Source organism: Sander lucioperca, chromosome 4, assembly GCF_008315115.2.
Source record: "Sander lucioperca isolate FBNREF2018 chromosome 4, SLUC_FBN_1.2, whole genome shotgun sequence".
NCBI classification, from domain to species: Eukaryota; Metazoa; Chordata; class Actinopteri; order Perciformes; family Percidae; genus Sander; species Sander lucioperca.
In genome coordinates this window covers 16121159-16265337 of record NC_050176.1, presented here as the reverse complement: position 1 = coordinate 16265337, position 144179 = coordinate 16121159, and the positions used below count along the sequence as shown (strand labels likewise).

The 144179-nt window shown below is 39.6% G+C and overlaps 8 protein-coding genes across 15 annotated transcripts in view; 4 read left to right on the top strand and 4 right to left on the bottom strand.

Annotated features, from left to right (window-relative positions):
* Window positions 1–20472, top strand: part of LOC116042613 (lysophosphatidic acid receptor 2-like) — a 27141-nt gene extending 6669 nt beyond the window's left edge. For all 3 annotated transcript variants that reach the window (XM_031288883.2, XM_031288882.2, XM_031288881.2), the window contains 4 exons: window positions 6820–7292; window positions 11520–12014; window positions 15288–15547; window positions 19676–20472. In XM_031288883.2, the coding sequence (XP_031144743.1) occupies window positions 7037–7292; window positions 11520–12014; window positions 15288–15547; window positions 19676–19774 (1110 nt within the window). In that variant the 5' untranslated portion in view covers window positions 6820–7036 and the 3' untranslated portion in view covers window positions 19775–20472. The remainder of the gene's footprint in view (window positions 1–6819; window positions 7293–11519; window positions 12015–15287; window positions 15548–19675) is intronic.
* A 5237-nt stretch (window positions 20473–25709) lies between these two features.
* On the top strand, window positions 25710–45393 carry LOC116042612 (calmodulin-regulated spectrin-associated protein 3-like). Of its 4 annotated transcripts, XM_031288878.2 has the most exons (20): window positions 25710–25944; window positions 30937–31214; window positions 31978–32118; window positions 32973–33059; window positions 33264–33299; window positions 33823–33870; window positions 35636–35774; window positions 36193–36332; window positions 37464–37557; window positions 37659–37710; window positions 38045–38106; window positions 38189–38219; window positions 39042–41496; window positions 41588–41709; window positions 41835–42121; window positions 42208–42307; window positions 43088–43200; window positions 43320–43438; window positions 44555–45267; window positions 45380–45393. In XM_031288878.2, the coding sequence occupies exons 1-19, from the start codon at window positions 25809–25811 to the stop codon at window positions 44885–44887; spliced, it is 4773 nt and encodes a 1590-aa protein (XP_031144738.1). In that variant the 5' UTR covers window positions 25710–25808; the 3' UTR covers window positions 44888–45267; window positions 45380–45393. The 4 variants fall into 4 exon arrangements, with proteins under 4 accessions (XP_031144738.1, XP_031144739.1, XP_031144740.1 ...); XM_031288879.2 differs by lacking the exon at window positions 33823–33870; XM_031288880.2 differs by lacking the exons at window positions 33264–33299; window positions 33823–33870.
* Window positions 45394–54364: 8971 nt separating this feature from the next.
* Window positions 54365–62119, bottom strand: soul5l (heme-binding protein soul5, like). Its single transcript, XM_031289432.2, has 7 exons — window positions 61875–62119; window positions 60697–60756; window positions 59105–59186; window positions 58893–59013; window positions 58665–58804; window positions 56952–57115; window positions 54365–56399 (listed from the first exon to the last, which is right to left on the bottom strand). Exons 1-7 carry the CDS (start codon window positions 61910–61912, stop codon window positions 55910–55912), a joined length of 1095 nt encoding a protein of 364 aa, XP_031145292.1. The 5' UTR covers window positions 61913–62119; the 3' UTR covers window positions 54365–55909.
* Window positions 62120–63234: 1115 nt separating this feature from the next.
* On the bottom strand, window positions 63235–75121 carry LOC116042767 (protein GPR108). Of its 2 annotated transcripts, none has more exons than XM_031289121.2 (18): window positions 74617–75121; window positions 73412–73531; window positions 72156–72206; window positions 71800–71891; window positions 70403–70473; window positions 69991–70187; window positions 69850–69912; window positions 69618–69719; window positions 69406–69539; window positions 68075–68150; window positions 67838–67911; window positions 67629–67746; window positions 67410–67540; window positions 66883–66926; window positions 66740–66786; window positions 66171–66254; window positions 65269–65390; window positions 63235–65014 (listed from the first exon to the last, which is right to left on the bottom strand). In XM_031289121.2, the coding sequence occupies exons 1-18, from the start codon at window positions 74710–74712 to the stop codon at window positions 64927–64929; spliced, it is 1710 nt and encodes a 569-aa protein (XP_031144981.1). In that variant the 5' UTR covers window positions 74713–75121; the 3' UTR covers window positions 63235–64926. The 2 variants fall into 2 exon arrangements, with proteins under 2 accessions (XP_031144981.1, XP_031144980.1); XM_031289120.2 differs by having other exon boundaries at window positions 66740–66789; window positions 74617–75116.
* Window positions 75122–75845: 724 nt separating this feature from the next.
* LOC116042998 (pyrin-like) lies at window positions 75846–77538 on the bottom strand. The gene is made up of 3 exons (XM_036000879.1): window positions 77337–77538; window positions 76325–76598; window positions 75846–76200 (listed from the first exon to the last, which is right to left on the bottom strand). Exons 2-3 carry the CDS (start codon window positions 76587–76589, stop codon window positions 76004–76006), a joined length of 462 nt encoding a protein of 153 aa, XP_035856772.1. The 5' UTR covers window positions 76590–76598; window positions 77337–77538; the 3' UTR covers window positions 75846–76003.
* A 14812-nt stretch (window positions 77539–92350) lies between these two features.
* On the top strand, window positions 92351–99969 carry LOC116042766 (hemicentin-1-like). Its single transcript, XM_031289119.2, has 7 exons — window positions 92351–92597; window positions 94492–94684; window positions 95632–95707; window positions 96979–97117; window positions 97200–97529; window positions 98238–98468; window positions 98740–99969. Exons 1-7 carry the CDS (start codon window positions 92543–92545, stop codon window positions 98808–98810), a joined length of 1095 nt encoding a protein of 364 aa, XP_031144979.1. The 5' UTR covers window positions 92351–92542; the 3' UTR covers window positions 98811–99969.
* Window positions 99799–108496, bottom strand: LOC116042764 (ubinuclein-1). Of its 2 annotated transcripts, XM_031289115.2 has the most exons (14): window positions 108146–108379; window positions 107238–107339; window positions 106906–107004; window positions 106336–106470; window positions 106125–106216; window positions 105410–106001; window positions 105208–105278; window positions 104026–104158; window positions 103830–103948; window positions 102262–102384; window positions 101999–102142; window positions 101833–101883; window positions 101049–101675; window positions 99799–100216 (listed from the first exon to the last, which is right to left on the bottom strand). In XM_031289115.2, the coding sequence occupies exons 1-13, from the start codon at window positions 108377–108379 to the stop codon at window positions 101075–101077; spliced, it is 2496 nt and encodes an 831-aa protein (XP_031144975.1). In that variant the 3' UTR covers window positions 99799–100216; window positions 101049–101074. The 2 variants fall into 2 exon arrangements, with proteins under 2 accessions (XP_031144975.1, XP_031144976.1); XM_031289116.2 differs by lacking the exon at window positions 99799–100216 and having other exon boundaries at window positions 101075–101675; window positions 106336–106389; window positions 108146–108496.
* Window positions 108274–128548, top strand: LOC116042765 (homeobox protein unc-4 homolog). The gene is made up of 5 exons (XM_031289118.1): window positions 108274–108409; window positions 109404–109486; window positions 123370–123688; window positions 124388–124563; window positions 127211–128548. The coding sequence occupies exons 3-5, from the start codon at window positions 123424–123426 to the stop codon at window positions 128378–128380; spliced, it is 1611 nt and encodes a 536-aa protein (XP_031144978.1). The 5' UTR covers window positions 108274–108409; window positions 109404–109486; window positions 123370–123423; the 3' UTR covers window positions 128381–128548.
* The last annotated feature ends 15631 nt before the right edge of the window (window positions 128549–144179 follow it).

Here is a 144179-nt window from a genome sequence, read left to right as displayed (position 1 = left end):
GGCTACGGCGAAAGCTCTGCCTGGAGCCTCCGCAGAAATGTAAAACAAGCGGCGCCGCAGTAAACTGCCGTGACCTAACGCGACACACACACAGAACGTCGAATGTGTGTTGACACATTTTGTTTCAAATGAAGCTGGAGGCAGCAAAAAAAAACACAGCTGGCTAAACTGTTTAAAAATAGCTAGCGTTTGTTCAGGACACCCCCGTCTGTCGCTTTCACGTCACCTTTTGCTATCGGCTCAGCTCGCTTGGAACCTCAACTGAGGTGGTACTAAAAAAAGTACCTGTTAGCAGGTACCAGGTACTTTTTTTCGTAATGGAAAACCAAAAAAGGTGAGTAGAGTCGAGGCGAGTCGAGCAGGTACCATGTAATGGAAAAGCGCCATAACTCTCGGCAAGAAAGCCAAGGAGTGCATTTTCCAAACTGTTACTATACTTCTTACTCTTGTGAAATAACAAATTTTCTCAGTTTGCCTTTAGTTATATATGATTATTAATGATACTCATCTATGTGAAGACACTGATTACGTTAATGATTTCTCACAATAATTATCAACGATGACTTAACAAGGTGGGAAACAGATAATGTCAATATTCAATTTTCATTTTTAGAACAGGCCTGAGGGCTACTCATGTGGTCCTTGGGGGCTACCTGGTGCCCGCGGGCACCGTGTTGGTGACCCCTGGCCTAAACCATCCATAGTAGACTTACCACAAGCTACGAGATTGTGAAACGACGGTTTCTGCTCCTGTAGAAGCCAGATGTCCGCATGATATCAACCTTGTTTTAAGAAAAACATGTTTTATTTGAGATATCACGGAGAAGTACTACGCTACCCACAATCCTAAGCGTAACAACGACATCTCTGATTGGTAGAGCCTGCAGTTACCATGGAAATGTTTTCCGCGCCCGCGAACCCTGGTTTCTCCTTTCTTATTATTATATTTTAAATATAACTAAATATTGTTTCTAAAGCAGCAACAGTAAAGTTTGCTACAGAAAAGTCACTATATAGGCTACACTCTCAATAATATCTCACTGGAAACAAATCCAAAATATCACTATAATAAATGATATTCCTGATATCAAAATACTAAGTGGAATTTAGAAAGATGGAAGAACACAGACATCATCTGCTGCTGTGATTCCTCACGATCACCCTCGCGGTCAGATGGCGCAATTGACGTGCATTATGATTAGCCATGTGCAGGTACAGATAGCTTTTGTCTGTAACAATACGCTATTAGTTGAACTAACGCGTTCTGCTTTTACAATACATAGCATAAAAAAAACAGCCCAAAATAGAACCGGTAATGTATGGAGCTTATAAATACTAAGGTTTTTAATGTTTTTGCAGTGATTCCCATACATAGGTTGTACTTGGGCGCACCGTCCAGGTAGATTCAGACCCGCCCAGGTAGATAACATCCGAATTACATTTTTTTCCAATCAATGTATTTTTTACAGCGCACAAAGACCAGTGGCCTCCAGCCCCTCCCACTCGTGAAGTCGCGCTCCTCGTGCATGACAGCGTCAACGCTTTACTCCAGGCTCAGAGGCTATAGTTCGTAGTAACTTCCTGCTGGTGGTCTTGTCGCGGAATTAGCTGTATTAACAAACCGTGGAAATGCCACAGCCACACCGCTGTGAAAGCTCCCTGAAAGTCATTTATCAGAGTTCGGTTGTTACCCCTGTCTGCGGCAGTCTCCTCCACTCCATATCTTTATAATGGAGCTACCCGGAGCTAACCGCTATCGGAGCTAATCGTTGCTGACTGAGCCTTCAGTTCTCGTTCTCCATGCCTAAATCCATTAATTGTATTTATGGACTTGAGCCCGAATAAAACCAGAGATTTTATTAAGTTGGCTGTAAAAATTTTAAACTACAACTCAGAGTTGTTTGAATGACAAAAATCTTCAGATGAGATCGTAATGAATGCAACGACATGTATAGTAGCCTACAAAACAGTGTGTTTACGATCCCCAAAACACAGATTAAAACACTTTAAAAAAGACCAAACAATGATCTAATAAATAACTTTAGATAGCCTTAATCTTATATGATTTAACAGGAATTAGGAGGAGACAGTGTTGCAGTGTTCACAGTGTTTTAATAACATGTAACTGTCTGTATGGATCATAGTATTACGGTTAAGTTACATATATTTATCAGGTATTTTATCTGCTGAACCATAACATTTAACAAACCGACCAGATTTAATTGACAAAGCACATCATGGCTACACTTCATCTGTAACTTTATCATCTTTCAGTCTGACATGTTTCATATGTAAATAGTTATATATTTCGAAATTATCTGTTAATGTTATGTAGCCTAGTCATTGTTTTCAATAAATAGTTCATAAACCTTTGTTTGACTAGTTTATTACTGAACCCAGCCATCACGCGCCACTCAACCTGTGGTAAACAATGCTTGTTTTGCAATGCTTAAAACCTACCTCAATGATACCTCTGTTTGGAGCTAGTATGTGTGATGAGAGCCTGCTAGTTTGGTGATGATGGTTTCACATCCTGTGATTGCATCTGCATGTGTTTGAGACCTGTAGCCGCACAATCTGTCTACTTTCATGCATGTCTGAGAAGAATTATTAGTTGTTTACTGTAGGAGTGGAATCACTAAAGGTGCACACCCAGGAGGGCCAATAACGTGTTCTTATTGCACCTAATACACACAGTATATTCAGCCTTTCAAAACTCATTGACATAAAGTTGCCGTTTGTCTCCCATTGCTTTGTTCCACCTTTTGAACTGCATCAAACTTGTACAAATGGCCTCAATCTTGATCTTTTATATGCTCTAAAGTAGGGCACTTAAACGTGTTGCACTTCTATGAGCACGATCTTTGTTGTTTGGTGACCTTTGATACAGAAGTTACAGAGAGATAAATTCACCTGACTGCTTTGCAGCTGCTTTGATTGTCCGTTTGCAAAGTGCACTGGAATGAAATGAAATTATTTTCCAGTCAGTACAACACTTGAATAGTGGCCGATAAGAGGAAATATGTGGGTTGTTATGACCATTGATATAATATTATTTACACTTAAGGCCTTTTTATGGTTGTGCGTCGAATTGACGGCATACCCCCGCAGACCCCTCTGCGTCTACGCCGGACCTTACACCGTAGCCTGACGTGCACCTCTCGAAAAATGTAACTACACGTCGCGGCGACACACGTCGCTCGGCGTGGCTTGGTAGCGTTGCATTTCCCCCGACTCCTTTCCTGCTTCTCCATAAACAACATGAAATCAAGGAGAGGGTTAACTTTTTCTGCTACAGATTTCCCACCGTGGTCAGAAAACACAGGGGAGACACTTTGTTTCTCTCACTATGACTCTAGAGTTGGTACACACACACACACACACACACACACACACACACACACACACACACACACACACACACACACACACACACACACACACACACACACACACACACACACACTGGCTCAACGCACACATCAGCGCACAAGTATAAACATCAGGCCACTTACGTAGGCTACCGCTCATTGGTTCTGATGAGCTGCAGAAATTGTCGTCGCTGCCTTGAATTACCCGAAGCTGTAGCCTGACTGTACGTTATGCTAGGGTGGTAAGAAAAAGTCGATACACTTGAGTAGCAATACTGTATCGATTTTCAAAAACACTATTGTTTATATTTATTATTATTATTTAAAATTGACACTATTTCTTTTTTTTTTATAACGTGCAAAAATATTCATGTAAGACAGTGGTTCACGTTTATGTTGTGTTTAAACCCCCTACCACTAGATGGCTATGCTGAGACACACCACTAGTGTCCTTGCCTAGCAGTGCCTGACTTTTTGCTAGAAGCTAATGCTGCGTTCTATTTACTTCGCAACTCGTTTTTTACGAGGTCAAAGTCGTAAACACGCCCCCTGACCTCGTATTTACGAGCTCGGAACTCGTACAACCTCACAGTAGCCCGAGTTCAAAATCCAACATGGCTGCCCCCTATATCAACAGTTGTGAAAGCTGCAGTAACATAAAGTTATAAGCACTTATGTCTTATTTGTGTCACTAAATCAGTCGTTCACACAGACATGTTCAACTTCTATCTGTGGACATGTTACGCTGTTTGCATGCACAAAAAAAACGGCGTAATGCGTTGTTATCAACTGGTATTGCTAACAATAGCTAACCGGGCTAGAGCTAATGAAAACAATGAAAATCCGACTTTTAAATAGAACGCGTTCAACTCGGGTATGACGTCATTCCCAGCTCCGGCTTCCGAGTTCCGAGATAAATAGAACACGGCATAACAATGTAGCTATGGCTGAACTTTGGCCTACTTTAGCATATAAACATTAGCTCACTAAGAACCTGTGAACCACAATCCCAAACTGGCAGTTTAATTTTCTGTGTACTGAATTGTTTACCTAAAGTAAACTTCTTTGACTTTTATGCACATCATGTCTTTTTTTAATATTAGTTTTTCTAAAATTATACTTTAAAAAAATCCCAATATATCGCCTTATATATTGTATAACCTCGTATTATAGGTATCGTATCGCCAGATTCTTGCCAATACACAGCCCTACGTTATACCAGCGTGCCATCTTGCAAAAGAGGTTCTCCTCAAAAAAGTGTATGTAACATCTTGTTTACTGTGGGCATTTCACCGCGCTTCCCCGAAGGATAATCCAATCGAGTGAAAGCTGTTATCAAGTCGTTACCATGTGAATAGCTTTATGGACACATTGGAAAGTGTAAATTAAAAGGTTTCTGTCAAATTTGTTTGTCATGCTTGTATGATAAAACCTTGTGGAGCTATGAATCTAAATGCATGACAAATTTATCCTAATCCTGCGGAGCTCTTGACCCCAGAGGGTTAAGCTCACTTCTTTCTAACTCCACACGCCCAGACTTTTTATTTTATTTTCAAAACTGTAGTCTTTAGCCCCAACTGACGCTGACTTGAGTGACATCGCTTGAGACAATTTCTCAGATTTCGTGCAGCCTCATAAAAGTCAGCATAATTTATTGAAGCTGCTATTTTTATTTTATCTCATTAAGCTGGTGTTTAAGAAAAACATAGTGACAGAGATAAAAAAAAATGTAAACTAAACTGTAAAGCAGCGAGAAGAGTTCATAGGTGTGTTCTGATGTAGGGAGGAAATGGAGCAATTGTGTGCACGCTTTTCAGCACTGGAGTATTTCACTTCTCTGCACACCACACAGATGAGAACTTGTAGACATTGTTCAGTCAGTCACACCACAAAGACTTTATTATACTCCTGTACACTCAACTTCTTCTTTAACTGTTCCTCAACTGTTTTCCTTTAACCAAACCCTTTTTCTTGCTGTTGTGTCATCCATCATTTCATTCTCGAGACTCTAAAGTTCTCACTCTCTCCGTGTGTGTGTGTGTGTGTGTGTGTGTGTGTGTGTGGATTGAGTTACATAGCTGTATTGTGTAATTGTGAGGTGTGTCTCTGCTGTAGGGAGCTGCTCTGCCGTTTCCATTGTTGAGTGAGTTGAACTTGGAGCCAGCAGTAAAGTACGTTTCGTCGTGCTGCGCTGGCTTTTACAGGAAAATGGAGATTGTGTAAGGGAGTGTTGTTGACTCAAAACGTAGCAAGCGGCCCATACAAGTTTACCGTAAATAGAGTATTAGATCAGGTTGTTGTTGTTGTTGTTGGCCACATGAATGCATGTCTTGAAGTGAAGGCTGAGTTCTTCCCTGAGCCGTGGTAGGTTTTGATTACAGCATCGCAGTGATAAAGCCTCTCATTTTCTTGTTGTGACTTGTCAGCCTGCATAGATAGTTGGTCTTTAAGCTCAGTGATACATATGAAAATGAAAACTGCTGTTGCATCAAGTTTTTCTGGTTTATAGAGATTCCAATTCTTTAACACGTCAGCTTTTTGAGCAAGATACATTTTTGGTGTCTGCATGAAAACAGCATGCACTTTTTTCATATTAAAAACATAAATTATATTAAAAATAAATAAATACTAATAATTAGTTTTTTTTCCCACATCAAAATAACTAAATAGAAATACATCTCTTTAAATAAATAAACTAAGAACATGTAGACTATGCCCTTTTTTTTCCTTTTTTTTTAACTCAACCTGTTGTAATCTTTATACATTTATATTAATATTTAACCAGTTTACGATGCATTTTTATATCTCCACATTTTTTGCACGCTAAATTCACCATTTTTACTTATAAAAGACTTGTGGTCCACACTTGTGGTGTGTATTTAGGCCAGTGAGGTACAAACTCTACTGCAGTCAGTGGGGTTAGCAAAGTGGTCTGAACTGCTGGTGTGAGTTTACACAGTTTAATCTTGGAACAGATGATGGATGCATTGAATTAAAAAAAAAAATCTCTACAGATGTAAGTCTGTTTCATGGTATGTTGTTACATTTACTATAATGATAAATGTTAGGATACCTGTACCTTTTTTAAATGATCCCCACCAGACATGTTTGAAGTCATATACAAATACACTGCTTTGAATAATAGTTTGTTTATTATGATTCATATGTCTGACCAATACGACCAAAAGATATTGTAAGACAATTAAAAGCTTTAAGTTCTAATATTTGAGAAGCTAGAACCAAAGAGTGTTAGGCTTTTTTTCTGATAAATGAATAGATAGATCGAGAAATAGATTAGTTTTCATGGCATGTAAATGGTTAATTAACGTCTATGACTTTTCTGGACCTCTGCACTGTGAGCTGATTGGCTGGTTTTTCTACTGTGTTGCAGCTATTATCAGCATGAACACAGATTGAAAGATTAACATATTGTTTTAAACTTCCACAGGTTGAAGACCAGTGGAGTCCCAGACAGCCGTACAGTGAAGGCCTCAGACTTCAGACTGGATCCCTCCAGTCCTCCATCTGTCCAGCTGATGGCATGCTGATCTCCATCCCACCAGAGAGGGCGAGTCTGAATGGCGACCTAGACCTTCCCCTGTGCTTCTTCTCCTCTCTGTCCTCTTCAGCTCTTCTCTGATCCCACATCCACGGTCTATCTCAACATGGATATACTCACCGATGACATCGAGGGATGCTACTACAACCGGACCGTCGATTTTTTCTATGAGAAGAGTGGCAAGAACATCAGCGACCACTGGCGCAGCCGTGACTATGTGATTGTCAGTCTGGGAATGATGGTCTGCTTCATTGTCATCTTTTCCAACCTTTTGGTCATGGGCGCCATTTTTAAAAACAGACGCTTTCACTATCCCATCTATTACCTGCTGGGTAACCTGGCTCTGGCTGATCTCTTCTCAGGTACAATTGTTTTACTTTATGTTCTTGTTGTAACTACTAGTACTACAAATTATTTAAATATACAGCAAACCAGGTCTAATTTTAAACGGCATTGTCACATCTGATATTTTTAGTTTTTTGTATCAAGTTTCAGTGCTGCTACAGTTCAGTCAGAAAGCACAGCAGTGGGACAGTGACACACCTTTAGGGTATATGCAGGTCCTAAAACATTGAATTCCTCAAAAAAAGGCCTCAGGAGTTGTGAGGTACTGGAAAAATACGACATAATAAATAATTCTAAGGCCATATCATCCTTCCTGGGTTTTCATCATACATTTTCCAGTATGATTGTTGACCAAGTACTAATTTAACTTCTTAACCCTGCAGAAACTCAGATTTTTCATTGTGTTGGTTCAGTACTCCAGCACGCTGGATTGGGAAAACAGTCATGACCAGTCGAACGACGAACCGCGTTGTGACTACCCGATGTGAGTCGAGTGAAGATGTGACCTGTGCATGCTCAGATTTAAACGGTTTACGGCATAATGCAAACATTTTAGCTATCTATGACATGATGATATGATATTGCGACTAGTTAACTTTCTAAAGCAGGCGCAATCGCTTGTTTGCTAAGAGTCGGTTTGGGACTCCAACATTAACACACTGACAACATTGTATTCAGAATATAAAATATTTTTATAGCACTTTTTAATGTGTGATTGTGTAAAGGTGTTCACGAGATACCAACCTTTAGTGAACTTGTGAATTTCGCCAGCCGTCTTCTCCTGTTTCTTCTGTCAGAGTGAGTCAGACGCTGTGTTCACGGGGGAGGGGCTGTGTGGGGGTGTGTGTGTGTGTGTGTGTGTGTGTGTGTGTGTATGTGTATGTGAGCGAGATGCAAGTGCCAGAGAGACGGAGAGCAGGGAAAGGAAATGCAGCTGAACGAATAAGATGCGTGTTTTAAATAGCGTTAAAAAAATAATAATAATGAAACTCAATGTGCGGAGGCAGGTGTTGATAGTGCTGCGCACCGCCACAAATTACTCTGTGTGGGAAACACTGCCATGTGTTATTAACCCCTAGGTTAATTTTGCACCGGAATTGTCCTTTTAAAATAGTTTTAATAATGTTAAAGATTTGTTTTTAGGGAAATTTACTTTTTTTTTCCATTTACTACTCTCTCCATGCACATTGTGAGTTTAAAGAGGTGATAGAATGCAAAACCGATTTTACCTTGTCATAGTTGAATAACGACAGTTTGGAGGGTAACTAGGACATACATAGAACCTCAAAATCCCCTTGACACCTCTTTCCTCTGCAAATTTCACAATTTGAAACTGCCTCTGAAAACGGGCAAATCTCAACGAACCTCCTTATTTGGCTCTAGTCTCTACCTTTGTCACGCCCCAACATTTACATAGGCTACACCACTGACCTGAGATCAGGTAGTCTTGTAAATGAGTCGCGCAGATCTCAGAAATTATATACATTGTTCATCTGCTATTTCGTCACTAAATTCACTTTTGCGACTTTTTTTATGCGAGAAATCAACCATGTAGAGGTCAAATATGGGCCGTTTTACGAAAATTGATGGCTAATTGCAAATTTTGTCCGACTGTGTGTCGGAGTTCAGTAGCTGGGCAGGCTAACGTGACAGCGGCCGGTGCTGCCTGGGTTGCTGCCTTGCCGCCCGGCCTGTCCTCCTTCACAGACCCCGGCCCGCTGTAAGCTAGATGGAGCTCCGTCACGGCCGGCAGCCCGCGGCACTCCATACCCACGCAAAGTCACCGTTTCTGGGTTACTGGACTACCAAATGCAGAGGCCCTGATGGAGCTCCAGGGCGTGCAGCTCGCTGCTCTCCCTCCCCTCTTCCTGCTAAATGGCCGGTGTGTGTTAGCGAGAGCGTGGTCAGCGAGCTTGTTACGCCCGCAATCTCTTACCACAGGTTCCAGTTAATCTTATAATGGGTATGTGTGTTGAGTTATTTAAACAAACGATCGTGGAAATAAACGCCTCTTGTCCTCTCATTGATGGAGCTCCATCAATGAGCGCTAGCTAGCCTCCTCCTAACGAGACCTCTGAAATTCACACAAATGCATTAAATTGAAATCGGACAAAAGTGTTAGCTAAGCTTTGTAAGACCTTAGGGTAGCAGTGATATACATGCCGTGACGAAATTCAAAGTGTAAATATACTATAGTTATGCCGAAAGTGTAGCGCAATCTTTTCCCATAGGATTGAATGGGACACATAGCCTAGCTAGCAGCTCCTCCTAACGAGACCCCTCAAATTCACAAAAATGACTTGAATTGAAATCGGACAAAAGTGTTAGCTTTGTAAGACCTTAGGGTAGCTGTGATATACATGCCTTGACGAAATTCAAACGGTAAATATACTATAGTTATGCCGAAAGTGTACCCGGGGTTTGTCAAAGGACAGGCCGGGCGGCGAGGCGGCAACCCAGGCAGCACCGGCCGCCGTCACTGAGCTCATGAAATTTGCAATTAGCCATCAATTTTCGTTAAACGGCACATATTTGACCTTTACATAGTTGATTTATCACATAAAAAGTCTCAGAAGTGAATTTAGTAATGTAGTAGTAACAAGGGCTGGTCCGAATACCATTTTTTTGAGCTTTGAAGCTTCGGTAGTAATGAGCATCGAATATTCGAAGCTTCGGAGAGAGGGGGCTGAACATATTATTATTTCTAATAAAGGCAGGAATCTCTGTCTGTCTGTTTGTTTGCATTTTGATTATTTTGAGAACCTTTCATCCAAACGACTTCACAAGGGAGTGCAGTGTCGTATTTGGTGCAATATAGATAGACAGGCCAGACGCGTTCAGAATTAATAAACTTTTAATAAACTACAGAACAGAGCGAGCCTCACGTGAGCAGGGCTTATATGCCCCGAGAACGGAGACTTCACTAATGATATAAAACACACACACACACACACACACACACACACACACACACACACACACACACACACACACACACACACACACACACACACACACACACACACTTCTGTCCATGCAAACTGTGCTGTTCTGCGCTCTAACCAGAGAATACTCCCGTTGCAGGAACACTTTAGTAGTCCAAGAAGAAGCAAATATATTTATTAAGTATAACGAGGTTGGGTTGTCCATCCTATTAAAATGGCTAGGCTATATAAGAAAATTGTAAAAGAGTATTATATTTCGAACATATTCAAGCGCGAATGAGAACCGTTTGGAGGGGGATGCCAGGTTGTGCAAAAAAAAAGAAAAACAAATATTCAAATGTCAAATTTTCAAATCGAATACCAACCCACCGAACGAATATTCGGGTCCAGCCCTAGTAGTAACGAACGATGTATAACATACACGACACAGTGTCTGAAACCTGCTGTCTCGTCTCCACTGTATGTGTATGTGGTTCGCTTAACCAGTCAGCGCGCAGCTCATCTATATATTCATGAGCATACCACATTTGGGGAAAAAAATGCTCTCGTTCCAAATAGGGCCAAAACACAGGGATGCATTGGGACCCATAGAATAGCAACCAGGCCATTTTCAGCCCAACCAATGTTACATACCCTATTAGGAGACCTTAAGGAACAGTGTGAAATATCCTGTATAATCATTCTATCATCCCTTTAACCCTATCTTGGCTTAGATATTTGATGTACTGCAACACACCCAGGCTCTGTCATGCAGTGTCACATCTGTGCAACAAATGTGAAAAAAATAAGTTATTTGTTTTATAGAGTTGAGTGTAGATTCTGGGAAAGAGCACAGTAGTGTTTCTTGACACAGTGATGCTGATAAATCTACAAAGATGCCGCAGATGCACAGGATTACATAAGAAACGATGGCTGTGGGTGTTTAACTCTCATCATATGCCTTCAAGAGGTCAGGACCTGCTTATCTCTTTAGTAAGGAAATGCACCTTTTTAATGCTGAAGGTTACTTTTTCTTCAGACACTTTGGTTGTGTTTGCTTAACTATTTTCATAACTATATATGATATCCTAATATCAGTACTGTCACTTGGAATGCCATTGTTTCTGCAGCCATAGCTGTGGGTGCATGACAATGGAAACTGAATGGGACATTTAGAATGTCATGATTTTGTCTCGGCCTTGGTAGGTAGGAAAATGATCCCTAAATGCAAACTACGCCTTGAATACAACCCAATATGTAATAGTGTGGATTATCCTGTAGTTCTTTTTTATTTGTTAAACCCCCAATTTCCTTTTCCAGGTGTCTCCTACCTCCACTTGATGTTTCATACCGGTCCGTGGACCATTAAGCTGTCTAAGTATCAGTGGTTTGTGCGACAGGGACTGATCGACACCAGCCTGACAGCTTCTGTCCTCAACCTCCTGGCTGTGGCCGTGGAGCGTCACCAAACCATCTTCAACATGCAGCTGCACAGTAAGATGAGCACCCGGCGTGTTTTCATCATCATGCTGTGCATCTGGCTGGTGGCCATCGTCATGGGACTGGTTCCCACCATGGGCTGGCACTGCCTGTGCGACCTGGAGAACTGCTCCACCATGGCGCCGATGTACAGCCGCAGCTACCTGGTGTTCTGGGGGGTTCTTAACCTGCTGACCTTCTTCATCATGGTGGCTGTCTACACCCGGATCTTTGTCTACGTGAAACGCAAGAGCAAGCAGATGTCACAGCACACCACCCAGATGAGACACAAAGAGACAGTGTTCAACCTGATGAAGACTGTCTCCATGATCCTGGGTGAGGAAGCACACACACCAGTTATACACGTCAAGGGCTGGAAACTAACTTAGACCTACATTATGAATCTCTGTAAATTAATTCCTTTATTTCAACATTTATAGCCTGACCCTGTAAAGCTACTCAAAGTGAACAACTGAGCGTGGGCTTGTGTCTTTAATGTGGATTAACTCTTATCTGGAGAAAATCAACCAGTGTTGCGTCAACTGGTTCAGGAACCAAACATCTTTTTGGCATCAGTAAACCCAACATAGAACAATGTAGTTAAAACTGGTGTAATGACAGAAAACGGCACATTTGAGAAGTGTTTAGATACAGCCATCTAATTCAAAAGTGTTTGCTAATATCACAACACATAGCAAAATAAATCATGCAGATTAGATGAAAAGTAATGGAAGCCATAAATGTGCCCCGAATCTATTTATATTCTCGAGAATTAACTAGGCCAGCCTTTTCGGGTGCTTTCAACTGCAACTTTCAGTTATCATAAATGCATGGATATACTGAATAGTATCATTTATTTTGATAATCCTAAAGAATGTTAAGCAACTGCCTGAAAGGGTTAAATGTTATTTAGAGTCATAATTAGGTATCTTGTGCACCCATGTATTTAATAAGATGTCATTTTATGTTGGTTAACTGAGGCAGTATCATTTTCAGGCCATATTGCCCATCTCTATACACAAATACATTGTACTCAGGGCACATTATTGTCTTTCTTTAATGTTTTTTTTAAATAGCAATTTATTTGTGTTTAGTTCATCATTCTTTGAGGTAATCTGGTGAACATTCATCATCTCAGTTGTATTTTATCCCCATTCATGTTTTTACTTTCGATTACTAAAGAAAACAAAGCCTCCCACACATTTCCAACCAATCTATGCTGCTGTTAGTAAGACTTTGTGGTGACCTGTTCTTTGTTTACGGTAAATGGTGGTGGCTTATGTTTCCTGACTGCAGGAAACACAACAACCTTTGGGTGTTTAGGGTCAAAACATTCAGTGACTTGTGTGACTTCAGTGAAAAAAAATCTTTTATTCTTAAATTAATGCTCATGTCGTTTGACCAGATTGATTAACTGTGGTTGACCAGCAAGAAAAGCGCAGACAAAACACAGAAATCTCTCCAGTTAAATAACCCAAGTCGTTCTTACTAGGGGTGGAACGGTACACTGAAGTCACGGTTCGGTTCATACCTCGGTTCAGACATCACGGTTCGGTTCGGTACAATGGAGGGAAAAGCATAACAAAAATGCAGAAGGCATTTTTTTTATTGTGCATGTCTCAGGCTGTACCACCTAGTGTCATCCAGTCTCTCCCCTGAGCTAGCTGCAACAGCCTGAAGCGTATAAAGTAAGATGTAAACAGTAAACAATAAGTAGGCTACCCCACGTCATCTCCAGACTCCATCTGGAACTTGTAAACAAAATAAGACAATCAGCTAGTAGTGTGATATGGGAGACAAGTGCTGCTCTCATATGTGAATGCACAGAGCAGGGGTGTTAAAAGAGCAGCTTCGGTTACACAGAGCAGTTGGCGAATTGTGGCCTTAGCTTCACACGCCAACAGCGGAGCTAGCAGCAAACAGCTAACCTAAGGCGGAGCTAACAGCTAACGGCGGAGCTAACAGCGGAGCAAACAGCGAAGCAAATGGGCCTGGAAGCCATTTGTGGTCGAGGCAAGAAGGGATACAGCTACAGTACATCCGTGTTTGGTTGTATATGGAAGGGACTAGTTTGCTTCGTGTGGACCAGAGTGATAGAGAAAGACATGGCTCTGGTGTGGACTCACTTGACCGACTTGACGTGTAGGCGGAGCTCGGGAGCTTCAGAGCTAAAAGGCGGGGCTACAGATTAGGTGTCCCTAAGAAACGCGTATGTAACAGTAGTTCCGCATTACATTAATTCATTTGCACGCAAGTTTTATTTATTTTTATACTGTGTATTCTCCGTGTAAATTCATGTACCGAACCGAGACGCCCGTACTGTTTTGGTTCAATACGAATACATGTACCGTTCCACCCCTAGTTCTTACTGTGGCAGGTGATATATCATGTAGGAGAACTGATTGAAAATTTGTGTTCAGGGCCTTTAATTGTACACACCCACATATATACCACATGCACCTTACTCATTTTGCTTGTTGTACAAAAGATACAGTTTTCAGGGAAAAAACTCACCTGAAACTTCACTGACCTAACACACAGGCTGCCATGCAGGCTCCTCTTTTAGCTTGTCTGTACTTGTTAAACCAACTTTACTCCCCCCACACATTCACTCCGTCCCTCCTACTGCCGATTCCTCTTGTTTTCTTCTGAACTGGCTGTGCTCCCTCGCTCCTCTGCTCTCTTTCTCAGCCTCCCCTGTTCCTGCTCTCGCATTTTGAACTTTCGATTAAAGTCCTCAAAGTTTTTAAAAAGTTACACTTCTCTCTGCCGTCGCTCAGCAGCATGGATTCAGCATCTCTGGCATGTGACGAGGGAAACCATGAGCATGCCCTGACAGGGAGCTGCATAGTTTAGTTACTGTGACAGAAAACATCTTCTCCCCTGGCCTTCACATATGACACCGCTAAGAGTGTGTGAGATGCGTAATCTTGTTCTTCTACGTTTGTGAGAACTAACTTGAGCTTTTGAGATTGAGGGCATTTTAGTTCACTGTCTTCAAATTGCCATTTGAGGTTTTGGATGTAGATTGGAGGGTAAAGCATGTAGTTGTGACAGTAAAGGTTATGTGGCCAATGCTGAGGAAAGCATTACACAGTGCGAGTGTGAGTTACCACATCGTCTTCACATTTTCGTCTGTATCCTGTATGTGTGCATATATTAGCACTGAGAATGTGTGCTACCACATTGTCTTCACATTTGCGTCTGTATCCTGTACGTGTGCATATATTAGCACTGAGAATGTGTGCTACCACATCGTCTTCACATTTCCGTCTGTATCCTGTACATGTGCATATATTAGTACTGAGAATGTGTGCACAAAAGGAATTCCTGAGCTGCCTAATCGAGTATTATGATAATGAAATCTGATCATACAGAGTAAACCGTGTGTGTGTGTGTGTGTGTGTGGCCTACAGTGGAATTTACAGTACATTCCCTTTCTCCCTTAGCTTGCCCCCCATTTCTTCACATTCTTTACAGCTATATCTGTATATAATTGTCTTTCCTCCTATTTTATCTGCCACTAGCCACGCCTTTTATTTTGTATTTCCAATGTTATTACAAGATTTCTAATGACCTTATGTACCTGTGATCTCCCTCTCCCTCCAGGCTGTTTTGTGTTCTGCTGGACGCCCGGCCTGGTCATTCTGCTGCTCGACGGTCTGGGCTGTGACGCGTGTGAGGTGCTGCGCTTCGAGAAGTACTTCTTGGTCCTGGCCGAGTGCAACTCCTTCTTCAACCCCATCATCTACTCCTTCAGGGACACTGACATGAGAAGGACCTTCAAGGAGATCCTGTGCTGCCTGTGCCGGCGGGGCAGCCACGGCAAGGGCGCCTCTGGCGTTTACTTTAACACCCTGGAGCAAGAGGTACTGTCCGAGAGCAACGGAGCCGACGACAGCAGTCACAAACACAACAACCACTTGTCTAAACGCACACTGACTGTAAACTGATCTGATGACCATGATTATCTGTTTAGCACATACAGTACGACCGTGACAACCACCACTCAAACGGTTTGAGAGTTGTGACAACTTGGCCGACTTGACAACTTAAAAAAAAAAAAAAGAAACATTTTTAATTTAAAAAGAAAGAAAGTATAATTTGAAATAATCATATAAAAAAACAAAAAAATTAGACTAAACCACTCTGTACCTTAACAGGTATGTTTTTTTACTTGGTTCACTTAAAGCAGCTATAATTGAGTATTATATTTGGTTATTAAATATTATAATTGGTTATCACAATAACAATGTAGCAAATGAAATTATGAAAACAAAACTGTTGCTGATAGTGATGAACCATATCACCCAAATCTGCAGCTCCCCTTGGTTGTACCAAGCTTTATAGTGAGTTTCAGCTCATTGTTAGCTTTGACCCACAACTTTACTGTTTTGGTTCACTCTAACCGCTCTTGTAGCGCCCTTTTTTTCGGCCACTGCAGGCAGCTGTTTTCTGTAAAGATGCTCCTAAAACTCAATGTACATAGCTGTTCAGCACCAACAGCAGACAGACACAGTTAGCGACTATTAGTTAGAATATTATCTGGTGAACACAGTGGAGCATTTGTGTGAATATTGGACTTACATTGCTAGGTGGCCAGAAACACTTAGTCGCTAACAGAAACTCTAAATGACCGATAAGGTCGCTCCGTAACTCCAGTCCAAAGTATCCAGTTAAAAATCAGTTTACACTCCACACTTTTCCTGCGAAAATCGTTAAAAAAACAAAAGTTAGATGAGCCTTGTATATCAAAAAGGATTGCACCTGATAGGTATTATTGTATTCTATTGTAAGGAGATTCACTAATAGCATCATCATTAGATGCAAATGTGGTAGTTTATGATTTGAAAGTATACTAAAGTCATACGCAAAAAAACTGTATAGTGATACACCTTTGTCTGTCCAGCTTTAACTTGCGGTTTTGACCAAATATAAACAAACAAGCTTGTGCTTTTTAGGCGCTCTGTAGGTGTACATGATTGCAAAGAGTAACACTATGGGTACATCCTATGTTCTTAAATTGCATCCATGTTTCCTTCAGTTGCTTCCCTTCCTCGCGTCTTAGTCCGTCCCACCAAGGAAGCACGGGAGAGACTCGCGGAAATCATGCGATGAGAGAGGAAACAAGGATTTAGCAATGGCTTTTAGCTGCACGGCTTACGGGAATGCTGCCCTTGTGTATCCTCGCTCATAGCTCCTCGGAGATCCCTCCTCGATTCCTCGAATACTCGGCAGGAATAAGAGCTTTGAGACGGCCTTCACGATGGAGGGCCAGAACAACTTCCAGTTTGTGCGAGGAGCTATCAAATAAGAGACTTGAGAAGCAGCCTATGTTGAATATAGAACCTCCAACTGTTGACTCTATTGTCCTGCGGTATAACTGTGTTGACTTGTTTTAGTAAGAGAATATGTAACTGTTGATTATTTGTTGCAGTGCTTCAGCCTGCTGTAGTATGAACACACATTGCTGGGCTCTGTGTAGCCCAAGAAATCACAATATTATTTCTTTAAGCACTGTCCATTACAAAAAGCAACATACTGTGCATTAATATAATGATCCAACAAGAGCAGAGAACATACACGGCTCTTACAGAGGTCCTAAAAAAATCCCGGCACATTCAATACACTGAGCCTGTGGTTACCTTGTGGCTGAAGTGACAGCAGATGTTGTTATAAATTGCTGCTCTGTCACATACCGTGTAACTATTGTCTGATCATATATATATATATATATATATAGGTTTTCTTCTTTCAGTTCCTGTCTCTTACACCTTAAACCAGTCAAACTAAGTCTCATGGTGAGCGTGTCATTTGAACAGTAAGGAAGACTGCAGTTTCAGAACTGTCACCTTTTTTCCTCCCACTATATTTTTAACTTGTCAACATCAACCTCAGTTTTTTTATTATCAGCAGGTGAATCAAGTAGCTACTTCGGGTGAAATAGGCGTCCTTGCAGAAAGTTGTATAGTGCCACTTACCATTACACATTCATCTTTTACATAGAAACTAAAAGAGTTCAAATTAGTCATTGGCTTGATTCGGGTGTGCAAAGTTTTTTTTGTAAACACAGTCTGTGTTTGGTGCTGGCGTTGGTGATCCTCAGCAGTTTTATTTTAGACCGCAGCAGAAAGCTCCGCTGCACTTGAACTTCACTTTGTTTGAGGAAATGTAGCTTGTGTGGACGTTACCGCACTACTAGATCAATTAAAGAGCTAAGCTACAGAAAAGTTATTTGATTCAGAAAACTGCGACACTATTGAGACGTAGTTAGTAACGCTACTGTCCACTGCTTGCAATACAAGTTGGATTTAGTGCTGTGACGCTGTCGGCACAGGTTGCTGATGCAGGCTACCTTTTAATTTGCCGAAAGGTGTCATAGTGACAAATGCCGGTTCAACTGGTTTGCACAAAATCCAACCTGTTTAGCCCTCAATACTGGACCGTGGAAACCAGAAATCGTCCCAACTCTACTGGACAATAGCTTGGAGTACGTAAATTATGATAGGCTTTTTTTTTGTCACTGTTGCTCTTTGTTTGATAATATCTCAACAAAATATAATCTTTGTGCATGCAAATAATCTCAAGATGTGTCCCGTCATGCACTCATTTTAGACACAAATCTAATTCCATACATATGTGCATCTATCCAGCCAAGATGTCAAACTTTCCATGAGTCAAACTTTAGCGAAACATCTAGGAGTGACCTCGATCAAACTCCTCAGATCTCATAAAACGAGGCCGTAATAGTCACTCTGCCTGGTATTATAAACAGATTTCTTTTGGGGAATTACCCTCCTGTCTTATGCAATCATTACTTAGTTTATAGGGCCCACAACATTTCCATGTTCTCTGTTCTGTTTGCTAATGTGTTTGTGTGTGTGTGTGTTAGATTGTGTGCTTGTGTTGTACAGTCTTAAACCAGTCCAGATGTGTGCTGGTGGTTAGTGTGTCATGCTCCTTGCCACATTTCCTCTGACTTGTTACTCTGGTATGTGTGTATGTTGGAGACATGCGCTCTGGGTCTCACACACACACACACACATACACACACACACACACACACACACACACACCCACACACCCACACACCCACACCCACACCCACACACACACACACACACACACAGCCTGTTATTGCTGCTAGCAGGAAGTGCAGTCATGAGCATGTGGTCGTGTGTGTGTGTACACTGACTCACTAAAACATTGTTTTACATATTTTTGTTATAGTAAAATATGCAGTGATACACACACACACACACACACACACACACACACACACAATTAAAACTTAGACATTTATGGAAAATAGCCAAGTCGTCAACTATAAATTACGCTTAAAGGGAATGCCATTACACAAAGCTATTAAAGGGATAACAGTATATGCAAACTATTATTTGTCTTCAGATTTCAAATAAATCAACATGTTGTAGGGCTGGGTATCGTTTGAAAAAACTGTGATTTCGATACCGATTTGTAAACAATAATGTTTTAAATGACAAAGAAATTACAGGTACCCAGCCCTAACGTGTTGACACTTGTTTTCATCTTGGAGGCCTGCTATTGGTGTTCTTTTGACAGTTCAGAAACATTTTCATATTGCTTTGGGTTTATTTTTGTACAAACATTGTTAAAACTAATATGAATAAATGCATAAATCTGCCTGCATCTGTAAGTTGTTTGGTCATGGGTGTCTTTCTGCTTTGTCTTTTTTTCAGCGTGACTGCTTCTTTGTGATAACCAGTGAAATTTAAGTTTGGATTCATGTCAAACTGTGTGGAAACAGCATCATGTTTTGTTCTCTCAGCTCGTTTTGCTCTTTTGCAAGTTTGGACATGACTAACCCACTTTCTCTTCTTTCTTTTTTCACTTTCTGATACTTTCTGCTGCACCTAATCCTTCTTCATTATTTTCTTTTTGTTTCCTCTTCCTTTGACCTCATTTCAATTCTTCTCAACTCCTCATATTCATACCTGTCTCTCCACCTCTGTCTTTAGAAATATAAGTCTCGTGCTGCCGAGCCAACAGGGAAGACCAACGGGATCCCTCTTATCCGTGCAGGCTCAGAAGACATCCCTGCCCATTCAGAAACCTGACATTAACTCAAACAAGGACAACATACGTTCACCATACTCAAGACATGCAGACACACACTTGACGCTGAAATCTAGGTATGCACACATAAACAAGCCTTAAGTTTCCTCAGCTAGCAGACTGTTGTGTGAGGCTCAAAAGCTGTCTATTCTTTTAAGAAACATTGGATTTATACCTCTGCTGCTTTAAAGCCAGTTGGGACAAGAAGAGTGGACTTCTATTATCAGTTGGCCAACATGATGGTGGACATCTCTTCTAATTTAATCGGCAGCAAGTGGCTCGTCCATAATCGACCTTCAGCAGACAATGGGAGGCTAACCCTTCATTACTGGGCCATTCAAACAACATGGGGGTGACATTGGAGAGCTAATTTCCTGTTGTGACATAAATGAGAACTGCCAGTTCTCCCTAAACAGATGGGGGCAGAAGAAGGAGCACTGACGGCCGCTGAACAACTGGAACGTGCTGGCAAAGCATGGAAAAAATGAAGGAAAGTGCGTGTGGACATTTGCAAAGCAGAAACATGTACTCTGAGTGCCGTGAAGTTATATAAAGCAATACAAATTATTTTCTCCATACCCTCATTATGGATTCATGTGTATTTGAGTTAAAGTGCTCATATTATGCTTATTTTTAGGTTCATACTTGTATTTAGAGGTTATATCAGTATAGGTTTACGTGGTTTATTTTTCAAAAAACACCATATTTTTGTCGTACTGCACATTGCTGCAGCTCCTCTTTTCACCCTGTGTGTTGAGCTCTCAGTTTTAGCTACAGAGTGAGACATCTCACTTCTGCTCCATCTTTGTTGGGAGTCGCACATGTGCAGTAGCTAGATAAGGACTACTAGCCAGTCAGAAGCAGAGTATGAGGGCGCGTCACGCTAGCAGCTAGCCTAGGCAAGCATTATAATGTGTTACAAAGTGATGTGCGTTCGTCACGGAAGTAAAGGCTGGACTACAATAGAGCTGTTTGCAGCAGTTTGTGAACAGTGTTTTCTGTTGGAGATGGTAAGTCCCTTTGGGGTGGACTTTGGGCTTTTTCTCTTTGTAAACCTATAACATGCACAAAAAAGATATATAACACAATAAAGGAAAGGGCAAAAGCCAAAAAGCATAATATGAGCACTTTAAGCTAAAACAATGCAGTCAAATACAACAGTCCTGCAGTAAGTCCTTCATGAAGGCTATAATGTTATATAAACCCTTTCTCCATTTGTTCTTGTTGAGTTTATGATTTTTATGCTTCTGATTTTATCTGGATATGTTATGTATGTGACACACGTTAGATAACTTTTTACCCTTCCCGAAGTGGAAGAGACACAAATCTTCTGATGTGCATGTTACGACGCACATTTTATTCTAGATTTTACCTCTTTTTTTTTTCTTCTTTTTTTTATATAAATATCACCGTGAACACACTGACTTGCAATTTATTGGATAAGCTCCTGTTTTTATTGTTGTTGCAGTTGAATGCTGTAAGCCATTTTCTTTCCTCAAGTTTGTTTTAATTTATTTTAAATTTATTTTGCAGCATACAGTGACAAAAAAAGAAATCTATATATTTTTTTTTCCACTGTATGCTGCGAACCCTGTGGTGTTTGCATCACGTGCGTGTTCTCTGTGCTGGAATGACACAATATTCTTTTTGTAAATTGATTGTGATATAAAACTTTATTTATGATCACATTGTAATTGTAGATATTATGCACAGTATTTAGTGTACTTAAGCAAATTTGCCGTCAGTGACAACTCACAAAAAATACTATAAGGGGAGATCAAGCTTGCCATTTATCAATCTCCAGAAATGTTTTGAATTTTAAATAAACCCTTTTGTTGACTGTAATGCTGTCTTTCAGTGTTCAGCCATGCTAGTCTGCCCTCTGTGACTAACATTAAAAACTTTGACTGCATCTTTTTGACTCTCATGTGGCCTGTTTACTGACAGCTTTTATCTTCCTGCCAAATTCAAGGTTATTTCTTGCTAATTTGACTTTCCTGTTGGAAAGTCATGAATCTCATTGAGTCTCTTTTTAGACATTTTCTTCCATCACAGAGGGAGAGAAAACTTCTTCTTTATCTGCTCTCCTGTGTTCCCCAGCCCTCCTCCGGCCTTCTCCTTCCTTTCCGGTGAAGTAGTCTGTGTCGACTCCTTCTTTGTGTTACCAAGAGAGAGTATTTTCAGTGATATTGGCTCTTTCTTGTCTGTTGACACTGAGAACTTCTTTTGCGAAAGATTCTGCTCGTTCTTGTCTTTTGACAGTGAAAACTTTAGTGAATGCTTCTGCTCTTTCTTGTCTATTGACAGGGAAAATGTCTTCTGGGAACGCTTCTCCCTCCTCAGTTTATCCAGGTTCAGATTATCCAGTGACAGTTTACTCTTCTTGCGCTTCTTATTAGGTAGGGCCTCCGTCAGCTGACTCCAGACATTGTTCAGAGGCGACTTTTTCTTCTTCTTCTGCCAGATAAAGGTTTTCTTGGAGGAGGAGCCACCCATAGCTAGTTGACCTGCAGGAGGAAGAAAAACATCATCAACCTGAATATAAAAAATTGTTATCTTTTTTTCTCCCAACAGAAGTATTGAAGCAAAGAAAGACCATGTGGATTTAAATTTCTTCCAGAAAGGATTATAACTAGACTGTTCTAAATGAAAATGTAAACAAAGTAAATAGGACTTCCCTCTGCTACTAGCAGGTGGGCTTTCATCTTTTTAATGCGGACTGATGAAAATATTGTACCACAAAACTGCAAAGCAATTGTGCCAAATTTGATGTAGACATTAGCAATATGCAATATGCTAAAACATACCTTTGTTTATTATATTACCTTTTATACAGACAGAATGTGATGTTTCAGTGGTAGAATGTAACTAAGTAGATTATATTTACTCAAGTATCTTACGTACACATTTGAGGTACTTGTACTTTACTTGAATATTTATATTTTTAGCTACTTTATACTTTTACTCCATTACATCTCAGAGGTAAATATTGTACTTTTTTACTTACATTACATTTGACTCACGGCTTTAATTGCTTTTCAGATGACAGTTTTTCATGCCCTTCCTGTCCAGTGAAAACCATGCATCTCCAGATGTGATTTTAAATGTTTGTGATGAACTAAAGCATGAAGTGTTTTTTTTTTTTTTTTTATGTGTTAAGAAAATTGTCCTACATCTTAAGGTAAATACCCTATTTAAACCCCTCTTGGATCAGATGTAAAATGCATCTACACAAAGCTAAAAATGTTTTTCTGCAACCCGTTTTCACTCCAATCTTCCCACGTGTCACGGAAACGTAAGCCCACCCACGACCTTTTCCTAAACTCAACCGTCCCGTTGTTGCACCGAAATCTGTGACCCGTCGTGATCTGTGTCCCTCCTGTTAAAAGCGTAGCGCCCCCTTCCGTGGTTAAGGTTAGGGACAGGGGTTTGGTTCAGGTTGAGGTAGGGGGACACCGATCTCGATGGGTCACAGATTTCGGTGTAACACCGTTCCCGCGTGTCACGGAAAGGTAAACCCACCCACGACCTTTTTCCTTAACATAACTGCGTCAAAAGGGACGTCAATAGTCCCTACCAAGCGCGTTTAGTTAAAGCTCGTTATGTGACGCCTAAAGGAGACTTTTAGCGTCAATAACAACGACACAGGCACCTGACCAAGCCTCGGGTGTTTTATGAGATGGGAGTGAGAATCTATTGTTTTCTGACACCATAAAAAGTTGACATGCAATTTAGACATGCATGGTTATCACAGGACAGCAACGCTACAAACATGATTATCTTATAGAATGCGATGCATTGCTGTATATTGAACTACCCAAAAGTATCTAAAGAAGTTCAAATTAGCACAACCTTAAACATCTACATAAGTAGAATGCAACAGCTACACATAAGTACTGCAGCAGTAATATCAATCCAGAAACATCACATATAATAAGAAAACACTGACAGGGAACATTTTACTGCACAATGAGTACTTTTATTTTACATACTGTAAGTCAATGTTGCGGATAAACTTACATACTTTTACTAAAGTAAGGTTTTGAATGCATGTCCTAATTACTTGTAGGCTAGTGAAGTAATTTTCAGTACTTGTACCTAAGTAAAAGATCTGAATACTTCTTTCACCACTGATTACACAAGATATTAACAAGCAAATAAGAGACGTGATACATCTGACATTTAGAAATCAATTACTGAAAAAGACAATTAGGTTTGTGTACGTTCCAAAGTTATTATTTAAAACAATGTTACATCGTAATGGTTCTCTGATTGGAGAGTTAAAGACTATTGTTTACATTTACAAACACACGACAATGTCCAACCTTATTTCTCCTCCGCACTCAGTCAGAACAACTGGTGTCACAGTCAAGCCAGCTTTCACTTCGAACAGAAGGCGCCTGTTCTTATACTTTATTGTAAAAGGATCTGATGGACCACATCAGATAGTAGGCCTGACTGCACTGACTCTGAGAGGAAAGTCAGCTACCAAACACATTGTCCATTTCCGTGATGTTTGAAATATGGAGCAGCCAAACAGGAGAACAAACTGGTTCTGTGACCTCTTTACTGACTGACGGAGCTTCTGCTGATTTAGAGACGACTAAAAAGTACGCCCTTAAAGGTCCATGGTAACTTACAGTGTGTAATAGGCTATGTATGTACATGGACATGTATTTCAAAGACTCCCCTTGTTGATCTAATAAAACCTTCATGTGTGTTTAACTCTCTTCATCATATGTGCATGCAGGCTATATATATTCTTGGATTCCACTTTTCTTGCATGTCTTTAAACTGAAAGACAAGAGCAACAGTTTCCTCCCCATTTTCTTCTGTTGTTCTGTTTTGCATATTTGACTCTGACTCTCACAGTAGGAGCCCAATCAAGTGGCAGTATCTCACTACAGGTTCAGTTTAACAGGTTCCATTAAACGCTGAATCAGTATCGATCATGGATGCGTAAGGTAACTCACTCACTCTCACACACACACACACACACACACACACACACACACACTCACACTCACTCACTCATATACACACACACACACACACACACACACACACATTCACTCACTCACTCACGTTAAGACTATCTGCACCTCTTCTCTTCTACATCTTATTTAATCGACATGATTCAGTGATAGGCTACAAGCACTTTATCTTTACACTGCTGTACAGCAACCAAAACATATCACAGACCCCGAAACCACCCTGCTCACTCGTTTTTAGACTGCGGACTTGAGAATGTATTCTTATCTGTAGCTTATTTTCATGAGAGCTACTGCGGTTTCTCGTTATGTGCATGCCACCTATACATAATAATAAAGTAGATAAAATGTCCCGCCCCCCCTCCTTGCTATGGTTGCAGATACCCCTTCAATAAAAGGAGGATAAGGATTGTTTTTTAACCTAGAATTTAGGCGTTGTGACTTCGGAATCGAAACATTTTTTTTCTTTCTGCAATATGCAATAGGCTACAAAATAGAAAGTTTCTGCTCACCTGGCTGAGGGTGAAGTCGGTGCCTTGCCCAAGGGCACCCCCATGTGGAAGAATGGGACACTGTTACTCACATTTGTATTCCCTGCCCATAGCCTACAGTATAGAAAACTCTAATCTGCTCTCACAGGCTAAAACAGCGAGGCTGTTACTCAGCAGAACATCAGGCCTGGTACTGCTGCTGCTTTTACGTGAGTCAAAAATATTAAACATTTTTCTGTGGCATCCCCATTGGCAGAGATGTGACGTTTACGGGGGCTTGGAGCCGGTAGGCCTATGCTATTCTAATGTGAGTCATTTTTATTCTCCATATAGGCCTATTTGATTTGTTTTATTCAGGCCTATGATAATATGATGCCACATATTTCTATTTTCACCCTGTCTGTTTGACGTCTTGTCATTCTTGTTTCAGTGTGTGCCTGCATCACAGGGTCCTCCTCCCTCCCTCCCTCCCTCCCCCTCCCATTTCCCCGGTGTGTGCTGCTCTTGCTGCCTCCGCTCCGTGTCTCCTCCGTGCGGCGCAGCGCAGCGCGGCCATGGTGGACTCTCCCAGGGCGATGAAGAAGACCTTCTCGGTGCCGGAGATCAAACCGCTGGACCAGTACGACTTCAACCGGGCCAAGATCTGCGCCAGCGTCCGGTGGCTGCTGTCTAAATCGTACGGCTCTGCAGGTAGACTCCAGTCTTTTCCCCGCCGCTGTTCTCATCATTGAGGCGCTGCTTGGGTGGGGCGCTTAATAATTGATCCAGCTAGCCTATATACGTATATATGGAGCTCTGAGTTAGACTAGTCGTTTTATTTCAAGTGAGCCTCCAGCATCCATCTGCCCAGCAGCATCCATGCATCCATCCTTTACCAACCGCTGCACTGATGCTTATAACCTGTGCGTGCCTCCCAGGCTGTGCAGCCTAAACACTGCATGTAGGTTATCTTCATTTAATGCTGAAGGAGTTTCATCTAATTATTGATATGAATATGAAGCTTGTCAGGAGGGATCTCCTCAGTGGTGCGTTATGCATGAAGGTACTGGAGGCTGTCATCGCTGCAGTGCAACAAAGCCTTTTGTCAGGCTCCATCAGGCCTGTGGAGGGGTTCACCAGCCTAAATATAACCCGCAGAACAAAACCTATAGTATACAACCTAAAACGATTACTAAAGATGTATAGATATGTGTGGGCCGGCTGTAACTGGGTCAGGACCGCATAATATTTGTGTCAGTGTTACTCACGCACGCTGTGCTATAGCGCGTGGCAGTAGCTATACTAAAGGTGACTTAGTGGGTCTTATAAGACAATGGAGTGTCTTTGGTGATAACTGCTGCACAGAGAAGTTGTTGGCTATATAAATATATTTTGAGAAATATGCTAGCAATGGAAAAGCTGATTTGTACCTGTCAGCATTGTAATGTATATTGTGAGTGGCCAAACATTACAGTAAGGTACACTAATGTAACACTTATATGCAATTCAATGTATGAAATAACACCCTTATAAGGCTTACAGTATAATGTGAAAGTTGAGTTTTATGTTGGATGACATCCTACAGGGTGCTCCTTTTTAGGGCAGCAACTAATGATTATTTTCACTATAGCTGTCAGGACTATAATGATGCTGTAACTTTAAAAAAAATTTGAAGTATGTAAATACACTTACATAAATAAATAGCCTAGTGAAAATGTGTGTCCAACTAACCTTAATATATATTGCAAACAAATGATACGAAACAGAGAAAATCAGTAAACCTTCACATTTGAGATGCTGAAACAGGGAATAATTGGCAATTTTGTTTGATAATTGATCTAAATGATGAACCTTTTGTTGTATTCTATCAACGTATTGTTTCAGTGCTTAGTGTTTCTGTTATTTCACACCAGTTTCTGAATGAATGACATGTTCCAATGAAAGATCAGCCCTGTACGTGGGTTCAGGCTCTGCTGACTAACACACTGATGTCACACTGGGCTAATACTGCAATCTTATACTGCAATAGTTAAGTTGTAGTTTCTCTTTATGTAATAATCCTGTTTTTTTTTGCTAGTATTAGATATTATTTCATGTTACATTTGTGTCCGGTCTACCAGTCCGTGTGACAGGGGGAGAGATGAGTTGAAAGCCTCTCAGCAGGGGAGGCTTCATTGTTGTCTGTCAACTGGAAAATGCCCACTGGGTGCCTCATACAATTTTAATAAAGGCCCTTCAAATTTGCCACTAATAATAATAATAATAACAATAATAATAATAATAATAATAATAATAATTTATATTTCATACCCATTCCTGATTCAGCTGAGATTCATTATGACTACTCTAAACAATATATTTGTCAGTGACATTTCTTCCTGGTTTATTGTTGTTATTTTTAAGAACATGTTAGTTTTCTCCAAGTCATTTATTGACAAGGTGAAAATGAATGAAGCTTGTGTCTTTTTATGGTAACAATAATATTCGTTTAGCCAGTCAAGTGAAGTATAAAACTCAATGACCTGCCCTGACTATGTCTTTTTTTAAACCTCCACTGATCCATTAAACATTAACTTTTTATATGTTTATGATCCATACTGTTAACCTGAGTTTGGCATTGCATATACATATTGTATAGGCTATACTTTGGATTTGCACCTTATTGTTATTGTTGTCTTAGACTTTTATATTTGCACTCTTCACACTTTGTATTGCAACTGCTGTACAACAATTTCCCTCGTGATAAGGTTTTATCTTTATCTTATCTTAACCAGGAAATGACCTCACTGAGTGTCCTGGGTGATCAAGATACTGTAGAAGCACAGATATAAAATAAGATAAAACATATCAGAAATACTCAAATATGTAGAGAATAATGGATCACACAACAGATATTGTGACAAGGATAATCTACAACTGACAAAATAACCGCAATAAATACACCAGAACAAAAAATGTATACTTCACTCCTTAGAAACGAACTGATTGTTAAACAAGCCTAAAAAAAGTAAGTACTCTTTAAGTATGGGGCTGATGGGCATTATAATGGGCATTTCTAACAGTTTCCTGACATTCTATAGATACAACCATGAATCAATTAATGAAGAAAACAACTGGCAGGGGTTTTCACCCCCAAACATAGATTTGAATATGTGTGAGGACATTGCGGAAATGTGACTTGAAAGGGATCATAGCGTTATTTGGTGATTTCTAACTGATCATACAATCCATACAATGTTACACTGTTGGTCTGATTTAGCTGCACTGCACAGGCCTGTTTCTGTTTTTGTCCCTGATTGAATTAGTATTATGTTAAATGGGTTAGCTGGTTCCTACTCTGCAGTCCAGTCTCATCGCCTCTGCTGTGATCGGGACAGAATGGCCACTTTCCATTTCCACCATTCCCATGGTGACGGCAGTCCTATTTCCTCCCAGTGCTGCAGAGTGTGAAAGGCGGAGGGTTTAACCCCAAACAGTGTGTGTAACACTGCAGTGGAGTGACACAGATAGAGGCTTCTATTCAAATTCATTGTGGTTATGCAGTCATTTCTCTTTTCTGGATGGGAAGAAGGAGTTACAGTTACACAAGAGAGCCTCACAACAGCAGGCTGAGAGAGAAAGAAGAGCAGTTGTAGCCCTTATACTGAATCATAGTTATATGTGTAAGGACAGATAAAGAAGTAGAAAGGAGTTGATAATTCGTTGGCTTCAACGGAATGAGGATTGACTGTAGAATTAAATGGGAGAGATGTAGACTCTGATATTTCCTTTAAGAAGTCCACTCCAATCTTCAGGATTATCCCGACACCTTGGACATCCTTCCAGAGCGGGAATATGGGTCAGCCAGGGAAGTGTGTGTTTTTGTGTCCACAGCGTGTATGTGTCTATGAAATCACACACTCATAATGGTCTGAGCTTCTTACTATGTACACCATAGATTACACGGCATGCGCGCACACACACACACACACACACACACACACACACACACACACACACACACACACACACACACACACACACACACACACACACACACACACACACACACACACACACACACACACACACACACACACACACACACACTCACACTCACTTGTCTGGGGAACCTAGCCGAGCTTTTCATGCAGATGATGACATTATCTTCTCCTGCAGGCTCCCCGCAGTCAGACGCTTTCACTAACTGTCACCTAATCTCCATAGTGGGAAAACTTCTTCACTTTTATTCAGTGGTTATTTACTTTTCTCTTCCAGAACAGATAAGAGATAGTGGAACTGCATTCGCTTGGCAGCAGCCTGCGTGAACTTTGCAAGCTTTTCCACATGGGACAATGCGTCGACAAAGCAATTCTCTGCATTAGAGTAGAACAATGCAGGCAAGCTGACTCATTTTTCACCATCTCTTGTATCTGCAAGCAATATCTTATCTGCACCATAAACTTCATGGTTCTGTTCCTCCTCACATGCAGTTTAGAGAATGTCCTACAGTAGATGAATGAGCACATCCATTCTCTTAACAATTATCTCCGCTTCTATATAATGATTGAGTGGACTCTTTTAGCTTCCGCAATCCACTGAAATATTAATTCTGAGCTCTTTTGCATTCATAAGCAATGTTGTTTCTTTCCTTTTAGAAGCTCTCTGAGGCTGCACAGAGGTGCTTTGAGCTAAATGCTAAATTTCAGCATGATAACCGCATCCATGATGCTAACATGTTGATGTTTAGCAGGTATAATGCTTTCCACGTTCACCATTTTAGTTCAGCATTAGATTAGATTAGATTACACTTTATTGTCATTGTGCAGTGTACAAGTACAAAGACAACGAAATGCAGTTTGCGTCCAACCAGAAGTGCAAAAAAAGCAGAAAAGTGCAATGCAATATACAAGTATAGACAGGTGGTGCATAGGCAGGACAAGAAATATATTGCAGTGTTGTAAGAACAGAATAACACTGCATGTTAACATGCAAACATTTACTAACTAGCACTAAAGTCAGTACAGCTGAAGCAGGTGGTAATGTCATTAGTTTTGCAGGTATTATAAAACAAAGCGTTGGACAAATTGAATTTTTGACCTGATCCTTGAGCTGCAGATAAAAAGTCAGAGGATCACCAAAGTCATTAAGATTAATCCTCTGGGAACCATGAATGTTTGTACCAATCTTTGTTTAAATCCATGAAGATGTTGAAATAGTTCTCTAAAAAAGTGAAAACATTGACTTGCAAATGGTGTAAGAAGAAGAGGATCACAAAAGTTATTAGGATTTATCCTCTGGGCACCGTGCATATCTGTGTTGTAATGTAATGTAATTGTATTTAAACAGGGACAATGCACAATTAAACGTTGACCTTATAAGAACAATAAGAAGTATAAGAACAAGGAGAGATGCATTGCACCAGTTTGTAGCACAATTGCTATTTTCCTCCCGTAGTCCCTGGGCAGGTCTATCTTATAGCAATTCATCCAAAAGTTGTCATAGTTTCACTAAATTCACAAAATGTCAACCTGCTGGTGGTGCTAGAGGAAAAGTCAGTAGGAATTATACTCTCTGGACCATTATGTTTGTACAATCATCAGTTTTTTAGATAATTCTGGACCAAAGTGGTGGACCAACCGACAGACCAACATTACCACCCCTAGAGCCATGATGCTAGTGTGACTAAAAAGCTGAACGACGCTCTCCTCGTTCCTTTTTCAGAAAATGTTCCTGTGGAGTTGCGAGAGCCGTTTTACAAAGACCAGTATGAACAAGAGCACCTCAAGCCATCCGTCTCCAAGCTGCTTCTTTCCCCAGAGATCTACTGCAGAGCCCAGGCCCTGCTGGCCCAGGCACAAGGGGTTTCTCTACCAGCAGCGCAGGGGTCCCCGGCCGACAACTCTGCCCTGCTGCAGTTCCTCATTAAGAAAGGTTACACTCCAAAGGTCCAGGATGCAGACGTCACTGAGGAGGACCTCAGCTTCGTCCCCATCAAGACGGTAGGTGTTTGGCCTGATGTGTTTGTGTGTAGCTGTTTATGAGTATGGTCATTAGTTTTAATGTTCATTTTGCCCTATTTGATTTCCACTGGTTATGTGCCCATTATTTAGGTATTTATGAAAAGTAAATACCACAGTGCAAAATGCTATATACTAAGTAGATAAGTAAGTATTTAGCAGTAATTAGCATTTTCCAAAGGGAAGAAAAGTTTGTTGGATGAAATATTTCTCTCTTTTAATGCTTTTCTGTCAGTTGAAGTACATGAGTAGCAGTAAGGACAAGAACAGATGGAAGTAAAGTAGGAAGGGAACAAAGGAAGGAGAAAGGACAAAAGAATGAAGAGAAGGAGAAAGAAGAACAGAGGGAGGAAGAGAAGGAGAAAGAAGAACAAAGGGATGAAGAGAAGGAGAAAGAAGAACAAAGGGATGAAGAAAGGACATAAGGATGAAAAGGAGAAAGAGCAGAAGGATGAAGAGAAGGAGAAACAAGAGCAGAGGGATGAAGAGAAGGAGAAAGGGTAGAAGAAAAGTAGGCAGGAAGGAGAGACAGAACGAAAGAGGGAATGAAATAAAGTGATATTTAGCAGTCTTACCTTGTGTGGAATGAAAAAAGTTCATATGCAAAGTAGAAAATACAAGTGTCACAAAATATAGAAGATTAGTAGTGGAATATGTAGAAAGGCTTCTTGTACCTACAGAGTCAGTACGAGTAAATTTGATTTTCAGCTCTTCTGATTTTACACTAATCTTGTGATTGGTGCAGAAGGCCCACCTTGCCCTGATTGACTCTCTGATGACGCTGGTTGCTAAAGAGGCGGTGGGCAGGGTGAAGATGGCGGTGGAGGCGGAGCAGATGGGTGTCGGGGCTCCGTGGGAGAACGCTCTGCTCTTCTGGGTCAACAGGGTGAGACCACAAAATCACTTTCAAACGCTGTCATCCTTTTTATATTTATATAGTTATTTGATTATAGGACAGGTTTACTGTTTTTCCACTTGAGACCTATTTTAAATGTGGTTTACCATCATTTACTAATGCAAAATCATCAACATTCACTGGCAGCTTCAGCCTTGAGAACCACTCTGCTGCAGCTACTCACTTGGATTGTTTGGGCTTTCAAAAACCAGGATAAATCTTCTTCTTCCTATACAGACTCTACAGGTGTCGATTTCTTTCATTGTTTTTTTAAAGACCTAAACCTTATGTCTTCATTGGAATGTGAAATAAGCCTATTGAATAAACGCAGACGTATAGTGAATTTCACAAAAGATATTGGTATATATGCATGATTATTAGTGATGAAAAACAACATTTTAACAAGAAAAACAATGGGGTAAGCACATGGACCTGGACAATTATCTATTATATGTTTTAATTTATATTTTCCTTACATGGTATTTTCCTTATTTTCCTTACATATATATATATATGTATACTGTGTGTACTAATCAGTTTTCTCTCTGGTGTTCATTTATTTTGTTGTATCAGGTTCAACAAGTGTGGAATGGGACATAGTTGTACACATTGTTATGTTTTGGATTTTTTATAGGATTCACTTGCCTGTGTGTGATTCTGACTCTGAAGATGACCATACACATTGGTTTTCACGTATTATGTAATCTCAGTAAAGTCTTCTTAATTTGTTTTGTACATTAACAAAGCAGTGTGCCTTAAATGTTTTGGTTGTTGTCTCTCGTGGACAACATCTTAATAAAGTTTTGGATGAAACGCGGTGAACTTATCCTTTTAACTTCCTACAGCTGAACCAGAAGTTGAGAGAAATCACAGAAGAAGAAGAGCCCACCAAGTCGCAGACATGCACAGACCTGCAGACTGCTCAGGACTCGGTAGAAAAAAACACACACACACACACGCACACACACACACACACACACACACACACACACACACACACATATGCATGATGTTTTGCTGTGAAGCAGCTGTCTCTCACACTAGCTGTGTTGCTGAAGCTTCTAACATCGATGTTGCTCTGCTTCTCTGTTCTCTCCCCCCTGGTTTTGTCTCTGTCATGCCTTGCTCTCTGGCAGTGTCAATCCAACCGTTGGTACTGGAAACTAGTCCCCGTAAGTGTACTTCTCCTGTCTATCTTCCTCTCTGAGTCCGTCCATCTGCTGTGGCTGACGTTATGGTGCCTGCTGGAAAAGGCCTCAAATCTTATTTGTCCCGTTACGAAAGTGCCTTAGTGTATGATGTCATTTACATAACTGCTGACCTTTTCAACTGACCAATTACAAATGTCCTGTAACTGCTTATTATTATTATTAAGTGATGATGTTTTGGACACTGGTGTGTTTATGACGTTGTTACATTCAGTCATCAATTTTCATCTCAAACTGCCCAGATTATCAGAGCAGAGGGGGACGGGGGGATGTTGGAGAGGAGGGAGGGAGGAGGCATTACTCCCTTGCTGATTATTGAAGCACCTCTGCGCCACCCTTTGTTTGTCCCCTTTCTCCCCTTCCTCTCCTCCTCCCCTCCGCTCTTTTCTCCCTGAGCAGTGCCAGGTTGTGGTGTGGCGGTTCCCACGATGAGCGGCCCCATGTCATTTATGCTTGTTTCCCTCTCTCTGCCATCCCCCCCATCCAGCATGCTATCGCTTTTTGTTTGAAGGAGTCGGGGAATAAGCCGCCAGTGGTAACGTATAACACCTCACTCTTTTCTCACCCTCATCCTCCACGTCTCCCGTAGCAACGCACGCGACTTGAGTGACAGACTGACCAATCGCCACACCTGTCCCACGCTGTCGACCAATGACTGACTGACAGGGTGCGGGTCTAGAGGGGGGGCCCGGGGTGGCATCTGCCCACCCCCCCCTCAAATATGATTGGCCCCTCCCGGTGCCCCCCTCAATCCATTGGGCTAGAGTGCTGTCAATCTGGCAAATTTGATTTCCCTTCAATCAGAGTACTGTCACTTTGTTGCCTGTCCTGCCAATCGCTGCCTTTCCATTTGGTTAGTAGATATATACTTTAAACACACATTGTATGGCAACTGTGTACTTTGTAAGTAGAAACAAATTGAACTCACTGTAGAGCACTTGCTGCTGTAAGAAATCAATTGTGTATTGCACTTCATTTCTGTTTTGTTTCCTATTACCTGAAAACTGTGTACAGCAAGGTTTTCTTTGTTGAAGTTTGAGGCAAGTTTATTGTAAGTGTATTGCACTTTATTTTTATATAGTTCTGTGAAAAAAAATCTTCCCAGCCCTTTTCACATGACCAATTAATATTTACATGATGACTATCTAAATGTTTGCCTTAAGAGCCCATTTGTTGAAAATTAAAACAAGTGAAATACAGTATTTCCTATATTTCTAAGCATATTTTCTATGCTGTATTCTGATATAATCTCGTGCCCCCCCCCCCTGACTGATTTTTAGTCCCCCCCTGTGCCACCTCACTTAAAAAATCCTGGAATGGCCCCTGCTGACTGACTGACTGACTGACTGACTGACTGCAAACTAATCACTATTCCAACCCCGAGGTTGGATGGATCAATTCAAACTCATTAGCTATTAACAGTATTTATCCATATTCAATTCATGTTTTACTGCGTTTCTTTATAGTGCGTGTTACTAAGCCATGTTATAGGAGGCATATTACTGTAAGATGTTACTCTTTGATGTTGAACATTTCACCTTTGCCCTCCTCCAACAAGGCTGCGTAACATCACTCAGCATAAGTTACAGCTGATGCACATGCAGCGTTTGTTTTGTGTTGGATTCTTTTGGGTGTATTTTATCTCTTGTGCACATTAAAAGAGTGATACAGTATACAAGCTTTTCATTTTGATAAAATTCACTTTTTTCTTATCTGATTATGTATTTCTTACATGATCAAGGCTCACAGTGACGTCAGTGCCTGTTTCTGCTGCATGGACACCGGAGGACAAACGTCCTCATCTTCACTTATAATCACTGACATTTTTCTACCCATAGTTTTCTTTTAATTTTATATATTTTTTTTTCATTTTCTTTTTGCAATGTTTTTTTAACCTTTGCACTGCACCTTCTGGTTGGTGTGTGTGTGTGTGTGTATGTGCAAATGTTTCTTAATTGAGGCATCACTGGTCTTGCGCTTTGTTTCTGTGGGTTTACTTCTCTGCAATTTTCCTGGAGTTTGGCTGCCTTTATAGTTTAAGTTAATGGTTTTATTTATTGTCTGTAGTGTAAAAAGGATATTTCCTGGCTGATTGTACACTAACTCTCTTCAACATAATGTTAACCTTTATTTTCAAATCTGTAATTTTGTCTGTATCTGCCTTACAATCCGTCCTCTCTTCCCTTCACTTGCCCTTTTGCTTTTCTGTTTCCTACTTGTCTTTACACAACTCTTCCTGTTTTTACCCTCTTTTCCCTCCTCATCCTTCTCCTCCTCATTCCCTCTCTTTTCTTCCCTAGATTCGCTATAGGAAGGACAAAGTGCAGTCTAAGCTGACTCCTACTTTCCCTCTGGTCTCTGCGGTCAAAGATCTGTCTAATGGCTGCGCTATAGCTGCTGTGTTGCACTACTACTGCTCCAGCTTGCTGCCTCTAGAGGGTACACACATGTACTCAGACGTAACCACACACGCATACACCTACACATTGGATGATTAAATATTTATTTTTAGCTAATGTATGCTTCCAGAGGCTAAACAGCTGAAATCACGGACCCCTTGTTTAAAAAAAGGTTTCCAAAAAATGTGATTATGTTCAATGAGAGAGCATTTCTTATTACTACATCTGTACAACAACTTTGACTCTTACTAGTAGTATACATGATATTTTGGAATATACATTTCATGTTTCATTTTTAGATTTTCTTGCTGCAATTCAGTGAACTTTGTGAAAGCATTCTTACATTGTAATAGCATATGTTGTAAATGATCTACAGTGAATCAAAAAGTATTTGATAGCCACCTCTGACAGACACGTACATACTAAATGTTTATGTATTATTTGTCTGCTCCTTCCAGATGTCTGTCTGAAGGACACCATGTCAGTCACAGACAGTCTCTACAACCTGCAGCTGATCAAAGATTTTTGTGAAAGCAGTTTACAGAGCTGCTGCCCCCTCGCTGTGGAGGACCTGCTCTACGCTCCACCGGTCCTGCATGTAAGCATTACGTTACCTTTTACATTTACGCTATTAATGAATACACTGTAGATTCATCAGTGCAGTTGAAGTGAGGAGCGTGGATTGAGTGGAGTGTGGATTGAGAAAAGAAGGCATGCACGTAAGCATTAAAAAAAGGCAACTCCACAGAAAAAAAATTCTCTATGGAGCAAAAGTATCATGCAGTGCAAGCAGGATTTCAGCTTGGGTGTAGTCACGCTTTGGGATGACGTCATCCTGCCATGTTTTTATCTCTACTGACACTCAGTGAAATTAACCCTTTGAACTCTGCAATAGAAATGGTCCGCCAGGATAACCGGTTATGTAAGTCAATAAACTATAATAATTACTAAAAGTATTGACATTGTGTCATAAATAATAAATAAATAAATGGGACATGTGTTTTCATTAAATTTTACTAAATAAACACACAAAACATATTGATCCAAAATATTTCCACTCCATAAGTTATTTGAACAATGTAAATGGTTTAGTTTTTGGGAGTGTAAAGGTGTTCTGATAGTTTAATCTGCAATTGATAAATGGTATTGCTGCATTTTACACTGGACATCACCTAACGTGATGACATTATCACGAGCATACAACGTTATAACCCGAAAGACTCACGCCTTAGCTTTCTTCTGCAAAAAGAATGAATGCTCTAGCATTCGACTTTCTGCGGCTGCCGGCGGGAGGTCTGTTCTTTAAGCGTTAAGTCACAAAGATTCTTTGCTTATTCTGCCCTCTCCCCACGTGTTTGTCACCTCCACATAGAGCTGGGCCATATGGAGAAAATCAAATATCACAATATTTTTGACCAAATATATTAATATAATAAACAAAATATGAACACAATGAGATTTTTGATAAATAATCATCAATAACGTGGATATATTTACTAAGTTGGTAAAGGCAAATAATAGAACAGCTAGAACAGACTGGTGAGTTCAGAAAATGACATCGCTTTACTGTAATGCAGCCTTTAAACCAGGAAATGACAACACTGTCACTGTCATATATTACGATATCTAAAATTTAAGACGATATCTAACCTATATCGTTATCGATATAATATCGATATATTGCCCAGCCCTATACCTCCACGTTAACCTAATATGCTCTTTTCCTCAGCTGAACATCATGAGCTTCATAGCTGAGCTGCTGGAGTGGTTTGAGGTTAAAAAGCCTGATTTTGTCCAGCCCATGCAACCCATCGACCTCTCAGGTCTGTAACTTCCAGTACGTTGTTGACAACATTTCTGTAACATTGTTATATTGGCCAATGGCGATCGGCCTGTGAAACTGCAATGTTTCTCCGTCTTTCAGATGTATCAGGGTTACTCGACTGTACAAGTCCTGTCAGCGGGAACAGCAACAGGTACAAGCATCCCACTAATACCACCCACACAAAGATGTTCAGGGTAGAAAAATCAGGCATGACTGTACTCAGTCTGATGTGGAATCTGTCCTTAACCAATCTGAACCTAAACTACTACAGCATTTATTGAGCCAAAACTAGACCAAAACCTTAATAAACCTGAGAAATGTAATGATATAGGACCTGGTCCAGGCTTAGAATCAAAGCTGTAACATATTATGAACAATTAGTATCCTAAATAAACAAACAAAGCAAATAACAAATATAACATATTTTTCATTTGCTTTAAAAAAGAGTTGAATGAACAGCATTTTACTGTATTTTTCTGTTTCAGTGGTTCTCCGTCCTTCATCTTCAAACAACCCTTTGTGCCCATCTGCTCCCCAGTGTCACCTGGTAAAAAAAATAGAAAGAAATGCACAGAATGTTTTTATTCAACCTTTCTTTTTGACTTTAGTTTTTTTTTCTCTCTTTGCAGAAAACAAAAGTTGGACAAAGAAACAAATCAGGTAGTCATACTTCAAAGCTTCATGGGATTTCTATAGTAAATGTTAGGGCTGGGTTTTAAAAAAATCGATTTTCCGATTTAAATCGATTTTCATTTGAATTTTCCAATATCGGTTCATAAAATCCAGAATTTATCTCTGTATCATATGAAACTAGAAGACATAAGGAATCCAGTGGTACCAACTATGCCGTGCTAGCTTGTCGGGAAGGGTGTTAAATAATGAATGCACCAAAGATAAGCTACATTTTGGTGAGGGAAAAACTGGCATGGCCATTTTGAAAAGGGTCCCTTGACCTCTCACCTCAATATATCTGAATAGAAAATGTTGCTCAATACTCACTGACTGTAGAGTCGGTAGAGATGCACTTTATTGTGTTGACTGCTGTAGTGTTTTCATGTTGAATAAAATGTACATTAATGTAACTGCTTTGGGATCAGTTCTTAATGTAAACATAGGTACTTTTAATAAAGCAGCAGGTTAGATGGAACCTTGTTCAATTGTAGAATCTCTTTCATATCTAAGCAAAATTTGTTTTGTACATGAAATATCCCAAACCGACACTAAATCGTAATCAAATCGGAAATGTAATCATATTGGGACCTTGTGAATCGAATCGATCGGAATCGATCGAATCGATTCCGGGAAATCAGTGACGATACCCAGCCCAAGTAAATGTTGTGTTGCATTCATATTTTATCTTAATTTAAAAAAAAAAAATCTTCTTACTTTGGCTTCTGTGGTCTCTGCTTTACCGTTTTTGTTGGCCCAACCCATCCATTTGTCCATTTGTCCATCCTTCCATCGTCATCCACCTCTCTGCAGTCGTCCTCTGTCAGCAGTGACTTTCAGCATCCCATTTGGGCTGGACAGTGATGTTGACATTGTCATGGGAAACCCAATAGATTCTGTCTTTCGCTCTGTCAGCACTGACAGCCTCACCAACGGCCTCCCTGCAATGACTTCATCGGTGACATCAGCAGGGATGAATTGTGTCCCGTACAGCCCTCCGGAGGAACTCAGCCACCTGGTCAGCGCTTCTGTGCCGTCACAGCGCTCTTCCTGGGGCCCTTATGCACACACAACACCACTGGGAGAACTGCCGACCATCGAGGAGGCGCTACAGGTGGTTCATACTTCTGGCAGCAAAGATCGGAGGAAGGAAAGGATAGTGGAGAAAGGTGGAAGAGGAGTGTTGGGAGGAAGGCCAGAGCCCAGGTTACGTCCTGAAGGAGCTCCTGCTGGTTTCTTCCTACACTCCCCTGAGAAGAATAATTCGCAGCTCAGTAGCTCTGCTCCCTGTAGCTCTGGAGTCCTCCACCGGCCTGTCGGTGGAGTAGTGGGTGACACTGAAAGGCAAGGAACGGGAGAGAGGAGGGAGAGATCAGGACGCACTTCCGAGATGTCGCGTGATGACGACTCTGTTCTACGAGATGGCAGCGTTGACTCCTCTGAAGCATCGGATGAAACCCCTAGAAATGCCCCTGGTAATATTCGACCCGGTAACAACAGCACCAGAAACGGTCCACACATGACAAGCTTTGCTGAGCGACGAGACAACAGAAGAAGACATCCCGCTGCTCCCGGGGAGGAGTCAGCCTCTGCTCCGACACCAACCACCCCAGGAACTCCACATACACCCTCCACCCCAGTAGGGGCACCGGGCCACCAGGACAGCCCAGGTCCCAGGTGCCCTGAACCAGGCTCTGAGGCCTGGGAGTTGGGGGCTCGTCTGGAGGAAAAGCGCAAAAGCATTGAAGCCCAAAAGAAACGTATTGAGGCCATCTTTACCAGGCACAGACAGAGGCTTGGAAAAACTGCTTTCCTTCAACTGAAAAGACAGCAAGGAGAGGGAGGAGGGGAGGGAGCAGAGGAGGATAATCTCACCCTGGAGGAGCGCCTCACTTGCATGGAGGAGCAACTGAAACAGGAGGAGGAGAGGGAAGAGAAAGAAAAGAAAGAGAAAGAAAAGGATGGAGAGAAGGAGAAAGAGAAGCCATCTGTTTCCAATCCTCCTCGGTTAGAGAAGCAGGTCACATTCTCTATTGAAAGTAAACAAGGGGCAGAGAAAGAAAAAGGAGCAGAGAAAGAGAAAGGAGGTGAAGCTGTCATACTGGAGTGCAATGAAGTGGTGAAGAAACTGAGTGAAGCTCTGCAGTCATTACAAAAGGACATGCAGAAACTTACAGAACAGCAACAGCAGCTCATGAGCAACCAAAGACCTAAAAATACACCCCAAAAGAAATCAACACCTAGAAGTACCGCCAAAACGCCTCCTCACACCCCAACAAAGACACCACCAAGAACCCCGACAAATACTTCTACGAGGAGTACCAGTAAAGCTTGGGTGATTCCAGGTCCCAGTGCTGCCGCCTCCCCGTCACGGCGTTCTCACCTTCCTTCCTCTTCCATCTCCCCAAAGACTATAGTCTCTTCCTCCTGCCCAGCTCCTCGCACTAAGATCCACTCCTCCTCCACTCCCCGCAGCCCCAAGCACCACCCGCGTGTCCAACATCAGCCTCACCCACGGCCTTCCGAACTCAAGTTTCCCCAGTTTAACCGCGCCTTGGCACCAACCCATAATGTAGACACTCTCCCCCACTTGCGACGTGTGTCCCCCAGCAAGTGTCAGGTTCAGACCTCCTCTTCCTTCCGTATCGGTGGGCAGCGGACTCCTCCAGAGTCTCTTCAGCCTACCCAGCAGCCACAGCCTGACGAGAACACCTCAGACACAGCCTCTAGCGAGACGCCAACTCAGTTCAGCCTGGAGCTGGAGCAGGAGGACATGGAGGCTGTAGGAGGGCTGCCGGTTTTAACGCAGCCCAGACACGATCGTCCAAGGGCTACTGGTGGAAGCAGCTCTGGCGCTCCTTCCGAGTGTTCATTTGAGAGCGAGACTTTGTCCCTTTCTGCTGCGTTCAGCGCAATAGGTGAAGGCAGAAGAGATGGAGGTGCAGACAAGCACTGTAGCATGATTGAGGTCTCACTGTCATCTCTCGGAGGTCCAGAGGGGGGCAGTGATGAACCAACTGACGAAGGGCAGGACTTTTCCTCTGATTCTATGAGCGACCATGCAGAATCTGCAGTGGAACATGATAGAGTCCTTGCTGCACAACCTCTAGACCCCATAGAGCAGCTAGGTCTGGCCACAGGAGCCAGCAATTTTCCAGAACAACAAACTGAATCCGAACGAGAACAGACAAAAGAGACTGAAACTTTGGAACCAAGTGGACAACAGAATGAGTCCGGGGCAAGAGGAGGAATTGGATTATTCTTTCAGGTGAGTGTTTGCAAAACAAAATGAAAGGGAATGATTACATTAATTCTGTCATGACAGTTGGGTATATGATTTTGTGCTTGTGTGGTTGTAGGGGGACGTACATAGTGAGGAGGAGATGGCCCAGCGTCGAGCTTTGCTGTTTGAAAAACAGCAGAAGAGAACTGAGGAGCTGAAGAAGAGGAGACAGTGGAATGATCAAGAAAGGGAAAACAGGTAACACACAAACACATTTATGAATGCTTACAATGTTCTTTGTGTCGCTTTATACGTTTGTCAACTAATTAGTCCTGAGCTGATATGCACCCATTTAAAAGGAACCTACTTCCTCTTGGTTTCAGACCAGCATTCTCAGACAAAAGAGTGGCATCTCCCTCCAATACACCTCCTGCAGGCACAACCTCACCTTCCCCCACACCTCCTGCTACACCAGGCCGGCGGGGAAATTTCACGCAAGAGGAGTACGCACGGCGGAATCAACTCAGGATCATGGAGGACTTGGGCAAAGTGCTTCAGCAGAAATCAACCAATCAAGGACGATCTTCCGTTAAGAAAACCCGCTCCCGTCCTCGCAGCATGACCAGGGAGGAAACAAAGCTGTCTCTGAGCCCAGCCAAGGGAACAAATGGTACAATCAAAAGTGGAAAAAGGTTATCAACACATTAAGATTGTGTGCAGATGATTTAAATGACTAAACTGATAATGTTTCTCCAGGCTCTAGGTTGACCAAGGTCTACTCTAACTCCTCCCTCAACCTGGCAGCCACAGACGAGCCAGGAAACAGTTGTGGTAACTCCACTAAGAAACCCCACAGGTACTCCGCTGGCATAGGTCATTTGTATGAATCTTTACTCTCATTTATACAGTTTTCAGCTACAATAGTAGCATGGCTTGAGAGAAGGCAGTGCTGGTCTGTCAGATTTGTTTGTTTTGTCTTTTTAGCCCAATCGTTTCATCCATGGGATGAAAATTTGGGTTAGAAATTCATGGCCCTCCAAGTATGTATCCAAATGACTTTGAATTTTTGTTTGTAAAACCAAAATGTCTTTTCGGAGAAACACTTCGCACTTCCAACAATTCTTCTGTGCAGGTTCTGTGGAAAATATCACAAACTTTCAAAAAACGAAAATCACGCACTCTGTTCTTGCTTATAGCGTCACCCCTTATTAAAGAAAACTGACGTTTCGGTCCCTCTGGACCTTTATCAATCCAGAGGGAGTGAAACATTACTTTTCTTTAATGAATGGTGAAGCTATAAGCAAGAACAGAGTGCAGGATTTTCCTTTTTTCCAAAACCAAAATGTCAACATTTCCACTTCCACATGAACCTCCTGGGTTCATAGCAGGTTACCTCGATGTATGAATGGATGTATGACCAAATTACTCTGAAATGAACGCTAAAATGCTAAATGTTATCAAATTACAATAACGTCCTAAATGTTAGTATGATGCTTATTATAGATTTTACCAATGCTACATGCTAAATGTACGTTAGAATGCTAGATGTTGCAGGTTAACCTTAATTCTGTTGCTATTCTTAATAAAGATGTTAGGTCATGGCCTGTTGGTTCATTGTTTGACATTTCTCCAACAGCCGCCCTGACTCACCTTCAGGATGTGTGACACCAAGTAAACTGGCAAATCAGAACGGAGAGAAAGACTGGGAGACTGGTTCCAATGGGACCTCGCCTGCCCCTGAATACACAGGTACAGTACTGCACAGTACAATATCTCTCAATTCTTGAGTACTTAAATGCACATCCAAAATGCTTACAATTGTACACACGGGTTAGCATATCTAAGTGTACCTGTGTTTGTATTTGCAGGTCCAAAGCTCTTCAAAGAACCAAGCTTCAAGTCCAACAAATTCATCATCCACAACGCTCTCTCTCGCTGCTGCCTCGCTGGAAAGGTCAACGAGACCCAAAAAAACAAGATAGTTGAGGTAGATGATTAATGTATACTTTACTATGAGCCACTTTGCTAGTCTAGTAAAATACATGACATTAATCCTCATCTAGCTGTTAATTCTGTTGTTACCAAACTATGGTACTTGCATGCAGTGTTGGAAGTAGTACTCAGATCTTTTACTTAAATAAAAGTACCAATACCACAATGTAAAAATACTCCATTACAAGTCATGCATTTAAAATCCTACTTAAGTAAAAGTACAGAAGTAATATTAGTGAAATGTACTTAAGGTATCAAAAGTAAAAAGTACTCGCTAATACTGATGCATTAACACAAAAGTAGAATTTCACAATTATAGCTGGTTGAGGTGGAGCTAGTTTAACTACTTTATATAGCTTAGTTAGCTAGTTTGGTACAGTGGTTCTCAACCTAAGGGTCGGGCTCATCCAAAGGGTCACAAGATAAATCTAAAGGGTTTGTGAAATGCTTAAAGCTTTAGTGAGTAACTTTTTGATATTAATGAACGTCTGTTACATTCAAGCCGTTGCCAAATGAGTTGCTACAAAGCTAATTAAGACTATCAGCTCGACACAACTCTCTCTGTATTTCTCAGTATGACTTGTTCAGAAGATTGTGTCGTTCGGTGACTTTCCCGTGCAGAAGCTTGAGTGAAGATAATTACCTCTTCTGAAGAGTCCATCGTGTTTTTTTAATCCTCCGGGTCCTCTGTGGCTACTAGCAACTGTGTGGATCACGGAAGGCTTGTATCATGGGGACGCGCCGACAGTGTTGTTGTCATTACTTAGAATTCCTCATGGGGGAGACAGAAACTACGCACTATAGCTTTAATGGTAGAGGAAAGAAGAATAAACAAAGTTCTGATACACTTACATTCTTTTATGGTTTTTGGACTTTTCTCTAACTGCTTTTTTTGTGAAATACCACTTACCACTTTAGGCCTCAACAACAATAAATAAATATAGAGGGGAAATGTCTCTTTTGTGAAACTCAAACATGACAAAGGGCCCCAAATAGACACTGCTGTTTTGTAACGGGTCATGTTTGAAGATCATTGAAGCCGATGAAAACTAAACATACACAGCCAATATGACTTTTTGCACTGTTTTTTTTCTCTTACGTCCAACCTCAGGAGATGGAGAAGAGTCCTGCTAACCACTTCCTCATCCTCTTCCGCGATTCCAACTGCCAATTCAGGGGCGTTTACACCATGAACACCGACTCCCAGGAGCTCGTACGACTGGCTGGTGTGGGCCCGCGTACAATTGGCTCCACTCAGGTGGAGTCCATCTACAAATACAGTTCAGATAGGAAGCAGTTTAGTGCCATCCCCTCTAAAACTATGGGCATGACTGTGGACGCCTTCACCATCCCCAGCCATCTTTGGCACGGAGGAGGAGCAGCAGGAGGAGGAGGAGGAAGCAGGAGAGCAAGTGTTACTAAGAAGGCGGCCATTTCCAAGTGAGCAACATAATAAAAACATCACAGTGACAGATCATTAAAGAAAACACTAATTATTGTGAAAACTGTAGTCAAATATGAAAAACAGTTATTCATATGCACACAGATTAGCCTTTAGCCATGTGTGTGCATACATACAGCTTACCTCTCTTGCCCTTGAATTTACTAAAAATATAAAATGTAAAAAAAAGAAGAAATTTGTACTCCCCCTAATGTGCATGAAAATGTTAACAGCACAATTTTCTTTTCTTAAACAGTAAACGGAGACACTCATTTCCAGAATGTACAGAGGAAGGTTTTGTAAAATGTTAAGTTAATTGCCAAAGGAAGAGGTACTTTTAAAAAGTCTCATTACTTAGACTTTCAAAGTACAAACTCAAAAATGTTAATTAAGTTGTTTATTGAAAAACACTGACTGTCCTCAAGTCGATCACCATTTTTATACATTAAGCCAAACCACAAAGAAAATGCCTTCTTGTGTTAGAGTGACTGGCAGGACTTTTATTGTGTACGACTTTTATGTTTAACCAACAATTGCCCATAGGTGGCTCGAAGCACATTTGTTTTGCAAAATGAAAGACAGCCATAACTGTATGATGCATAGAGCAGAAGTCAACTGAAAGAACGATCTGTAAATGTGTCCGTGGTTTTCAGAGATGATTACCACAGCCTAAATGGTTTATTACTGTATGTGGTATAAGCTTATTTCAAAATAATATCACAGTGAAAATGTGTGGTTAGATGAAACTATGTTGATAATGGGTATACGTATGAGCATCAGATGCCAGTTAAACACCACTGAACTATTAGCATATTCAGGATGATATGTGTCATGCCAAGCTTACATTTAGAAGTACCGGCATTGTTGCGCTCTCGGTTAGGGATGGGTTCCAATAGCCGGTACCATTTTTTTATCCGGTTCCAAGTTGGAGAAATACCTAGATTTGTAAATCTCTGCAACCAACGAATCCATTATTGAATCTTTCATCCACAATCTCTCTTAGATCGCTCTTTTTTACCTCTTTCTGACACCACAGCCATCTGCAAATCTCTGGGGTTTAAGTATGATACTGAGTGAAAAAAACTGTACATATGTATTTTTTAACTAAGAGACATCTTCATTTCCCACCAAACAAACTACGTATCAAGATTCAATAAGTGTATTCGGAACTGGATTCAGATTCACTAAAATGCTATTGAAACCCATCCCTACACTTGGTAGAATGCACACAATTAAATTGGTGTAACTCAGACCAGCATTCATGTATGAAATAACAAACTGGAATAAACTCCACTGATCAAGCCGTTTCTCTGTCATATCTCTGTATTTCTGTATATCTGTCTGTCTCTGTCTCTCTCTCTCCCTCCCCCACCCGGTCGAGGCAGATGGCCGCACACCAAGAGCCAGGGTCTGCCTAACATATTATACTATGACATTTTTAACAATGACTTTTTATGACATACAATACTCTGAGTTTTCATGACTTTTATGACATACTATACAATGACTTTTTATGACATACTATACTATGACTTTAAAAAAAAATTTATGACATACTGTATTATGACTTTTTTCTACTTTTTATGACATACTATACTATTACTTTTTTGACTGTTTTATGACATACTATGAACAATTATACTATACTATGTCTTTTTATACTATATTTTTATGACTTTTTTATGACACTATACTTTGACTTTTTATGACTTGTTATGACATACTATACTACTGTATGACTTTTTATGACTTTTTTTATTACGTTCTTTTTCACAAATATACTGTAACATTTTTGACTTTTTTATGCCATACTATACTATAACTTTTTATGATAACTTCATGACATACTATGCTATGACATTTTATGACTTTTAATGGCATACTATACTATGACTGTTTATGATTTTTATATCATATAGTATGACTTTTGTTTAACTTTTTAATGACATATTATACTATGACTTTTGTTTTACTTTTTATGACATGCCATAATATGACTTTTTTTCTATTTTTTATGACATACACTGCTATTATGTTTTTGATTTTGTAGGACATATTTACCATGAAAAATTATGGTTACTATACTATGACTTTTAGATTTATGCTATGACATGCTATTTCTTTTCTCGACTTTTCATGACATTCTATACTATGACTTTTTATGACATACTATACTTTGTATTTTTAACATTTTTCTGACACTATACTATGACTTTTTATGCCTTTTATAACATACTATACTTTGTATTTGTATGACTTTTTATGACATACTATACTATGACTTTTTATGACATAATATACTTTGTATTTTTAACATTTTTCTGACACTACTATGATTCTTTTGGACATTTTTACAAAGTACTATACTTATTACATATATTACATATACTATGACTTTTTATGGCATATTATATTGACTACAATTTCGACCTATTTTTGACTTACTATACTATGACTTTTTATGACTTTTATTACATAATATACTATGACTTTTTATGGCATACTATGTTGACTTTTATGTGACATACTAAATTATATTATTATATTATATATTATATGTCAAACAATTATATTATTATATATATATTATATATATATATATATACTTTTTTGACATTTTTACGACACGCTATACTATGCATTTTTTGTGACTTTTTATTACATACTATACTATGACATTTTATGGCATATTATGTGATGACTTTTTTATGACATACAATACTATGACCTTTTAAGACATTTTATCAGATACCATACTATGACTTTTTATGACATACTATATTATGACTTTATTAATAACATGACAAAAAGCAGATGGATATAGGTTATTCATTTTGAAATTATTTTTATTCCACAAGAGTTGCATCATTAAACAACAACAACAACAACAACAACAACAACAACAACAACAACATGATAATAGCCTACTATGAACAAGAATAAAACCCTTTAGCTATATCAAAAATGCTGAATGGAGAATGGTTGAAATTATTTATTGTACTTTTGGTAGCCTGCTATTCTAAATTTGGTATATGCCACTTTGAAGAAACATCAGCATGGATTCTGCCATATCATCAGTTTGCTCTTCCAAAAGGGGATTCTAGTAGGCGTATCTTTCAGGAACATGGCCTGAGCTCCGTCATGAGTGATCCAGTTGATTAAATAATCGGACCTGCAGCAGTCTGGCAGAGAGCGTCAAGTAAAAAAAATCCAGTTTAAATACACCTACGGGTTTAAATGTACTGGAAAATGTTTCTTTTGTTTTGACATTTTGTGACAAAAAATATCAAATAAGTTGTAGAAAAGGCAAAAAAATGGATACCACATCGACGGGAGTATTATTTGTATGTGCATCAGAAATACATTTGTGAATCCTTCTGTGCGAATCCAAAAGACACACTCCTGTTAAAGGCTACTAATTTAATATGAAACATATCTGTTTTCCAGCTACTGTCCCAGCGAGTACAAAGGTATCTGAAACCTGAAAAGGGCTGGCCATGGGGAATCGAAAAGGGAAGCGAATCCATATACAAACAATTCCTCGCTTCTATTTTAAACTGAGAAATCAAATGCTAAATTTCTTTGTAGAGATGTCACTGCATGGATGTTCTGAGACACGTCATCCTTTTTAAATCTGCTCTACAGAAGTCTTGATCACATCTATTGTCATAAACCAATCTTGAACGTATAAATGCTCTCGTTTTTTGTGAATGTTTGTATAATATACTGTACATAAAATGTTATTAAAACTTTTCTCTGTAGTCTGGTGTTTATTTAAACAAGTATTTGGCTGTAACAACATTGTAAAGTATGTCATTAAAATGTCAAAGTCATAGTGTAGTAGATCATAAAAAGTTATAGAAAACTAAACATACACAGCCAATATGACTTTTTGCACTCTTTTTTTCTCTTACGTCCAACCTCAGGAGATGGAGAAGAGTCCACAAAAATATCATAGTACTATGACTTGTTTCGACATACTATATATGACGTTTTTCAACATACATGTACTATACTGTGACTTTTTTGCAACATACTATATGATGACTTTTTTTCGACATACTATACATGACTTTTCTATGACTTTTTCTGACATACTATACTATGATTATTTTTTACATACTATATTGTGACTTTTTTCGACATACTATACTATGACTTTTTTCGACATACTATATTGTGACTTTTTTGTGACTTTTTTTTGACATACTATAAATTTAATTTTTTTTACTTTTTTTGACATACTAAACTATGACTTTTTTCAGCATATACTTTGCCTTTTTTCGACAAACTGTATATGACTTTTTTCGACATACTATACAATGACTTTTTTTGACATACTATACTATGACTTTTTTCAACATACTATATTCTATGACTTTTTTCAACCTACTATGACTTTTCATGACTTTTTTCGACATACCATACTATGAATTTTTTCGACATACTATGACTTTTCATGACTTTTTTCAACATACTATACTATGACTTTACTATGACATTTGTCGACATACTATATTCTATGACTTTTTATAACTTTTTTCAACATACTATACTTTGACATACTATACTTTCCATTTTTTTGGACATACTATACTCTGACTTTTTTGTGACTTTTTTCGACATACTATACTATAACTTCTTTGTGACTTTCTATACTATGACTTTTTTCGACATACTATATTCTATGAGTTTTTATGACTTTTTTCGAACATACTATACTTTTTTGTCGACATACTATACTATGACTTTTTTGTGACTTTTTTCAACATACTATATTATGACTTTTTTCGACATACTATACTATGACTTTTTTCGACATACTATACTATGACTTTTTTCGACATACTATATTCTATAACTTTTTATGACTTTTTTCGACATACTATACTATGACTTTTTTGCGACTTTTTTCAACATACTATATTATGACTTTTTTCGACATACTATACTATGACTTTTTTCGACATACTATATTCTATGACTTTTTATGACTTTTTTCGACATACGATACTATGACTATACTATGACTTTTTTCGACACACTATGCTATGACTTTTTTCAACATACTATACCATGACTTTTTTGCAACATACTATACTATGACTTTTTTCGACATACTATATTCTATGACTTTTTATGACTTTTTTCGACATACGATACTATGACTATACTATGACTTTTTTCGACACACTATGCTATGACTTTTTTCAACATACTATACCATGACTTTTTTGCAACATACTATACTATGACTTTTTTTTGACATACTATATATGATTTTTTTACGACTTTTTTTTACATACTTTACTGATTATTTTTTACATACTATACTGACTTTTGTTCTACATAGTATACTGACTTTTTTTTCTACATACTATACTATGACTTTTTTGTGACTTTTTTCGACATACTTACTAATATATGACTTTTTTCAACATACTTTACTATGACTTTTTTGTGACTTTTTTCCGACATACTATACTATGACTTTTTTTTTGACATACTATACTATGATTTTTTTAGACATAATATATTCTATGACTTTTTATAACTTTTTTCGACATACTGTACTATGACTTTTTTCGACATACTATACTGACTTTTTTCGATATACTATACTATGACTTTTTTGTGACATTTTTCGACAAACTATACCATGACTTCTTTGGGACTTTTTTTCCGACATACTATACTGATAAATTTTTTTGACATACTATACTATGACTTTTTTCGACATACTATATTCTATGACTTCTTATGACTTTTTTCGACATACTATACTGATTTTTTTTCGACATACTATACTATGAATTTTTGTGACTTTTTTTCGACATACTTACTAATATATGACTTTTTCAACATACTTTACTATGACTTTTTTGTGACTTTTTTCCGACATACTATACTGTGACTTTTTTCGACATACTATACTATGATTTTTTTCGACATAATATATTCTATGACTTTTTATGACTTTTTTCGACATACTGTACTATGACTTTTTTCAACATACTATACTGACTTTTTTCGATATACTATACTATGACTTTTTTCGACATACTATACTGACTTTTTTTGATATACTATACTATGACTTTTTTGTGACGTTTTCGACAAACTATACCATGACTTCTTTGTGACTTTTTTCGACATACTATACTATAACTTCTTTGTGACTTTCTATACTATGACTTTTTTCGACATACTATATTCTATGAGTTTTTATGACTTTTTTCGAACATACTATACTTTTTTGTCGACATACTATACTATGACTTTTTTGTGACTTTTTTCAACATACTATATTATGACTTTTTTCGACATACTATACTATGACTTTTTTCGACATACTATACTATGACTTTTTTCGACATACTATATTCTATAACTTTTTATGACTTTTTTCGACATACTATACTATGACTTTTTTGCGACTTTTTTCAACATACTATATTATGACTTTTTTCGACATACTATACTATGACTTTTTTCGACATACTATATTCTATGACTTTTTATGACTTTTTTCGACATACGATACTATGACTATACTATGACTTTTTTCGACACACTATGCTATGACTTTTTTCAACATACTATACCATGACTTTTTTGCAACATACTATACTATGACTTTTTTCGACATACTATATTCTATGACTTTTTATGACTTTTTTCGACATACGATACTATGACTATACTATGACTTTTTTCGACACACTATGCTATGACTTTTTTCAACATACTATACCATGACTTTTTTGCAACATACTATACTATGACTTTTTTTTGACATACTATATATGATTTTTTTACGACTTTTTTTTACATACTTTACTGATTATTTTTTACATACTATACTGACTTTTGTTCTACATAGTATACTGACTTTTTTTTCTACATACTATACTATGACTTTTTTGTGACTTTTTTCGACATACTTACTAATATATGACTTTTTTCAACATACTTTACTATGACTTTTTTGTGACTTTTTTCCGACATACTATACTATGACTTTTTTTTGACATACTATACTATGATTTTTTTAGACATAATATATTCTATGACTTTTTATAACTTTTTTCGACATACTGTACTATGACTTTTTTCGACATACTATACTGACTTTTTTCGATATACTATACTATGACTTTTTTGTGACATTTTTCGACAAACTATACCATGACTTCTTTGGGACTTTTTTTCCGACATACTATACTGATAAATTTTTTGACATACTATACTATGACTTTTTTCGACATACTATATTCTATGACTTCTTATGACTTTTTTCGACATACTATACTGATTTTTTTTCGACATACTATACTATGAATTTTTGTGACTTTTTTTCGACATACTTACTAATATATGACTTTTTCAACATACTTTACTATGACTTTTTTGTGACTTTTTTCCGACATACTATACTGTGACTTTTTTCGACATACTATACTATGATTTTTTTCGACATAATATATTCTATGACTTTTTATGACTTTTTTCGACATACTGTACTATGACTTTTTTCAACATACTATACTGACTTTTTTCGATATACTATACTATGACTTTTTTCGACATACTATACTGACTTTTTTTGATATACTATACTATGACTTTTTTGTGACGTTTTCGACAAACTATACCATGACTTCTTTGTGACTTTTTTTCCGACAGACTATACTATGATTTTTTTCAGCATACTATACTTAGGCTTTTTTCGACATACTATACTGACTTTTTCATTACTTTTTTCAACATAATATTCTATGACTTTTTTATGACTTTTTATGATGTACTATACGATGACTTTTGTTTTACTTTTTTATGACATACTATACTATGACTTTTTAAACTTTTTAATGACATACTCATACTATGTTTTTTCTACTTTTTCTGACAAACTATACTATGACTTTTTTCGACTTTTTTACGATATACTATTACTTGTTTGCCATTTTGTGACAAACTTTATTATGACCTTTTTATTACTTTATATGACATACTATGAATTTTTAAAGACATACTTTTATTTTTGTCATAACATTCTATACTCTGACTTTTTTGGCATTTTATGGCATACTATACTAGGACATTTTTTATGACATACTAAAATATAAAAATTGTCATATTTTTATTGAAATACTATAATATGACATTTTAATGACATACTATATGACCTTTTATGACATACACAGGCCCGCTCTTGAACTGGTACAAAAATGGGAGACAGAGGTATACTAGCGAATAAAGTAACCACAAAATATTCAGAACAAGTCCAACAAATATCAAAACAAAACTTTATTACAGAATCAGACTCCAGATAAAAGACAAAACAGTACATAGAATAAATTACATACAAAAGCACAAGAAGAAATCCTGATCAAGATTATCAGACAATTTAAAGTCAGGACATTTTAGACATTTGTACTCTTTGGTTCTCTTACTGTAATACATGGGTTCTATAGATAATGACAACACATTTCCTGGCATTGCATTTGATATCATGTTCCACACCACACACAGAACATATAGTAAGGAGCTGGTGGAGTACACAAGATCATCTGCATACATGATATGATTCACAGGCTTTTAATTGCTTAGACAAATCATCAATATATGTACAAATAGAAAAAAACTGGGGACAAAATCCCCCCTTGTCCGGCACCACTGATAACCTCAAATGGGGCTGAGACCCTATTACTCCATTTTACTCTCATAGTCAAATAGATGGGAGGCATCTGTAGTCAGTAGAGTAGAGAGTAGAATGTGCTGCATGGGTGCTGTGCTATAAAAACAAGGAACCAAAAGCCACAACGCAAAGATGTGTGGTGAGAGCAGCTCTGCCAACAAAGGACTGGCGGCTGCTCTGGTTTATACACATGAAGGACACTGGGCCCAGTTGTGTGCCAATGTTGCTGTCACTTGTCTTTTTATGATTTAATATTATAGACAATATTGAAGCTGAGTATATATATTATATTGGGGGGAATGGGATAAAGTTTGAAACAAGTTTCAAATGCAAACACAGTCCTTGAATCTGCCGTAATATTGTTTTTGGCCACTTGGGGTTGGTGCAACAAGCTATAAATCTACATATACCTTATAAACTTGTTTACACAAAGTGCCTACCTGGAGCATGTCCAAATTCCGTAGCCACTAATCAAGGACTGGAGAGGAAACTGACAAGAATCACTAACATTGATCATTAAACAAGACTGGACAAAGTTTGTTGTGAAGATGTTCTTAACGAGCAGATTATCATCTGCACTTTTATATAAGTGTGGTCTGCTGTCTAACAGCATTATTCTTGATACTACCTGATCATGATTGAGTAAGGACTTTTCTAATTCTAAACTAATTAACTAAACTAAAAAAATCTAAACCTAATTAGGGCAAAACAATCAGAATAAGTAAATCATTCTCTTGGTTAATCAGGTCCAAAGACACCAATAATACAAGCAGTCCAAAAAGTGTTTATGGTTTTTTATTGCACCTTCCTCAGAAAACACAGCTTGTAGCTCAGAGACAGATAGATAGATTTATTAACTGATGTAACTTGTATTGCATTGTTTATCAGGCGTGATTCTTTGGGATCTTTGGGGCAGTCCTTCCTGCCTAGATTAAGCTAAGGGATTGTTGTGGGCTGATTTTCTAGGTATAGATACACAGAAAAGTGTTTTGGGCAGAATTGAGTAAGGGCCTTACTTTGTACTGTGTGCAAAAACTAGATTAAAGGTACCCTGTGGGATTTCCTTTGGAAACTAACACGTTTTGTTAACATTCAACATCTCTTACCAAAACCCTTTGTTTACATCCTTGAAGCCTGACAAACTTGGTGAACGTATTTCCTACCTCATAACATTCGGAAAGTGTATGAATCCAGCATTGTTTAGATATTCTTGCCATCTTTTTCTTCTTGACATTTCTACTTATTAGGGTCAGGTAACGGTCAACCCCGACTTAATTCATGAGACATTTTGGTCTAAATTAGCAGGAATAAAAATCAATCTTAGTAAATATTACATTTTTACACATAGGTTTAGAATTGTCTTGTGTGGATTAGACTTACTGATATTTAAAAATGCTAAAAATATGTATTGCTATTTTTTTATTTGCTGAACTTTTGACTGTGAAATTAAGGGACGATCTAACAACAAGAAACTTTCTGGTACATAGTACAATAATCCAAGTTTTTATTCTTGTAAATATGTTCATTGAATTCTAGTAGCCCAAAAAAAATCTAATCAAATTGGTTGTAATCATTTAAAAATACTGAGATGGTAAATTTGCAAAACATAAGGCCATAGTTTTACAGACACCTTTGAGCTCTAATACTTGGAAAAAAGGTTTGATCCCAAAAACTTCATAAACTATTATTATATATAGCTATAAAGTATAAGCACTTAGGTTTAAGGCCACACCAAAGATCCCATTGCATGTGCACACTGAATTTATAATGATTCACCAATATGTTGCCACAAATATCATGAAATTAACTGACATGAGAGTAGAATTTTGTAGGATGTTATGGCTGGAATATAGTGGCACAAAAAGAAAAATCGCTAATTACAGCATCATACGAACACACTATGATTGTTAAATTTTTTTAAAGTTATTTTTCGGATTAAACTGATCGGCATTTAAACGGCATCTATCCCTGCCTTCCGCTCTGACTGGGTCAATCAACACAATAACCTTGAATTCTAACTTTCTAACTAATACATACATTTACTTAATTCAACGATGCAGCTGTATGATAAGCTCAGAACGACAAAGTGGACAGGCATGTGTTTGCTGATACAGAAAGCTGCAGGTGCAAAGCTGTGTATCGAACATATAGCTAAACACTAAGTGCCATAAGAAGGAGTAAGTGTAATACACAGAGATAGAGAGATTAAGGAGGATGATAACAGCTTCTCCATCATTTTTCTGCAACACCTCCACTGCTTCTTTTCTATTTAACTTCCATGTTAGTATACCTGGAATAGCTGCTCAAATCAAATGTGACTGTTGCTAATGAGCGTTGTCTGGCTCGGTCACAGGGTTACTGTCAGCTTTTGTATCCAGAGAGCTGTGGGCTGTGCTGTTCCACAGGGCGGCATTAGATTGGGGCTCCAGGGACGGGTTCACAGCGGCCAGGGTGGAAGAGTTGGTTGTCGGGTCCAGCAGGATCTGGGAGGAGGTGGGGGGATGGCTGAATGTGGCGTCAGCGGACAGGTTGGATGAAGGACTAGGTGGAGCATTAGATGGGGGGAGAGATGATGTGTCAGAGGGCGTTTGTGAAGAAGAGTTGGATTTAGCATATGAGGATAGGTTGGAGGGAGGGAGTGCGGGAGAATCAGAGAGTGTGTGTGGGAGAGGGTCAGACAGAGAGTCTGGGGGGGAGTTGGTCTGAGTCGGCCTGGGTGTATGCGCAGGGGTCGGCTCCTGTGGATCTGTGCAAACTAGCTCCCCCTCGGCCACATACCACACCTCATTGTGCCTGTTCAACAGCTTCAAGGGACTACACGCACACACAAACACACACAAACACAAACACAAACACACACAGGTTACTTTAATCATAAAAATTTGTAATTTCAAAATATACATAGCGACAGTTATGCTGATTGGCTGACGGCAATTCTAGGAATATAAATCAATCCTGCCCTGGAATATGAGCTCTCTGAATGACAGTATTACAAGTTAACTCAGTTGTGACTGTTTAAGTGTATCATGGTGGTGTTGCACCTGTTAAATTTTACAGGAATGCTCAGAGTAGGTTTGTGCACTTGTCATTTAAACATGGTTGCAACTCTGCGATGAGTTTAAGAGTTATGGCCCTTTATGTCAATTAGGCCACACCTAACCTAAAATAATTTGGTAGGCAATTATAGGAAAATGATACAGAATGTCAAAAAAAAAAAAAAAATTGGTAGGGGATTTCCAAATATATGTTCAAAACTTGGAGGACAATATTAAAGAAATAGAACGTGAAATAGTGGTAAGTGATTCCCATTAATCACTTACCACTGAATGTTACAAATGGTAACGTATTGGTGGACGCGTGTGATACCTGTCATAGCCGACTCCATAGTGGTAACTGTGGTTGTAGGAAGCTCGAACTCTCCCCAGTTCTTTAGTCAGCAGGTGAGCGTGAAGCCTGGAGGTGACTGACAGCATCCAGCCTCCATAACTCCTCACATAGACATCCATCTCTGGCATCTCTGTGAAATACAGCTGTGCAGGAGACACAGATGCAACATTAGCAGTCAAACATTGACCCATGATGTATCACAGTAGACAGATATGGCAGAGAGAAAGCAAGGCAGCATAAAATACTGCTCCAAATAGATAACAGCACACATATGCAGAGTTTAAAGCAAAGACACATCAGAATAGGTCAAATTAAATATTGAGATCCTGGAAAAAGACACTTTGTAATCAAGCATTCAAAAAAAATGAGTTGATACAAAGCTAATAAGACAATCAGCTCCACAAAACTCTCGCTGTATTTCTCAGCATGGCTGTTTAGAAGTTGTTGTCGTCTGGTGACTTTCCCACGCAGAAACTCAAGTGAAGTTGATTACCTCTTCTGAAGAGTCCATCATATTTTTTTTAATCCTCCGTGTCCTCCTTGGCTACTAGCAACTGCGTGGAGGAGGGGTGGGAGTGGTGCGCAATTATGGAAGGCGTTATTATGGATCCCACGTAACTTCTAGGCAAGTCCCGCCCTACGAAGCAGGACGATTGGTTGGGGTTAGGCATTGACCTCAAGTGGTTAAGGTAAGGATAGCCAATTGGTCAGAGTATAGGACCTGAACAAATCGGGTTACGTTACATTACGAAAGCATGGACGCCTGGCCAATAGTATTATGTGAATGCTATTGAAGGGCGGGTCTTGCCTAGATGTTGCGTGGGTTCCATAATAACTTACTTAGAACTCCTCATGGGGGAGAAAGAAACTACGCACTATAGCTTTAAGACACCACGTAGCTCTTATTGTTGCACGTTTGAAAAGAAAGAAAGTGATTTTTATTGTGTGAGTGTGAGACAATCTTAAAAATGTCAGAAAAGTACTGGGCGACCAAAATTTTCCGATTTTATATATGACATATAATGAAAATATAATTCTAAATGTTATTTGTGATAATTGTATAGAGAGAAGGTGATAAGAGTTTGAACATAAGCAAACATACTGATCAAAACCATTATCTTGAACAAAAACTCTGGATGAAAAAACAATTTCCTTAAATTTTGTAAAGGTGTGTGATGACTTAACGACTTAAAAGAAATATAAGATACATCAAATGAATGTCAGTTGTTGAGCTGAAACATGTTATGACGTATTGGCTTAATTATTAGTCTATAATTACGGCTAATCAAGACAATATGTTCTGTTCTGTAAAAGTTAGTCTGTCATAGCCAGTATAGGAGGCACAATACAGAAACATGACTAGACAATAAGTAAGAATGAATTGATTTTGTAGATATATAAGGCCAATTTCAGATGAATCAAATGTACACAGTAGACAGATAAAGGACAGCAGCACTGATACCATCATGAGCCAGCATCATCTATTTCTATTCTGCTGAGTGAGTGAAAGCTGCACTAAATACTGCACATCCATCCATCTATCGATCTTAAATCAACGGTCAAATTACACGCAGATACTGAGAGGATAAAAGCATTTCACTGCATGACTCACCAACACCGGAAAAGAAAAACTGCCTCACCCTGCACCTAAAGGGTCTTTCCTCCCACAGCCCTCACCACGTGTCAGCTCACCTTTTCATTGGTGGGCGCAGGTGGCTTCTCCTGATAGGCTGCCGGCAGCGGGAAGTTGAGCGAGTAGATAGCCGGCTCCCACATCTTGGTTTCTTCTGGGATCTTGACCAGGACAGGGGCGGTCATCTCCATCTGAATGCCTGCCGGCCCACACACACACACACACACAGATAAACAAACACACAATGAACACACTTTTGAATGCTGATGACTCTGCCCTGTCCTTACCTCCTTCATTGGCTCCAGTGATGTACTGGAACAGTCTCCTGAAGGCCATGGCTGCACCCACGCCCATGAAATAGGCTTCAGCATCTGTTGTAACCCAGCGAGTGGGGCTGTAGTGTCGCACCTGAACACACACACACACACACACGCAACTGTCTCAGAAGTGACAGCTTGATGGGAAGATATATGTGCGGTTTGACTGGAGATTCTCTTACCTCATATTCATCTGTTTTGCAGACCAGCTGATATTCCAGACATTCCTTTGACTCGGTGCAAAAGCTGGTGTTGGTACTCGGTCTGTAGCAGAGTGTTAGACAAATTATGCTTACTAGCAAACTGTTATGCTTCATTTTAGTGTTAAACTATTTGCATGAACACTGTCTGCAACTATTTCTGTGTCTCATGTGATAATCATGAGAGCCACTGACCTTGCAAAAGCACAGGATGCATGCAGAGGAGATGCTGAGCCTGACTAGAGATAAGAAGAAAGCTACTGATTGTGTGAACCGTATAACTAACTTGACTCCTTACTCCTTTAAAAAGCCACTGTTGAGACCACTCGTCAGTCATTTTCTGTACTTACACTGAGTGCTGTAAACTGACTCTGCTTGCGCAAGTAAAATGAGCATAAAAAAACAATTCCAGTGATTTTGTCAATTCTTTGGTAACTAATTCCAGTGACACAGAGTGTTAATATAATTAATTCTATTATCTTTCTACATTATATGGCCAAAAGTATGTGGACAGCGTTGTTTGGTCTGACGCTGATTTTCATGGTTTGGGGATTTAAACTTTGTGGCAACAGTTTGGTGGAGAAGACCCTCTTCTGTTTCAAAATGACAGTACCCTCGTGCACAAAGCAAGGTCCATAAAGAAAGGTTTTTATAAGTTTGGTGTGGAACAACTTGAATGGCCTGCACAGAGCTCTGACCTCAAACCTCTGGAGCCAGGCCGTATCACCCAGCATCAGTGGCAAGCAAGCAAACTTTATTCACATAGCACTTTTCAAAACAGACGTTACATGATGAATAAATGGGACAGAAAAGACTATACATTAAAACACAGAGAATTAAGTGTCTAACCCACAAAATAAAATCTATAAAATAAAGAAAACCCACACAAAAAAACCCACACTTTTAAGCTTTATGCTTTTTTAAGAATGAGCATTGATTTGGCTTGTCTGATGGAGGATGTTCCAGAGTCGTGGAGCAACAACGAAAGCACAACCACTTTGTCCCTGCTCTGAAGACTTTCTCACCATTGGTCAGACGACACAACAACTCATTTAATAGAGAGGGGCATGACAATGTAACGCCTTGTTTGTTAAAAGTAACATCTAGGTAACTGTATTAGTGCCCGACCCGACTAATGCTCTTGTGGCCGAATGAGAAAAATGTCACTGCAGGTTGTAAAATCTTGTTAAAAGCCTTCCTAGAAGAGTGGAGGATGTTATAGCAGCAGATTGAAGTGTGGCTGTAACTCAGCTGTTAGGAGTAATCATAGATCATAGGATTAATGGCCTCTGTTTACATGTCAAACTGTTTCTTAAGCAAGATAATGAAGTCCAAATTCCTCCCAATGTGGCAAGGGAAAAATTTGGACACTTTGGACAAAAGTGTCTGCCAAATGAATTTGCAATAGTTTTAATTCAAGTCAATTTTATTTATACCCCATCATCACAGATTTTCCTCAAAGGGCTTTACAATCTGTACAGCATAGGACACCATCTATCCTTAGACCCTTGATTTGGATAATTAGTCACTTTTGGCCATGTATAGGCTACATTTATCTAAAGCTATCCACTTACCCAACACTTCCTTCAGCAGAGACCACTAGAGCCAAAAACGCCAAGGCTGAGATGAAAGCCCTGAGGAAGGACACAAGTACACATTATACATCATTTAAAATGCTCCTATAGTATAATAGAGAATCGACCAGGGGTGGATTATTTCCATTGTATGCTACTTTATACTTTGACTGCACAACATTTGGGATGACAATTTTGTACTTTTTACTTCAAAACATTTATTTAATAACTGTAGTTGCTTTGCAGATTCAGATTATTACAAACTTTACATCAACTAATACATTATGATGTATGATTATTGATTAAGCTACAGTCTATAAAGTAGCTGAAATTAGCTACACCTTTACCAGCGGCAACATTAATCATGTTTACACATGAATGCATCAATAATTATAATCCAATAATAGGCCATAATCTATTATTCAGAAATGGGCCATTCTGCATAATGAGTACTTTTACTATTGGTACTTTAAGTATGTTTTTATGTTAATACGTGCTGATATTTTTCAATGACGAACGGGATAGACATCTAGTCTAAACAATAAATGAAAATGTCAGAGGATCATTTTCCATTAGCAGATTAAAAAAGGCTTTGTGAGTGTATGTAGGCTGCGTGTCAGTCAGTGTGCTGCATTCCGGCGTTTGCACTGCAGATGAAATAGGACACGTTTTCCTGCTCTGAGCGACGCAAAGAGGAGAGAGAGGAAGAGATCTGCTGCATCATCAGGCTCTGCTTTCTCAAAACCAAAGGCGTTTTGAGGTCATGGACGAACAGCCTTCAGTAGCTCATTATACCCCTTTATCATAACCCTTTTTAACTGTTAAATGTAACCAAACACCGGATTTAAAAGCCAAGACAGTTTGAGAAATGAAATCAGGTTATTTAAGGTCGGGGTGAATTATCTCAAAATACAATCACCGGTTCACTTTTATTTATGCCTATCTACTGCTGCATTTATGTTACAGCAGCATGTTCAATATTAAGCAAAAATAATTTTCATGCACGCACAACCGACCAACAATGACGCAAAAATCAACTTTTACCTGTGCATGACGCTGCAGAAAAGTCGCTCATACAGACATCAGCTATGGACAAACATTCCTGGAGAAATTTCTCCAAATCTACCTGAGTGAATTTTATTTCAAACTAGAAAAAAAATCTGAGGGCTGATACTCACATTGTCCCGGCACCGTGTGTGTCCTTTCCACCTGCCATGGAAGCGCGGGGAAGAAGCGGAGGAGTAGGTGGAGTGTGATGGAGTCTGCAGTCTGCTGCACTCTGAAGGCTCCGGTGAGTTTACTGCGGACTGCAGTGAGGACCAGCGTCCGCCTGAAGCTCGCAGGCAGGGAGGGGCTGAGCTGGCACCAGGCTGCAAACTACTGGACCAACACTAGACACGTGCTATGTGCCTGTTTATTACCGCGAGTTCACCTCCAGCGCTGCAGCAGTGTGGCATTAGGAAGTCTGCTCAAGAATCCGCCATCATTAATCCTTCATATGTTCAAACATGAGAGGATGGAGATGAGCAAGTCCTGATGTGGGCTGTATGGTCTGCAGTATTTTTTCATAGTTTAGACACTACAGCAAAATTGAGCTACATTTTGAGTTATAATGGGAGATGCATGCTCTATACCAAAACGCTGCCATGTTATACCAAACGCTGCTTTTAAAGGGCCAAGCTACCGTTGGCACATTGTACTTCTGAAATAAAACATTATGCATATTTGAAAGTTTTTTCTGAAAGATTTTCGTATTGTATTACCATTCCAGGTAGCCAAGGGCTTCCATTTATTTAGAAATTAATTAGTAAACTTTGGTGTAGGGCTAATACTAAATATTTAATGAACACATTTCAATCTTAGGCCTACATCTTTGGGGATTTTGTCATCCTGATTGTCTACTGTAATTTGATTATATTGGTCCATTCTACATGCATCTATCACGTGTCTGTCCTGGGAGAAGGATCCCTCCTCAAGGAAAAAAAAATGAAGAAATCTTCGGGAAAACAACTGTTAAATAGTGTTAATAGGTTTTCCTTTTCTTAATCGAGGGTCTCAGTACAGAGGGTGTGAAATGCTGTAAAGTTAGTTAGGGATTTGTGATACTGGACTATAAAAACAAGGTGTGACAAAGGTGTGAACTTAGACATACTGTCTCTTTAAGGGGTACTCAAGTCAACCGTTTTTACACACCAAAATGAGTTGACTTATTTTGGGAAGTACCACCTGTGAAGACATAACTGGTTTTGAGACTGATTCTTTAGTGTTGAGCTTGAATAACAAGGACATACAGCAGGCAAAGTGGGTTGAACAAAAAGTCGTTATCAAGATGCATTATGGAATATAGGATTCTGTTTTTTTTTTTTTTTTAATTTTGAGCCATTAGTGACTAAAACTAGAATGTATTGGCCTTTGTTGCATTGACTGCTCTTCTTTAATACATTCCACATATTTATGGAAATGATACATTAAATTGCTAGTTTTCCCCAAACACGGCTTAAAAAACATTGCTTAAAGACATACACATAACAGCTTTGTTTTTAGACTTTTCCAGGACACCAGCTTTATTGTGACAGTTCACACAACCATCAAACAGCCCTCTGTAACAAGCACAAAACCTTTTCTCCTCAGCTGCTTACGAACTGTTAATGCCAGTTCTCCCGGGTACACGACGCGAGAGCCTGGAGACGCATTCGGTAAACCCTGTGTAGCTCTGCCATACGTGTACAGGAGTGTCTGTGGTTACATCTCAGTAGTCTTTCCTTCATTCCTCATATTTACTCCTCCCCTCCGTCTAATAAGGGAATACAAAACATCTCATTCAAACTGAACCTTTGTCATTACTGTCTGAATCACTGTCTATAAAACCTCTATGCAGTTCTTATATCATGTCTTGTGCCTCCTTTTGTAGCAACAGTCTCTGTAAATTATTTACAAATGGCCGTCTAACCTGCCCGGCCGCACACGTTTTCTGATCTTTCACCAATAGGTCATCAATAATTAATAAAATAAACTTCACATCAAGAGCAAGAAGGTAAAACCAAAAGCAGACAAATTAAAAAATGATCAGTTGGGTCACTCCTCTGCCCAGATCGGCACAGCGTGGCCCAAAAACAAAACAAAAACAAGGCCGTCATTGAACACAAATGGGACCACTGCTCTGGCTATATGAATAGAGACTGAACCAACAACCTCTTTATTCATTAAGAGACCCACGTGTCACCATCCGGGCTTAATTCACAGAGATGGGAGTTGACCTCAACCACTAAAGCACAAAATTACAGCAGCGGTCTATGTGACGGACTGGGAAGAACTCTTACCTCTCCAACATAAACAATTTCAATATGCAATAAGTGAATATATTGAAATATACAACCTCTTCCATATATTTCAATACAGAAATCATACATATGGGGAAAATAGTAACATATACCATACTGTGTGTGGTGATGAATATGTAATTTGTAACGACTGATGGACCATTACTGACTCCTTTAATAGTGGGAAGAAGAAACAACATGTTAAGATTGTTGCTTAAATTTTATACCGATTAGCCTTTTACCTGAGTACGGGCTATTGTCTCCAAAGGGAAGAAAACTTAAAAAAAAAAAAAAAAAAAAAAAACAGTTGGTGTCTCAACATTGTGTTGTTTCACATTCACACACACGTGTACTCACACCACACAGAAAAAGGTAAAACTAAGAGGCTCGCAGAAGTACCTTTTTAAATAGCAGATATAAACACACCCAAAAGCAAGTCATATTCTCTAAAATGATAATTATCTTTGGAGAGAAAGAAACAGAGAGAGAGAGAGAGAGAGAGAGAGAGAGAGAGAGAGAGAGAGAGCGAGAGAGCGAGAGAGCGAGAGAGCGAGAGAGAGAGAGAGAGAGAGAGAGAGAGAGAAATGAAAACTAAAGAACATCAGAGCTCCTTTCCATGTCTCCACCCATCCATGTGACAGGAGCTCGTCTCCTTCTGAAACCTTTCAGAGTTTCTGGGTGGAGTGTTCCGAGGGAATGGAGAGGTCCAACAAAGACAGTCTTTTTTTTCTTTTTTTCTTTTTTGCATAGCCAGACAGTGGACACGACCACTGCAACCACTCTAAGAGTTTCAAAAGGAAAGCCGTCACTGGAGGTGGGGAGCCTTGGTCCGTGTGCACCCCTTTGTACCAGCTGGCCTGGGGATGTTTAGTGGGTCCTCCCCCCCGCCCCCAAAGATGCAGCTTCCCACTCACAAGGTGGACTCTTTCTGGCGCTCGCGTCCGTTACAGGTTTTCTTGACTTTGGAAATGCCCTCCAGTGCACCTGACTCAGTCATTCTGGACACAGGGAGAAACAGAGAGGAGCAACAGAACATTTTAACTTTTACCAATCCTTTGTACCTCAAGTTTGCAAACAAAAAAGCCTGCCTTATTCTCAGAGTGAAAACTGTTACATATAGTTATACGCTGCTATATAAAAGGAAGCCATTTTACTTTCACTACAGCCTGTGTAGACAAAGTGTAAGTCATGTAGTGCCATAAGCCTTAAAACGTGCCATAAACGGGGCAAACAGTGTAGGGCGTGTGCTTACACTTCATCCATCTCGACGTCCTCCTCATCCTGGGGAAGCTGAAGGTAGGGGTTGTTGGACGCTGGTCTGAACTTGTAGCCCGTCAACACAAAGAAGATCAGAGTAGACACCTCCACCAGGAACTGAAGAAACATGAGAGGGTGTGTGCGTTTAATGACGGATGGTAGACAAATATTAAAACGTGTGCATTAACGATAAAGAATACTGCTCACAGTTAACCTAAAGTTCAATGGCGTCTAGCTAACAGCTTCTAGCTTTCTCCCTATTGCTTGCACCAGACCATTTAAACATAAATTCCCTCTGCAGTTACTTAATCTTAAGTTTATATACAAAAGGTTGCACAATTTCTTTTATCTAGTGAAATTCCTTTTATTACATGTATTTTATTTCATAATAGGGCATGTGCAATACTCAACTATATCAGGGCCTCTGTAATCTCTTCTCAACCAAGTGGACAATCTATATTTTATTTTTCCTGTCCTAAAGTACATTGTTGTTATGTTATGTCATGTATTGTACTGTCTACTGTGAGACAGTACAATCAGTGATATTTAATGCATGCAGAGTTTGCACGCAGCTGTTGTCAGCACTTTTTACACAAGACAAATTTCCTTCGGAACAATAAAGTTTATCTTAATCAGTGAAGCCTGAAACATTTCCTCCCTCCAATAATGCCAACATCCTATCATCTGATGTTCCTAATTATTTGCTGATTAATAAAGGGCTCTGAACACGTAACGTGTTTGCAAACGTTGTCCTGGCATACATCCAAGTAAAACTTCTAGGTAATTATGCCCAGTCATTGTTGAGTCAGCGTAAGGTACAGGTTGTCTTTGACCTAACAAGCACTCATTAAAGTAATAAAGTCAGATTGTTATTGTAGATTGTGGGTGTTTTCTTACCTCATAGCACCACTGCCACTGGAAAGGCATAGTGACCTTAAGCAGAATGGCTATGATCCTTGTAAAGTAGATATAACACACAATCTAAAAAGAAGAAAACAGAATTAAAAAAAATTACACTAAGTTGATAGTCGGATGCTTGAACTAATGCTGTTTTTAATCTAAACTGAATCTTCCACTTACTATCTTGCTCAAGCTTTGTAAAACTTGCTTTGTGTCAAAGTACAATGGTATACATTGTGAAAAAGGCCAAACAGTACGGGGTTGTTTGCAAAGACTTTTTGTTCTGGCTCTGCTGCGATGACTCTGCTGAATGAGAAGCCTAGAGTGGCTATACGTCGTGACTCAGTATAATTCATTGGAAGAAGAATGCTCGACAACAGATAATAAAAACATGTCTGATAGAAGAAAACATTCAAGCAATATCAGCAACAACAACTTCAGTATTAAATGTTTGCTATCAATGTTGTGGTTGGCAATTTCATTTTCTCTGGCAATCTAATAATGATCAGGTCTTGTAGATGGTCAAGGACAGAAGAAAAATACTGCTGAGCTGAACTCCTTCTTACCATGACATAATAATGCCGGAAGAGCTTGAGCTTCTCCAAATTCATGGCAGCTGAAAAAGATATGGACCAAATTCAATTAAAAAACAAAATACAATCTCTACAACTTATGAAACATTTTGGTTGTTACTGATCAGTATTCTCACCTTTGCCGTCAGTGCTAGAAGCCTCCTGTAGATGACGGATAGACCTATAAAGACAGGTATGTTTGAGAACTACAATTACATCTGCACATAGACGGAGAATGTTATTTACTATTATGGGTAAACTTGCATGCATGGTCCATGTAATACTTGTTAGATGAATGTTTGGGGGTGGGTTTGGGGGGTTAGTGCGCAGAAGGGAGGGGGAGGGGACGGGATGAGGAGGAGGGAGGGGCGAGCTTGTTTGTCAATACTTCGAACGTCAACAAGAAGTGACATCACCCAACATCGCTTTAAAATGGGGCTCTTTGGATGCTTTATGGTTTCCCAAGTGCCCAATTTTACAATAAAGATTATCTTATCTCAACTAGCCTGTGTGGAAACAGCTTATACATCACTCTCAAAACTAGTCTTAATTCAAACTTTCAATGGATTTTTAAAATGGAAAATGTAACTGATACAAACTACACACACACACACACACACACACACACACACACACACACACACACACACACACACTTACTGACCAGACAACAGGGAAAAGGATGGCTCCGCAGCAGATGAGATCGACCAGAAAGAGGATCTCCTTCCACAGATAATATTCACTGGAGCCTTCCTCCGTAGACTCGATGATGATAAAGGCGACATTAGCCAGGACCTGGAGGATAAAGGGTGAGTGGATCACCAAAACAAATTCACCGAGTGTAAATAATCCCACACAACTACCGTTTCTCATGCACACACACCTGCAGAGGGATGACAATCATGAAGATCTTCTTTTCCTTGTCAGACAGGATGTATTTAACAAAAGCCCAGCCGGTGCCAATCAGTGCCAGTGTGATGAACAGGAGTGCCCCCTTGAGCCTGGAAAGTACATACAATACACACCGTAAAAACAACAACAAAGTAGTCTTCAATTATATTACACTTCAAATCCCGGAGAAAGTATACTTACAGGTGTGTGATATAATACATGACGGCCCAGCCTTCAATAGGATGTCCCTTAGTATTGATGAAGTGATAGTTGATCTGAGAGAGACAGAAAGAGAGAGGCTCCATAAAAGACAAACAATCAAGGTGTGCTGTGAGCACAGCGAGCAGTACAGACAGAATAAACAGACATAACAATAAAAGTCAAATACAAACATGAGATGGAAGCCAATAGTCTGCTCAGTGGTGATGGTGTACTTACACTATGGAAAACCAATGATGTGGCCTTGGTGAAGGCCAGTGCTGCCATCAGCCAATGGATCTTAAACACGCTGTACCTGTAAAAACAAAAGGACACAGGGGAAGATGTTTAAACATGTTATATAGTATATTAATTAAGTAGTATTAAAATGGTACCATTACAGTGATCAATGAGATGTCATGTCATAGCCGGGAACATTGGGTGTAATTTATATTTAAAAACGACTGCATTCCATTTAGGTGAGCTAGTTCCAGGCTCCTGGCGTTGTGCATGCATGGTTTACTGGGACACTTAATGGAACTGAGCCGTTGTTAACAAGGTCTACAGGTTGAAAATGGATGGAAACGGACATTGTTACTGTCAGGGTAAATTGTAATCATTTTGGGGATCCATTAACTTTTTAGTGTCATCATCAGTTCACATTTTTAATTAGTCCAATACTTTGGTTAAAGCTACATTGTGTAAGAACTTATCCCATCTATCGGAGAAATTGTATATGACAACCAACTGAATATTACTTTCTAGCCCTTCCTCCTACGGTGGCCGAACCCGAAATTAGCTCTCTCCATCGTTTACACGCAGCTGTTCTAGCCACTCCAATATTAACTTTGGTCTTGTTGCTTTGCCTGTCACGTTGTCGTTTTAATTCTCTTTTTCGCTTCCCTGGCGAGTAATCTCCCCCTTGCATTCGTCACGGTGCCAATAGGTGTAAGAGGGCAAAAGGCAGAGGTATGTCCCTCTTTGGCTAATGTATTTTAAAGATGGAGGCGCTACATGGCTGCCGTCATTCGAGCGAGTCGCTCCTATGTATTCTGAATGATTCTGAATGTCAGATTCTACGCTTACGAGAATACTTAGTTGGTGGAAGTAATTACACATGAATGAGTACATATTTGTGAAAGAACAAAGGGGGTTTTGCTTAGAATCAACTCAAAAAATTACACAATATAGGTTTAAGGACCAAACACCTTCAAACCTAATCAGCCTCAGCTCTACTTTCAGTTTAGTGCTGATTAGCCAATATTAGCATGTTAACAAGCTAAACTAAGAGAGTGAACATGATAAACATTATACACACTACATTGGCATGTTAGCATTGTCAGTGTGAGCATATCAATATGCGGTTGTTAGCATATACGTCAAAGCAACACTGTGCTACAGTACAGCCTCACAGAGCCACAAGAAATGGTTATAATGAGGGTGTTGTAAGAACTTCACAGGACATTAAAAACATGACACTGCAAAGTGATCTGGCATCTTTAAATAAGGAAGCTGCAAGATTCTGCTACACAATACTGTATTCGTGTCAGTGCGCTTGCATGCATGTGTACCTGTGCTTCATGAGTGTGTACACCCAGACCAAGGCAGCAGTGAAGAAGACTCCAGCCATACAAATGTAAAGGCGAGACAGAGGAATTTCTGCTGCAGACAGGTAGCCGTCGGGATTCACCTCTGTCACTTCCACCTGCAGAGGATATATTCAGGTTAACACGTGCACACACCTGAGCATGCATGCATGCTAACACAAACACGCTCAACTTACAGAGAATGAGTAGGGGAATTTCACTCCAGGCACCCTGTTCTGACAGTAGTGGAACTTGAGGCTGTACAGACCCTCCGCCAGCAAGCCGACCACCATGTGGAACTGTGGAAGAGGGACGGAGATAAAAAAAAATAAAAATTAAAAATAAAAAAAATAAAAATTAAAAATTAAAAATAAGTCATGCAAACCGTAAAGCACATCAAACACTGTCAACATCACATATAATGCTTACCGAGAAGTTGTAGGAGCCGTTAACTTTGTCCAGAGCCAAAGTCAGTTGTTTGTTCTTCCCAAGCTAGAAGCAAATACAGATTAGAAATTGATTTTATGAATAGATGACACAAACAGAAGCAGGCACACAAAGACCTTTTACCTGGAATTCAGTTTCTTCCACTTCCGGCTTTTCTTCTTTCTGAATGTCTTTATTCGACTCCACAGACTTATCATCCTTTTCGTCCTTATTCAACTTATTGTCTGGGTCGTCTGCTTTTTCGTCCCTATTTGTTGATGGTTTACTCACATCTGGTGTATTGGCAGCATTAGCAGGTTCCTGCCTGGTTTTCCTCAGACCTACAGGAAAGAAATGCAGGTAGAGGACACACCAAACTACCCCGTCATATTCCTTGGGTTTCACAAAATGCTGGTAGAATTCAGCCGTTTTTAAATTCTCACAGGATATTTCAAAGTAAAGTCTGTTTAAAATGATTCCATCATTCATTATGGTGCTTAAATATTAAAGTGAAGCAAAACACTGATTGATTTTGTAAAGTGTGAGCGGCACTGACCTTTAGGAGCTTCAGCCTTTGGCTTTGCTCTCAAGAGGTTGTCTTGTTCACCAATAGCTCTCACATTGACACTACACAAACACACATTACATAGTCATTAGAGCTGTCAGTCTTCCTCTATAATACCATTCAAATTTAATTTGTTATTTATTTTATATTTGAATAATATTCAAATATTTAATGCTTATATGCAGCCTGTTATAAATATGTACTACACTACTCAGGCTTATGCATTGTCAATGCCACTATAAGCATGTGGTTGTTGTTACACGTTCTGTCCACTAGAGGGACTTCCAACATCAGTCTGGCCTTAGGTCATGGCACATTGCATTTCTGGCACGCCGCTCTCTGTTTACATTATTTTCCACCACGCACACAGCGACAAACACAAATCAACAGATAACTCTGTAATGAAACATTATCTAACAAGTGTATTGAAGCGGCTCTGTTGTAAAGGCTAACGTTGCTCGGTTAGCACAATGACATCATGTTAGAAAGCACAGCCGAAACGATTTGTCATAAACTAAGTAACAATAGTGTTAGCCACGATGCTAATGGCACTGATAACTAGCTAAGCCAAACGGTGCTGTCACTACTATTTAGTGATTTAAAAGCAACCCGTTTCTTGCAGATTGTCACGTTACTGAGAATACAGCTGTTAGAAGGTAATATATGAAGTCAAAGCTAACTCTGACAGCTGTAGGGCAGCTAACATTAACTTTTTTTTTAATATTATTTTATTGGCCTTTATTGACAGGACAGCTGAAGAAATGAAAGAGGAGAGAGAGGGGGAATGACATGCAGCAAAGGGCCGCAGGTCGGAGTTGAACCCGGGCCCTCTGCGTCAAGGAGTAAAAATCTACATATGGGCGCCCGCTCTACCAACTGAGCTATCCGGGCGCCCTAACATTAACTTTAGCTGTCTCCATGAAGCTCCCAGCTAAGCTCCTATAACTCGCAACGCAGTTAGGAAACCAGAACGAGCCAACTAATGATAAAATAAACATTTTGGCTCGGTGGATATCGAATTTAAGGTCATGTTAAAACTATTTCCTGTCCATCTTCCGATTTCCAGCCACAGCCTGTCACTCCCCCCTGTACTAACGTTACTCTTGCGTTTCTCACTCCCGTAACTTTTTGTTCATTAGACATGACATGAGAAGAGGGAGATTATCTAACGTTAGCCAACCTATTTATTTAAAAAAAAAAAAAAGAAAAAAAAGAAAATCACATTTGAATAGTAATTTCAGCATTCAAATAGTATTGATTTTTTTTACTATTTAAATTATATTAGACTTTTGGAATTCGTTCTAACAGCCCTAATAGTCATCTATCAGATTAGGCTGCCAGAGCACAGTAATACACACTTCTGAACACTGATGCTGAAACATACACACCTGAGTGTTTTGATATCAATAAGGAAAAGAATGAGAGGCTCGGTGCTGGTCAACTTTGTGAGAGTTAGTGGGCATGTCTCTGTCTCCTCTGCCTGTGGAAAAATAAATAAATCACAAAAAAACAGTTAAATAATCACATTTGAACAGCCAACCTCACATTTCACTACTAAACTTACCCTGAAATATCATTAATGTGATACATCAGTATCTTAAATTAGTTCAATTTATAACATAGGACATTAGACAAAAGCTTTCCTTGACAGCATAATAGTGTGACTATTTAAAACAAGTATGATGAACTGATAATGAATGAAATGTCCTTTTCTACAGAAATATTTATAAATTGATGTACTCACTGTGTAGGACAGGACTCCATTCACACGTGACCTGGAGAGGCTGAAACCAACCTAAAGAGAGATAATAAAATAAATGAGTATTTCCAGTATAAATACAATATTTCACTGTGTCATCGTTCAACACCCCATATATTATAACACTGGCTCCATTTTATAGCTCCCAATTTTGCCCACTAGCTTCCAGTGGTCAAAGTAAAATAAGCAGTCAAAACACTGCAGGTGAAACCATTCATGGCACAAGCTACAATGCAAATTAGTAAGTAGTTGTGATTCTTGTGTTAGATGGCCTGGCATTTCACTGCTGCTGGAAACACTTAATCACTCCAATACATTGACCGCCCACAGTGCACTTTGACTACTCGAGACAAAAACTTTCTAAATATAAAATGCAGTTGATCTCAATTCTCCAACTTATAAACAGCTAAGTGACAACTGACATGTGCTTTTTGATGTTTATATTTGATGAATAATGCAATGTTCATAAGGGTTAGTATAAAAGTTAAGGATGAGGATCCAGAAGCTCTTTATTCTAAGTAGACAGCCCATTATCACTGCCATTGTAAAAAAAAACAAAAAAAAACACATTTATTTGTAATTTTTAAATTAATTTGACTGATATAGATAAGCCAATGTATTCATATCAAATACTCATTCATATTCTTCACTTATCAAAAGAAGCAATGCTGCTACATTGTTCTAATACTTTCTCAACCATTCAGTTCTCTCAAGTCATGCCTTGATCCCCCATGTTGGGTGAACCAATCCATAAATGATGTGATGAGGCTGACCATTGATGAGCTCTTGACATCTGAAGACATAAGGTACTGCATATCAAACTGCAGACTACCTTACTGTCACATTTTATTACACTGTTTATGATCTTCATGTGACAACTTGTTAAGAGATTTGTTTTCCTATCACATTCCATGTTTTCCATATCACATAAGTCACATGGCCTGATGACATTATCAGCATGTTGATTGATTGGCCAGTTGGCTTTATCCCTCTGTAAATACAGCGCACGTGCTGTTTAACAGATAATCAGAGGAAACTGTGGGATTATGTAAATGATAAGGCTGGCCTTGTTGTATATTTTGCTTATGCTCATGCTTGAACACAAATATAAATTGTATAAATCTCATCTTGCAATTATTCCTTTTCATTTATTCAATAACCATTTTGAGAACATGATTCCACCTGTTGTAAAAATCAACTCTCACAAACATACACACGTACAAAAAACTAAAACTTCTTACAGGGTAATTACTGTAGTTCACCAGCTGCTCTTGAAGGCGCAGAGAAACCAGGTTGACATCCAGAGTCCCATTAGCATAGAAACCGAAGGTGTTGAGGTCGACGGCAAACCGAGTTTCATTCTGGGAAGAAGATCAAATAAAAAGTGGGAGAGCTGAGCGGTTGTGGTGAACTGTTAAGTCACTGAACAGTTGCAGCTCACGTTCACTAGCCAACAGTGGTGGAAAAACTATTCAGATATTTTAGTGAAATAAAAGGAGCAATACCACACTGTAGCAATACTACTAAAAAAGTATTAGCATAATATCCTCAAGGCAACCAAAGTAAAAATACCTCATATCCAGAATAATATATTACTGGATTACAATTAATTATGCATTAATGAGTACTTTTTAATTCAGCCACAATCAGTCGCAGAATGGACATTAGAAGACGCTGCTGAGGTCCCTCTTGACTCATTCACTAACTGTAACTGGACTCGCATTCACAGGTACATTATCATCTGCAACTTTGGCAAAGTACAATTGATATATTTTTGTACATATAATTTATACTTACTCAACTCTGATATTACATTAGTACTAACTTGTGTTTTTGATATTTGATTGTGTGTTTGATTTTGATATTTGATTGACCCATGCACTATTCTTTCTAACTATCAATCTATCTATCACTTTCACGTTGCAGCTGGTAAAGGTGGGGATCATTTTAATTACTTGATATACTGCTGGGTAGCTTAACACTGTCATTAATAATACTTTAGAATGTATTATTCAAATTTTGTATTAACATCCAAATCTAAATAAACCTAAAACTGCAAAGTAACTTTAGTTGTCAAATACATATAGTGGAGTAAAAAAAGCACAGCATGTGCCTCCAAAATTAAGCTAGTGGAGTAACGTCAGAATTGTAAAGTAACACAAAATGGAAATACTCGAGTAAAGTAGCTACAACATCTTAACGTCACTAGTGTAGGTTACATTCCAATACTGTTAGCACATGAGCTATCATCCTCATGAGTTATGTTCTATTACTTTTATTGACTCCTAGTTTCATTGTCACAACAACACGACACCACATTTGGATCACCGTCTGTCAAAGCTAATTAAAGCATACTAGCTAGCTAATAGAATGCCCAACCAGCGTAGCTACTACTCTACGTTAGCTCCCTAGCTAACATACCTCTTATTTAAGATAGTCGCCTTACCTTCAGGGTGAGCGAGTGTATTCTCGCCTTGCACCCAGCCAGCAGTAGTAGGAGTAAATAGCCAGCCAAAACACAACCTCTGTGCGCCACAGCCATTGCCAACTTGCTAACGGTAACCAACTGCTTACGTTAGCAAGCGACAATCTTGCCAGATGGCTAAAGAGCAAGCTAGCAAGCAGTCTAAACGGTATAACGGAGGTAAATTACAGCGATGTTAATCGTTAAATCCAGTGCATCGGTTCTTTAATTGCGTCGTTTATAAACAAATTATAACCATTTATGTAATGTTTTCCGGTTCTTTTGTGCTTTCATAGCATAGCTCTGTAGGTGGCAATCTGGCTTCCGGGTCTCGAATCAAACACCAAACATTAAGCAAGGTGCAGACAAGTACGTCAGCTGCTGTAAATTTACATCCGGTACAGACAGTGGCATAAATATAATTCAGATGTCGATACGGCGCAAGAACAGTGATTTATAAAAGCTTTATACACAAATAACACATAATCGTGTGTTATTAATTTGTCACACAATCGAGTTATTCATTTCCCTTTCCACATAAAGTACTACTCCTTTACTTGTTGGCCTAGATTTGGTCACGTGGATCAGTTTCGGGAGCTTCCGGCTGAAATTGTTGCATGAATGATCCTCCACGTCAGAAGTCTCATGTTGTCTGCAGAGTGATGTTTGACATGATTGACACGTGGTGACGTGAAAGTAAAGTTATTATGCATAAATATATATATATATATATATATATATATTATATATATATTCTATAAAATATATTCTATATATATATATATTTATGCATATTTATGCACAAATGATAATATATACATATACTCTCATTTGTTTGCCATACTTCACATCCATAACCTAGTTTAAATCATAACCTTATATATATATATATATATATATGAAATATATATAAATATATATATGAAACTAGTCGCTAACTTTCTCTACCAGGTGACCCACGTGGGTCTTTAGATCTTTTTCACTGAAAAGAGCTGCCTGCTGCGGTCGATCTGATGAGAGTGTTTACTTTTTGTTTTACTTTTGTGATAAAACGATTGAGATGTGTATATGACAATGCTAAAACAACAACAGTAGCCAAGTAAGGCTCTAGCAACAAAACCCCTGAGGTCATTATATTGATTAACGGTGTGTTGTATTGCTTTTGCATTCAGCTTTTCTATTGCAAGACAAATATGTTGTTTATTTTTTCAAATGTTACATAGTCTAGCTTTAAATTCAGTTTTTTTTTTTTATGTCTGCAGAAATCAATCAACTTTAATTCAAGAAACCCCTCTGGCAGGCTTTTCAGCTTATACACTCGGACATGCACAATATGTTTTACAAACATTTTAATGAGGTGTAAAACCATTTAACAGTTATTTATGTTCATATTAATTGATACACCAGAGCTGGTGCCTGTGATGTTGGGTGCCACGATGACACTTTTACCCTGGGCACAAACTGTGGCACCAGCTGTAGAGGTCAAACCCGAGGAAGATGAGGAGGAGGAGGAGGAGGAGGAGGAGGGAGGTGTAGGAGGGGGGGGTTGTCCAACTGTTGATCCACCTGGTGATAAAAGATAGAAACATACAGGATAATTTCCCACTGAAAATAAGGCTTTTGCAGAATTAAGCTCAAGATGTAAACCTTGACTGATAGATCAGCCTGAGCACTTTCTAGAATCTATCACCTGCATATGTTTTCTTTAACTTCTCCGCAGCGTTGTTGTGATTCATCCTCTTCAGGATTTCAACAGCCACCTTCACAGCTGTTTCTTCACCATAGCTGTCTATCATCTTACTGACGGTGTCCTGTCGTTCTGCATTTTCTAGATGGGCCTTACGAATGGGCTGACATCCGTCCAGCACAGGCTGAGTGAGGTTCCACAGAAACCTCTTGAAGTCGTCAGCACCCAGCTCATCCAGAGTGTCTAAGATCAGAAGAGGAACCTGCATTTCTGATCACTAAAAAGAGGAAAAATAAGCTTCAAATTTTGCAGTTTGCAAATAAGCATAGAATTTCTTAAATGTTGAAGATGCAGCCCAATCCAGCATAAAAGCTACAGCCTTCAAACATGTCAAGTCTAGTTTTTCATTGTTGGATGATTGCTATGAATTTGCACATAAGGGTTTCAAAGATTTATTTGTTGAGTTCTTTGAAGGACAGGGGACAACATATTGTTAATGTTTTACCGGAACTATATTTTTTACAACAGAGCATTCTTTCTGAGAGTGTAATCTATCAATACATGACATGTTCATATTAGTGAACTTTTCATAGTACCAACAGTCTGTAAAATGTCAGCCTATATATCTCATGCCAAATACCAAAAAGACCTAAAACAACCAAACAACTGTACAGCATCACTGTAGAACAACAACCTTTTGAGCTCGGTAGGTTAAATGTTCAGTGTCAAAAATTCGACAGATCAGGAGGGTCTTTTTTACAAAACATGAATCTCCAATTTTACAAAAATGAACTTCAATGTCTTCAGAATCACAGGAAACACTCACAAAATACAATACATATGCATATATTAGAAAACAATCATGTAAATCACCTCAGGACAAACAGGTACATAATTGTAAACATAACTGTGACAAAGTGATGTTTTAGGATGTTTAAGCATCCTTGTGATAGCTCGAGTAAGACCAGACGATAAGCAATTACTGTTTTCTTTAATATCTAAGTGAATGTCTTACCGTAGTGGCCCCGGTAATTTGACAGGACTGTCCTGATTAATCTACTGAAGATGTAGTAGCATTGAGTGGTATAAACTACTTTTAGATTCTAACTTAGGCTGTTGGACAGGAAGTTTGACAACTGCGAAACCACAATCACATACAAGTTTAAGTTCATGTTACCGAGAATGAGACTGAAAGAAAGAAGGGCAGAGTTGAACAGTTCCTTTAATTAAAACTCACATGACCGAGAAGCACGTATGCTAACCACAACAAGACATTTCCCACAGCAGGAAATCCACTGTAGTTGACCATCGTTACATGTTGTTTATCCCTGTGATAAGTCCATATCAGAGTCACAGTTATATGGACTTTATACAACAGATGCAATATTGCTTTTAGAACAGAGAGAATATTTTGAGAGCTAAGGGTCATGTAGTGCATTTGTTATAGATTCAGTAGCCTATTACAAATTGAACTGGAATACTATAATACAAAAAAATACTTTATAAATATTCATCATAAGAATTTGAAACACACAGGAGAAGTAACGAAAATAAAGATAATAAGTGTGCTCCTTTTTAAAAAAAAATAATAAAACCTCATACAAAAACTAATAACTACAAGATAACAAGAGTTCTTGTCTCTCTGGGTTAGTATAGACATAAAAACAGCAACATGTGATGACAATGGCAGCACTAAAGAGAGAGAACAGTTATCAAAAATGTTATCCATCCAAAATGGGAAATGCAGCAGGTCACAATAACGGATAATGATGATCTGAAACTATTTCAGCAGAAAAATCCCAGCAGAAGTAACACAGTCAGGCTTTAATTCGTAAAAAAGTCATAAAAATCTCATTAAAAAGGAAAAGATACATTCAGTTTCTTATTCACTAATTTCCCAATATTTAACTGGATTTATTTGACATTAACAGTATTAAATGTCTCACATAAGTTCCACTTATACAAGCACCAAACAATTAACTTAATTCATTAATTCATTAATTTGCAGATGTGCTCTTGCGTCTGTTGCACACTTTATTTTTTTCTGTCTTAGTCTTCCTCTGTGAAATGAGAAGTGGTTTGTTACAGCAGCAGTGGCTCCACCTGCTGACACCAGGTGGAGATGACAAGCACCTGCAGATGTGACGGAGGTCTTTAAATCTCACTTTTAAACGTGTTGGACATAGGTGTAATTTCAAAACTGGGCTTTTTCCAAAGTTTTTGTTCCTTTTCAATGTTTTTGTTGCTATTTTTCTGAATTTGTGTCTCCTGTCGTCAAGGTTTTTTTGGACAATTTGTTTTCAATGTTTTTGTGGAGTGGAGTGGAATGGAAATTTCTAAGTGACCCCAAACTTTTGTTCGGTAGTGTGTGTATATGTTTATCTTTCTCTTTTTAATGTATGTTGTATGTCATGTCTGTGTCTTCTGAATGGACCTTGAGTCTGGCAATAAAGTTGATGATGAAGATGATGATGATGATCTATGTATATAGGTTTACATTGTCACTGGCGAAGTCAGCTTTTCCCAGGACAAAACTCTTACGGATTATAAATTTACATATTTATTATTTAGAGCCCCTCTATCTACTGTATAGTGTTAAAAAAAGCAAAGATTACTTGACTTGATTTGTTGTTGTTTATTTAGAAAGTATCACATTTTAAAATTAGTACTTGGCCTTTATCAAGCATGTACATATTTATTATATAAAAAATAGGATTACACTAAAGTCCATCTTTTTTAAGTAAACATTGACTAAACGGTTTATAACAACATAGTTGTAAGCAGACCAGTTCAGTAATGTATTTGTCAACTCCTCCTGTGGGCACACATAGGTGTTTGCTTGTGTAAAAACAGATAATGAATGACATTATACTGAAACATAGATGTAATTATATAAAATGTCTAGAAGTTACAACAAATACTGTACAAACAGTGTGCTATAAAGCATGTATTCCTCAAAGAGTGGTCCACTGGTGGTCCACAACTAGATTTGGTAAAATATCATATTTTTTTTATTTAAAATTCCAAACAGTGTTTCTCAAACTGTCGTTCATCAACTCCAACGCCTAACAGTAAGGAGCATAGATGTGTTATTTTAAACTTCAAAAAAACTTGTATGTTAACTTAAACATTTAAATTGGCTGTTTTCTCCTGTTGTCGGACTTCAGCAATGAAGCAGACCCGTTTTGCAACACTGCCTCCCATTTACATCACAAATGATCAAGTGACATTTGAAGAAAATGCAGAGAATTAAGTTTACGGTTACTGCATTCTCAGCATAAGCAGCACCATTCTTCCCATTGAGATGGCAACTAAAACAATGAGTGACTGTTGTTAAACCGTCATTTAATTTGGCTGTAATTTGTAATATAGTGTTGAAGTAGGATGCTTATTGTTTTGGGGAATATTTTGACAGTTAGGTGGTCCGTGAGTTTTGTTTAATGGGTAAGTGGTCCTTGGTCTGAAGAACTTTGAGAAACACTGTAATAAAGCATGTATTAAGCTTGCCTACTGCTTATAAATGCTAAATATGGAGATTTGAGGTTCTTTAAAAATAGTAAAGCTGGAGCTGGAGGACTTCCACTTGTGCACTATAGGCTTACTATAGTTGCCAATCACATCAATATTTTTTTAAAATGTGTGCATTTCATTATCCCGGTGAGCTTGTGTTCTGTGAGTTTTATTTATTGACGGTTATATTCATTGTTCCAGCGGTGCTACTAGTGAATTGTGGGGCGATGATCACACTTCCTTGCTGAGCCGTCAGTGCGGCGGGAGCAGCAGGAGCTACAGCAGAGGAGGATGCGGAGGGTGCAGCCATTTGTCCTCCTGCAGATGATACAGCTGCAGAAAATCAGACAAAAAAAGACATGACAAAGTAACTGATTTTGCTTACTTTGACTCATGAGCTTGCCGGGAGTTAAACATCCACTGTACCTGCGTATTTTTTCTCTAACTTCTCTGCAGCGTAATTGTTCTTCATCTTCTTCAGAATCTCAACTGTGACTTTGACAGCCAACTCTTTATTGTAGCACTCTATCATTTTACAGACAGTGGCGGTCCGGGATGCGTCCTCCAGACGGGACTCAGGTATTGGGTTGCAGCCAGCCAAGACCTCCATTGAGAGGTACCACTGAAGCGTTTTGAAATCTTCTTTACGCAACGTCTCCAGAGTCTCAAGAAGCAGCTCCTGAACCTGCATGTCTGCTCACTGAACAGACAGAAGAGAGGAAATCAGTTTCCAGATTAGCCTTCAATGTAATCATTCGACAATAAGCTAGATGAAAAGTTTTACAGGAGGTTATGTGTATATGTGCTGAACTAGGGCTGCAATAATATAAATAGTGTATTAATGCTGATACAGATCCGGTATACGCATTAATAAGAAGAACTTTTAGGTTGCCATGTGGAATGTTTTATTTTCTTTTAGCTATAGTTCCAATGGACTATTCACCCACTTATACCTGCTGGAAAAGTCACAAGTTTCTCTGTAATGAGCCATCAGGTCTGCAGTTATAAAATCCCAGCAAATACCAGAAAGCCATCTACATTTAATTTATTTGTCATAAATAAAGGGTTTTGTTTCTAACCTGTAGCACTTTGAGATCTTTTGATGAAAAGTGCATTATAAATAAAATGTATTATCATTATTATTATTATTATTATTATTATTGTTACAGTTTACTCTAGTAAATATTAGCAAGTTGTTAATAACTTGATTTATGTCCAGATGTGGACTTTTCCTATAGGAAAGTGGTCTGAGAGTACACGGACTAACTAAAGAGGCACTTTAGCTATTTAATATTACTTTTTTATAAAGTTGGCGACTCACATTTAAAGTGCTCATATTATGCTCATTTTCAGGTTCATAATTGTATAGACCTTTTTCACGGCAGACATGTTGACATGTTATAGTAGGTGTATTCAAAACCATTACTGATGGCTGCATTCCACTTAGGAGAGGCCCTGTTATTGTGCATGCTGACTCACTGAAATAGCTTGCTGGGACACTTGATGGAACTGAGCCATGGTTAAGGTTATCAATTTCAGCTGTGCTTTTCCTACTATGACAAGTCACAATGTCTGCTGTAAAAAAGGTCCATTTAGAGGTTGTACCAGAATAGGTTTAAATGGTTTAATTTTCAAAAAACACCATATTTTTTGTTGTACTGCACATTGCTGCAGCTCCTCTTTTCATCCGGTGTGTTGAGCTCTCTGTTTTAGCTACAGAGTGAGGCATCATACTTCTGTTGTTTTGTTGGGAGTCGCACATGCTCAGTACCTAGGTAAGGACTACTAGCCAGTCAGAAGCAGAGTATGAGGGCGTGCCACGCTAGCAGCTAGGCGAGTGAACAGTGTTTTCTGTTGGAGATGGTAAGTCCCTTTGGGGTGGACTTTGGGCTTTTTCACTTTGTAAACCTATAACAAGCACAAAAAAAGATATATAACACAATAAAGGAAAGGGGAAAAAGCCAAAAAGCATAATATGAGCACTTTAAATAAAAAATAATAATGGTCAAATTTGATGCAGGGCCCGAGCCATCCTGACTTTCAGTCCTTGGTATGAGTCAAGTTCCAAAACCACTCCATTTCCCATAATGCAAGTTGATAGCCTCTTTAATTAGGCAATCAACTGATGACATCATCAGGGTTATTGTTTACATTAGCCTATACAAGAGTTTTAAGTAATATACTCTCTATGATTACGAGTACACTGAGCTTCATGTGTAAAAGCATGGAGTGCTCCTTTAAAAGACAGTAAAGTATCATGCTGAAGGAGGATTTACCACAACCTGGCAACTCACAACTTGGTCTAATAAATTACAGTTACCAATTTATAAAGAATGAGTAGACTAAATGCAATTCATTAAGATTAATAAAGCCACTAATCAGCCTACAGTTAATACACCCTTTACACCGAATTAAAAAGTTTTTTTTTTACATTATTGAATTCACATCTGGATCTGAGAGTGACTTGATGGGCCTCTGCTCTAAACGGCTATGGAAGTCGGTTTACAGTAGAGAACAAATGAACAAACGGGACTGAAAACTACTCTTCTGGCGGTGCAATGAAGAAGTGAATAGCCTAACATAACTGATTTAAATAAATCAATCTTAAGCAACAACCATTGAAATCCCTGCATAAAAAACGAAAGACAACACAGTCAGTGTTACAACACTATCAACAGGCGCCATCGCGTCTTACAAACTTCTGCTGTAACTTGAATTATTTAATTGGACAAAATGTGCAACCAGCACAGCAGCATGGCTGCGCCACACCGGAACCAAAGAGTCAAAAATTATCATTTTCTTTAATGAGCACTTTAATCAAAAAAGGACTTACCGTGTCACCAACAGCCTACAGATATATGCTACCACCGAGAAATGCACACAAAATGGCGCAACTTATTTTACTTTCTGTTTCAACTAGTATTTCAGGAAGTTGGCACACTTCCAGTGCAGCAGATCACTATAGGCTACAGTATGAGTATACGGGTGAATGAGACCGACAGTGGCATTAAAGTCACCCACTGTTCATCCATGAATAAATACATTAAAAAACACAAATAAATGCATATAGGCTAGATACATGTTTTAAGTGTCTTTTCACCATTTCTTTGCCCCAGTTATCAAATCTGTTGAAGACATGTTGACTGGATGCATTCACTATGGCTAATTTCACTCATAAAGTCAAGTAATATCAGAAAAAAAAAACTATAACTTTAACACCAGGAAAAGACAACTGTGAGGGTGAGGACAGAACTGACCCAAACGCTAGGCTCAGCAGACAAACAAGTTTATTTAAAGGAGAGGGAAGAGGAAGGAGTGGAGAGGCGGACGCAGGGGACAGGAGAAGGGGCTCTGGGGCTGGAGTAGGATGGTGAGGGAATGCTGAGGGAGACTGTAGGGTTAGGATGGTGAGGGAATGCTGAGGGAGACTGTAGGGTTAGGATGGTGAGGGAATGCTGAGGGAGACTGTAGGGCTAGGATGGTGAGGGAATGCTGAGGGAGACTGTAGGGCTAGGATGGTGAGGGAGCTAGCGGGGAACAGGATGGCGAGGGAGCTGGGAATGCGCGGGGGAACCGGGACCAAGGGGGCCGAAGAGGGGGCACTGGAGTCCAGGGCAGATGGGAGTCGAGGTGGAGGGTGGCTGGAAGCTGGAACGAAGGCAGGGCAGTACAGGAGCAGAGCAGGATGAAGCGGAGAGCCGTGAGAGGGGGACCGAACGGTGAAGCCAGCTGACTGGAGGTACGGGAAGCGAGTGGAGAGAATGACTGCAGAGAGGAGACAAAAGGTAGCGACAGACAAGGACAGGTAAGTGCAACGTTTTCTTAGAGAGCTTGTGTTAGCGTGTCACCAGAATGACTGAAGCAACGATCAAGCGAAGATGATGAGTGGATCCGGGGTTCATATACTGGCTTGATAGTAGATGGCTGGCAGGTGTGTACGGCGGGAGGGGTGATGGTGGAATGACGAACCGGTGCGTGTAATCAGCTGGCAGGAGCAGGCAGGAGGAGGGGAACAACACAGGAGACACAGAAAGAGGCAAAACAAACAGAAATTGACAGTGGGAATAAAATGGGCACTGGGAAACAGAAAATAAAACAAAAACTCACAGCCAGCCGACCCCAACCATAACAACAACATTAGATCAGTATTTTGATTTAGGACAAACAAAAGGCAAGAAAATATCTAGCCTCATATCTCATAATCTCATCCCTATGATTTTTGTTCTGGAATTGCAAACTAAATTAAGTAAAATAAATAAATAACAAATGGCATTATGAGCTTCAATTCAAATGTCAAATATATAAGCTAAAACAGAAACAGAAAAGATAAAAAAGAAAATTGCAGAAAGAAATAAAAACAAATTGCACAAACCAAACTTAGAAAACAAACAAAACAATGGTCTCTTGCCAGAAGAATCTCAACTCAAGATCCACTTTGGGTATTTAAAGGCCTGACCATAGAGCTGAGAAAAACTGTCACTGCTACTGACATCCTTCACATCACACATCAATATGTTCTATTGTTAATATGAACATATTGTCTATAGCAGCTTTAAATGGGCTCTGTACAACAGTATTGTAGCAGATATGTCAAGACATAGTGGAGTAATGTATGAAGGTAAATATGGTGCAAAAAGGGAGAGCTTGTATGAAGGTAAATATGGTGCAAAAAGGGAGAGCTTGTAGAATACAATGTGAGAACTTGCAGAACAAAAAATCTGAACTTGTATGTTAAAATTTGCACTTGTAAAATTTTTATTTGCACTTGTAAAAATTTTATTTGCACTTGTAAAAAATATTCACACACGTGATCTGAATTTGAAGTCATACAAAAAAAAAACGAGAGCTTGTAAAAAAAAATCTGAACTTGTAAGTTGAAATTTGCACTTGTAGAAAATGTTCACACACCTGTATTCTGAATGTGAAGTTACAGAAAAAATATTCACAAATGTGTAGATTGATATTTACATGAACACAATGACAGCTGCAAACTTATAATGCAACATTTACTCGTATACATTTTTTTTTTACTCTGGTTCATTTCCCATCACAACCACAACTCAGTGATTACAACCTCTCGAATCTGTCACTGCAACTTCACATATGTGCTCTCTCGCATCACAAAGTGGCGAATCTGCGCACCTCAACTTTCACAACACTCTTGACGATACATTTGGTGCAAAACTAATTTGTACCTGTGGACTTAGGCTGTGGAGCTCTGAGCTAACAGAACGGGAAAAGCCTTCTTATATACAGTCTATGGGAAAATCAGGGTTTCTATCGCCAGATGAGGGACAACTCTGTCTGGCTTATTTATGTAGCATGGAAACTTGGTGGAATAGCATGCTAGCGTTAGCTAACTAGCAGCCAGCCCGCTTCTAAATAAATACCTTTTAATTATCGAAACACTTTTTAACAGTCAAACTAAAACACTGGCGGTGAGCTCCACGGCCTGCAGCCGCAGACGGACCGTCATCAGTGGGGATCGACCAGCGTAGCAACACTGCTTTTGCCAGAAAGCTTCGCTGCCGACCTCGACCTGCAGTCGGAGCTCCAGCGGGACACGGAGAGCCCCACATCCGGTAGCAGCGGCCCATCCCCCGGCCATGACCAGAGCTTGCTTTGCTGATGTTGTGCATCCCTGCTAAGAATTGCACCCGCTTGGGCAGAAACAATAATTTCTGCAGAATTCATTGCTGCCGAAAATTGCATCTAGGTAGCAAGGAAATGCTACTACAGAGTCTGATAAAACATTGATGTCTCTAAACCTTCTAAAATCCTAATCATTATTGATGAACATGACAAAGAGATTTACTATTGCCTAGTTTTTAAACAGTACTTTGCCTTATAAAATCATTATTTTCCCTAGTGGATGCAATTCTCGGCAGGGATGCGAAACTTGGCACCTGTTACCCACTGATGACGGTCCGTCTGCGGCTGCAGGCCGTGGAGCTCACCGCCAGTGTTTTAGTTTGACTGTTAAAAATGTTTAGACAATTAAAAGGTATTTATTTAGAAGCGGGCTGGCTGCTAGTTAGTTAGCTAACGCTAGCATGCTATTCCACCAAGTTTCCATGCTACATAAATAAGCCAGACAGAGTTGTCCCTCATCTGGCGATAGAAACCCTGATTTTCCCATAGACTGTATATAAGAAGGCTTTTCCCGTTCTGTTAGCTCAGAGCTCCACAGCCTAAGTCCACAGGTACAAATTAGTTTTGCACCAAATGTATCCAGAGTAAAAACAAAAAGTATACGAGTAAATGTTGCATTATAAGTTTGCAGCTGTCATTGTTTTCATGTAAATATCAATCTACACATTTGTGAATATTTTTTCTGTAACTTCACATTCAGAATACAGGTGTGTGAACATTTTCTACAAGTGCAAATTTCAACTTACAAGTTCAGATTTTTTTTACAAGCTCTCATGTTTTTTTTTCTTTGTATGACTTCAAATTCAGATCACATGTGTGTGAATATTTTTTACAAGTGCAAATTTTATTTTTACAAGTGCAAATAAAATTTTTACAAGTGCAAATTTTAACATACAAGTTCAGATTTTTTGTTCTGCAAGTTCTCACATTGTATTCTACAAGCTCTCCCTTTTTGCACCATATTTACCTTCATATAATGGCGTCCTGAGCAGAATAATGTCACACTCCCTCTGTGTGTCTTGTAAGCCGTGTGCAGGCAATCATAGCCTGGACTTTGAATGTCTTATATAGCAACCTTAAAGGAGATATGGAAAAAATATGGAGATGACATTTTGATGACAGCAATGTAGCAATATGGTGGAAGTGAGAAACACTGAAAAGAAACACTGAAATCATGTCAGCAACATGCTGTTATTATACTGATGGTGCTGCATTTTCTGTGATAACACATCATATTTGAGTCTACTCACACCCATACACACACACACACACACACACACACACACACACACACACACACACACACACACACACACACACACACATTCTCAACAATTTATATGATATCCTAAGAAATTAGGCGGCGACCACCGGCTGGTAATGATGACAGTTAAGTGCAGCGGTCTTTACAGTTAAAGTGACTATTTGTAACTTTAAGTTTGTGTTGATACTAGCGGCCGCTTTTAGGGCGTTTTCACACATACCTCATTTGGTCCGGACTTTCGGACTTTTCAGTTTGATCCGAACCAAAATTAGAGGTGTGAAACCTCCCCCGGACCACGGTCCGGATCAAAAGACCACATTTTGGTCCGACCAAAAGAGGTGGTCTCGGTCCGGACCAAACTGAACCATGGTCTGGTTCGTTTACAGTGTGAAAGCATTTTTTGGATGGTTCGGACTTTCGGACCAAATAGAAGCTCTGGCAGGCTCTCCTTGTGTTACAAGACCGGGGAATAGCTCCTTTAAGGAATAGCTCGGTGCTTAGTGTGTAGGCTACATGAGAGAGTGAGAGTGACGGTGAATGCGCTCAGAGCAGACAGCTGTCGGCTATCAGAGCAGAGAATACATCAGCAGTTTATTTGTTAAGTGGTAGTAAATGTACAGTGTAGGTTTCCGTTTGTCTCTGAATAAATGCTCCAGAAAGAAAGTTCCTGTGTCTTGCTTCTCAACATCACAACAAAACAAAAAGAGCCGCGGCAGTAGGGGAGAGCAGCAGTCAGTCGAAAAAACTCCGACACAGAGAGAGGATACGAGAGGACGGGGAAGCCTGTCTACAAACCAATCAATTATAAGTATCTGGAGACGCAGCTCACGTATGTGATGACAACAGGACGTAGTTTTGTCACGTATAGATCTTTAGTGCGCTTGCATAAATGCAGTGTGAAACCAAAACCTACCGGATCAAATGTATACAATGTAACAAAAACATGAACCTTGGTTCGGACTTTAATGTGTGAAAACGCCCTTAGTCTGGCTATCACCAGACCAAGCTCAATCTTTTAAGATTGAACATTAGTCTGGGGAGTCCGCTCTGTATTTTCTCTGCACGAGGCGTGATCAACGGGCATAGTTCAAATGACTCTGCACTGCATTTGACCTATGGCTAAGCCACGCCCCCTCCACTCACTCGGACAAACAATCAACATTCGGTGACAGGCGCTATGGCAACTGTCACAGTAGGAGACATTTCTCAGGAGGCAATTGATGATTTTTGGAGACAGAAAGATTATATATCATCTCGAAGTCACCAAAAGGGCCTTAACTATGCATTGGAGGGTTATATTAATGATTTTATTGTTGAGAAGGTCGATAAAAAGCTTCAGCTCCAGGCAAAAATGTACAGGTCACAGTGTAAACGTGATAAACCGCATCTCGTTGCCATCACCATCTCAGACAACAAGATAGAGGATCAGCATTGTTCATGCACTGCAGGGTAAGAAGTGTGATTTACTTTCAATTTATTGATTTATTATTACTTTCAATTTATTAATCTAACTTGACGTGACTTGTAAAATATGCTATGGTAATTGCTACTAGCTTATTTTTCATCTAAACCTAGCTTAAAGCTCCGTATTAGCATAGCTAGATTTTTCTTCTGCTAAAGCAGCGTTTTGTAATATACTAGGCTTTGCTAAACATCTGTTAACAGCAACAAGTTCCATGTCATTGATCTGACACATCATTGGGATTGAATCCATAGGGAACCGGGTTACTGCTCCCATATTATTGGTCTATTCCACTATGTTGACCGGCTGCGGGGGAGAGATCAGCTGTCCTGTACAAGTCAGACCCAGCAGTGGCATCGGCCGAGAGGCAAGCGGATCACAAGCGGCCAACCTATCACGTCTGTTGCCAAAGCAAAGGCTAAACGGAAAAAGAAGCTGGCCATCTGCTCCTACAACCCAAACAGGTAATCATAGGTTGATGTCATGTACAGTAGCCTACACTGTGGTGGGCAAAGTACTTATTCTGCAGTTAAACAGTCTGTGTGTTTTATTTTCATTCATTCATATTCTCTTCATGAACTCAGAGAAACAGCATGTTTTCATCTTTGTGATGCTGCATGTACTGTACAATATCCAAGTATGACTGTAACATTGTGAGGTGACTATGAAGCTCATGTCTTGCAATACATTACCTAAAACAACCTTGCTGCCTTTTTTAGGAAAGAGTCAGGTATGAGAGCAGACGTATATGATGTCATAAAAAACATGACCGGGGCCCCAATAAGTTACCTGGTCAATCAGACAGCTGCTAGGGTGACAGTACAGGGAAAGGAACTTCCAATCGGATGTGGTTTGAGTTACCAGGTAAATAATACACTAACAGTCTGCACACTGCACAGTATCTGGAGGAAAGATGGTTCAAATATTCATATTCATCTATCTACATAAGTAGACTATGACAGCTAACAGTTGATCAATTTATTTTTATTTACATTTGAAAACATTCAAGCAATGTGCATTCCTCTACATCATTTCTCATAATGATGTATGCGGGACCCCCAGAGGTAAAAATGTGCAACACTTACAGCTAATCACAGTAGATTATCAACAAATACAACTATTCCAGTCACAAAAAAAATCTTTACACATATATACACATACAGTACAATTATTTCAGATGAGCCATCTTTTTGACATTTTAAATCCCTTGCTCAACACAGAGAAATACAGGATAGCTATGAGACATGAGTGTTTTCAGCAACTCTAGGAAGTTGCTTTTCTGAACAATTTCCTTGTCAGACAATGATCCAGTAAAAAGAGTCGATGTAAACATGATAGCGCCACGTGGATCACATGCAATCAGTGATTTCAGAGTGTTGGTTGACTTGTAGTTTGAGAAACTTTGACTTTGCAGTACTAACGAACTTGGCCTCTCAATCTTTATTTCTGTGCAGTCAAGTATTGCTAGAGTTGTTCCAAAGTTGATCTTATATTTATCTGGCATTTGGGAGATGATGGTGTCTCTATGTGGCCATTTACCAAGTAATGTACTACACACACACACACATACACACACACACACACTCAAACACATGTGTATGTGTGTTTGTGAGTGACACAGATGATGGCCCATTTTAGCTGAAACCATGTTGCCCATTTTACCTCAGTGGGTTAAGGTCAATTGGGCCGCCAAGAAAAACATCACTTTTTGAAAAAAATATGTTCATATAGCAAACTAACATTATTTCTGATTGATGCCATCAAGAAAGATATTATGCATATTTTATTATGTGCGTGTTTTTTTTTTTTTTTTAAGAGATTTATCATCCTTATAATAGTTTAGTTAGATTTGGTATGCCAGGCTACTTACCATGCAGCTTTCTGGTGCAGTCTTGATTTTAATTATTGCCCCGCCCACCATAGCAACCATAAACCAATCAAATCACCTGTTACTTGTCAAGCACAGTTATGACAACAGTTTAAAATCCTTTGCAGTCATTGGCTCTAAATTCCAGAGGGGCTGGGACCCACAAACCTTAAATGGCCCATTTTACCTGATATCACCCTATATATTGGCCAGAATCTGCCTTTGGGGAGGAGGGGGGCATATCATAGTGGGGGGTCTGGGTGTCCTCCCCCAGGGAAATTTTAAGCATCAACGACTTCATTTCCTGCATTCCGATACACTTTTATGCAAAAAAAATAGGCTACCTTAGAAAAAAGCACGGATAACAATTCAAAATCTATCAAAAATATAATCGAAAGTATGTTACGTGTCATTGGGCATTTTTAAGTGGGTATATAGACATCCTGGAGCTTACTGTCACGTAGACTACACCACTGGAAGTGATATTGATAGGATAAGCGTTGTGATTTACGCAAAACAGCGTTGACTTTTTATGCCAGCTTTCCTTCCTGCATTTTGCCTTTAAAACCGTGTCTGTGTTCTTCATATTTATGTAGAATTATAGTTTGCTCTTCTTATGTAAAATATGCAGCTCTGGTAGATGTTTGCGATTGGTCATGCTGCGCAAACACCGCCTCTTTTATGTGAACGCGCGCGCCGCTGGATTGGGAAGCCCTGGGTTGATTGAACTAGTTGATAACCAGCGTCGTGATAGCCTACAGGTTATGCGGGACCGCGGTTGTTAGGTTTGGTGAAGCCGGTGTTGCACCGAAATCTGTGACCCGTCGTGATCTGTGTCCCTCCTGTTAAAAGCGTAGCGCCCCCTTCCGTGGTTAAGGTTAGGGACAGGGGTTTGGTTCAGGTTGAGGTAGGGGGACACCGATCTCGATGGGTCACAGATTTCGGTGTAACACCGGATCACTGAAAGAAATCCAGGACATGCTGATCTTGATTCGTAGTACAGGCCTCAGGAGGTCATCTAGTTGCGATCAATGTTTTGCTCAGACAGAAATTCATTCATTTAAAACAAGAGAATGTAGTTTGTTGTAGCAACCAACATAATAATAACTTTGACTTAAATTAATAACAGTATAAATAACTTAAATTTATAAATAAAAAACCAGGTGCTAAATGGAAGGGGGGTGTAATTCAATGTTGGCAACGGATGTAGGCTACAACCACATCGTGCATTGTAAAGTTATTTTATGAATGAAATAGACATATTTAGGGTCGGTTCTAAATCATTTACAATCCTGTAATTGTCTCCATCTGTTCAACACCTGACTGATATTGACTCGGGTCTGTCACTCTCCCTTTAGCTTTTAGTTGTTCTTCGTTCCTTTCCTTCTTTCCTGTGATGGCCCCGCTCTAGTATCAGCCATAACCACAACAAATAACTTCTAAAATTAAATTAAAATACATATAGGCTAAGCTCTTTACCTGGCTGGATACAATAACAAAGGCTTTTCCAGCGTTACACCAAAATCTGTGACCCTTTAGAATGTGTTACTGTAGAGCCGGTCTGCCTGCCGTAAATCATTTTGCGACTTTGCGGGAAAAATCGGATCCGGGCAGGGACATTGATAAAAACCATATGAAAACAGCGTTCTTTTCACTGTTAGTCTTGTTTGCTGTTACACGTCATTTATGATCATCAGATGAAAAATTACACAGTTTCAGAAACATTTAAAAGTTATACTAGCCTATAGTTACTTCAGATTTAGCCAACAAAAGGTTGCTGTGAGCCGGGTACCGGTCACCAGGAGGTGTCGGTCCTTTCAGGAGCTGTTGCAGTTGACTTTAGCCGACAAAAGGGGGTCTTTATACGACAGTTAAGTTTAGGCACCAAAAGGACTAGTTAAGATAAAGAAAAAAAAGATTGTGGTTTGGATTAAAACACAGGTTCCCTTAGGTAATGCTCCCGGGACACTGTCCTGTGCTTTATGACCCACCCCGACCTCCGACCTACAGAGCTCTCCTATACATCAGCAGTCATTGTGGTGCACACAGTAATACATTCATGATCCATCATTTCATGAGAACAGCCCCCCCACCACACACACACACACACACACACACACACACACACACACACACACACACACACACACCCTCTGTGCTGCAGCACTTCACTACATTATTCTTGACCCTCCCTTCCTTCCTCTCTTGATTTACTAACAGAGAACGCCCATGGTGGGTTTCAGAGGCCAAAGCAAAGGAATCGCTTAATCATCAGCTACAGACACACAAAAAAAAGCATTTGCATACACTCCCACACATCCATAAAAACCTAAAACACCCTGTGTGTTTTCTCAGAAGACGCAGGCCGTGTCACAGCCAGCATCGCACAGCCAGTAGGCCTAACTGGTGTTTGAGAGAGACGTCATATCAGCAGCCAGTATTTTGAGCCAGGGAACCTGATGAAGGATGTGTGCCTCTGGACAGCCAATCACGCTTCTGCTGTTTTACCTGTTCGGCTCAGGTGAGTGAAATGACAGTTAGCTAAATGCTACGGGTGCAGGTACAATGACACAATACGCTGTGAGAACAGTCAGGGTAGAGCAGATGATACAGACTTGTATTTTAAAGTAGTTCTTTTGGCGTGTGAGGGATGTACTTGCGACCCCTCGTCACAGGTTGTGAATGTCCATGAGATGTGAGCAGCTCAATCAAAGAGTTATTTTTTACTATTTTAGACATTTTTAGAGAACTCAAGAGGTTAAACTCTCCAGCTTTTTGTGGCGCAGTCATATGTTTTCACTTCTTTTTCCCCATCTGAAATCCTCTGACATCACTTTGTGATCTCTCAGATTTATTGTAGAAACACTGTCAGGGGGTCTCGACCGAAATTAAATTTTAGGCATTTCATTTGTAGTACGTGTACAATGTGTGTGTGTGTGTGTGTCATAACTGATGAATGACAATTCTAGCAATGGTGCAAAGTCACTAAGTACATTTACTGTATACGTACGATTTTTACTTTGTCACTTTATACTTCAAATCCTCTAGTTTCCAGTTGTCCTATAGAGTCTTGTTATTTTGCAGATTTGAAGAAATTCAAACAAACATATGATCTCATAAAATTGAATCCATTGTTATTAATAAATACAATTATCCAGCACCTCATAGAATAGATTAAAAGTTTAGAACAGCATTCAAATGCTGGTTGAATATAATAATAATAATTAAAATATATTAACACATAATCAACCACGCGTCGATTCTGCACAATTAGTACTTGATTTGATACTTTAAGTATATTTTGCTACTAATACTTCCTTACTTTTACATTAAGTCAAATTTTGAATGCTGGTTTTAACACTATAATATTGTTATTCTTTACCTAAGTAAAGGATCAGAGTACTTCTTCGATCACGGAATACTAGTGAATTAGATTTTTGACAACATTCGGTGAAGAAATAACCTGGCTGTTGTCTTATTTCACTCATTTTGCAGACTAGCATGTGGGACACATAACTATAAATTTTGACAGCCGGTATGCCGACACACACACACACACACACACACACACACACACACACACACACACACACACCAGAGAGCTACTGTGGGTGAGATCACCTGATAGGCAGCAGAAAAACCTCAGGATTCAGGGAACAATGGTCATGAAAAAAGGAACAAGTTCTTTGACTTGGGCAGGGTGTCCTTCCTTCCTCAGAGGAACACACTGGGTGTATTCAGCGCGCTATGAAACAATGGTTCACAATAGATCAGCTAAAAACAGTATTATTTCACGAGATGGCAAAATTCAATTGACCCTCGCCTGTATTATGTAAAGACAGTGAGAATGACTCATAAGGTCACACAGTTTACCGCACCAAAATAAACAAATGAGATACAGCAATTTTGTTCCTGTAATTGGATTTAATATAATAATAATAACTTTATGATATAGCAACTTTTACTGACAATGTCAAAAGTGCTTTAGATGATAAAACTGTTTAAAAAAGACCCAACAGTAAACTGGGCAAGCAAAAAAGGAATAAAATACCAATCGCAATTAAAAACAAACATGACACAAAAGGCAGTTTAAAGAAGTACGTCTTCAGCTGTTTGTTAAAAGCATCAACAGAGATTTAACAATACAGATACTACTAACATATATTACATATTTGGATTCATGTCTCCTCCAATGGGCCCTTAAATCTTACATTTTAGGTTTGATTCTGTGCAGAAGATTAAAGAGAATTGTTATGGTAGAGAGAAATAACATTTTCCTGTAATGTGTATTCTAGCATTACTGTAGTAAAACTCCCCTAATCCACAATGATTTGGAGGGAGCCTTCAAGATACATCAAGTGATTTATTGTGTTTTTCTTCCTCTTCCCACTCTGTGACCACGCCTGTGACCTCAGCTACCTCATCCCCTGTTTCCATGCACACATCTGATCCACCTCTTCTGTCACAAATTTCACCTCCCTCTCCAACAACCCTCGCATCTCCACCGTCTCCTTCTCTCAGTACCCCACCACCCATCAGCAACTCTGGAGAGACAACAGAAAAGGTCCGATGCCCTCTGTCGATGTCACCCTCCACTCTGGTGGTCAGGTATGTCGACGCAAGAATAGCTGGTGATTATTTCAGGGTGGTGCAGTGGCTCAATGTTTAAAGGGTCTGCTGCTCAAACTAATTCCAAATCACGTTTCCTCTCGTGTCTTCCTTTCCTTCCTTTCAAAAGCATAGAGAAACTGAGACAGTGCCTGAATTGGACCAACAAAGGTGCCAGTACCCTAATTCAGCAGTATGTTGATAAGTAGATCTTGTAGGGGTGAACCCCAAATAGTCAAATATTCTACTCGACTGCCAATCTCACAGGGGAATCGTCGTAGTGTCTGAAAATGTGATTGTGAAACTAAGAATCATTCCATTCGCATTATGGGGGTGCTGAATGTCTGAATTTACATATTTTTTTCCCCAATAAACCATAAGTCATAGCCAATTTTAGTGTAAATACCAGCGTAATAATAATACTGCTAATAACAATTAGAAGTAAATGTACTCAAACTGACAAAAATCTAAAGTGCCCGGCCCATTTCAGGCACTGAATTAAGGAGATTTACACTTCTGTAGCAAAATGAGATGCAGCGTATGTGACAAAGTAATGACATATTATAAAAGTGCTCTAGAGCATCGGGTAGCATTGGTTACAGGGTGTTTGTTACCCTGAGAGCACTGGACTCCCTTACTTGATAAGCTTAGACCCTTTATACCAACTATATTCTACTCTGACAATTATCTGTGCTTGTTTAGCAGCTGATGTCTATTTAAACTAGTGATTAAAAAAATCATGGAAGCCGTGCAATGCAGAACAAGTTGAAGATCTTTACTTTGCCCAATCTGTGCACAAATGCAGTCAATAAAAGTCTAGGAAACACAAAAACTGGACTAGCACCTACTTTGAACAGATCGCTTCGTTATTGTTTGAGACGCATACTTCCTCCTTATTGCTGTGTACATTCGAGACAACTGACTGTGTGTAAACTCTCCTGCAACAGGTTTGGAGATCCGGTCAGAGCTAACTGCTCTGTATCAAGGATGGATTTTTCTGCTCTTGGTTGGGAAGTCAAACTGGTAAGGGGATCAGTGCTCTCTTATACTGTTTATGACTTGAAAAACTTGTTAACGAAAAGAATAAGGCAAGGCATTTGACATTTCAGCAACAGGGCAATTCAAAGTGCTTTACATAAAACATTAAAGAGCAGATAGAAGACGATTAAAAAAAACAAAAACAAATTAAAACATCAAAGTGCAGGTAAAAATGATTTAAAAAAAAAAAAAAAAAAAAAAACATTTCTCCGACCACAGGTCCTTATCTATGTCACACCCGCGTTGGAGAAATTCTCAGAAATTTCTTAACACCAACTTAACACCACCTGATCTTATCCACCTATCAATCTCTCCACTCCATCCTACTCTCACTTGTGAACCCTGAGATACTTTTAACTTCTTCATTACGGGCAGCGACTCGCTCCTAACGGGAACACTCCACTATTGCACCAGCAGAGTACAATGGCCTCAGACAACAGGTGCAGACTCTGATCTGAACCATTTCAGCCTTACCTGCAAGGTGGTTAAGGGCTTGCCCCAAATCTTCCAACTTTGCCTACTCCACAGAGTATCCAGTATCCAGTATCCACACTCTACTCCAGGAGGCCCCTGTGCTAGACAAGCCCAAAATTATTACTTCTTCAAGGCTTCCTTCACCCCTCGTGCCCACTAAGTTGATGTAACCACCTACAAAATGGAGGCTTCGGATATGGCCCACTTTGATTCCATGTTCAGGAGGTTGTGGACAGGGGATTTCAGTCAAAACGTATGTGTGTCTTTGTGGCAGCTGTCCCCGCCATCGGATTCAACCCATCACTACGTGGTGATCAGTTGACAGTTCCTCTCTTCACCAAAGTACCCAAGACCTACGACCTCAGATATTAGGGATCAAAGAAGAGAAGAGATACTAACCTTGTCTGTTGTTAGTCCTATAAAAGGGCACCATTCAAGCTCAGATCAGGAAAGCTTCTGGTTTTCCAAATCATTGCCCATGTGAACGTTCAAATGCCTCTATGTCTTCGCAAGACTGAGAAGTACGAAAGTAGTGCGCAGCCCTCTAAACACACTCAGACTGCAAGAAGGCTCAAAACTCTGAACACCACCTCTGCAAATAGACACAGACAATGCCAAAAAAAGAAAACGGAACATTATAAGCTTCACAAATATAGTGTTCATTGCAAGGTTACTGTATTTGACTTTGTTGTACAGGTTTACCTAATAAACAAGCACTCACGTTCTAAAACATTCTATTATATAATCTAAAATTGTGATCTGTAACCTTTTGCAACTTTTAGGGAGCTCCTACACTCAGTATGGGTCCTTTTGTGGTCTGGAGTGTGGACAGCATGACTGAGTGGAATGAAAAGCCTATGTGCTATGCACTATCTGAACAGGGAGGGCAATGTCACATCAATCTCCCTCTAACGGTCTACAGTGAGTTCCTATTTCGGTCTTTCTGACATGGTAGAAAATGAATTATTTCCTGTGTGATTTATCTGTTGATCTGTCTCCACAGAGCCTCCAGACATTGTGTCCATCAACTTTGTTAATCACACTGGGCCGATGTTGGAGGGACATCAGTACACTCTGCAGTGTACAGTACAGAACGTTGCTCCTGTTGAAAACCTCGTTGTGACATTCTACAGAGGACAGACAGCGCTGGGTCAACTGCAGTCCAACAACACAGAGAAGGAACCAGTGACTGAGATCTTCTCTTTGAACATCACACCCAGTAAAGAAGATGATGGAGTCCAGTACTGGTGTGAAGCAAAGCTAGAACTGGGACCTGCAGGAATTAAGCATCCTCCAATGGAGAGGTCAGAAAAACTCACTGCCACAGTCCTCGGTGAGTATAATTTTTTAACACAAAAAAAAAAAATTGTATTTCAACTTCCCAACATTCCCCCTTCTCTAGGGTCTCTTTACATGTTTAAGATCTGGTTTTCCCCTTTTCAATACTTTTCCCCACTTCCTCTCAGTTATTTCCTATTCTATATGCACGACGTTCCACTTCCGGGATTGCTCCGATGCTGCTTGAAATTCCGCCGGATGTCACTCTTTTCGGCCCGGATGTCCGTTACCTTCCGATTTCTTTGTGTTGGCGTTCTAAACTCTGGTTGATTTCTGAGGACTATGGTTAACTGCTCCTCAGATCTCTGCAGGGTAAATCCAGACAGCTAGCTAGACTATCTGTCCAAACTGAGTTTTCTGTTGAACAACTAAACAACCTCTGAACGTACACACCAAAACAAGTTCTTCTTGAGGCTGTTTTGCAGAGGCACCGTGCCTCCGTCCAGCGCTTAGCGCCACCCATGACGATTGTGATTGGTTTAAAGAAATGCCAATAAACCAGAGCACGTTTTTCCATCCCGGAATGCTGTGTGGACTAGCTAGACCCTCCTCCGCAGCGCTGTGAAGGAAGGTCTGGCAAAGCGAGACTACCTATTTCCTGATATAAAGCAATCTAATAATAAAACACAACCTTGTTTTTCTATTGGTCTTTCTCAACTGTCTTTTCCTCCTCTCCCTCCCGCTGACTTCTCTTTTCTCTCAGTTGGTCCACAGCTCATGTGTCCTACAAAGCTGCGGGTGAGAGAGGGAGAGAGCCTCAGCTGTGAGGTGAGAGGAAACCCTCCACCGTTAGTCACCTGGTTCAGAGATGGGCAGGTGGTTGCCCTGCCCACTAACTTCAGCAGAAAGGATGCTGGGAAATACACAGTCTCAGCAAAAGGACTATTTGGACAGAACAACTTTACAGTGGAGGTGGAGGTCCTTGCTGGCAGTGGTAGGTTTATGTTATCTGCATTATTATAAAACAAATATTGTTACAATAAAAGAAATAAGTGCAAGCATGAGACCAGCAAAATAGATTTGAAACCCCCATTGTTCTTTGTGTTGAATTCTAATTACAAATGTTTAAACTTGTCATTGTTCTGTTCCTTCCTGAGAGATTTAGATGTTTTTGGTTCTGTTATCTTGCATGATCAAAAGGAGATTAGAGTAAAACAAAGTTTAAAGTCATCCTGTATTGGTGAAATTAATTTCTCTCTTCCCAGGAACTACAATCAGCTGCAATATACATTTTCTGTTGGCTGGCCTGCTTATTCAGATGATTAACGGTCTGTAAAACATCCTAAAAGAACTCAACATGATGTGCGATTCTTCTTTCCATGCCATTTGGATGAATGGCTTCTGCTGTGAGAAATGACTCACAAAGACTGGTTTGCTTGTGTCGTTCCTCTTTGTTCAAATGGATCAGTTTTGCATTAGTGTCTTTTTGTGGATCTTTTTGTTCCCCTTTTTGAGAGCTTCTGCCCGGGTACATTTTTCTGTTTAACTGGTCTCCATGTAATCTGCACAAAAGTTAACTTTCATTTCTTCCAGATGGAAAGCTGCTCTAGAAAGAAATACACATTGTACAATTTAATAATTCACAATCATACTGCCATAGGTCTGTGACATGTATGTTTTTTCCCCTCGCCGGTTTCTTTTTAGAGGATGTTTAAGAACCCTTTGCCAAACAATGTTAGTGTCTGTCGTGTGTACATGGGTTTCATTTTCTGTAGTATGAAGAGCTAGCCAACATTGCAAAGCAATGACTGGTGATTTCTTCTATTCTTATTGGTCAGAGGCATCCTTGTCTTCTTTCACCGAGGTGACGTTTAGTCTGCTGTACATTAAAATGCTGAACTATCTTGTGTCCAACAGCAGTACTTTCTTGCTTTAGACTTCAACCGCTCATTTAATAACAAAATATCAATGAAAATGAACATAACTGCAGGTCAATCATTGATACAGTGATAAACATAAGAGTCTCAAACTGTTTGATTTTAAAAAGTAACGTCTGGGACTAACACTTTAACAACTCTGTTGGCCCCAGTTCACACAGAAACTAGAACACATCCTCAATTTAGCAAGTAGCGCTTCAGTTATAGAGAATAAAAGGTGCAGTCACTAAGCCTTTAAACATTTTGTTTTCAAATCCAGTAAGGCCACTTGGACTGTACACCACTTCTTAAAAAATGTAATCTATTGGGTGTATTACATCAGTACTAAAAGTTCAGAATTGCGTCAGTTGCTGTACCTCATAAGACAAAGCTAAAAACAAATGGCTCCACAACATGCATCACAACTTTATTATTTATTAATTCAAAACAATCATTTACATTTCAAACAAAGCCTTTCCAAGTCAGTTAAAGGGTTATTTGAGTATTGATTATTGAAGTAGATGTCCAGTTTCTCAAAAGAGCAGATAAGTGGTGGGAGTTCATTTTTCTGCTCATTGGGAAAAAAAACCAACAATGAGCAGTTACTGCCTAGCTGTGATCATGTCATCCTAACAAGTACCGATGAGCACAGAACACATCTTCAGCTAATAAACCACAGCTTGTGGCTGGAGACAAAAAAGTCAATTAATATTAGCTTATTAACATTTGCTGGGAAGCTCATTTCCACTGTTCATTTAGGTATCTCAAATCCTCTGTTTTTTAGAATCACATGTGTCCAGTCCATCTCCAAGGAAACTGCTCCTATCTAGAGGGGAAAAAAAACGTATAGTTTTTTATCCACATGACAAAATGTCTCAGCAATGTCACTGAACTGTACAGCTGATTGTCCGGCATTGAGGAAAATGATTACTATAAAAAAAAAAAAAAAGTCAAGTCCATCAAACAAGGTCTTTGGGTTGTACTTTGGCAAAAATAGTATCCTTCACTTGTCTCATTTTAAAAAGGACTTATTTATTGGTGGTAATTTAGCTGTTCGTCAGATGCTAGGACAGCTGAAAACATGAAGGGGAGAGAGAGGGGGAATGACCTGCAGCAAAGGGCATCAGGCCGGAGTCGAACCCACGGCCGCTGCATCAAGGAGTGAGCCTCTATATATGGGCATGTGCTCTACCAGGTAAGCCACCCAGGCGCCCTGGAAATACTAGTTTGATAAAACAAATATTAATTACTAGCTTTTTCCTGAGCTTTCAAACTAATCTCATGGTCCTTCATCAGCAGACATAGTTTGCCATTGAGAGCTAGTAAGTGAACCTTGAGTGAAGGTTGTTTTGTCACGCTGAGGATGTGGAGTTTGAAGACGAGGGATTTTACTGGCAGGGAGGGTCTAACAAAAATAAACTATTAGTTGAATTATAGGAAATGAATGTTTTTGCTTGATCCGTAGCAGAGACTAAAAGTAAGGATGTGTTGCTTTGATTTTTATCGATTCAAGTTTTTTTTTTTTTTTTTTTTTAAATTGGTCTCAAAACTAAATCCCTGAGTTCCCTGGAGTACCATTTTAAACATCCTGCCAACCTCAGAGTAAATAATTGTAAGGTCACCCAAAGTGACAAAACAAATAAGTAAATACAACTTACCGTGTGTAAGACTGCATTGAGAGTCATCATTGCATAATAACGTCTTCGTCATCAGAGATTATCTGCACATGGTCAGCATCCCTGAGCCTGGCAAAATCCCCAACTGGCAGCAGCTGGGGCAAAGCAACATTACACACTCCACTCAGTGGGAAACCGACTGGGCTGGAGTGAGGAGGCGGAGGAGCAACAGGAGGACTTCTGGTGTCCACCCCAAAGCTGCAGCGCTGAACTGAACGTTTGTATTTGGCCACAGCTGCTGCCAAGAGCTCCTGGGGAACTGAGAGATGTTGCTCCCGAGTCAGCGCTTGTTCGGCGAGGAGATCCAGAAGTGAATGAGTCGGAGCAGATGTGGCGCTGACCCGAGGTTTGTCTGGCGCTGTGGGTGTAGAGGAACCAGCATCCACTGCCACCCTTCCCGTTTCACCCTCCACCTTTCTCAAGGCAGCCGCTTCCTTCTTATCAAGCGGCAGAGAATTGGAGATATTTGAGCTCTCGATAAAGACATCATCTGCATCTTGGGGGAGTCCAGCCAGTGGTGAAGACCCCTGAAGAACGCTGCAGCCATCTGACATAGTGAGAGGACCACTGATAGATGGCCACTTCTTCTCAGGCTGGGCCCTCTTTACTCTGAAAACACACGTGAGATATCAAGTGAATTTGAAAATACAAAAAAAAGAAATCTGACTTCCAATAACATCTGCAGGAGCTTTTAACTGCCTCTAGAAATCCGTGCTAATAAAAAAGACAAAATTGCAGGTGGGGCTCAACTCTTCATTGTACTCACGGTAATGATGCAAAGAGGCTCAACATTTTCCTGCTCTCCCTTATCAGCAACCTGAAACAAAACGTTTAGAAGGGGCATGTTTGCATAAACAAATAAGTCCTTTTTTAAAAGTATGAAAAATCTGGCTTTACAGCTGAAGGTGTGAGTATGCACCAGTGTCACACACCTGGATTGCATCCACCCTTTTGGCCAAAGTGGTTTGACTTCATTTTCTAACAAGGTCTTCAGATACTCCTCCATCTCCTGACTACCTTTCCTTTCCTTTTTATATCTCTCCATTTTCATCCTCAACACTTGGCACAAGCTCTCCCTGTATTAGAGAAAAAAAATAGGATTATGTTAACAAAAAGTAAAAATAGAATAATGTTCATTACAGCCAGTTACTCAAATAACATTTCAAATAATCTAGTGATATTTATCGAATCTGACCTCATCTCTTCAGTCCATTTGAACAACTTCTTAGGACCTCCTCTTCTCCCACCTTTCTCCTCCACATTGTCCTCTGGACCAGCATTCACCTTCTGTTTGCCTTCTTTCCCCTCCTCTGCAGCCCTGACATGGACATAGGCAGAGTGCGAGGTGTAAAATAGATAAGAATCTCCAATGAGTCCAAACTCTATTCCAAAAGAAGGGTAGACTATGTACTGCATGAAATTATTTATGCAGCAATTATTAAACATTTGCTGCACAGATATGTGTGCACACAAGGAAACAAATAAGGCTTTGAAATGCTTCTAATAACCTCAAGAGGGTGTCAAGGTTTTGATGTAAGAGAGAGATCAATAGGTAGATTTTAGTTTGATAGATAGGAAATACAATGTAATGCATTTAAAGCCAAATACCACCTTTTGTGGATCCTCTGTTGGTCCAGTTATACATAGTTTTGACATTATCAGTGCAGTTATTCCACCAGGTGTTTCTGTGCACCTCAATTCAAGTTAGTGTTTCTATGCATTTAATGTCATGTCAATCAGTATGAAAGAATACACTTCTGGCATTTCAGGTAATTTAGGTAAAAATGACCACTAGAAATCTAACAGTACAAGTTAAAACAAGTACAGTGGTGCTCATAAGTTTATGAACCCGTGCTAAAGTTGACTAAAAAGAGGAATTGCATTAGGCAATCTCTGCATTGTGTGTTTGATTGTGTATGTTTATATACCATCTGCTGCATAACAAATTGCCCCACTGGGGGACAAATAAACTTGACTTGAATTGATTTTAATGCCTTAATTAAGAATTGAGGAAAAATCCAACCTTTAAGGACACCAATTTTCTTTGTGAATGAATAATGTATTGTAAATAAATAAAACGTTCTTCCTTAAAATACAGGGGGCATGAGTAAGTACACCCCTAGGTTAAATTCCAATAGAGGCAGGCAGATTTTTATTTTTATTTTAAAGGCCAGTTATTTCATGGATCGAGGATACTATTCATCCTGATAAAGTTCCCTTGGCCTTTGGAATTAAAATAGCCCCACATCATCACATACCCTTCGCCATACCTAGAGATTGGCATGGGGTACTTTCCATAAAATCATCTCTCAATGCAAATCAAACCAGCTATTAGGCTAACTGAAATAAAACCGTGCCAATCTCTCCCAAAGGCCAAGGGAACTTTATCAGGATGCATAGTATCCTGAATTCATGAAATAACTGCCCTTTAAAAATAAAAATCTGCCTGCCTCTATGGGTTAAATTCCCATAGAGGCAGGCAGATTTTTATTTTTAGGGGTGTACTTACTCATGCCCCCTGTATTTTAAGGAAGACCATTTATTTACGATACATTATTCATTCACAAAGAAAATTGGTGTCCTTAAAGATTGGATCTTTCCTCATTTCTTTAATTAAGGCATTAAGATCAATTTCCAAAAGATGATTTTTGTATTCCTCTTTTTAATCAACTTTAGCATGGGTTCATAAACTTATGAGCACCACTGTAAATGGAGTGCTCTTTTTCCATATCGATTGTACAAGATATATGTAGATCAACTTACTTCTTGAGTTGCTCATATACTTGGCAGTTTTCATTGAAACGTGCAATCTGCTCGGGCATAGCTCTGCCGATGGCCTCCTTAAGTTTCTGCATGGGAACCTCCACATCACGGGGTTCCTCCTTTTCAGTGTCAAATTCAAGAATCAAATCACATGCCCACAACTCACACAATGTAATGAACTCAAAAACACACTCACCGTGATGTGTGCGAGTAACAGTTTCTTCACGCGTTTGAGGAGTGTGTCTCTGCTGCAGGGCAGGAACGACGACAGGTGTGTGTATACCTTGGAGCGCAATTGGCCACCCTGTTCCCGACACTGCAACTCAATACTGGATCAAGACACAGTCAAGAGAGCTGAACTACACACTTAAAATCTATGTACAATATCACGATGGACAACTTAAGCCAGGAACACACGCAGATTTCTGTGTAGTACAAGTAAAGGTTGTAATCACAGGATTGGTAGTTTGAGCCACCTAACTGTTTGTCAAAGTGACCGTAAGAAGGGCATTGCACACCAAAGCTGCTCCTAGGAGCAGGACAGCACCTTGCATGGCAGTTTCACAACCATCAGTGTATCATGTACAATATCTGAGAGAGAATTAATTTGAAGCTTTTCCCTTCTCCAATGTTAAAAAGCCACTAGACATGCAGTCCATTTATCACAATAATTCATTTTCATGATTGTGGAGAATCTGCATTACTCTGCAAAAGAATATGGCAGGCTAGGATGGAGAGTGAGCACACATCTTCAAGTTAGGATTTTAATTTCTTGTCTATCAACGGAACTTCAGACCATGACTGAGCAGTTTGATATGTATTCCTTGGATGTGGGCAAATGTGACCTTAAAGCAACACCAAAGCACTTTTCCCCCTACAGGTTGGAAACGGGAGTTGTCCATTACCGCTGTCGTATGTCTCATTGGAACTACAGATCCTCTACCCGATCTGGCAAACTTGCATAGTGCGGTAATAGCCGATAGAGGGCCGCAAAGCGAATGCAGAAGTGCCGCTCACCCTGTTACGAGTTGATGTACCACCGAAACGATTTTGGAAACACTATTTTAAGATACAAAAGAATCTTTGGTGTTGCTTTACGGTTCCCTGTTGAATTTTTGATCACTAGGATCACGCTATGGGATTCATTTTTATATGAGTTTTAATGAGAAACACTCAATGTAAATCAAACTCTTGGTCTACAGGAAAACATTTTAGAAAATGACCCAAATCTGACGTGCTTTCTTAGTGTGCAATCTGCAACACTCAGAGTTGTTGCCTGGTCATTTTGCAGTTTGTCGGGGTTTAAAAAAAAAGGCTTCCAGTGTATAGTGTAAAATGCAACAAAACTTTGTTTTGTCTGTGTTGTCAGATAACTCACTCAAGCAGGATTGAGTTGATTTCTGGGGTGAAGAACTTGAGTTTTGACTCTCCCTCTGAAGTCTTGGCAACCTGAAAAATTAGCGGACGTCATTGGTGCGTCCATCCTGCACTTGTCCACTTATAATTAACGCTATTCACAAAATGTGTTTCACACATGCACACCGAGCGCATCTTTACAAATAACAAAAATGTAATCTTACCACCGTGAGTTTTCGAATGCTGTCGTCCAGTTGTGGGGGAAGTCCCTCTGGCAGCGGGACACACTGATGAGGGGAGGTAGAACTGGTTTGTGACAGGCGCTGCATTTGCTCTGAATGAGGCTCCGGCTGCAAGTTAGTCTTTGTATTTAGCGGTTGGACTTGCGGAGCAGCATCAGATGGGGTCAATTCATCCGTTTTGGGTCTGAAAAGCTGCGTCTCCGTTCCAGGTTGAGGAACCATCTTTGGGGAAAAAGTCTCTTCACTGACATCTAATAAAGAGTCTAAATCAATATCAAAATCCACTGTGTTGGCTGCTTGGATGAGAGCGTGGTCATTGGTTGAACCAATTAAACTGACGAGCGGGTCTGTCAATCCCGAACCTCCGCCCCCGCCTGCATCTGCTGGGCACAGAGGGATCGTGACCTCACCCATGATTGCGGCTGGCATCTGATTTTTTTTCTCAATCTTCTGTCGTTCCTTCTCCTTCTCTCTTTGAAACTTTTTCAACATGCTGGTGACGCTTAATGTGCCAACAGCATTTTTCTTCTTTTTCTTCTTCATCTCGCCACCCGGCCCAATTTCAGACAAAGGGCTACAAGATAAACATGTTATGCTTACAACAGAATTATTTTGAGAATCTTATTAAATCAAATGTTCTACCATCAGAGTCAAACTGGCTCTAAGGAAGAGGTAATATTGCTTTGATCAGCCTCACCTTGACTTAGAATTCACATTGCTTATCATCTCTCCACCTTCTCTGCAGCGCTTCTTCTTTGACTTATCCTGTCTGCCATTGACTTTACGTTTCTAAAAATTCATGTTTGAAGGCGTGCAAAGAAAAGTTTTAACTTCAAATCACTTCTGAAATGGAAATATGTTCCCCGACACTAACAAAACATCCATTACAATAGGTTTCTTAGACTTACTTTTGCGGGCTCATGTGTTTTCTCTTCTGTTGTGAGGTCATCGGTCTCAGAAGCCTGGCGGAAATGCAGCACGCCCGAATTGACATAGAATCCACCAAATTTGGTGGTGATGGAGGCCGGCACAAATTCATCATACTACAGAGACCAACCAGAAGCAAAATTATAATTAGATAAAAATGTTGTCAATTAGAAAAGTATTAAAACAAGCCAAAGAAGAGGTTGAGATTGATGGGCATCTAAATGTCAAAATTAGGAACACATTTGAAGGGAAACAGAAACAGAGTGACTGCAAACATTTCTTATTTCTGGAATAACATGCGTTTTGATTTTGAGACTTGTTGACCAGAGTGAACTGCCTTCGCAAGGAGTTACTTCTCGAGCAGAGAAGATATCTGGTCAGTGAAGTAAACTGCTGAAAAGCCAACATTTCCTAATAACTTTAGTTAAGACCAAGGCCTAGATATAGTAATATCAAAACTATAAAAAGAATTGTGCAACACAAGAGGGCTTCAAAGATGCTGATATAAGAATTATGTGAAAATGTAAATGTATGATTTAACACTGACTTACAGCCTCAGAGTTGTCAATGAAAGAATCCTCTTCATCGTAACCGTATCCGATATCAATCAAATCCTGAATACGGTCCTTCTTCTTCTTAGGTTTGCCACCCTGCAACAACAGGAGGCAAAATATTGTTGTGTCATTTGTATGTGATTTTGTAATTTTGATGAATAGATGAGTTTACTCAAAGAGATACAAAAAAAAAAAGATCTGGTCCAATTCAAACTAATTTTACAATTTAGGGGTAACACTTATTCATTTAACTAAAAGAGTGTAATGTGCAAGTAATCTGTTATATTTACCAATAATTCAGGTTTGCAAAAAAAAAAAAAACTACTCACATATTTTTCCTCCAACTTCCTTGAAAGAGCAGCGACCTCATCGTTCGCTCTCTTTTCCTCTTCAAATCTGCTCAGTGGGACTTCATCTTTTGTGTGGTTGATCTAAAAATGTAAAGTCTCATGTCAATCATACATTTTACACAAAAACTAAATAAAGGTGTGAGTCCTAGCCACACATTTAGCTCAGTTTTAACATGCACTGATTGTGCAGCAAAACAGCATGGCTAGCAAAGATAACCACACATCACTGATTGAGAGTTTATCATTCTGATTTGTGTATTTTAGAGGAAAAAGCCCTCTGGTGGAAATCCAACACAAACTCTTTATAAAAAAAAAGGCCAAATAATCTTGAGTTAAAAGAAAGCTAACAATTTGGTTATTATTATTTATTTATTTTCAATATAAAAAAATGTTAATTGCAAAAAAAGTCTTCTCCATGTTTTAATACATCAAAATGAACTAACTGGTGATGTTAAACAATATTCACACAAACTTTAATTTGGATATATCTTGAAGTAGTGCAATATACACAAGATTAAAGTCTTAAAAATTCAAATAATGACAAACACCAATCAATTTGTCTTGAAATGTCCTATTCAAAGTATTTCCAACATGATCAATCATGATATTGATGTGACATAAGGAGAAAATCAACAACAGCTGTAACCATCTAGTGTTTGTTTTTTTTAAAAACTATACAGATAGTATTTTCTGTTAATTGATAGCCTACAAGTCCAGTCATGACCCTAACAGGTTAAAAGTTAAGACATGTTGACATGTGGGTATGGATTGAATTTTATTTTTTGGTTTTTAAGCTGCAGGATATTGACTTGAAGTCGTAGTTCCAACCATCAGTGAACTCACTTGTTTGTTTTTTTTTTCAGGAGAAATTAAGATACAAGTCCCACCTTGTTGTCAACGAGCTGACTGTAGCTGAACTCCGGAAAGCTCCCCTCATCAGGCTCAAATAATGTGAGCAACAGTCGGACTGTGTCTGTGTCAGCGGGCCGGTCTGGACCGTTTTCTTTCCCCTGCAGAACACCTGACGGAGAATTTTGGACCGAGGCCGGCGGCTTGTCAGAGGATGAAGGCACTACATCACTGGACAACCTGGTAAACTGAACTCTCCGAGATTCAGCCATCACAACTCACAACGCAAGCAGACTCTGCCAGTGTGTGTTTGAACAAGGCATGGAAGGCTTAATTAGGTAGAAACAGATGCAGGTGTGCCCAAGTCTGCTCAGGTGTGTCTACGCTGAGCTGCTGCCAATCTCCTTCGAAACATGGTTGGCTATTCCTTGAAAAATGTTTGTTTATTCTTTTTCCATTATGATTGTTATTTAGCCTTCATTAATGAAACCCAAATAGCCTAATGAAATTAAAAATGACTAAAAGGAAAAAAAATGTTTTGACATTTTGGTAATAAGTTAGCTAGCTAGCTAGCTTGCTAGCTTGTGTTGAAAAGAAGACGTTAGCAGCCGGTTAGCTTAGCTCAAACACTGCAAACGGGAAAGTAGCTGCTCTGTCAAACAAAATCCGCCTACCTGCACCTCTAAAACAACTTAATAATTTAGGCTACATCTCGTTTTTTTAATCCGTAGAAAAATGGCAATTCGCCATATTAAGGAGGTTGTTATTGGGTTATTATTATGCAGTGGACTTTTTCTTGGCACTGGTTGCCTGGCAACTGCTCAGCACCAAAAATTGTCCAGCACGTAGGCTAGTGACTGTACAAAAAGGCTAGCTAACCCACCAAAAATTTTGAAATGTAATTTAAATTAGTAGCCTATCTTTTAAATAAGGACATTAAAACGTATTTTACAAATTACATAGGAACATGTAATTTAGAGTAAAGAAGCACTGCCCTTTAGGTATTGGAGTCAATGAAGGAGAACCAGCAGATGTTTAACATCAGCACAAAGCTACAGCTGTCGTGGATTGAAAATCTCTTTTGCTTCTGCATGGTTTATAATCAAGAATTTTTTGATGATGGCAATATTTAAATTATTTAAAATATTTGACCTGGTTTAATATCTTGTGTTTAGAATTGTATACTGTTGTTTTTTTCTGTAAAGCACTGTCAACTTTTTTGAAAGGTGGTAGGCTATATAAAGACAGTTGTTGTTATTATTATTATTAATATTAAAGTTATTATGTTGTACACAGGGAGATGCAGACACAAGACATGCAGTGGAGGTTCTTCACCACACGGGGGCGTTGGAGGTCCATGGGGATGAGCGCACCATACTGTGAGTGAAAACACTGAGATATTTTAGGGGCAGTTTGATTTACTATGAAGTCCTCATCATCAAACATGCAGATACTCGGTAGATCCATATCCTGTTTGAGAAAGAAATACAGATATTGTTCAGGAAACTCTAAGTCTTATAATAAGGATGTCATATCACTCATAATCAGCAGCTTTAGGCTATCATAGATTTTCTGGACATTGTTAGCCAGTTAATCTTATAAAATCACTACAGGACAAATAGTATGCCCCCTTTTTGTTTTGTAATTGGTTTAAAAAAAAAAAACAAACATTACTTTTGCCAGATGCTAAAACAACACAGCCTAGGCTATATGTATTTCATTAGACATAAAATGGACACTTCACAAGCTTAAAATAATGAATACACATCCTTCATCATGTAACGTGTGGCCTGAGGTGATGGCCTAACATCAGTGTGTTTGTTTAAAGCAGAGACTGTATTAAAACTAGATTGAAAAAAAGGGTCAAACAGACCAAATCTAAGTCGTGTGTAAATCCCAAGTCTGTTTCATGCAGCATGCACTCGGCCTGCAGTGAATTGACTTTGACAATTACAATAACGGGATAATTGCAATCTGTCACCATACATTCTGTGTTAGCATATCACAAAATAACCAATCCGAGCCATTCACTCCACACACACATGTCCCCGATCTGCATAACACACACAGGACCCCGCTTTGTAATTATAAATGAATTTCACGGTGCGAGGCTTTTAATGCAAATAATATGGATGTTTTTTTTTTTCCCTCTCTGACCAACAGAAGTGTGTGTGTGTGTGTGTGTGTGTGTGGATCAGTTTGCGGCCAAGCTTTGTTTGACTAGCCTCCCCTCTCAAACGAGTTAATGGGATGGAAGTTATTTGTCACCCTGAACTGACGATGCGAGGTCGAACAGAAGCGCTGCATAAAAAAAAAAAAAGGCGTCAATAAATGTGCTGGAGACAAAGAACTAAAATACACCAGAGCAGGACAAAGACAGACAGATGGAGACGGCAGGGGTAGCCACTGTGTGTGTGTGTGTGTGTGTGTGTGTGTGTGTGTGTGTGTGTGTGTGTGTGTCTGTGTGTCTGTGTGTCTGTGTGTTGTGGTCTGGTTGGTGACAGGGACCCCATCAGTGCAGGATCAGAGTGGGGAAATTGGAGGACAATGTGGAGAGGGGGTTCGGGGGATAATTTAAACCGATTGGGGAGGCGGTGTCCCAGAGGTGTATAATTCACTCGTTCATTAACTAGACCAAACAAGAGCCAATATTAATTAACTCGTTCCTCGTGCCGAGGCGCCCCGAGAAGCGCGTGCTTTGTTGTCAATTGGCCACAACAGTTCTTGGACGTGAAGGCTTTAAAAAAACCAGAGCTGGCGGGGCAGAGGGTGAAGGAGTGTGTGTTACACCCCCAGTCACTGTGTGCATGAGGGAAGATTTTTTATTATGGCTTTTGCAAAAAATAATATCTTTTTAATAATAATCGCCTGCTATAGGCTGCTTAAGAACACTTTTGAAGAACTTTACTTCAGTGTTCCCATTTTCTGCTACCTTATTTCCTCATTTCATCTTTAAATTTATTTCATTTAACAGCTAAATGTAGGCCTACATGTAACTTTGGCGATTGAGATTTTAAATTCAAAGCTAATAATTATCTTTTAAAAATATGAGACTTTTGTATAGGCTTGATACACAACAAAATAAGCTAAAAGAAATATCTGTAATGATTAATTTTGGTATTTTACTTTTACTAAAGTTACATTTTGAATGCAGGACATTTTCTGTATGAGTATTTTACACTGTGCTACTACCTTTACTTCAGCAAAGGATCCGAGGACTTCTTACAGTACTACTGTACTACTGAGTTACTTTCCACTAATAATAACATTGGTGGAAAGTATGTAGTTGAGTACTTTTCTTCAGTACAATTCTAAACGTACTTGTACTGAAGGCTGGATTACCAGCCAGACAATGGGAACAACTACAGGGCCCCAGACCCCAAGGGGCCCCCAAAAGCCCCAGGTTAATTGTGTGGCAGTTGTTTTTTGGTTACCTTATTAGACCTACTCCAACAACAACAAAACGAAGAAGCAGTTTGAAGCTTTTGTATCAACATATTGTTTTTGTTTGTTTCACACACACACAAACACAAATACAAATCACATTAAATAAATATAAAGTGCATGTGTGCGTGTCGTAGAAACCTGTAATTGCTTATAAAAAAAAACAACAATAAAATAAAACATACAAAAGGTTATATGTAAACATACTAAATCAAAAACCTATCAACACCCAGAGGTGGGTGTGCTGATATGTGTTAAGTTCAGGCCTGTGACATCACCAGCCTAACTGAAACACTTTTACCTGCTCCTGCTGATGGTTTTAAAGTAACACTGAAAGTAGAGTTATGTTAACGTTTTACATATCAGTGGATCTCCAGATAATATTAACTGTCACTTTTTTTAATAAACATATCAGCTGACAAGATTCATGTGGGTCCTACTTTATCGCCTGACCTTTAGGCCCTGTGTAGATCAAAATCTAGTCTCCAGAACTTCATTATTTCAGATGATATTTTTCTTACAGTTGTACATTTTCCTAAATCAAATTAGTGCAATCTGTTTAGTTTAAGTCCAGTTGCCCCACAGCAGACCTTGGGCCATGTAATGTTCCAAGATACACTGTACACATCACCCAGATAGTGAGGACTGGGGGGTTAATGCAGGTCGAGCAGCTTTGTTTTTGCCCCCCAGCAGGTTAATCTGCTGGGCTTTACTTCAGTATTTCCACTTGCTTGAAATACTAAAGGGAAGCAATGTAGCCCAGTTTTTAACCTTCTACATTTATTTGACAGAATTAGTACATTAATATCTGCTTACCCATTCATAATAATAATAATAATAATAATAATAATAATAATAATAATAATATATTTTAATAATACTTGGAAAGGCCCAATCTGAGTACTTTTACTTGTAGCAGATCATTTACTTTGTGGTATTTCTACTTTCACAATAATGGATTAGTAGCCTTCTTTTGCTGATACTACTACTACTACTACTACTACTATTACCACCACCACTACTACCACCACTACTACTACTACTAATATTAATAATATTACTGATAGAAAATATAAAAAGCCATTAATTCTCACGCATTTTTAGAGCAATAAAAAATAAATAAATAAAACTGAAACACCCTGAGGGACTCCTTCCCCTCTCCTCCACCGGGTGGCGCTCCTCCACTGATCCTCGCTCTGCTGTCAGGCGCTGCTAACTTTGATTAAGGTTTAAATTGGCTGAATTTAATGAAGGTTGCCTAATTAGGGAGGATAACAGCTTTAATTGATAAGTAATTATCTGCCACAAATTGTTATTAATTCTCCGGCTCTGTCTCATCGTGTACTGACTCTCCTCTACCCCCCCCCCCCTCCCCCCTCCCCTGCAACATTTTGTATTTATGTAAACAAGCACTAGTAAACAATTAGGCATATGTTAGGATGGGATGTTCCAGAGGGGTATCATCAGGCTGTGTTTGGTGGACTGGCAGTTTATCTGAAATTATTTCACTCCCTGGCTGACATCTTTGAGCATTAATTGCTTAAACTGTCCTGTCATTCTGGCTGCGTGCCATCGACTGCACGCTGTCATGACAAGAACAAAAAGGGCTGCAAGAAAAAATGGCTGATTTTACGTGGTTGTGGTTGTTAGATTAATACATTTCAACTGCACTTTAATTTAAAGAGTAAAAGAGAAAGTGCAGTAATGTCAGGATCATTTATAATCTAGCAAACCACAATATTGATGAACAAGTTATAGTTTAAGTAATTATCCACAATTAAGTGGCTCAGTTTCATTATGCAATTTAAGTCTGTGTCTTCACTTCTGATATATTGTATAATGACAATGTAGTATGTTTAAATGTATGTGAGTTAATATCACAGCTGTGTGAAAGCGTTTTCACATGTGCCTGAGTGTTCATCAGTTGATGAAGAGAAAAATGTAAAGTACTGACAACATTTCTAAGAATCAATTCCTAAATAAAGGCATTCATTCATACCCTTCTGACTTTGACTTTGAGCATCTAAATGGAATATTTAAGGATATAAGAAAAACAATCGTAAATTCAAAACCCTTCCCACTCCCCCAGTAGTTCTCTTGTTCCTGTAAAGTAATGCAGAGATACAGAAGGGCCCAAAGGTTACAATATGGACAAACCCATGACTGTTTGTGAGTTGGACAGCTGAATGTGTCTGTTTGGCTCAAACAATCTCCATAAAACATCAAAAGTCCCATTGACTGACTAAAGTCCTGCTACACTTATTTAACCTACCAGACGAGTAAAGTGATTCTCATCAGTCTACAATAATGGGAATATTAACTTTTCCCTTGAGCAGCCCAATGTACACACTGAAAACTCTCTGTATTTTATTGTTTCATTTAGACTGGAATTTTTATACTTAGAAAACATTTAGTTAGAGAGTGATTTAGTATTACATCTAAGCAATTCATGAGAATAAGCAAAATACACTAGATTGTTTCAGGCATACACTAACCTCTTGGCATAGGCTAAACCCTGTAATCTGCTGATAAAATGATGGACAAACAGTGATGAAACTGCTGCCAACGCAGTGAAAAGCTTTCTTAGCTTTGTAGACTTCTCATTTCATTATCCCTCGCTATGCACAATGCCTTACATTTTAACTTTAACTATAAATTATGTGTCAGAATACAGAGCAGAGTGGATGTATTTACACATCTCTTTCAGGAATAATTATGCATGAATCCACAGATTACCTCTGAATGAATGGGATGAAGTGCATCCTGCACATACCTGAACCTACTATTGTTTTCTCTTATGCATATGATCATTATACTGTAGAGGGTGTTCTGGCTGAATATTCAGGGTCCTCGTGTAATCCAAGTGCTATATGGACACACTTGGGTGCCTAATAGGCAATAGAAACAACAGTATTTGTTTCAGATTAAATAATAAAATACTTAGTAAACTGAAATGGTGCTTATACTCTAAATTGAAATTACAAGGGTTAGGAGACATTAGGTTAGCTGAGAAAACAAAACAGGAACCAAAGAAAAGACCATTGTTTCAGCATCAGTCCTTTGATTTCAGTGCACACTCTCACTGAGCTATTCATTAAAGTGATTTAAATAAGATTTGCGTGAACTTGCTTCCTAATTAAAACATCTTTCCTCGTTTACAGAGCGGCTTTAAGCTGAGCTCTTTGGGTGTGTGTGTGTGTGTGTGTGTGTGTGTGTGTGTGTGTGGGGGGGGGGGGCTTTTCACCCCTCCACCATTTTACTCCCAGCAGATGGTTTTGTTGGGCTCCAGTAGCCAGCCAGTGGCTGAATAGGCTGATCCATTCTTCCTCTGTGCCCATCAGATCTGAGCATTTGTTTTAACACCCACCTTCCCTTACGCGCGCGCACACGCACACTTTCCAGATGATGAAGAGATGAGAAGAAAGTATTGACTGGGCTGCTAAAATACTTCGGGCCAGTGCGTGAAAAATTGGCGTCACCATTTCTCAAATTATATCATTACTATATTTTGAAAATGTTAATTTGCATAGCGGATTTCCCTGTGGGGTAGGGGGGTTAATTAGGTCTATTTCCGCGCGGCTTGTGCCAAGACAGTCAAGGAAAAAAAGAGGGTGGGGATGGGCAGAAGAAAGGGAAAATCACGGGGAGATCCGACTCGCTGATAACAATTAAAATTGCATTTTGGACTCTTTCAAGCGTAGAACATTTTTGGCATATTAAGCGTGTTTTAGGAAAGGTGATAAGTTACTTTTAATTGAAATGGAAGTATGGCTCCAGAGGAAGTTTGGCTTACACACACACACACACACACACACACACACACACACACACACACACACACACACACACACATACACAAAGACTTGTTATTTCAAAGACATCATGTTTAATCTATCAAACAAGAGGTGAAGTAAAGAAAATAACTTTAAATCAATCACATTTTACATTTCCTCTCAATATTCTGTCAGAGGCACAATTACACTCATTAGATGGAGGAAAAGTTTATAATTGTGTGGAGAGAAGGAGCTAAAACACACTCGCCTGGAAATGGGTTCTTTCCTTTTTTTAAATTATCAAAGCTTCCATTACGTGTCAGGAAAAAGATTTGCAGGAAAAACATCAATACATTAAATCCCTTCACTTTTAATTGGAATGGCATCCTCTCCTGGTTTTATGCTGCACAAAGCGCACTGCAGGATCAAAAACTGCCTCCCAACAATTAATTTAGATTAGACTCTTAATTATCAACCAATCGCCTAAATAATGACTGACCTCATTTCAGATAGTTAAAAATTAACTTGTATGCAGTAATTGAGTAATTAACTCTCCACTGCTTCACCTTAGTCTGCTAATTAAAAAATAAATATGACTTCATCTCTCCTCTCAAGAGGCATATTGAGGGTTTTGTGGCTCAAAAGAGATTATTTTTATTTCTTCTGTGTAGATGGTCACATTTGATTTTTTTTCTCAAAAAAAAGAGGTTTCTTGGGCACCAGGGAGTTTCTTCTGAATGTTCAGACTGTTTACATGTCCTTATGGCAATGTGAATGTAACTGAAGGACCTTTATGTGATTGTTGAGGGCATGCATTCCCACAGGACAGGTAACCTCAGGTGAAGTATGGGGATGTTACCTGGTTACCTTGGCTACCTTGTTCCTTTCAAATGTATCCTGGACGCATACAGACAGTTATGCTAAATAACACTGAAATAAAGTCTGAAGTGAGCTTAAAACATAAATATCAGAATTAAAATAAATGACCTTTAGGGTTCTGACCTAAACCCTAAATACTCACAAACCATGTCTCAAATTAACCTTGGTTAGAAATTAGCTGACTAGGATGAGTTTAAAATTATTTTGGGAGCTTATTTGCACATGTGGTCACAAGCTTTGATTCTAAAACTCACCCCTCCCTCGGTACCCAAAGTTGAGGTGCTTTTGAGCAAACATTTAAACCCAAAACTCCTTCTGTGGAGCTACTCAGTGGCCAACAGTGTGAGACTGTGGTTGTACTACACAGACTCTAAGCAAACTGTGTGTCTGTGGCCCATCCTGATGCAGCCCATTACTGGTAAATGACTGATAGCTTGCACTGTAGATCTATCTACAGCCTACAGCCATGCTAGCAGCTCTGTGAGGCAATGCTAACATGCTGATGTTAAGATACTGTAATTTGCACTAAACGCAGATAGTTCCCAGTCTCAACACTGCACATGTATGGTTGGCTATTATTAATTGGCAGAATGAAGGATCTAGCTTATACAGTTTTAGTCTAGCTGTTTGCTGATGCAATTGCAGTTTGTTGATAAGCATCACTACTTAACCTAAACCCAGGTTACTTTCCTAGACTGTTTCAGCTGTAAAATGTACCCTTAAATGCAAAAGATACGCGCAGAGAGCCTTGTTTTAAAGTTTCATAAGACATCTGCAAATTTCAGTGAGGTTAGAGGTTAAAATCAGTCACTTCAGAAGGGGGTGTTTAAGTACCAGTTTTCCTTTCAGTATAGCTTCAAAGTGGATGAAGTCAAGGAAAGACAACAAAATAAGAATTCATTTAATTCTAAAAATGATCGGGGAAGTGGAGGGACAATTAGACTGTGGGAGTTTAAAAATCAATGTGTGTTGTACCTTAGTCTGTCAACGGATGTACATTGCTGGGATAAAGCCTGACATCCGGCGCATCTCTCATGAGCAGGATGTCCCTCCCCTCTTACTATCTCTCTCCGCTATTGGGGCTTAGCACCACCCAGGACTGCTGTGATTGGTTTAAAGAAATACAAACAAGCCACAGTGTTTTTTTCCCCTATCCCAGAATAGATAAGCCAGTTTACAATTTCTTAAGTCATTTCATGTGTTATCACTACACATATTTTTTTGCGTGTCATTTTATGCCATTTAGTCTCTACTGACTTGTATCGTCACATAGTCCAAAGAGACAAATTTGGAATTTCACCACGAGACTGCTGTTCATGTCTAGTGTGAAACCAAAAGTCAATGTTAACTTATTTACGTTAACTACTTAACTTACGTACGCAACTTCATTTACATAACAAACATACTTATTTGAACCTAAACCATGATATTTTCCTAAATCTAACCAAGTAGTTTGGTTTGAATTCACGTTAACCATGTGTTGGCGACTTGGGAATGAGAACAGAGAGTTTAATGACACGCAAAAAGCTTAAAATGCGTACACATGACACACCTAATGTCCTTAAAAGTGGTGTGCTATTTCTACGCCTTCCCACGAGATCACGTTGCCCTGGATGGAGCTGGTGGTCAAATAAGAAAAAAAGTGAACCTCACAACTTTAATCCTGTCCCTTTCTTAACCCCACTTGTTAAAATGTCACAAGAACAAAGTGCAGCTTTTCAAATATTCAGCATGTCTACTGTCACTGTGATCTGCAGCAAGTTCAGAGTGTCCAAATGCAAATTTTTAACAGGAGCCCCCCGTCAGGTTGTTTTAATCATGGATGCAATGTATATGTTATCCCAGGAGGACCACTGGATATACAGTACAGGGGTTTGTTGCGTTACTCTGTGCTGAAGCATTGTGCACATATAGCTAGGACAGACATTAGAACAGTCAATTTTGCGTGGGTTAGGTTGTGTTGTCTGCACAGAGAGATGAGAGAGGGGAGGAAGGCTGGAGGCAAGGCAAGCCGAACCCTGGCTTGTGTGTGAGTCGCCCATCTTATTATCAAATTAATTAAAGCTAGCATCTGACAATGTCACTCGTGCCCAGCAAAAAAAAAAGGAGGAGGAAGGAAGAAAAGCGAATTTAAATGCTGCGGTCTCTTAGGACCTCATGTCAAGGGCTGCTTTTCATCGAGCACTGCATGTGTTTGGCTCGCACAGCCACTGGGAAAGTGGAGGGGTGGGGGTGTGTGTGTGTGTGTGTGTGGGGGTGGGGGGGGGCTTTAAAAAAAAAAAAGAGCTTTAATAAGCAAATGACAAGAAGCCGTTGGATTTTGATGTTCAAAAATGGCAGCAGGAGAATAAATACACATCAGAAAGAGCAGCAAAGAAATAAAAGGGAATGGAGAGAGCGAGAAGAGAGAGATAGAGACGGGGTGGCATCAAAAGCGCCTCTCAAGCCGTTCAAAGTTGCACTGAGATTGGGGAGAGGGGGTTTATAACAGCCCGACGACCCGCTCACATTAAAGAGTCCATTTAAAAACTAGACATTGAAATGCAGAAAGCCTGCTCGTGTGTGGACTCAGGGTCAAGTAACTGAGGGATTATATGGTTCTTCATAATAATATTAATTAAACAATTTACATGCTAATAAGGTAACAATTATCGGAGCTTCTGGTGAAAGATTCAGGTTATTACAACACGCCAATCCCAGGGCTACGGGTCACAGGCAGAACAGCAGAGAGAAATCTCAACTCAAATTAACATTCTGTCAGCTCCAGAAATTGGATAAATAAAGTCGAATTAATTCACAGTAATGGAAGAGGGAGGGGGAGGCACTTATTCAACCAGCTCTGATTACCATTCAGTATTCACCAGCACGCGGGTGGCTTTCTGTCAAGAAATTTAACACAAAATGAAGCAGTCACCGCCCCAGGCAAGATTTGGCCCCTGTGACACCATTTACAATTTATATGTATAATCTTTCTCTCTCCCTCCATTGCTTCCTCAAAGATGTCCACCTGGACACTCAGTTGCTCCTGGCCTGTGCCATAATTGTAAATTTCAAAACCTTTTTTTCCGATGCACACTTCAATTTGAGCACCATTTCCCCTGCATTAGACAAGACCCTTCACTCGATAGGATAACTTGAAATTTTAATTGCACTAATCTTCTTTCCTTTTTTTTTTTTTTTTTTTTTTTTTACCTCCGCCAGACCAGGCAGACACCGCATGTTGCTCAGAATTTGTACATGTATTCAGTTTTTGCTAAAATGTCTTTGTTGGTGATTGGAAAAAGCAGTGTCCATTGTTTAAAATAAAAGCTTAAACCAATTTTTACTTTTGTCATTTTATGGCATCATCAATTCTTTGGTTGGGTTTTTAGCCACGGCAACAGTGGTGCTCTAGGGATGGCAATTTCAGTCGGCACAAAATTCTATACAGACATTCATGGTCTCCAGAGGATGAATCCTAACAACTTTGGCTATCTCCTGATTTTCCTTTGGTGCCAGCATGAGGTTGATTTTTGTGGTTTTGAGTGTAATGTCTCCCATAGGATGAACTATAACTTTGGTGATTCCCCTAACTTTCCATCTAGCACCAATAATCTAACCACATACCTGCAAAATGAATGACTTTTTTTTCAAACACACTAAACTAAGATGGTGATAATAAGCATTACCTACTAAACATCAGCATGTCAGCATGAAATGTTAGTGCCCAAGTATAAGCTAACAGAGCTGCACTACGCTGGAATTCTTCTCCGAAGATACACGTAAACGCCTCCGCAGACCTACACATAGAAGGGTGTGATCGGTAACTGGTTTCAGATGTGTGGACCTGCACGTCAAGTAAGTTGATTGGTTGATTCCAGTCCTGTCGGGAGGTGGATTCAAAACGCAGACGAAAACAAAAAAATCCATATCTGAGTGACTCCCGTGCAGTCTGGAGAAGTATAATGACTATGGCATATGTTTGTTTGCTACTTAAGTGTTTTATTTTCTGTAAATTCATAAAAATAAATGTTCAGTGATTTCTTTAGAAACATGAATGTACACTCTAATTTGAAGAGGAGCGGTAATTTGTGTTACCCAATGTCCTGATATAAGTATAAAAAAAAGCATTACCACTGAAATTGTTGCTATAACCCTCTTAAACCTAGTTCTTCGGTGGTATCTGTGGGTTGTACCATCCCAAGGGCCCACAGAGGCCAGTCCCCTTGCATCTGTGTGGACTCAGGATCAAATTATTCAAATTATGACACTTTAAGTGTTCTTTAAATTGGCCCTGTTTGCTCTTAGGTGTGATTTTGTGCCCTTTCAGAGAGATTATTATGAAGATGACTTTTTATCAGTCTATTTTAGGAGTCAGAGCAGGAAAAGATGTCCAAAGAAAGAAGTCCAATTTCATGCTTGTTCTGCTCGGTGTTCTGACCGAGCTACACACGATGACTAGTGGTTGAAAGGTTTCTTAAACTGTACATGGTGGAGCAATAATAATGGTTTACTTAATTCCACCAAGGCACACTATAACTCGATTGGCAGTGCTTGTGTTTTTCTGTTAGCCACTGAGACCCTGTGCCATTTCAGGCTTTGTGTCCATTGTGTGGTTGGTTTTATTCAAAGGAGATCATCATTCAAAGAAGAGGCCCAACACTTAGAGGAACACAAAGCTGAGTTCAAATGTCGTTAAAATCAAGTGCCACTAATAAAGGTAGCAAACTGAGAAAAGGCTCGGCTAACCAACCCCACCAGGTACACGACAGAAAAGTCTTTGTGGAATCTGTTTCTGCTGTAATACAGCCACTCAAATTTATTTATTGTAAGACATCCATGTCTGACACAATATGGTATATAACATTAGCAAGCCCATTCTCCTATTATTATTATTATTATTATTATTATTATTATTATTATTTTTTACTAATTTCAATCAAGTACAACAGGACAAAGAGCTCATGATTAAAACCGTTTGAAATGTAAATAAGAGGCTTTCTTGTCTGCAAACCGACCAATAACCAAGCTGTTGTGTGGCAGATAACACACGGTTGTTTTAGTTGCAAAGCTTTAACTGTAGCCCAAGTTGTTTTCGTGCAGTGATTGTGATTTAGTGCAGTGATTGAAATTGGCCATACGGGTGTAGAATGAATACCAGATGAGCATGCATGATAGTACGTGTCAATATGTACTTATCAATCATGGAAGAATTATAGTAGGCTATATGTAAAACGGTCATCATCTGTGTGTTTTTGCTTTATATAGATAAAACGATGGGACCATATTCTCTGCAACAATTACTTTTTATTTTGACTAAATTAGTTGCTGTTTTAGCCTACTTGTTGATTTTTTGTTTGTTAATTTCTCAGAAAACACTAAAACTACCTGATTCAATGTAACAATGTAAAAATTGCATCAAACTATTTAAAGAAGCGGTTGAAGGTTGAATTGCTTTTCTATCAAAACATGTATTCATCAACATGAATACATATATACATATACCATACATATAGCCTACTGAAGATTTTAAGTTCATTTGCACTGCTCTCTACGTTCATTCATTAGGTGAGCAGGAAATTATTGCTTAAATGAACTGGTGTCCATTAGTTTTAATAACTGAGTAGTTCATTCTTGACCTACAACAGAACAATCTCACCTCAAGATTCATAGCTGTTATGGAGCTTTCCATCATATTAGGCTACATGATCTTCCTTAGCACATGGAGTTCATGAGTTAAAGCTCCAAAAAAGCTAGTGGACCTTAAGGGGAGGTTGTTTTGTCAATTAGTAATACATTTGTCATAATAGATACCCCTGTGTTACATTTAACGTTTGTCATTTTTCTATAGACCTTTTTCACGGCAGACTTGTTGACATGTTATAGTAGGAAAAGCACAGGTGTATTTAAAACCAATAATGATGGCTGCATTCCACTTAGGAGAGGCCCTGGTATTGTGCATGCTGACTCACTGAAATAGCTTACTGGGACACTTGATGGAACTGAGCCATGGTTAAGGTTATCAATTTCAGCTGTGCTTTTCCTACTATAAGTCAAAATGTCTGCTGTGAAAAAGGTCAATTGTGTGTTCATAAAAGTGCTGTATTGTCAATATTAGGCTAATTAACTGTAACCATAGCCCATATGCTACACAGTGAAGGCTGAATGTGCCTGCATGTGCGGGTATTAGATTCTTGGAAATGTCACATCATGCAAGCTAACTCACTTTGTTCGTCATTTACAACTAAACATCGGTGTAAGCTGTTTAGGTGAAAAATCGAGATAATGATGCGGAGTTTGGCTTCGGTCGGACGGCACAGTGTGGTGTGTGAGTGGAGGTGGAGGGGGTGCCTGGGAGATGGAGAGAGGCTTGTAGTCTAAAATGCGATGTGACAGCTCAGGAAAAAGGGGGGGATGATAAAGGCGCTGTTATTGGATCAATCTGGCCCTGAATGCCCCTGTAAAACACTTACACACACACTTACACACACACACACACACACACACACACACACACACACTCACACACACACACACACACACACACACACACACACGATGCGGGAGCGCGCGCGCACGCACGAGTGAGAAGAGACGAGGAGAAAGGAAAGATGCATTGCTTCTTAAAGTTAGAAAGATACGTGTTTTCTTAAATAAACATAGCATATTAGACAATAGGCCTATAAGTTATATTCTGAGAATGTAATGAAGTCGGCCTATCAATCACTTGGCAATTTCCACGCGCGAGCTTAGCCTCGTCCTCATTGTTTTGACAGGGCTGAATTAAAGGACCGTGCCAGGTATAACTAGCGATCGATCCGGGAAAGGAAAAAAAACGCTCGCTCTGTCTCTCTTTCTCTTTTTTCCTCGTGCTCTGCCTTCCGTTACTCCATTAACCGCGTCTCTGACGTCACAGGGCGATTAACGTTTCGTATTGGTCCCGCGAGCAGATGGAGGAGTCCTAATGAGCTGGCTCGCGAAGAGAAAGAGCAGGGTTGACATCTCGGCTGGACCGTAAACGTGAAATACCTCTTAGAGAGCTCGGTCTCCGCAGCAGCTTCACACCGTACCGTGGCCGCGGGAGACGCTCTGCCTGGGTTCCCTTTCTCTCCCCCTCCGCCTTCACCTCCTCTTCCTCCTCGCAGCTTCTTCCTCCTTTCCCTGACTTTTTTTGACTGCATGTTCAGCCACACTGCCTCCCTCTGCATCTTCACTTCGGCCCCGCCGCAGCCCGGGCGAGCATGGACAGTCGGGTACTCGAGCATCCTCACGCCCAGTTCGGAGGCTCCTTGGGCGGGCTGGTGGGCTTCCCGTACGCGCTCGGCCCCCATCACCACCACCACCACCATCACCAGCACCTCTACGAGCTCGCCAACGGACACCAGCTGCAGTCCTCGGGCGCCGTCCCCTTCTCTATAGACGGATTACTTAACGGCTCCTGCTCGGCCTCGGTGGTCAGCAACAACTCGCTGCTCTCGCCCGACAGCCAGCAGTTCAAACTCTCAGGTAGGCCTGGCTCTTTTTGTCTCATGTCTCAATAATAGACCTGTGTGAAAACAATGCAATATAGGGCTAATGGGAAATGTAGGCAAAGTGGCCAAATAGACAATTTTTAGTTGACTTTGAGGCTAAACTAAACATTTTCTTTAGCCTTTCAGGGCTGATTTTGAACTACAAAGTCAGTCTGCAGAGAAAACCATGTTAAAACAATATTCAAAAGTTGTGGAGCTGAATTTAAAAGAAAAAAAATTAAAAAGTTTATGTGCAGGCTCATTTTTGACAACTTTGCTAAAAATTGCACTGGAGGTTAAATAAAGGCATCCATTTGTCATTAATCTCGATTGAAATGATATTGGCTAGTATTACATGGTCAAAAAATGAATTTTGCATTTATTGTGAATGCTCTTTAATAGCCTATCAAAAATAGGTAGTAATAGCCTACTAAAAAAGTAAAGTGTTTCTTTTAGGCCCTGAATTTTGTGACGTTATTTATTAGAGTTCACGAGCATCAAAATATAAAAAAGAAAGGTGTGACAGTGGTCAGTTTTACACTAAAGTGATGCTTTACAAGCAAATCCTGCCATGACAGTCCCCCCCCCCTCTTCTCTCTCTCACTCTCACACACACACACACACACACACACACACACACACATAAACAAACACTCACACACACTTGTACAAACACACACGTCGACCACTGCAGATTCTGGGGACGCGGATAAGGACAGTCCCGGTTGTAAACGGAGACGCACGAGGACGAATTTCACCGGGTGGCAGCTGGAGGAGCTCGAGAAGGCTTTTAACGAGAGTCACTATCCGGATGTGTTTATGCGGGAGGCGCTCGCACTCAGGCTTGACCTCGTGGAGTCCAGGGTTCAGGTAAAGACAGAAATGAGTCAGATATTTTGGGAAGCATTAATAGCTACATTTGTTTAGTTGATGGAGAAAAAACAGATATAGTTTGGAGTTATTGTTCAGATTTTTCAATACATTTCAATCTCACTTCCGTGTCAAAATCTACAAAACAATATTAGGACAATGCCAGAGGGGCGTGTGTTTTGTGAAGGCCTACCCCATACGGAGATGTACATTTGTCAATTACCAAAGCATCAATAAAGGGTCTCTTTTGAATTATGCATGGAGGCAACCTATTGATTTATGGGTTAATAAAAACAAGGCTATTTACTGAGCAAACAAGGGGTGAAAATGGTAACTATATTCCTCCTTTACCTTCAGATAGCCTGCATATAATATCTAATTATTTGACAGTGTATTCACAATTCACAATTCTACTCTTTTTATTACTATTTATTTTTAATCTATATGTACAATTTTAGGTGGTTCAATATAAGGTTGAAGATGGATTCATTATTTCAATAATTGTTATTGCTATTATTATTAAGCTATTATTATTATTATTATTATATTGATAAAGAAAACATATACAAAGTGATAGTAAAAGTACGATATTTTAAGATAATGCTAATTTGTAGTAGCAGAAATACTAATAACACTGTTAACATAAATTAACAAATAATAGTAATACGTTATTACTAAAAAAACAGAATAATAATTATTAGGCTATATAACAATATAGAGCTTAAGATGATGTCTGTGAGCAATTATTATAAAGGAACAAAACATACATTTAAGTTGTGTTAAAGGTGACGCCACCATCATTCACATTTCACCATTCGATGTTTATTTCATTTGATAATAATAGCCTACTACTACTAGGCTACTACTACTACTACTACTACTAATAATAATAATAATAATAATAATAATAATAATAATAATAGTAGTTATAATACCAGAAACACATAGCCTATAGTACATAGCCTATTATTTGCTCATCATGCAGAAGCTGTGTGTCCATTCATATTCTATGTAATTTAAGGTATATTCATGTAGGCCTATTTCTAAATGAGCCACATACAATTCGCATGCACGGTTGGATCGAGTAAAAGCGGGACAGAAGTAGAGCTCTTCGTTGCTGCATGTTGTTTGGGGATTTCGCTCCTAAATCTCAGATTATTGTTCCCCCAAGCTGCTTAACGCTCCTTTATCACCAGGTTTGCGGGGGAAAGATATAACCAACATTAACAATTCATAAGAAGGCGCCATTGTCGCACATGATGTTGGTGTCCTGCGTCCTTATTATGCAATGTTCGCGGATCTCTGCATGCTAAACTCCTGGCGTTATCAGCGACGAACATACGGCCCTGAGCGCGCCCAGAGGCCGGGCAGTGAGAGCTCTCAGGCGGGGGAAGCTCCCTCTCTTGGCTCGGTGCGGAGGGAGGAGAGCCGAGGACTGCTGTGCAAGTGTTAAGCCCCATATGAGCGGAGGGCTGGGTGTGAAAGAACATACATATAGCCGGGATATGGCTGATTTAGCGACGGTACAATTAAATGTAATTGGCGGAGTATACGCATAACACAGACTCATTGGTAATTAACACCGGCACATCTGTGCATCTGCTGCTCCACCGCTGTGACCTATTAACCTGATGTAGGCCCTACTCTTCAGACATTTAAAGCTGCAGTAAACAAAGACACAGATAGACAGGAAGGCAGAGGACAATGATTTCACTTGTTTCAGGGCTTTGTGGAATTTGTTTGGATTTGTAGGCAATATGGCTTTGTCCTTATACCATCTGATAACCACTGTGAGATCCGTTGTCTAAACACACCAGAAGTTATATTTTTGTGTGTATAGCCTACTTCAGTGTGTTAGTTTTCTTGAGGGGGATACTTTATTAGGCCTAAATAGGAACACCTTAAAACAAAAACTAAATAGGACACAAACCGTGTTTAAAAAATGACCACATATTTTAATCCAAGAATTTCTGATACAGTTGTCAAAAAGTGAATATTATAGTGTCCATACAGGAAGTGTTTATTGCAGAGATATTGGATTGCATCAGATAGTGGAGGTGCAAAATGTAGTCTTACAAGTCCAGCCTAATATAAATGAATGCTCTGTTTTTATAAAACTTCAATAATCATTGCTGTCCCAACTAATGCTGCAACTAACAATTATGTTTTTTTGTTGATTAATTGATCCCTTGTTTCTATGATTATTTAGTCTGTAAAATGTCAAAAAAATTAAAAGAATTCCCCAGAGCCCAGGGTGATGGGCGTGTTTTCAATTAGCTTATTCTTGTCCAACCAACTGTCCAAAACACAAAGATAGTCCATATACAATAATACATCAGATCAGACAAAAACAGAAAATCAACATATTAGAGAAGCTAAAACAAGCAAATCTCTGGCATTTATCCTTAATGATTAATTGATTATCAAAATTGTTGACAATTAATTATTTGGTAATGGACTGATCCATTAATCAACTCATTTTAGCACTAATCTCAACAAAACTGCTAAAACAAGTTGAAATAAATATTCTGAAACAATAGATAGATGGTGGGAAAAAAAACCTACTTTCAAAACAGAAATCATCTTATGTGTCAATTTTCCACCTGCTGTGTATGTGTGTATTTCATATTTGTGTATGTGTGCATAGGTTTGGTTCCAAAACCGACGTGCTAAATGGCGAAAAAAGGAGAACACAAAGAAAGGGCCGGGGCGGCCTGCTCACAACTCCCACCCGACCACGTGCAGCGGCGAGCCCATGGACCCCGAGGAGATCGCACGCAGGGATCGAGAGCGGGCCGAGAAGAAGAAGCGGAAGCAGGAGAGGAAGCTGCTGAAGTCACAGAACAAACTTCTCGCAGGCGACAGCTTCCACACGCCTGGAGGTTCAGAGAGTGACAGCGGGGTCTCCCAGTTCACTGACAGCGAGCAGCAGTCTTCAAGTTGTAGTGGGTCTATTCACATTGAACTGCCAGCATCGAAGTGCGCAGGAGGACACCAAACTGAATCCAGCTGTGACCAAACACGACACGACTTCAGCCAACTACAAAACCACCAAAACCAAAGAACTACGGGAGAACCGGAGCAGGTGTCTCCAGGCAGCACGCACAGCTCCAGTCCTGGAGGGCCGAGGTCCTCTGCCCTGCAGAAACGCAACCCTTTCAGCGTGGAGAGCCTCCTCTCTGACGCCACACCTCGACGGAAATCTCAGCTGGACTTCCCCTCATTGCCCAGTCAGAGGACACTGGTGGGTAAAGGGCACTTCTTGCTTTACCCCATTACCCATCAGCCCTTGGGCTTTCTTGTGCCCCAAACAGCGCTGAAGGCCCCCCTGTGTCAGGACAACAGCATTAACAGGCTCAGCCTGGGACAGAGGTGTGCGCCAAGTGAAGGGAGCCCCGCTCCCTCTGACCTCTCCGGCTTTATCACTAAGCCTCTAAACTCGGATCATACGGAGCATAACACGCAGCATCACCACAATCACATTAGCAATAGAGTGGATGGAACAGACACGGAGGAGTGTGGTGGTGGTGGTGACTGCAGTAATGGAAGATTCCCCGTTTCTCCTCCAGCAAACAGTGTGGCTCAGACGGCTGTGGCCCGGCTGAGCTTCACACAGCCCAGGGACAGTGGGGAGGAGAAGAGTTTGAAAGTTCTAACGGCGGCAGCGACCAACGACCGCCACGCTGCCGAGCTGTGTGCAAAAGAGAAGGGGGCAAACGAGGAGCGAGCGTCTCCAGACCTCTCCGAGTGTCTCAAGGCAAACACAGACTGTCAAGAAACACCCGGAACAGATGGAGAGGATGTCGATATGGACTAACACTTGCAAGGAGCAAACATAAACAAAAAGGACCAGGAACAGCGCTCAGACTATTCAAACATTCCCAAAGCTCTGCTGAGACACTCAAAAACATATCAGGAATCAGGAGACTTTATTTATCATCTATTTTTTAATCATAACGTGTGATCAATCCAGATGCCCCCCCCCCCACCCAAAAAAAAAGCTGTGGCTGTCCTCATATTCAGGCTTTAGGCCTAAACACCTTTAGAAGCAGGTTCTCTCTCTCTCTCTTTTTTGGTGACCAACTTGTAACAAATACTAGGCTACAATAAACATCTTACACACAACAAAAATCCTCAGATATTGTAAAAACGAGAAAATGCTATTTATATGTAAACGTTTTGATAAATAAAGTTATTGTTTAAATTGAATCACTGTCTTTCTAGGGCCATACCAAAGGGGAAGGTAAAGAAGGGGAGGTTGCTGTGTGGCAGAACCTTGGATCATGGCTGCTGGAGTTTTGTCATGTTACAGCAGATAAATCCCCCTTTTCCTCTGTGTAGTGAGCCGGAGCTGGGGCTCAAGTCCGTCTGGCTGTTTGTATTTATTGCTTTAACAAATTTATTCATTTGAAAGGCCGAGCTGGAATGAGGTTAGTGGCCGCGGGCTATAGGACCCTGCGCCTCCTGCTGAGTTTTGATATGAAAGTAATTATTTTCCCACTGGCTGCCGCGGGTCTCGAGGCAGTTTTTTTTCCCTCTTTCAGCCCAAAGGGTTATTAGACATTACCGATTTCTAGTGATACGGAATCACATAAACTTCCTACAATAATAGAATTAGCATGAAAGGCAGGGGTGTCAAATTGAAATGGGAAAATAATAGCCGCGCCAGCTGCATCGTTAATGTGTGCTTGTGTGCGCGTGTGTGCGTGAGTGCGCATAGTCTATTGAGCGCGAGGAGGAAGAGATGGTGGTAGATTCGTGGGGCGGAATTTTCATGAGCTGCCGCGGTTGTCAGACGGCCCTTGTAGTCGGCTATATTAAGATAGATGTTCGATGATATCCCTCATTGTTCTGTCGCTTATATTGATGTTGCTGCGTTATCGCCCTATTGATCATGTGTCGCACATAATAGGACAGGCGCGCGCCCGCCTGCCTGCGTCTTTTTACAAAAGCGCCTGGGCCCCTCGTCATTTGTTCTAATAGGACTGTGAGTCCCTCGGGGGGAGACAGATAAAGATATAGAAGAGGGAGAGGGTGAGTGAGAGAGGGGGCGAGTGATGTGCCAGGCTTGCATTAATAAAATTTTTTTTTACCAGTGTTGGCTGAGCTAAAAAAAAAGAAGAAGAAGAATGGCTGAATTAAAGATGTTTAGGAACAGAAGAGAAGACTGATTCTCCTAAATGTGCAGGTGTGTGTGCCCACGTGGACTGACTGGACGTGCACGCGCGCCCGTTTAAGAAAGAGTGTGTTTAGCTTATGAAGTGTAAACGCCACCAGTTCCCTGGAAACTGAAATCCCAATTATTAAAACCATTAATTCTGGCGAACCACTGCACGGAGGAGCCGTGTTGACAGCCCGGCTAAATATCCCTGATCCCTCCCGGTCACCTCGCCTTTATTTGCAAATAAATTGAGGGGGATCCGAGGGACAGAGCTTACTTTGCTGCGCCGACCTAAAATGAATTTCCGTGCCTGAGTCCCTTTAATAATATTTACATAATTTTCGCTCAGTGACTCTGCTATTTGCGCTGTAGGAAGCGGGGGGCTTATAGGGAAATAATTAGACAAGAGGACGAGAAGGGAGCGAGAGTGAAAAACAGCAGGAGGAGGATGGGTTAAGACCGAAGCTGAACACTAAATTCCCAGACAGCTAAAATCAATGAAAGTAATAACCCTTTTATTTAATTCATAAGGACATTATTTTCCCATAAGGCCTCAGGAAACGTCCCCTTCGACCGAAACAATCACATTAAATCGTTCATTCCGCTTGCGTTGTGTGAAATTTCTACTTTTATTCTCTTTTTTTTTCTTTTTCTTTGGAGGGGGAAACGCTGTATCATAATCGGTTAGTTTCAAGAGTGCGATTAATTAGAAAATATAGGTCTGATCTCCCTTCAGCAAGGCCTTTATGTGGGTGTGAGTGTATGCGTGGAGACAACGAGCACATAACATGCGCCTTTGTTATAGATTATGGACCAATCTACCAAATAATTAAAGAAATCAACTAAAAATAGAGTTACCATTTTAATAACTTTGGACAGAATATGCCTCTTTACAATCAGAGGCAACATATCTAATTCTTCACATGCACTTTAAAGATCCAAACAGAATGTGAATGTAAATGATCATAACATTCACTTAGACTCCATACCTTCAAGTATCTCTGCCGTTTATTTGGACCTGTATCTTTATTAAAGGCCTCGCATTCACAGATGTGCAGCCTATATGTGCCAAACTGAATTTTAGAGGTAGAAATCCTATTGGAAGCTTTTGTACATTGTTTTGGTATTTCAGTTTACTCAAAACAGATACAAAAATGGCACTGAGTTGCAGTCTGCATGTCGAAACAAGAAAAACTCATTTTCTGAAAAAGAGAAAAGGCCTGTGTCCGTATTTAAACAAAAAACATGATCCATCCAACTATAATTAATCCATTCTATATTCTTCATCCATCCATCCATCCACCCACCATCCATCCACCATCTATCTATCTATCTATCTATCTATCTATCTAGTTTAGGGGCTTCCACACTGAACTCTGAGAGAGAGAGTGAGAGAGAGAGAGAGAGAGAGAGAGAGAGAGAGAGAGAGAGAGAGAGAGAGAGAGAGAGAGAGAGAGAGAGAGAGAGATGTTTTGGTGGCACCAACACAAACGACCAATCGATCAAGCCCAGCCTGGACCGGACAGGCCCTCCCGCTGTGTCCGTGCCGCTCATGCATCACACTTTATGAATTCAATTTCATCCGGGAGAAATTTTCAATTTGAACGCGCGATCATTACGGCGTGGGGGGATAGCGTAAATTGTTTTTGCTCTATTATGCATTCGGACGCCATCATTTTTCTTTCTAATTACCAAGGTGTCAGTGCGGCCTGTCACCCGGGCGCTGATTTTCAATTTAACTGATCATCATACATTCATTTTCCCATTTGATAAATCTGCTATCTAGACGTGCCCGCCATGCCCGGAATATTAAGCGGCGCTGGGGCGCAGTAATAGGGGGATGTGTATGCGGCAATGAGCGCGGATCAGCCAGCTAATTTAGCACCTTCCACATTCCCCGTCTCCATCCCCCATTTCAAATTCTCAAGAGGCAAGAAAGAAAGAAAAACAGGAGCAGAGGAGAGAGTCCAATGCCTGCCTAACCTCCAAGAGTGATGAAAAAGAAACCCTGAGGTTAGAAAGACTCGGAGAAATAATGTCAGAGAGGAAGAGAAAGTCCTCCAATCTTACGCAATTTAGAAGCAGGCTGTATTAACGCTAATTGAGTCCTTCAATCGGCCTACGTGTTGTTTTTATTTAATAGAAACACATTTACACAATTACTTATCGACGTCATTCCAGGAACCATCTCCCTCTCCCTCTCTCTCTCTCTCTCTCTCTCTCTCTCTCTCTCTCTCTCTCCCTCTCCCTCTCCCTCTCTCTCTCTCTCCCTCTCCCTCTCCCTCTCCCTCTCTCTCTCTCTCTCTCTCTCTCTCCGACACGGAGTAAATTAGCAGCTTTTGATATTAGGGTTAGGCGTCTTTGATCCGGATTGGACGGGCCTGCAGACAGCAAGGATCCTCTGTTAGAAACCGGTCAAATATATATAAAGCCGTGCTAGTGCTAATATATATATATTTATTTATTAAACCCCCTCTAACAGACAACACTGGGCCCTTTAGAGATCTTATAGACCCAATTCATAAGGTGGTTTGTCAAAAAACTCAAGGGCCACTTACTAGCATGGCTTTCACATAAAGCACTTTGTAGCTTAGAAAGGTGCTCTATATTTAAAGTTATTATTATTATTATTATTAATATTATTATTTAGTGGTTGACTGATTAGACATATGTAAGGTGTGGATGAAAGCTCCAGAAAAGTGGACCTAAAGTTATTTATGTCAAACTTCTATATCCAAAGTCATGAAGGATCTTTCACTTTTGTATGGTAACTCAATTAATAAAAAAAATTAAGTGAGCCCCCGCAAAATGAACTCATGCATTTATTTTAAATCAATTAGACATCAATCAAATTAATTTATAGACCAGTGTAAGATCAAATTACACTTCCTACACATTAAAGAGGATCTTAATTCTCTCCAAACTAATTGTTAAATTAAAGTTAATCATGAGTGTTGGAGAACTTCTAAGTGAAATACTTCAATAGCCTGCAAAACAAACTTCAGAGCTTTAACACTGATTTTCTCTTTTACATAATTATGAAACTATATACTGTTTTAATCCTAATGTTCTGTGTAGTCTCCTGTTGAACAGCTCAATAGGCTACTTGACAGTGTTTTATCACCTTGATACTTCATGACTTAATTCTAGAAGAAGTGCTTATAAACATGACTTTAACTCGCAGTCACCCTGGGGAAAATGTCACATTACTTCTGTTTAGGGTGTCAGAGACTCCAATTGTAAAATGTGGTTCAATACAATGGATTTTCACAAGCTATATAATTGTTGTTGACAGTATTTTTAAGCAGCACTTTCCCTCTCAAATTCCAAAAAAGTCTATTTTGATTCTGTTATTGGAGTTTTACAACTGTTTAACATGAATTTGCAGCTCTCTGGAGTCTAATTGACCCCAATAAGTAATTAAGTAGTAAAACACATTTGAATGAAAGGCTTTTTAGTAAACAAAAAGAATATATATCTGTATAGCCCATATGACATATACAACATAAAATATTTCCTTATTGTGATAACAATGCCTCATGGTCATTTTTACGCCCTTTTCTGAATATGCAAGTTCAGTTTGTGGCAAAGCAAAGGAAGGGTTACCATTTCAATACTTTTCTACATATTGGGTTTTAATGAGGTGAGAATAAAAGTCCAATTATTGCAATTATAACAATTTTGCAATTATTATTATACATGTTACATGGGCTTACAGCTTTGTAACCTCAAACAATGAGGAAGTAAAACCAGAGCCAACAAACATACGGGTTATTTTGCACTTATTACACTTATTAAAACCCCCCTGTGGTGAGAGACACACATCCCAATAAGCCCACCTTGTTTAAGTGCCAATAAGTACAGTCAGTAGCTGTGTGTGTGTGTGTGTGTGCGTGTGTGTGTGTGTGTGTGTGTGTGTGTGTGTGTGTGTGTGTGTGCGTGTGTGGGTGTGTGTGTGTGTGTGTGTGTGGGGGGGGGTGTGTATGTTGTAGTGTAACGTTTGTGGGCACAAAGCAGCTTTGGGTTTGTCGTGTTCTTTGTTTCATTAGCCCAGTGGTTGTAATAAATGCCAACGAGCCAACGGGATAGATTTTAATTAAGTCAGTGAGAGATGAGTGGAGTGACACAGAAAGCGGGACAGGGCGTTGAGATGGAAGTGGAGGGGGAAAGCTTTTCAATAAATCGGTTCGCTCAGGGGTTAGTCGGTGATTTCCTCGGCAAAGTGTTGGGGCCGAGCAGGACTCGCAGTAATTTGGTTGATAAATCAGCGGCGTTAGGGGCATGAAGCTTGCTGCTCGACCGGTTGGTTCTGCATGTGATTTATGTGTTACCCGGGGGTCGTACACAAGCCCATGACAGTCCAGGATGAATTAACCAGGAGCCTGCGCGCTCCTAATGAGCGGGTATTATTTCGCTCACACCCCTTCCTTTAAAAAAAGAAAAAAAAAGAAAAAGTGTGAAGAACGAGCCTGGCATACGACCCTCCCTTCCTCTTCCTCACCCCATCTCCCCCTCCTCCACTGTGCCATCCCGGAGGTGTCGCATTGATTCAGCATCAGAATTACACACACACACACACACACACACACACACACACACACACACACACACACACACACACACACACACACACACACACACACACACACACACACACACACACACACACACACAAATAGAGGGAGTGTGTGTTATTTATCTACAGTGTATGAGACAAATTGTTCAATAGAGGTCTGGCACCAACTGATTGGGGTTAACTGAAGCATAGAAGTGACAGACACACATTCTGACAAAAGATTCAAACAAAAAATGTCATCAGAAATTGATCATCAATACTAACCTGTAGCCTATTTGAAACATAGCCTTTAAAAATGCTCCACGTTGGACGTTTGGAGGAAGCATTTTGATCTTTTACTTGAGGAAAATAGCAATACCACACTGTAGAAATACTCTGTTATAGTAAAACTGTTAAAATGAGACTGAAGTAGAAAAACACAAGTCATCAGCATAAATGTAGAATCAAAAGTGCAGAGAAATGGCCCTGCCTGTTATGTATTTTATGTATTCAGTGGTCAAAAAAGTTTTCAGATCCCTAAAGTAAAACGGTAATACCACAGTGTATTTAATAGGCTGTGCAAAAGTCCTGCATTTTACTTAATAAAATTAATTACATTTTTTTTGAAAAATAGACAAAGTATTAAAAGTAAAAGTGCTCATTATGTAAAAATATCAGGCATTATATTTTTATTCAATCGTTTTCAATTATGATTACTGATGCAATGTGTGAGCAGCATTTTACTGTTGTAGCTGGTTGAGGTGGAACTAATTTGAACCATATAGCTGGGTCTATACTAAACAATGTATCATATCTTATTTGTTGATCAAATCTGAATCTACAAAGTAACTATCCCCCTCTCCATCCCCTAGAAGCAGAGAGAGTGCAGGGGCATAATATGTATGAATATGTTAGTCTAGTCTTCTCATTGATTCTTTATTTTACTGAGGTTTTTACAAGTTAGAATCTACGGCCTGACCATTGCTCTGAAATATCAGTAGCCTAACTGTGTATTGTTAAATCCATGGCGCTGTCCGTGATGCTGAAATAGCAGAAGGATTTGTCGCTCATGGGGCGGTGTAGAAGCAAAACCAGGTCTGCTACAATTCCACCACTGAATATATTATCTTATGATTACAGATACAATGTGCAAGCAGCATTTTACTAATGCAGCTGGTCAAAGTTGGGTCTATTTTTACTACTTTAGATACTGTTTTACAGTGCATCACATTGTATTAGCTTATCATATATTTATATGTAAAGTCTATTTATTTTTTAAGATTATTTTCTGGGAATTTTAGGCCTTTATTTGTATAGGACAGCTGAAGACATGAAGGGAGTAGAGATGGGGACTCGAGTCTGAGACTCGGACTCGAGTTGCACTTAAGTCGCACAAACAGCTGACTTCAGACTTGACTTGCGATTCAACCCAAAAGACTTCAGACTTGACTCGGACTCGAGCTTCAAGACTCGTCAACAACCTGTTTTCATGCAATTATTGCTTTTTAAATCTAAATTCATTACGTATTTGTATTTTCTTTTATTAGCGCATATACGTTGGGGCATGCGCTATGCCTATGTGCGCACACTCACCTATACAAAAATGCATTGACGATAGCGACACCAAGTCCTCCCGGAGTTGTGCCTTTTGTCATTAGTTTTGCTTTCAATAACTTCGTAAACAGGGGAAGTAAGCCAACAGCTACATGCAAGGTGTGTGGCACCAAGATAAATGATGCCGGATCAACAACGTCGAACTTCATTAGGCATCTCAAAATGCACCCAAATAGGTCAGTCACTTGCTAGTGTGAAAGAGACGTTAAATATAGCATATATCGTCACAGGTAACAAGCTAACCATCGCAAAGTGTTGTGCTAATGTTGGGAACAGTCAAATTGTATCTTTATAGTTGTATCCATATGATGTGACAGACTTAGGTTAATATTTCACCAGGTTGTTATTAAATAGCAATACGGAATCAGTTCTCACATGTTTGCACCATGGTTGGTGTATTAACCTTCAATACAGATGTTTCCCTCAAACTTTGAACACTGAAAAATGTAATGCATGATGAGGTTGGGCTTTACAGCCAGTTAGTAACACAGACAAACATGTATTCTTTGGTGCAGATACCAAAATGTTAAAAAATACAGTTATGAAATTGAAACACTTCTTAATTTGTGTTTCTTCAGATTCCATTGCAGTAGACCCCATAAAGTTATCCTACAATGATTGATTGATTTTGATACTGTATGGATGGTAGCTACAGGACATGAGTTGAATTCATAAGATTTAACAATACAGTGTTAGGGACAGATCAGATGGCCAGAGACTTGAGACTTGACTTGAACTTGAGCTCAAAGACTTGAGACTTGACCTGAACTCGAGCTCAAAGACTTGAGACTCGACCTTCCAAAAAATGACTTGTGAACATCTCTGGAAGGGGGGAGAGAGAGGAGGAACGATATGCAACAAAGGGCCGCAGATTGGAGTCGAACTCGCGGCCGCTGCGTCGAGGAGTACACCTCTACATATGGCCGCGCGCTCTACGAGGTGAGCTACCCAGGCGCCCAAATCTTAATTTGTAAAGTAAATGTAGCTGTCAAAAATATAGTGGGGTAAAATGTTGGCTATAGTATTTTCCTATAAATCATAGTAAAATAGAAGTATAGATTAGTATGAAATAGAAATACTCAAGTACAGTAAAAGTACCTCAACTTTATACTTAGGCACAGTACTTGAGTAAATGTGGGTGCACCTCTGACTCTGAGGTGAATACTTGTAATGAAAATACTGGTTTCCTCCACCTTATGCTCGACTCAGCATTGGGACAACACGGCCGTCATATTTGACATAACGGGTGATTTATTGAACCCCAGTAAAACGTTTTCAAATGCATAATTGGTTAGTAAAGTATCCTCAGTTGCCAAAGAAGAACATGTAGTAAAGCAAAACCTGGCAGTCAATCAGTGCTGACTCAGTTGTTTTTAGCACATTCAATTAATCGCATTTTAGGTTAATGATATTTATACAGCGGTTCCAAGTCTTTTACTGTTAATGGATTGGTATGTGAACATTAAATAGCACAGAAGAAAAAAAAAAACTCTTATAATGTCACAACTGATCATTTTCATGCAATGTGTTATGAATACTGCGTGTAGAGTAGGCAACTGCTGGCTTCATGATGACATTCATCATGATAGACAGGGTTATTTGCTATGCCACAAATAGTGGGCCTGTACCGCAAGCTGAGATATTCAATGTCAAAGTAAGAGAGCAACCAAATATTGTGTTTTTCCATAGACTGTGACAAAATTATTAAGTATTTTATTCATGTTCGAAACATGAATAAAATACTTAATATCAGTTTCATCCTGATCGTTGATACTTCCTCATAGGACACCTTGCTTGTTATCTTTATATTGTATCTATCATAAACTACACACTATCCAAAATTGAATAAACAGCAAATTAATGTGTAAAGTGACAAAGGGCATCTAACTGGCGTATAGGAAAGAAAAGGTTTGTATGTTTTATTGATCATTCTGAGTGCAGTTGAAGGTGCATTTCCCCAAAGTTGCATTTTATGCTAAAAAGACCAATAAGATCCCTTCGTAATGACAAACTTGGACTAGAAAGTATTTAGCTTAATCAATCTGCCAATGTAGCTAGTTGGGTTGGGTAGCAGATTAGCAGATTAGATGCTAATAAAAGTAGTAAAGACACAGATAACCACCTATCTGTTGCATAAGAGTATACAAATTTTGATGCAAACTGCAGCTGAAGTCTCACGTCCCTCCCCCTTCAAGTCTCTTGCGACCCACTTTAAAAACCTTTGCTTTACATTAATCAAAGCCACAACCCTTAATTTGTATGTGTCATTATGTGCTCACTGTTTGCAACTAAACACAAGAAAAGACCCATCAAAAGTTAATTTTGCAAATAGAACCACTGTCCATGGCAATCAACTAATGTTTCCGTTAAAGAAAAGGTTCACATTTCGTCAAGTCTGTCTTGAAAAAATTATTGGTCGTTGTCTTCCCCATCATGTATTGAAATTAGGGCTGTCAGCGTTAACGCGTTAATCGCGATGCGATTAAGGGCCGACTCGATGTGATTAATTTTTTTTAATCGCATTAATCGCATGCCGGCATTTATTAATTTATTTTACACTTCACTCAGCTTTGCGTCGTGCCTAACAGGCTACTATTTTAACCCTTTGCAGCACCGTTACTTATCATCAAGCTGCCACTTCCTCGTAACACATACTGCTGCTGCAGGCTGCAGGCATGATGGAGAAAGACAGCAGCAATGAAGTCCTGAATGGCGTTTTTTATTTTCCAAAACTCCCGGATGGCTCGTAGACAAGTCGAAAGCCATATACACATTGTGTAAAGCCGAATTAAAATATCACCGAAGCACGTCAAGCTTGAGCTACCACCTACGAGCTAAGCATAGTAGTACGGTTAACGTGATGCTACCCGCTAGCATGCTACCCACTCAGGCAAAGCACTATTTTGGAGAGTGCTACTTGCCGACCTGTGGATGAAACCAAATCCCAAAAAATGACTACAGCTCTTGCGAAACGCGTGGCAACTAACTGCAGACCTGTCAGCATCGTAGAGGACTCGGGTCTTAAAGACGTACTACGGTTGGCGTGTTCTGACCTGTCTCATTGCCGTCGAGGGGGACAGCAGCCCGACACACAGCCTGTACGACACGGAGAAAGCAGCCCAACTGAACAGCTGCAAGGTGCTGCAAACGCTGTTTCATTAACCGGTGATCACTGGACGTCAGTGAGTAATCAACATTATTTAGGAGTTACTGCACACTATATTGACTCTAGTAAGGATAGGGATTTTTAGTTTTTTAGTTAGGTACTTGGAGGTATTGTGCAATAATGACAGATTCACACATTTTTCTTTTGTTTACACAATAAATAAATAATTACAAATGTTAAAATCAAGTTCATAAAGTAACTTTCTTTGCATTCATTTGATTCCCAATCAAGATACACTGGTAAAAATTGCTTTCAATTGTTAATATGTACTTAAAAACTGTTCTGAAATGCAAAATAATAGAATTTGAATCATGTGATAAAATATGCGATTAATCGTGATTAACTATAGAAATTCAGCGACTAATCGCGATTAAAAAAAATTAATCGTTTGATAGCCCTAATTGAAACTGCTTTAGAAAGGATTCCTGCACAACCAGCACATAATAATTACAGCCACCAACAAGTCCATCAATGCACAAATGGGAAAAATAGACTTGGAAAAAAAAGTAAGATGGCTAGTAATTCACACATATAACAAGTGTCAAATCAGCAAGCACAGTTGCAATGTCAAACATTTGTACCCTTCTATGTGAACATAAACAGTCACAAACAAAAAAGAGAAATGGTATGGTAAGACTAAATCAAGCAGCGATTTGATAGGCCTTCCTGTGTACTTATAGCAGGTCACACCTTCTGCTCACAAAAGAGAAGGTCTCTCCTGTGGAGCATGACATTTCCTTTGGAATTGTGCAAACAGCATCATAAAGGCTGAGAACATGTGAATCTATGGGTCTGTGTTGTTTGTAGGGTCACAGTCAGCCAAACACACTATACTCGGCAGCCACTCCTTTTTGTGTGGTATCTTACAGAATGTTTAATATGCTGTCATGTAACCTTCTGCCGGTGCAGTAGACCCTCATAAGCAGCCGCACAAACGATTTGCTCTCAAGCATTAATGGCAGAAGTTCATGACTCCTCAAAGCACAGTGCACCAACAGCTTTTTCTGTTCGGTCAATAAACACGTACGTGTAACAAAGCCTAACCAATGATCTACACACAACAATGTTCCCAACTGGACATCTTTTTTTATATCTGTGTCATCCTCAGACTAAGCATAGGAATCATTCATCATCTGTCCCTGTGAAATGTGGTTTGTGCAGTGCCCCAGCTGCACTTCATTCATTTGATATTTTTATCAGAGGATTCTTGGCTATGGTTATTTGCACCAACAAAAGTATAGATATAGAGACAGATTGAGACATAGATAGATATAGCTGTATACTAGTCAGAGACCACATCTGAAACTTGCTCCTTACCGCTCCATGGGAGGAAAAGCAACATTCGAAATGAGATTGAAAACTGAAATGAGACGCTAATTTATATATACAGTAGCTTCTGTGGGTCGTATTAGAGGGTGGGAATATAATCAAAGGGGTAGGAATAAATATTGTTTGAATATTGTTGTATGGTAAAAGACTGTATGCTATGGTATAGAACAACTTTACTGTCATATCAATGTGTTTTGGCTTGTGGCCCTCATCAGATATGAGAAGTCTCTTTGTTGTGTGCTGAGGCTGGAAAACTTTCAAATATAATTTAAAACAATATTTTCTTCAGTAAAATAAATTAGTATATCATTAGCAAAGAAAAACATGTATAATGAACATTTTTTGTAAAGCAGAATTGTTTCTGTCACTAAGGTGTGAAGGTATGGATAGTCATGTACCAAATCCCAGAGGGTGGTAATCCTTGAATTTTAAAAGAGTTCTGAACAGGCAGCTAAAGCCACCCTTAAGTAGAGTCTCCAGATGCTACCGTTTGTAAACCTGCCAGTTGGAAAACATTGTGGATGTCTATAGAAATTACAGAAGACTCAAAATCTCATCAACAGAGAGAGCAGGACAAACAGAGAGATTTGCTTATGCCATGTGGAAAAGGCAGAAAAATCTATTAAACCAAAGAATTAAATACTTCATCTGCCAGAACCCAGCGCTCACATGCCAGTAGTTTGTATTATAAACGCACCGGTAGTTGAAACCTTTGTTTTACTCATGTGCACTAATCTCCACCCTATCCTGCTCCTGCTATATTTTTGTTAGACTTTTTCATATTTATTCAATAAATGCCCACAGTGTAAATTGTAACTTTGTGTGTCGAGAATTAATGGGAAAAGCCCCAACTGTTAAATCGTAAAAATTTGAATTAGAAAGCTTCCATGTAATGCATATCAAACATTTATTAAAGCCACGCAGAATAATTGAATTGTTCTGCTGGTCTAGGTCGGATTTGTTTAACTAAATTCTTTGGCTGTCAAAGTGTGATACAAGATTTCCCGCAAATTCCATTAAAGGCACAGGTATCTTTTGTGTATTTGTGCATCTCCAAAACATATTGAAATCTTTTCGTCTTTCCTTTCCTCTCTTTTCCCTTTCCAAGCCTCAGCTCTGTCACTGCTTATCCATATCTTCAACGCTTATCTGCATCGAGCCCCTCAGTGAGATTTCAACCACTGTGACATGTAGTGAAAGCAGAGGCTGTCAGTCAGCTGTGCTAAAGCGATTGAAATCGGAGAAGAAAATATAGGAAGAACAAACCAAAGGCATAGGGGGAAAAAAGTAAAGGTAATAGTTTCATTTTTGACCCTCTGACAGAAATCAACCTTGATACACAGTAATGGTATAGAAACTGAATGCATTAAATCAGCTCATGTAAATGTCAGCTTATGTATCCCTGCAAAAAAAAAACACAAACACATATGGGAGAAGGTCTGCTCTGACTTATTGGGCTGATTATTAAGCAAAGCTTATAATGTCACCCTTTCACATACACACTATGAAAGCGTGTCTCACTCACTCACTGACTCACACACACACACACACACACACACACACACACAAACACACACACTCACAAACACACACACACACACACACACACACACACACAAGTGCGTGGCACTATCTTTGTGGGGACCCGTCATTGACATAGTGCATTCCCTAGCCCCTTACCCAAACCTTAACCATCACAACTAAATGCCTAACCTTAACCCTTACCCTCAACCTAACCATAACCTAATTCTAATCATAATTCTAAAACCAAGTCTTAACCCTCAAACAGCCCTTTAAAGTTGTGGGGTCCAGCATTTTGGCCCCACAAAGCTGTCCGGACCCCACAAGTATACTGGACTCCCGGTTTTTGGACCCCACGAATATAGTTAAACAAGAACACACACACACACAGAGAGAGAGAGAGAGAGAGAGAGAGAGAGAGAGAGAGAGAGAGAGAGAGAGAGAGAGAGAGAGAGAGAGAGAGAGAGAGAGAGAGAGAGGAAGCCTGGGAGGAACTTTGTGTTTTAGTAAGCTAAGTTTCACACATTGACTGGAGGTGTCCTTGCTTTCTACTGGTGTAATTATCACTCTGGGAAAAGTGTTTCATTAGGAAAGCTCCTCTTTCAGACACATTACTCACAGAGGGCTGGACACAGACACCCTGGACAACACACGCATTCATGCACACACACGTACACACACACACACACACACACACACACAATCCAGTTTTAAATTCATCACCCCTTATTCTTGTCCTCAGTCCGATCTGTTTTTCTTCACACCTCCTTCTGTTCATCTTCCAAAGTTGTTCTTTGACTTTAACTCCTCTAACTCAAAGATCCTTCCTTTTTGTGTCAGCTATTATAACTATGAACTGCCACCAACTAATTAAATCAAATTAAGATTTTTTACTAGTCTGGTGAATCGTGCACATTTTGGTGTCTAGCTGTGGTAATTCAACTTTCATTTTAGCCGAGCTCAAGTGCTCGATTTTCAGTGGTTTCATGCTACCCTTCAAGCCCTCCTTCATCATCTCCCTTTCCTTCCTGTATCCAACCCATCATCCCCCTATCTTTCCTTCCTCCGCCTCCTCCACCATTCACTCCCCCCGCTGCCCTCTCTCTTGCTTGGGAGGCCTGCAGGTCTGCAGGTTAATGAGTCGTGAAGTGTGAAAACTTCCTGAGACTCAACCGGAGCTAAATGCTGTTTCCAGATGTGTGTCTACAACCGTCTGGATGTCCGCTTGAAATGAGTTAGAGAGGTATGGGTGGGGCAATTTGAGGGTAGGGATAGGGGAATGAAAGGGAGAACAGAGTGGCACAGAGAGGTAGAAAGAAGAGAGGATTCAAAAAAGACCTGAAAATGTTGGAGAGAAAAGACAGAAGGAGAGAAAAAAGGGATGTTGAAAGAAACAGATTGATTGACTGGATTATTAAACTATTTTTCACACACTGCTGGTCATTAAACTAGTGCTGAATATCATATCATGTACTTGTCACTACCTCTGCAAGTGACTAATAAAAAGAAAGTGTGTGCACTCAGTGTGATGGTGCACTTGAGGATTTTATTTAGGGATGTCCCGATCAGGTTTTTTTGCCCTCGAGTCCGAGTCATTTGATTTTGAGTATCTACCGATACCGAGTCCCGATCCGATACTTCTATAATATATAAAAAAAGAATAAAGAAGAGCAAAAAAACAGATCCAGGATGTTCCTTATTTTTTATTTAATTCACCTTATTTTAACATTCAACAACTCTGTTAACAGAGCACTTCTGTTACATATCTCACAGTTTGCTATAGCAATGTTGTTGTCATCAACTTTATAATACCTCCAGACCGCAGACATACTCGCGCTTTCCGCTTCAAGCTGCTTCCGTGTTCTACTTTGCCGGCATTTAACCAATAGCGTCTCTGCAACAAAGTGATGTCATGCCGCACGCGTTGCTGTTTCTGTGTGGAGTCAAAAGGGTCTAACTCTGTGCCACCGCATAACTATAGATGTGTTAAAAAATAATTAGAATATATATACATATATATCCGAGTCCTGATCGGGAGGTAACGTCCGATTCCGATCGAGTCTGAAACCACGTGATCGGGCCTGATTTCCGATCACGTGATCGGATCTGGACATCCCTAATTTTATTTCTTAAGCAATGATTAAAATGTCATTTGTCCTTCCCGTCAGATTTACAGCATACGACATACCTCATAACCTTTCAAAAACTAAACTTTGTTTTACCAAAGTGAAAGGAACTGAACACAGAGGGGCTTCGCGCATCTTTGAGTT

Bases quoted from the DNA above. Each gene is read 5' to 3' on its own strand.
- LOC116042612 (XM_031288878.2), top strand. From the start codon at position 25,809: ATGGTGGACTCTCCCAGGGCGATGAAGAAGACCTTCTCGGTGCCGGAG. The intron at 25,945-30,936 runs GTAGACTCCAGT...TTCCTTTTTCAG, and splicing joins TAAATCGTACGGCTCTGCAG to AAAATGTTCCTGTGGAGTTG. The intron at 33,871-35,635 runs GTAACGTATAAC...TTTCTTCCCTAG, and splicing joins CGGGGAATAAGCCGCCAGTG to ATTCGCTATAGGAAGGACAA.
- soul5l (XM_031289432.2), bottom strand. From the start codon at position 61,912: ATGGCAGGTGGAAAGGACACACACGGTGCCGGGACAAT. The intron at 58,805-58,892 runs GTAAGGACAGGG...GTGGGCCGGCAG, and splicing joins CACTGGAGCCAATGAAGGAG to GCATTCAGATGGAGATGACC. The intron at 56,400-56,951 runs GTATCACACGCG...GTGTGCGTGTAG, and splicing joins TATGGAGTCGGCTATGACAG to TCCCTTGAAGCTGTTGAACA.
- LOC116042767 (XM_031289120.2), bottom strand. From the start codon at position 74,712: ATGGCTGTGGCGCACAGAGGTTGTGTTTTGGCTGGCTATTTACTCCTA. The intron at 69,540-69,617 runs GTAAGTTGAGCG...TATCCTCTGCAG, and splicing joins AATTCCCCTACTCATTCTCT to GTGGAAGTGACAGAGGTGAA. The intron at 68,151-69,405 runs GTACACATGCAT...TTGTTTTTACAG, and splicing joins TACACACTCATGAAGCACAG to GTACAGCGTGTTTAAGATCC.
- LOC116042998 (XM_036000879.1), bottom strand. From the start codon at position 76,589: ATGCAGGTTCCTCTTCTGATCTTAGACACTCTGGATGAGCTGGGTGCT. The intron at 76,201-76,324 runs GTGATAGATTCT...TTTTATCACCAG, and splicing joins GTTAAAGAAAACATATGCAG to GTGGATCAACAGTTGGACAA.
- LOC116042766 (XM_031289119.2), top strand. From the start codon at position 92,543: ATGTGTGCCTCTGGACAGCCAATCACGCTTCTGCTGTTTTACCTGTTC. The intron at 97,530-98,237 runs GTGAGTATAATT...CTTTTCTCTCAG, and splicing joins ACTCACTGCCACAGTCCTCG to TTGGTCCACAGCTCATGTGT. The intron at 98,469-98,739 runs GTAGGTTTATGT...CTCTCTTCCCAG, and splicing joins GGAGGTCCTTGCTGGCAGTG to GAACTACAATCAGCTGCAAT.
- LOC116042764 (XM_031289115.2), bottom strand. From the start codon at position 108,379: ATGGCTGAATCTCGGAGAGTTCAGTTTACCAGGTTGTCCAGTGATGTA. The intron at 106,217-106,335 runs GTAAGTCTAAGA...ATGAATTTTTAG, and splicing joins AAACACATGAGCCCGCAAAA to AAACGTAAAGTCAATGGCAG. The intron at 106,002-106,124 runs GTGAGGCTGATC...TTTATCTTGTAG, and splicing joins AATGTGAATTCTAAGTCAAG to CCCTTTGTCTGAAATTGGGC.
- LOC116042765 (XM_031289118.1), top strand. From the start codon at position 123,424: ATGGACAGTCGGGTACTCGAGCATCCTCACGCCCAGTTCGGAGGCTCC. The intron at 123,689-124,387 runs GTAGGCCTGGCT...CGACCACTGCAG, and splicing joins CCAGCAGTTCAAACTCTCAG to ATTCTGGGGACGCGGATAAG. The intron at 124,564-127,210 runs GTAAAGACAGAA...ATGTGTGCATAG, and splicing joins TCGTGGAGTCCAGGGTTCAG to GTTTGGTTCCAAAACCGACG.